This window comes from Sebastes fasciatus, chromosome 24, assembly GCF_043250625.1.
Source record: "Sebastes fasciatus isolate fSebFas1 chromosome 24, fSebFas1.pri, whole genome shotgun sequence".
Lineage (NCBI taxonomy): Eukaryota > Metazoa > Chordata > Actinopteri > Perciformes > Sebastidae > Sebastes > Sebastes fasciatus.
The window spans coordinates 16437082-16581260 of NC_133818.1; the positions used below are offsets into that span (position 1 = coordinate 16437082).

General features: G+C 39.9%; 3 protein-coding genes and 2 long non-coding RNA genes across 11 annotated transcripts; 3 read left to right on the forward strand and 2 right to left on the reverse strand.

Annotated features, from left to right (window-relative positions):
* Positions 1-967: 967 nt before the first annotated feature.
* LOC141762856 (FERM, ARHGEF and pleckstrin domain-containing protein 1-like) lies at positions 968-63289 on the forward strand. Of its 3 annotated transcripts, none has more exons than XM_074626969.1 (28): positions 968-1196; positions 9380-9598; positions 33384-33488; positions 34331-34373; positions 35013-35091; positions 37573-37670; positions 38544-38658; positions 40213-40360; positions 40706-40801; positions 40890-41056; positions 41196-41264; positions 41827-41902; positions 42080-42281; positions 48726-48919; positions 49003-49092; positions 51340-51473; positions 51809-51890; positions 51983-52044; positions 52121-52296; positions 52897-53027; positions 53153-53221; positions 53314-53403; positions 53690-53772; positions 53892-54004; positions 57800-57960; positions 59307-59414; positions 59493-59644; positions 61038-63289. In XM_074626969.1, the coding sequence occupies exons 2-28, from the start codon at positions 9425-9427 to the stop codon at positions 61111-61113; spliced, it is 3093 nt and encodes a 1030-aa protein (XP_074483070.1). In that variant the 5' UTR covers positions 968-1196; positions 9380-9424; the 3' UTR covers positions 61114-63289. The 3 variants fall into 3 exon arrangements, with proteins under 3 accessions (XP_074483070.1, XP_074483072.1, XP_074483073.1); XM_074626971.1 differs by having other exon boundaries at positions 49006-49092; XM_074626972.1 differs by lacking the exons at positions 968-1196; positions 9380-9598; positions 33384-33488; ... (2 more) ...; positions 37573-37670; positions 38544-38658 and adding an exon at positions 39980-40108.
* Positions 61918-65324, reverse strand: LOC141762890 (gamma-glutamylaminecyclotransferase B-like). Of its 2 annotated transcripts, XM_074627050.1 has the most exons (3): positions 64950-65324; positions 63192-63285; positions 61918-63095 (listed from the first exon to the last, which is right to left on the reverse strand). In XM_074627050.1, the coding sequence occupies exons 1-3, from the start codon at positions 64950-64952 to the stop codon at positions 62797-62799; spliced, it is 396 nt and encodes a 131-aa protein (XP_074483151.1). In that variant the 5' UTR covers positions 64953-65324; the 3' UTR covers positions 61918-62796. The 2 variants fall into 2 exon arrangements, with proteins under 2 accessions (XP_074483151.1, XP_074483150.1); XM_074627049.1 differs by having other exon boundaries at positions 61918-63285.
* Positions 65325-66411: 1087 nt separating this feature from the next.
* Positions 66412-88418, forward strand: arl13b (ADP-ribosylation factor-like 13b). Of its 4 annotated transcripts, none has more exons than XM_074627023.1 (10): positions 66412-66863; positions 69817-69887; positions 70370-70619; positions 71055-71160; positions 71353-71555; positions 72165-72279; positions 72358-72505; positions 72990-73103; positions 74681-74749; positions 75816-77004. In XM_074627023.1, the coding sequence occupies exons 1-10, from the start codon at positions 66805-66807 to the stop codon at positions 75845-75847; spliced, it is 1167 nt and encodes a 388-aa protein (XP_074483124.1). In that variant the 5' UTR covers positions 66412-66804; the 3' UTR covers positions 75848-77004. The 4 variants fall into 4 exon arrangements, with proteins under 4 accessions (XP_074483124.1, XP_074483123.1, XP_074483125.1 ...); XM_074627022.1 differs by having other exon boundaries at positions 66413-66863; positions 75679-77004; XM_074627024.1 differs by lacking the exons at positions 74681-74749; positions 75816-77004 and adding an exon at positions 88263-88418 and having other exon boundaries at positions 66413-66863.
* A 2553-nt stretch (positions 88419-90971) lies between these two features.
* Positions 90972-97626, forward strand: LOC141763048 (uncharacterized). Its single transcript, XR_012592978.1, has 3 exons — positions 90972-91134; positions 91830-91950; positions 97493-97626. It is a non-coding gene; the product is annotated as an uncharacterized LOC141763048 (long non-coding RNA).
* A 37543-nt stretch (positions 97627-135169) lies between these two features.
* On the reverse strand, positions 135170-136359 carry LOC141763085 (uncharacterized). Its single transcript, XR_012593006.1, has 3 exons — positions 136142-136359; positions 135311-135420; positions 135170-135223 (listed from the first exon to the last, which is right to left on the reverse strand). It is a non-coding gene; the product is annotated as an uncharacterized LOC141763085 (long non-coding RNA).
* Positions 136360-144179: the final 7820 nt, after the last annotated feature.

Sequence of the window (144179 nt, forward strand, 5' to 3'; positions counted from 1 at the left end):
TACATCTGTATATCTATAGATGCAAAAAGCATTTCACACGATTGTACCTGTATAACCGGCGTGACAATAAACATCTTGAATCTTGAATCTTGAATTGATATATAGATATATATAATAAATATAAAAATGCGTATGCCATCTGTTCTTACCCTTAAATATTATATATTATATAATATTATTCATATTTTATATATATAATATTATATATATATATAAATATATATATAATATTATATATATATATATATAAAATCCACAGAAATCTTAAGAATATTACATTTCCAGTATTAATCTTTCCAACACATGTAGGGTGCAAAATTCCCAAAGAAAAAAAAAATCCATCAGTAGTACCCAAGGTCAGAACGAAACATGGTGAGGCAGCTTTTAGCTGCTACGCTGCTCAATTGTGGACCAAACTTCCAGATGAGATCAAAGATGCACCAACAGTGGCCACTTTCAAATCTAGACTCAAGACCAAACTGTTCTCAGACGCTTTTGTTAACTGATCAAATGCTGCACGTTACTGTCTTTTGATTGTTTTTATTATCCTTCAAAAAAATGTTTTCTCTTTTAACTTGCACTTTTATATTCTTTTATTCGTTTTTATCTTGTGCACTTTGTGCTCTTTTATCTTGCTTTTATATATGTAAAGCACTTTGAATTGCCTTAGTGTATGAAATGTGCTCTATAAATAAGCTTGCCTTGCCTTGCCTTGCCTCTCTTACTTATTAATGACACAATATTTATCACCACACTTTATAGCAGTTTAATCTTCTATAAAGGGAAGATACACATCTTATGATATTGCTCTATTTATTTGAACTTTTTCAAACATTCCAAATGAAGACATTTTCTGCCTCCAGGCTGCAGTTCCCCCACACCACCGTGCGGTATCGCTGTTGAGCCGCTGGTGTCTCTCTCTCTCTGCCCGCCTGTGACACCTCAGAGCCGGCTGGCTGGCGGTGCTGGAGGGAGGAGGCGGTGTGTGTGTGTGTGTGTGGAGGAGCTCTTTATTGTTCCAGTAGAAAGCTCAGTGCTCGGATCTCCCCACATTTGTCTCAATGGCTCCCACACCGAGAGCACGTCCCAGCTGAGAGGGAGCGGATCTGCTAAGAAGACAGGACTTTATTAACCCAAACTCACAGCACCGTTGGAATTAAAAAGCTCTTTGACGGATCCTGAAGAAAGAGGAGGGGGTAAGGAAACCATGCTATCCGGATTATGAAGCCAGGTTTACACGTAGCCTCTCTGCTACTCCTCGCAATGCTTCCATTTAGACACATTTGTTGCAATCTTCTGCTTTTTACCGACTTTTTGAACGCAACAGCGTGATGTTTGGTGCTATCTTTAAGCTCGCCTCCATTGCAGCCACAGCCTGCTCGTTTCTCCTAATCGGCTGAGCTTTAGCAGAGCTTCTTTTACTGTAAGCTTCATGATAGACAAGGATCTGCAATGAGGGCTTCAAACATTCACACGCACGGCAACACACAGTGAATGGGAGCTTTTTAACCCGCGTGTGTACTTTGGGGGATATTTTATATCGTGGGTTTTTCCAGCTTCTCTCCTTCAGTGCTGCCTTTTTTCATTCACCAAACCCTTACAATAGCTTGGCATTGTGGTCACATGCACGGTAATATTGAACACACGCACGCACGCTGACACACACACACACGCACACGTACACGCAAACACACACACGCACACGTACACGCAAACACACACACACACACACACATTAACACATACATACACACACATACATATACACACATTAACACACACGCACACACATGGGTGTTTCTGCAAATACTCTCCTTAATTAAAAAACAAAATCTATGAATTTTAATTTTACCCATCAGAGTATGTAATACTACATATTTGTTAATAATAGTTATAATAATAATAATAATAATAATTTAATTCCTGTTTATTGTTTTTGACCAAGTTGTTGCTGCATTAAAGGTTTACACTTGAATTCCTGTTAATATTGAAGATTTGTTTTACCAAGTTGTTGGTGTATGATTTATTATTTTAATAATATAGAACAATTGTATAAATGTGTGTATATATATATATATATATATATATATATATATATATATATATATATATATATATATATATATATATATATTTATTTTTTACATTTTGTTTTACAAAGGTTTTTTTTTTTTACACCCTGAAAAAATGAGACACAGATGTCAGTCTTCATACACAAAAAATATAAAATATGTTGTTTTTTATGGCAGATATTGCAACTCTAATGTCTAATGTCCTGTTGCGGAAATGACATTTTTGCTAATATTGCAGATAAATGGCAGCTAGCAAGGTCTGCCACATTAGCTGTGACTCTTAGCGTCTAATATAAATGAATTCAACAGTAATATGAAGTTATTTTTTTAATGTTACTAAGCTGTATAGTAAAGATATGCAATAAATACTTAAACCTGTCATCCATGTGCTCACCTGCTAACATCTGTTTCCATAGAAACTAGATTGGTTTGGCTTTGAATCAAACTTTTACTGTGCCATTTGTTCAGTGGCGCGGTGAGGACTCTGAAGTGGAGGACATTTAGATGAAAAAATCACTAATTTAAAAAATAATTTGAATATGGTGTAAAGTAATATGTATATGAAACAATTCCATTTGAAATAATGTCATATTGTAATTGAATTAGCTCATTTTATGTAGAAAAATGCTTCTGAACTCGTATTAAATCACATTATTTAGTCATTATTTTTTATGTCAAGATGGGTCATAACACTGTGTATATATTAATCAAGCATTGCACTGCAAATTTCACATAAATCCGAAAATTTCAGTTGCAGAAACACTCATATATACACACCAACGCTTGTCTCTTGAGTGTGATCAAGTTGCCTTTTTAGCCTACTGACATCTTTACTCTGGCCTAAAGGATTACTCCGCTAACCTACATCCTGGAGCTCGCACTCTGTGCCAACTGTACTCTGTTATGTGTGTCTTTATATAGAGGTTTGTTTTATTTCCCTTATTGTCACAGGCAAACCTTGACCAACCATTGTATGACAGCCCTTTCATTTATTGATCTCTGGGGGGGTTTGTGCAGAGAGGGAGGTCAGATCACAGGGTCAGCGTGGAGGCAGCACCCAGGATCAGCTTTGTCTTAATGGGTGGTGGTGGTGGTGGTGGTGGTGGTGGATCATGGGTGTTGTGGTCTCAGCGTGGTGTGCCTAATCACTATGTTGCCAATTCACTTTTACAATCAATATCACACCCAGGAGAATTGGCGTTACACCCTCTTTCTTCCTCTCTCACACATAGTGGGGCAGCTAATATTCACAACAATTGTGCATTTCTGCGATAAAAGCAACGAATTTGGTTCAGACGTAGGTTTAAATGTTATGATTATATGATATTATTTCAAAATGGCTGCCAAATATTCGCTAAATTATTACAAAATGTTCCAGAAAACAAGGAGCGTGGTCACTTCAGGGTCAAACTTCACCCTCTTGCCTTCATGATATGACTGACAACCAATACACCCTTAGAACGGCGCGATCCCCAGCTTTCCATCGGCGTGTTTTATCTTTTCATAAGCAGTAAAATTGACAGAGATATCGCCGGATAAAGTTCAGGATTGCCGGTAACCTCTAGTCACAGGTCGCCACGGCCCTCAGGGGCCAAATTTGCAGCGCCCCGATATCTATATTTTTTAATAAGATATAATATAACATATAAACCTACATCTGTACCAACTTTGTTGCTTTTATCACACAATTGTTGTGCTTACCTGCCCCCGCTAACACAGCGTCACAATAGAGACTCCCCTGAGAGCGGCAGAGCAGCTTAATGGCTCCAGAGCGCAATGTGTCACCTTGATAAAACGTGGCATCAAGCGCAGCCCATCGATCTGTCCTGGAGCGTGTCGTGTCGTGGCCTTGATCTCACCCTCACCTGTGCTTGTCGGGTTGTAGTTGATGCTTCAGGGTGTCATTTTTCAAGTCAATAGCTGTGTATTGAATTTAATCCTCCTGTCGTAAAGATGGCAGCAAGTAACACCATCAGGTCCCTTTATGCTCCTCAGCTGAGGCTCTTAGTAGTTCTGCATTTTCATATTATTTTTGGATTAATCCTTGACCTTGGGGACACAACACATACTGTACAGTACGTGTGAATGCAAGGCCCGCTTGCTTAACTATTCCCGGACCCTTTTGAATCCCACAGCGTTCCTCAGCGAATGCAGGACCTCGTTCAAGTGAGAACAGATGGTCCGGGAATAGCTGAGCAAGTTGACCTTGTGTTTTGAATATTAGTCACACAGTTTTTCATTTTTCCCTTCTGATTTCTTGTCTCGTTTTTAATCCAAAGCTCTACGTTGGAGCTAAAATTCACCAGTTATCAAATGTGGATTTTTGCCGGTTTCTTTCGTCTTTCGTACTAGTTTGCGATCAGTAAACAGAATATCTTTGGGCTTTTAGAACTGTAGTACAAAACAAGACATTAAAAGACAGCACTTTGGAGAAAACGGCCATTTAAAAAAAAAAAAAATGTACATTTTAGGACTGCATCGGTCCAGCTTTTTAAGTCCCGATAGCGATACCGAGCAGCGATCCGATACCAGTGTTTAATTAATAAGCAGTATGCCTCACTGTGTGGAAGCTACTGGGATCATTCATTTATATATATATAAGGCAACATCCGGCTTGACTTAAACATCGCTTTCCTAACTCTGTAAAACAAAATGTGACCAATAAATACATAGGTATAAATTAATTGAATTGTTATTTATTAAAATAATAAATGGCACACCAGCAGCTTGGTAAACAAATCTTCAAAATGATCAGGAATTATTTACGATAATAATTACGATTCAAGTGTAAACCTTTTTAATGCAGCAACAAATTGGTCAAAAACAGGAATTAAAAATAATCTTTCGTAGCAGCCCCACACAACATATAGGTAGATCAAATCATTTACAAAATATATTAAATTCAAATCTCCAATAGAAACACTACAAATGTATCAGTATGTCCATTTTTAGTTAGTTTCTCTGAACTGATCCTCACAGTTTCTGTATTCTTGGCATGTGTTGTTCCCCCTAATCAATACTGCAGTTTTATCTCTTGTTGCTTTGAAGATGCACTTATCAAAGTGTTTATTGTCAAGCCTGTTTTATAGCTGGCAAACGTTGCTTATTATGCAACCTCCATGTGAATATTCTGACCCAGATTATGTAATGCTTTCACTTCAACGTATGTGCTGTCTTCATTTATTAAAAATAATAGTCTATTTTTCTGTTAATTCCCCTAAAAGATAAAGCCCTCTCTCACATCCGATTCCCAGAGCCTGGCTTCCCTCTCACAAACTCTTGGGAAACTCTCAGCTAACACCAGTTCAAAGGCTGGTTTGAGAGGCCCTCCCAGTTTTAAAGCCCTGCTGCTGCTGGAAGCTCCCACAGTGGCTTCCTTTGTGAGCAGCTCGCTCTGTATTCCTCTCAACTAACTCCATGTATAATCCCCAGCCCCTTACTGAGGACATGATGAAACTTCTGCTCCCGAAACTTCCACTCTTTAGATGTCCAGAATCGGAGATATAACGCTGAATTAACAACTTCTCCTCAAAGCCAGTCAACACTCACGAGTAGCTGCATGTTTTGGTGCCGCTGCAGGCCCGGCGATGAGCGTCATTTTGAACTGTGGAAAAGTACTCTTGCTATATTTGCTGTTTTAAAAACAGCCTTAAAAAGCCTGAAATGTGCCCTGTTTAGTAGGCACATGCATTGAGCATCTCTTTGCAAAATGAAAATAAAGTATTGACTGAGTTCATCTTTGCATGTAAACTATTAATTAAATGTCAAAAGTGTTTTTGAGAATTGAAAATCAAATCATAATATCCTGAATATTTTCCGATATTTTCTTAGTGGACAGTGACAACCAGTTCGTTTCACTTTATTTTTTAATTATTTATTTATTTAAAAAAAATGTTAAACTAAAACATAAAATGAAGATAAGATCAGATATTCCTTTATTAGTCCCACAGTGGGGACATTTGCAGTGTTACAGCAGCAAAGGGGATAGTGCAGAAACAGGAAGCATTGGTAAAATCAAGATACAACACGGTGCAAAATAAAAGTAGACAGACATATAAAATATGAATTTAAATAGAAGGAAATATAAAAATAGGAACAATATAAATAAGGGGAATATTAAAAATTGGAACAATATACACAGTATTGACTATTAACACAAGTGGAAATATGATATTGCACCTGAAAGTATTGCACATTATGAATTGAAGTTGCACCTGAGTAGTATTGATAGACAGTTGGTGTACAGTATAGTGCAGTTATTGTCAGATTTTGGTGTGTACGTGGTCTACTGGGAGCACAGTAAACACATAGAAAACTGTCAATCAACAAATAATCCACATAAATAAATATTACATGTCCGAAAAGGAGTAGGAAGAAGTACAGCCTACACATATGGTCCCTACCTCTTCTCCAGAACTTGAACAATTAACTCAAGAATCTGACGATACGTATCACGATACAGGGGTTACCATTCAGTATATCGCGATATATCGCGATACTGTAAGGAAGGCGATATATTGCAATTTTTAAAATCAGATTTTAGGAAAATTGTGGTATAAAGAACACGCCACCATATGCATCAAATCAGAGTAAAACAAGTTTACAAAAATCAATACAGTGGTTTTGAGAATCAAAATATCGCGATACTCGATATTTTGATTATTTCCTTCCACCCCTGCCGTTTAGCCATACAAGCTCCTTGTTGATGAGCTGGGAGACTGAAGACATGCAGGCGACAAACTGCCGTCTGCACCATACGATGTTTGTCAGGGTAATTGGCACCTTTCTGTTAGAGAATGATAGAGCTATAAACCCGGCTCTGAGTCGACACTTGTTTTGCTTTGAAGGGTGACACAGAGTTGAGTGTAAGGGGGGGCTGAACTTCTTCTTTTTGTCAGACGCTGAACTCCTAATAACAACGAAACGAGCAGCAGCAGAGCGTTGGTTTCAGTGCAGCAGTTGAAGTAGCACACAACAACAAAGGAATTTCTCCCACAGGTGTAATGAGTAACTTGAATGTCAGGTCCCTGTATTGTCGGGTCACTTCCTTGGCCGGGCTCCAGTTTCCAGTTTCAGCTTTTGTCACTGAGGTGAAGAGAGGTACTCGTTGTTTGTGTGCGCAGGTGGAGGGATTAGGTCTTGAATTCAGTTCTCACGCTGGAAATAAAAGGCTAGATTAGGTGTGAAAGAAAGGGGAAGTTTCTGTGCCAATACAGATTATTGCATACGTTTGTATTTTTTCATGGTAAGGGATTCAGGAAGAAGAAGTCGACTTTCACTAAGGTCAAAGGTCAGCTACAGAGCCGCTCTCCCTGGAGCTTGTAGGCATTCATGGCTGTGTGCCATATCCGGAGCCTCTTCCTTTGGACTATCTGGCTCTCGGAGGATTGACTGCTATAGGGCTGCAACTAACAATTATTATCGTCTTTAATGAATCTGCTGGTTATTCTCTCAATTAATCGAGAAAATAATGGCCTAAAAATGTAGAAACCAGTCCAAAATCCCAAAAGATGAATCATAATAGTTGCAGATTATTGTCTTTATTCAAATTAGGATGAACTTGCACCCTCTCCCCAAAGTAGACGGGTGCACAGAGGCTTCACCATACAGCGTCATCGTACTTCCCGTCTCAGCCTCACAGAGACGAGTGACCGGCACCCTGTGGATTTTGGGATAATCTACAAAAGGCAAATTATACACCAGCGTTATTCTCCAGATTTGGGCAAAAGAAAGTTTCTCAGGCACATTTGGAGGAACGGGACAGCCCCATCAACCTCATGACATACTGTATTTGGTGTTGTCGGGTATATTGGATCTATCTATCTATGCTGCTCAGGAGAAGACAGAGGGTTTTAACCTGTGACTACACAGAAAGATCGTACCTGTTAATCACCACGATGTCCAATAGCTCCCTAATGACATATTGATTTAATGATTTATCGACCGGTGATGACCTAATGTGTCTGAACTGAGGACAAAACAGTAGTTTCCCCTCGGAGAAAGCAAAGAAAAAGGCATCAGACAGAGACTCGGATAGGAACCAGTGTGTTTGTATGTCGGGGCAGTGTGTTACCCTGCGTTGCCCCCGGACTGTCTTCTAAAACATTCCTCAGCCGTGATGTCACCAACCGTCTGAGAGCATATTTATTGTCTGAGGTCGAGGTTTATCAAGTGTGGGATGGAGGTGGGGGGGCGCTGAAAGAAGAGGAGGAAGGGGTGGTGAGCGTCTTTGTGTGCTCTCAGACCGCATCTCATCTGCCCTACTTGTGAAGCTTGGATTCATGTCTGAACTGGTCTTCAACAGAGCTGTTTGGTTTGTAGGAAATCCCACCTGCGTGTGCTGCAGCTGGAATAAGTGTGTGTCTAGCAAGGTGTGAGGTTTGTCTGTCTTGTTTCTTTGTGCATCGGCCAAAGTTTAGCTGTCATACTGTCTGTGGTTTATGAACTCGTTACATCATCCTGATATACAAAAGTCCCCACTGACTTAATGTCTTGTGGTTTTTACGTCGCGCAAGGCCAATTTATCCCAGACTGAATAAATGTGGCAAGATTCTAATTCTAACTAATTAAGCACAAAGTTTCCCTCCAAGTTGCCACAACAGAACCTCTTATTCCCTTTTACATGTGAATCAAATGTATTTTTTTCCACATTTAAGGAACTTTTATCTAGAGATGCACCTATCCAACTTTTTCAGTCCCGATACAGATACCTGGGCTTTGGGGTATCGGCCGACCGATACTGAGTCCCGATCCGATACCAGTGTTGAATTGATAAGCTGTATGCCTCACTGTGTGTTCTTTTATGTGTAAGGAAACATCAGGCTTGACTATTGTTTTCTTCGTTTGTAAAAAAATCTAACAAATAAATACAAACTTTTATTTTGTTTATACAAATTGAATTTTTATTTATTATCAAAATGATAAATCGTACACAAGCAACGTGGTAAAAAAATCTTTAAAAGTAACCGACTTTTATTTATTATTAAAATGATAAATCGTACATCAGCAACTTTAACCTATACTTTAAATGTAACCTTTTTTTTTCATGCGTCACCAAAACATAAACTAGCTGGTAGTCCACCATCTGAAAATGATGTCCATACATTTACCAAACACACAGGATGTGATGCTATTTAGGATGTAGAAGCTTGGCTGTTAGAGGAAATGCTGGATCCTTCATGGCTTCAAACTGCCTGCTCTGTATTTTAGAAGCCCAAAATACACAAAATCACAGCCTGAGCAGATTATTGGCTTTGCTGGCTTGAAGCACACCCCACATTTTGAGTATTCTTTCCTTTCTCCTACAGACGTGAACTGCAGCTCGAGAGCCCCTCACCGTAGCGTCCGTCGCCATGGTGGAACCAGCCGACAGGCCGTCTACGGCCGGAGAGAGGCTGGGCGCCCCTGAGAGTTTTGGGGTGTCCACGCTAGAGCCGGGCCTGCGTCCTTCCGCACAGGCTCCGGGGCGACAGGTCTCCATCAGGGTTCAGATGCTCGATGACACACAGGAAGTCTTCCAGATATCGGTGAGTGGATGATGATTTAGGGATTTCTTTATCTGCTAAACAACCTCCTGCAAAACATAAGACATGTGGCGTACCATGAGGATATTCACATTTTTCCCCTTATGCATTTCATCGCTAGTTGTGGTTGCTCAATATGCTCCATTTACCTTCAGCCTTATCTCCTCTTCCTGGAGGTTTACAGGATAGAACCCAGCTTCCTGTCTAAGCACGCCACACCTACACACCCGTCCACTGACATGCTGCAGCCTTATCTCCCTTTCTGTCTTTTCCTCTCACTGTATCCCAGCCTCTGCTTTTTACTGAGCGCTGATTTAATGCCGACAGGTCTCCCACCAAGGCTGCTGATGCTAAAAATACATGTTTATAATAGGTAGTCCTCTATCTGTCACTCCTGTTACTATCTTCCCATCATTGTATTCTTGTTCTCATTCTCTCTTTTACTCAGAAACATATATAATTGTATATTCTTTGTTGAGGATTCACCCTGATCTAAATCTTTAACTCTTATAATCTGCAAATATATTTTGTCTTTCTAATACGTTTTTCTTGTGTTGTTCTTTCACAAGGGCTGTCAAAGTTAACGCGATAACACTGTGTTAAATCATTTTAACGCCACTGATTTCTTTAGATACTGGTATCATATAAAACTAGAAAACTTAATGAATCCATTGGTACCAACCATGTCATACTAACTTGTTGAGAAGGAGGCTAAATAACGCTCCAAACTTGCGCTAAATTTTGGCGAGGAAAAACTGTCATGGCCATTTTCAAAGGGGTCCCTTGACCTCTGACCTCCAGATATGTGAATGTAAATGGGTTCTATGGGTACCCACGAGTCTCCCCTTTACAGACATGCCCACTTTATGATAATCACATGCAGTTTGTGGCAAGTCATAGTCAAGTCAGAACACTGACACACTGACAGCTGTTGTTGCCTGTTGGGCTGCAGTTTGCCATGTTATGATTTGAGCATATTGTTTTATGCTAAATGCAGTACCTGTGAGGGTTTCTGGACAATATCTGTCATTGTTTTGTTTTGTTAATTGATTTCCAATAATAAATATATACATACATTTGCATAAAGCAGCATATTTGTCCCCTCCCATGTTGATAAGGGCATTAAATACTTGACAAATCTCCCTTTAAGGTACATTTTGAACTGATAAAAAATGTGCGAGCCCTTTCTTTCACATTACTTAAGACTATAGAAGTGTTAAAAATAGGCTTTATAATAAGGCTCTATCTTGTAGGGGGGTCCGTGGCTGAAAAAAGATTGAGAAGCTAGGTTCTAAAGTACTTGCATGTGTTTTTGTGAGCTGGAGTGAGAGTGTGTGCTTGCATTTCAGTGAGTCTGAGGTATGTGTTTGTCTATGGCAGCTCCCCCGGCTTCCTAATGCTGTTTAGAGAAAGGGTTCCTCTGAGACGCTGCAGCAGCAGCTTTAATGACATCGGTGCTGCGGTGCTTTGGCATGTCATCACCGGGTGGGAGTAGCCGTCTGAATTTGCCGCAAGCAAGCTCACAGAGAGTTTGGTTCTGCACGCCTTTTTTATAAAACCCAGCCGCTGTATTATCAGCTTTTTTTTGTGTGATGATAATTAAGAAAGATTGCAGCGAGTCGCTGCCTCAGCTGGCTTGTTGAGCTGCAAGTTCAGGGGAGCCGTAATTGGCTCTTGTGGAAATGCCAAGAATGTGGTGGTTGTTAGTGCCTCGGGATGTGTCTGTGGACAGTTTGACAGAGGGCTGGGATCTGGGATGTCGTCTTGCATGTGTGTGTGTGTGTGTGTGTGTTTTTGCAGCATTTTTCAAAATCCTAAATTGATGTCTTCTCAAATTGATGCAAGGACACCGAGCTTGTGGTTCCCCACAAAAGCAGCAGCATGACTGGGATCTCTCCACCCTGTCTTTTTCTATCCACACACACACACACAAATGAAACGTCCCTATCTCTGTGGAACATCTTCAGACGTCACGGCTCAGACCACAGGAGAGCAGAACAACAGCGGCATGACCACAAAATACTAATGCTGCACTCACTATTGTTCTGTTTGGTTGCTAGTATAGATGGGAAAAGAGAGCAGGAGTTGAGGAGAAAAGCATTGAAAGTGAAACCAAATTAATGACTTATAATGTTTTCAGTGCTTATCATAGAGAGAGTGAAATAAGGGAGGCATTGTCTTTGGAGTTTGACTCACGTAATCCGTCTTTTTCCTGTTACAATGTCCGCCAGTGTATTTGTGCAGTAGGTGCAGTCTAACGTGTGAATCAAGAGATAAGCTCGCAGCTCACACTAACGTTGGCACTCGATTGGGCTATTTCATCACGACGAGGGAGGTAAATGTGGACGGCGAGCTCATTAACTGAGCCCGTTATCTTAAAGTCTCAGCCAGGGGGCTGCAGAATAGGAGCTATACTTTTTAAAGATCTAAAACATAACATAGAAACTCGTTATTATTAACAGTCACATTGCTTTACACTTTAAGTAACGACGTTGGTGCTGTTGTAATGAGCTTCCCATGGTTGGTGTTTGAATTTAAATCTTTTTATACTCCATGTTTTATAATAATTCAACAGCAAATAGATGATGATGTATATAATTGATTTTAAACCCATTGGCCACTTATTTTGGGTTCAGAAAAAAACAGCATGGCCTTTTTATGCAAATTAGACAACGGTTCAGTCTTATTTTTATTTTTTAACTTTTTATTTAATTTTGCATTTTTAACAGGATAGGACATTCCCTAACATATGACTTCATTAAATAAAAATAAGTAATAATAATACTTAGTATGATTATTTAATGATTTTATTTTTATTAGCCTATATATATAGCCTTCTTATAAATATATATATATTTTTTTTAATTTAATAATTAAAAAAAATTTATGTATGTCTAGCCCATATATATAAAGATATATATTTATATATATGTAAATGCATATATATATATTTATATATATATATATATATATATGTATTTTTGTGTATATATATATTTATATTTATATTTATATATTTATATATATATTTATATTTATATTTATATTTATAAATATAAATAGAGAGAAAGAGAAGAGAAAGATTTTTTATTTAATTTTTATTTAATTTTTAATTTTCAACAGAATAGGACATTCCCTGACATATGACCTAAATTTCTTTATAAAAAATAAAAATAATTCATGATGATGATAATAATAATTTATTATTATTATTATTATTTTATAGCCTACTTAGAAATAAATGAAAAAAAATTAAATAATTTAAAGAATGTATGTATGTATAGGCCTATATACTGTATATATTTAAAAAATTAAATCTCCTCTGTCGTTCTCTGTCCTGATATTTCTAGTGTTTATAAAACAGCTGTATATCCTCAGGCTTTCATTCAGGAACGTGGAAGGACTGTATTAGCCAGGTTCCCATGAGGGGTAAGATGGAATCCATTGGATCAGAAGGAGATCCTGCACAGTTTTATCTGGACTCGTCTGTTATTAGAGGCTCAGAGCCTGAATACCATTTCAATCTAATGCAGCTTTTCCTTTCTCATGGAAAAATTCAGCTTCGGCGTATAGCAAAGCATTTGTTTACTGATAGTTATTATTGTTTATTGTACATTGTTTGAGTATACATTCCATAAATAAAACATGAGAGGACATTGGCACACTGCATTAGTGGCACACTTGGAGGCTTCATTATTAATGTGGATTGGTAGCAGCGTGGTAGAGGAGTGTGTGAGTGCACAACGTCGTCGCTCACTCCACCTGGTGAATAATTGAAGGTAGAGAGGATGTGCTGTGTGTGTATTTGCATGCTCGGTGAAGAATGGAGGATGTGTGTTACTCATTTGCTTTCAGTTGGTTTAATTCAGCAGCAGTGAAACCATTCACAAAGCAAGTTTGAATGTAACTGCTTTTGCTTTCATTGTGTGCTCGCCACATATTGTACACAACACATACACACTTGATATTTGATTTCATTACCATTTTAATGCGGTGAAGCTGCAGTGTTTACTTTAATGTCAGAGTGAAATGTTGGTGCACGATTTGCCCTTACCAGTAAAGCTTCCCTCAGTTTATCATCAGGCCACAGCATCCAGAGATTGAGGGGAATTTTCCGAAGGAAACCATTTTGGTTTGTGTGGTGGAGATTAATAAAACTCAGCGAAAAGGAACAAGTGACTGCACTTTACTGTAACTCACACCTGTTTCTCAAAGGGAAGGAATAAGGGATTTATTTTAGATATATTCCCTTTAGTGAAAGTAGCAGGATAAATCTGGTAATATTCTATTTTTTTTATTATCAACAAATCTGAATTTATCCTTTATGCATTGTCTTTGTATCCAAAGGCTAATGTAGCTTAACTAGTCAAGGTCAATGCCTAACTTTAACTATTCAAGGTCAATGCCTTACCTTAACTAGTCAAGGTCAATACCTCACCTTAACTATCTGAGGTCGATGCCAAACCTTAACTATTCAAGCTCAATGCCTAACCTTAACTATTTAAGGTCACTGCCTAACCTTAACTATTTAAGGTCAATGCCTAACCTTAACTATTTAAGGTCACTGCCTAACCTTAACTATTTAAGGTCAATGCCTAACCTTAACTATTCAAGATAAATGCCTAACCTCAACTATTCAAGGTCAATAAGCTTAACCATCTCACAAGAGTTTCACAGCTCGTGGGTTATCTTCTAGACACAACCTATAAACACTACACCGTCCTGCTGCTGTAAATATTCACTAGAGCACCAAACTTGTATTAATCCGCAGTAGAAAATAGTCCCCAACAAAACTCCTTCTTGAGTGACAAAGTCTAAAACCTGTTTGAAACTTATGTAGCCCTTTTTTTTTTAAAGATTGACTTCTTCAAGAATGAGTGGGTTTGGGGTTTAGTACCACAGGCGTGGGAGAGAAGTTGGAAAGTACTTTTGTTTACGATAGGAAAAATATAGAATATCACAAGACGTATCCTTCAACTGGATCTGCACCAGAACAAAATACATTTGAGGCTTACAGAGAGACAGAGGCCAGGAAAGAAAACAATGTGACAGTGAGTTTAAAATGACATGTTTTGTTCATGTAAAAAGAGCAGAGGGAAAAACCATCACAGCTATGCTTTAAACGTGTTTTTAACCACCATCTGCACACTTCTTATTCTCTAGAGGACTTGATGGCACCTGCAGCTGAAATTCACTACCGACTAACTTCATATTCAGATGACAAAGGACCTGCCCTCACGATGCATGCATATATAATACTTATAGCGGTAAAGACCTGGAGCCACGTGCCCTGATGGAGCTTTCACTCTTGCGTCCCATTTAGTCAGTCTCAACATCGATATAATACTGAAGGAGTATGGGGGCACATAGAGACAGACAACCATTCACGCTCACATTCACACCTACGGGACATTTAGAGTCAACAATGAACCTAACCTGCATGTTTTTGGACTGTGGGGGAAACCGGAGCACCCGGAGTAAACCCACGCTAACTCGTGGAGAACATGCGGATGCGACGGTGCTAACCACTGCACCGTGCAGCCCAATCAATGGTGTCTGAAGGGTTAATATCTTATTGTCTAGCATGCTTACTTGACCTTAATCCCTGCAAGACCATCCAATATGTCCCACACATCAAGACTGACTTTCTCACTGGATGTCAGAAGATTTACAAACTGAGGAGAGGCCGGACGGCGTTTTGTTGTGTTTGCATGTGTGAGGGAGGTGTGCCGGTTTCGGGTGTAGTGAGATCACTTTGTTCCATGATTGGATTGCGGCTTTGTGATCTGCATGGCTCTTGGCGTTGTGTCTAAAAGAGAGATGGGGAAAGATACAGGACTACAGGGGGGAGGGTTACGAGGATTAGGATGATAGAATCGCTTTATAGACAACATCATTTGATGGACTAGTGGTCCCCCAAGGCCTATGATAAATGAGCTACAAGTACCCCACACACGCTCACGACGTCGCTCAGATGGATGGGTCTTTGTGCTGTCTGCTCCCTTGGGAGTAAATGACACATGTGGAAGGATCAGACCTTTTAAGAAGTGTTTCAAAACCCAAAAGCAGCAATGAAGTTATAGAAAGACGCAATGAAAAGCTGTCTAAACATGACATTTCTTTTTATTTCGTCCATTAAATGTTTGTTTCTCTTGTCTTTCCGTCGTGTTGTCCCAATGAGAGCTTTCTGCACATTTGTGGGTTAACTGCGTCTCCTCCCTCCCCCACAACAGAGGTATTACTGTCTCATTGTTGTTGCTTCCACAGCTGAGACTTTGCCTATTCTGTCCCCAAACAAGAGCAGAGGAAATTAGTTTTGATGGCAGCCTCCCATTTGTGAATTAGCATGCACAGAACCAGACAGTCACAATTTTGTCCAGAGTTATTTTTAAGCGCTCGGTTGAGCAACAAACATGTTTTCTTTTTTTTACAAGAGTCAGCTAGAATCCTCAAATTGAATTTGGAGATGTTTGTGTGTCCTCTACTGCAGTGTTTTGCCCTGAAGCATGTTAAAACTCACTTATTTCCACCTCTTTTTTTTTTGCCTCTTTTATAGAGTTGCTTTTTTCCCCTGGTATTTACACTGGAGACAGAAGAAAGAGACAAAGTGATAAGAGATGATAAAGTGTGTATTTTTTAAGCTTGGAGCCAAAGTATGATTGTGTTTCTTTATGACTCCTAAAGTTGGCAAGAGTCCTGGCAGTTAAGTTGAAGTGGTTTGGATGTGCGGGTAGAGCCAAGGTGCTGTTTAAGGATAGTAAAATGGAGTTATTTCAGGGTGAGGCTCTGAATGGCTTTGTGATCTCTGCAAGTTTATGACCCATCATCTCAGCGTGGCAGAGACTAGTTTTCCTTTTTTTTTTCTCTCGCTCTCAAACTACCCACCCGTCTCCAAACCCTTCTGATCTCCCAAATAATCTCCTTCCTTTCTGCTTTCTTGGAGCGCTTACAGAACTAACAGTAGCGTTGGAATTCATCGCCGTCCGCAGAGACCTGCTTGGTGTGTGTGTTGAAACCCCCCAGCCCCCGCTCAATCCAGTACCGTAACATACTAAACCCAATATTCAGGCTGTTTATATGCGCTCACAAGGGCCACATTAAACCACATTACATGGATGTGTGAGTTTATAGGCCAATGTGCGTGAACATGTATACAGTGAGTGCATGTGTGCATGTTGCAACCCGCCCTGCAGTTCTGCTGGCTCTTAAGACAAGTTAATTCCAGTCCTATTAAAATAAATATTTGATAAGATTTGCTGATGTAATATCCTCCTCTTCATGAATTGATGGGAATGAACATGGCTGAATAATATATTGCTTTTTAATCATTTAAATACATGGGTGATGCATCATCTGCACTGAGTCACACCACAGGCCTCCACAGAACTGCATTAGGAAAATTTGTACATCATGATTTCTTGGCCTTTTTCTGGCCCAAGGTATCATTTTAGGTCCCACAATTGATCTCGTGCTTTTATTCTAAAAATCCAGGCTTCTCCAGAGCCCCTGTTGAGCTCCTGTTACCATTCTGGGCTTTTATTTTGAAACTGCAGCCTACTCTAGAGACCCTGGTAAGCTCCAGTTACCATCTGTGGGCTTACATATTGAAACGACAGCCTACTCCAGAGCCCCCTGTTACCATCTGGGGGTTTTATTTTGAAATTGCAGCCTACTCCAGAGACCCTGGTAAACTCTGGGGGCTTATATTTTGAAACTGCAGCCTACTCCAAAGATCCTGGTTAGCTACTGTTAACATCTGTGGGCTTTTATTTTGAAACGGCGGCCTACTCCAGAGACCCTGGTAAACTCCAGTTGCCATCTGTGGGCTTTCGTTTTGAAACTGCAGCCTACTCCAGAGCCCCTGTTACCATCTGGGGGCTTTTATTTTGAAACTGCAGCCTACTCTAGAGACCTGGGAAAGCTCCAGTTAACATCTAGGGGCTTTTACTTTGAAATTGCAGCCTACTCCAGAGACCCTGGTAAACTCTGGGGGCTTATATTTTGAAACTGCAGCCTGCTCCAAAGATCCTGGTTAGCTCCTGTTACCATCTGTGGGCTTTTATTTTGAAACTGCAGCCTACTCCAGAGCCCCTGTTATCATCAACTGGATTTATTCTACTATCTCGCAAAAAAACCAACACATTTTCAGAATTTTGACATCGACTTGGTACCGAAGTATCCGTTCTCGTGACATCCCTAATGTTGACACAGCAAGTTGAAGCAGTTGGCACTAAACGTTATGATATATGTGTGTGAATTGAATGGTTGTCATGGTGACGGTAACTGCTGAGTGAAACAGTTATCGATTAGAGTTGTTATATTAATGAGTATGCCATGCTAAAAATCTAAATATCAGTTTTCGAAATCTTCTGTGTGGTGTCCCAACCCCACGTTTGAGAAACATGTGGATGCATGCTTGAATACAGAGTCTCACACAGAGGAACTGTGCTGTGTTATGTAATGGTTGGCATTCACTGTCTCATTCCTGTGGTCAGAGAGCGACTTCTAACTGTGGACTGACTTTCCTCTCAGCTACTTCCAATCCGTATTTTCTCTTCTGTAGCTGACCCCACAGTTTGACCTTTCTACGGAGCAAATGGAGAGAGTTTAAGTTAAAAACACTGGCTTGAAAGAGGTGCATTTCTTAGTCTTAGTCATCTCACCACTCTCTTGGCATTTTGTGGGATTGATTACACATGTAGGTGCAGCACTACTGTTGCCCTTGTTTCAGCAGAAGCATGCATTTTGCTTTGCCATTAAGGTGGGTGTGTGAGCCACGTGGAAGCATTTAGACGTGCTGAGTTCAAAGACGGAGCTGCCTCCGAGCTAGGAAGGAGGGAATGAACGAACGAGACGGAGAGATTATTACTTAGTGAGTGGAAGAGTATTGCTGATGGAGAAACAATTACTGAGAGGGAGCAGGATGGGGGTAGGAAATAAATGAAGGAGGCCCCGCTGAGGGACGAAAAAGAGACGTGGTGTTACACTCACTGTGATGGAGGAAGAGGAGGGGGGGGGTGGCAGCATTGGGAGGGAGAGAAAGACGCATAGAGATGCACATCCGTCTCCCACAGAAGCCTTTTGCTGTCCGCCGGCAGCCAGTGAGTGAGCAAACACTGTCCGCTCTGCTTGGCTGCAGATGGATCCTTTTTGTTGTAATTGCAGTGAATGAGGTCCCCAGTGAGGAGGCTATAGACGAGCCAACAGTGGAAGAGCTGGGCCCCATTTGGGGTAATCACTAATCACTGTATAGGACCTCTGTTTCACTGGGCTACACAACAACCACAGCACCAAATGGGTTGTGGATGCGGTTTGTGGCTTTTTTTTTTTTTAAGTTTGACTTGTCATTCCCATTCCTACAGGTGGGATATTGATTATTTCCTGTATTTCATTGGAGTTGTGGCACGATGGTGCAGTGCCTCACAGTAAGTACGGTCGCAGGTTCAAACCTGGCTTGTGGAGTTTGCATGTTCTCTCCCCAGTTAGCGTGGGTTTTCTCCGGGTGCTCAGGTTTCCCCCCCGTGCCAAAGACATGCAGGTTAGGTTCATTGTTGACTCTGAATGTCCCGTAGGTGTGAATGTGAGCGTGAATGGTTGTCTGTAGCCTCAGGGAACCACTCCTCAAGTAAATGGTCTGGGAATAGCACTTAGTAGAAAGAAACACAATTATGCTTCGAGTCCACAGGGGCGTTTTTGGACGTGAGAGATTGCCTCGCTTCCCAGCATTAGACGCTTAATGGGCTGTAGGGATGTGACGGTGAGGAAAGTTTGCCACCGGTTGATAAGCTCATGACGACACCGGTGTTATCGATTACACCGGGCATTTTACAAGAAAAGGGGCAGCACTGTGGTCGGTGTGTAGTTTGCATGTTCTCCCCGTGTTAGCGGGGGTTTGCTCCAGGTGCTCAGGTTTCCCCCCACAGTCCAAAGACATGCAGGTTAGGTTCAGTGTTGACTCTAAATGTCCCGTAGGTGTGAATGTGAGCGTGAATGGTTGTCTGTCTCTATGTGTCAGCCCTGTGATAGTCTGGCGACCCCTCCCCCACCTCCCCCAGCCCCCCCCGACCCTGAATAGGATAAGAGGTTACGGATAATGAATGAATGGATTTGGTGTTGTGGTACTTTGATTCTTAACATGCTATAATAATAGCTTATCATCACAGCTGCTATTCCAGTTTGGCATGGCATTACCTCAATGTTGTTTTAAACACAATAGGGAAATTAGCATGAGCTGCCAGCCAAACGCTGGTAGGTTTATCATCACGACCAGACACCCTGGAAGGACGCCAAAGCTCATTTGAAACTCCTATTTGGAACTGAAAAATAGTAGCTGCACTTGGGTATAAATGTTGGTGTTAGACACGGGGCTCCTGTTTTTCCTAATCAGATAATTCCCAGTGCAGTATGAGGTTTGGCTTTTGATTTTCCCTCTCTTCCACCAGAAAACTTAATTTGATGGAACGAGGAAGTGTACAATATGTCACTATATGTGTATAGTTATTAGGTCTTGGGGCTCCTCTTTCCAACCGTCTCTGCTGCTGTCAATCTGCATTCAATGATATACTGTATATAGAGAGTAGGGCTGTCAAAGGATTCGTTTTAAAGCCGCTAATTTCTTTAACACATCACCATGTTGATAAGAGTATTAAATACTTGACAAATCTCCCTTTAAGGTACAAATGAAACGTTATCTCACCTGATGTTTTATCCAGCGACTTCTGGGTTGCGTCTGAAGTTCCATACTAACATGCTATTTAGTTGGTGTGCTGGAATTAAGCGATGGGAACCAGTTCCTTTTTGATTAGAAGTGCTAAGAGTTTAGAAAGCAGCTTAAACCCCAAGTGTCAGCTTCAGTCTCCTAAATGAGATTTTCTCCCCCTTGATAAGTGTTGGTTCCTATTAAACCTCTCTAAGACCTCGCTCAATCTCTGTCGCAGACCTGGACCAGGCCCCTGGAACTTCACCCCCCGAAGTCTTTGGGTGTGTGTGTGTGTTGGGAGCATGCTGCACTCTCTTTCAATAGGTGAAGTGTTTCTTAATCTCTTTCCTCGCTCCCTCCTCGTCTCCGTTCTGGATGTCTTCCAGAAGCCTCGGTGGAATTCAATGGCGTCTCCCCTGCTGTGTCCCTGAGTCTCCAGCCGTTAGTTTCTCTGAGAAACCAGCCCAGGAATGTGATGTTTGGGAGGAAAACTAGTTTTGGTTTTCACCTCTCTCCACCTTTCTTTTACTTTTATTACCACTCTTTTTCTCTCTCTCTCTCTCTCTCTCTCTCTCTCTCTCTCTCTCTCTCTCTCTCTCTCTCTCTCTCTCTCTCTCTCTCTCTCTCTCTCTCTCTCTCACGTCTCATCATTCCCGTCATAATTCACCGCAGACGTTTTGGGGTTCCTTTACAGCCATAAGTGGGAGTTTCCATTGATCAGTGCTATTTGGGAACATTTAATCTGAAGTTGAGTGGCTGCAGAGATATCCCGTTTTAATTACGCTGAAGACTTTTGACGGTGGCGTGATTAAAATGCTATTCCTTCCTTGTAAATCATCCGCGTATCTTCATAACCACTCACATATGTGTTTACCGCAGGCCTCATTCGATTGTGTTTCCACACCCTTTTTTTCTGGCTCGTAAATCATCCGTTTTCTGCACCACGTGCACAAACAGAAACACATGCCAGGCTTCAGCATCTGTGACTTGGTTTTAACGGTGTCGCTGTGAGGTTAAACGGGGTGAGGAACCTGAAGCTCTTCAGAGGACAACGTTATCCACACCGCTCATGATGCTGATGCTATTCGGAGGATAATCATGCTCTTAAGTTTTGGAACTACAAATCCCATGATGCTTTGGGGACATTAATAGGAAGTATGATGGATTCGTGGTGCCCTTCAGATGAAACTCGTGAGCTTGTGTTTACAACATAGGTAGTCGTGTAGAAGATATGCTTGGCGTTCAAAATGGTTAAGTCGTGAGAACACCGTTGCTAAGCAACGATAATATTAACGTTACTGTCGGCGTCTAGAAGCCAAGGGGCGACATCATGCAGAAAATGCAAAGGTGTAATGACAGAGGAAAAAGATGAGGCTGTTGGGAATATCAACATTTTCCTCAGACTTATTATAAAATGACCAAGAAAAACAATATACGAATAGAATTACAATATAATCATAGGCAATATTTACAAAAGGATTAGACTGAAATGTATATTTCACTCACTCCTGGCCTGGGTTTGTTACTTTATAACAGAGGGAACAGGCGACAGATGGATCTTTTAGCAGGTTTATTTGGAAAAATAAAAAACGTTACAAATAGTGTGCAAACACGCTGGTTACGGCGGACTTATGTCCGTTTAACGTTACGCTACGTTGTCTCCCATTGTCCCATCATCTAGCGCTTTTTTCTTCCTCACCGCGGACGCACCTCGATGTCTCACCACGCATCGGTGTTGTTCAAATCGTCCGTCGTTCCTGCTGCCGTCGCACTGTTTGTTTGAGCTACAGTGACCTGTGACAGTTGCGTTACGGACCGTGCGCCCTCATTTGCAACCGAATAGGTTTGTCCCGCCCCGATTGTCATCGACCCTGGTCTGACCCTGGCTGAGTCCTCGGTGTGAAAGGGGAATTTGAAAACCTCTCCTTTAGAGTATTCAGTGTTATCATTGTAAAGATAATTTCAGATCTCAAAATAATAACAGATCTTTGGCATGTTAACACTCATAGGGATGGTGTTCCCACAGCAGCAGCAGCAGCAGCAGCAGCATCAGCAGCAAGTGTGCTCACGGTACTGTAAGACACTTTAGATAAAAGCTTGTACCATTTCCATTTTATCATCCTGTGTCTCGACGGAGCTCCAGAGGCTTTTAGGAAACAAAGCAACCCTGTTGTGAGATTTACAGACCTCATTATTGCACGAGGCGCAGTACAAACGAACCCAACGCCGCCGCCGCCAACGCCACCATCCTACACGAGACACCAATTGCTTTTTTTAATGGTACAACATGTGTTCCCCTCTGCTGCTCGATTTAATTGTCTGCCTCAAGTGTGCCGTGAACGCACACACACACTGAGACATGTCTTCATAGCAGCCCTGCAGGCATTAACATCCTCCCCCCATCAGTGCCAGTTTGATTTCCCACAGTGCCTTGCTGTCACTCCTGACAATGCTTGCAGGTATTTTGCCAACATGCTGTGTATTCAACAGTCCAGTTAGGGCATAATGTGCGTCCATCTGTGTTTGTGTGCGAGTCCTCTCCCTTCTGGTGGCGTGGAGGAACTGGCTCTGACGTCTTGCCAGTAGGGTTAAGCCGTTTAACCTAATCTGAACGAGAGGATGTGATTGGTGGACAGTCGAGGAGGGAGGAAGCCTCTCCCAGCTGTCCTGCTGTTCACTGCTGTTTTTACTCTTTTTTCCTTGAGGGGAAGTTACTGTTGGCTTTCTTTAGCCTCATAACAGGGTGATATTGACTGCAGCACAGGCACTAAAAATGTAAAAAACGTATATCGCATAAAATCCCATTAAACGATAGCTATAAAAACCTGTTCCTTTACTAAATACCCCATCAATACCAGCAGGCTTTCAGGAAAACTCACACACAGTGGGGACGATCTTTGTCTTCTTTGTCTTTGAGAAGTGATGCTTTAGGCAGCATGTACTCCTACTAAAGCTGACAATGACTTCAACATGACACTACTAAACCAGATTTTTATGGACTCCTTTGCTTAGTCTGTGTGTGTGTGTGTGTTAGGCTATTAAACATAACAGAGACTCAATTATTTTTAGCCTCGGGGAACCACTCCTCAAGTAAACGGTCTGGGAATAGCACAAAATGATAGCATGCATACTAACGGATAAAGTAGAAAGTAACACAATTATGCATACGAGTCCACAGGGGCGTTTTTTTGGACGTGAGGGATCGCCTCGCTTCCCGGCATTGGACGCTTGATGGGCTGTAGGGATGTGACGGTGAGGAAAGTTTCCCACCGGTTGATAAACTCACGACAACACCGGTGTTATGGATTACACCGGACATTTTACAAGAAAAGGGAGCAGTGCTGTGGTCTGTGTGTAGTTTGCATGTTCTCCCCGTGTTAGCGTGCATGGGTTTGCTCCGGGTGCTCAGGTTTCCCCGAACAGTTTCCTGTATTTCATTGGAGTTGTGGCACGATGGTGCAGTGCCTCACAGTAAGAGGGTCGCAGGTTCAAACCCGGCATGTGGAGTTTGCATGTCCTCCCCAAGTTGGGTTTTCTCCGGGTGCTCAGGTTTCCCCCCACAGTCCAAAGACATGCAGGTTAGGTTAATTGTTGACTCTAAATGTCCAGTAGGTGTGAATGTGAGCGTGAATGGTTGTCTGTTTCTATGTGTCAGCCCTGTGATAGTCTGACGACCTGTCCAGGGTGTACCCCGCCTTCACCCAATGTCAGCTGGGATCGGCTCAAGCCCCCCCCCGCGACCCTGAATAGGATAAGCGGTTACTGATAATGGATGGATGGATGGATTTTACAAGAAAAGATGACGCTCAGTATGTTTAGCACGCTCACGTTGATCTTTAACGTTGGATAGCTGTGTGTCTGGCCTCTACGGTAGAGCGTTTGCTGCGGGGCTGCAGGTTTCCACCCAGCGCTGGTGATTTGGATTTAAAGTGGAATCGTTCCTTTCCTAAGAATGATTGCTTTAGCTGTGTCATCTCTGTTGATTTTTGACCTATTGACCTGCAGTATAGTAGCAGGACACGGCAAACTCTCTGGTATGAAACCCCCTGAGTTTCACGATAAGGTTGACCATGAAAATAATGAAAGAACTGTACAGATTTACAGCTCAAATTACAGCTTAGTTCGCAACTCTGAAGCTGAAGGTTCGGGTGATTCCCTGGCGCTCTCCCAGCAGGGTCTAACTATCTCTTTCATTTTCAGTCTTCCCATATCTCTCTTCCTGTCTCTTTGTCCTTGAAGTTAGCACCATTTGTTTTTTAGTATGTTTATCTTCTAGAAAGGTCCATTGCTGCGAAATTGTGAGTCAAGAAAAACATCCAGTAATGGTCCGATTTTTAAGTAATATCTCAAACACATTCTTCTCTCATCTGCCTGACAAAGATCCCTGCTGGAATTCATAGCAGGGGACTGAAGCAAGAAACTGAACAGCTTTGAGGCGTTTTTTTTCCCCCCGTGGAGAGTTGTTATCATCAGTCTCACCCATCTGGTTTCCATCCCTGCTGACGTTCGTCTGAGTGCAGGACTACAGAGAAGTACCTTTTCAAACATCCCCCTTACTTCGTGCCAGTTTGCCTCAAGCCGTGTTCTCTTATTTCACGCATGTCTTGTTTTGAAAAAATCAGTAAGATATCTTGATTTTAATTTCCGGAAAGCTAGATAAGTCTTGGGCTGCAGGGTGGGTGCGGTGGTTAGCGCTGCCGCCTCAGAGCAACAGGGGGTTTGCATGTTCTCGCAGTGTTATGGTGGGTTTACTCCGGGTGCTCCGGTTTCCCCCACAGTCCAAAGACATGCAGGTTAGGTTAATTGTTGACTCTAGATCTGTCTCTATGTATCAGCCCTGTGACCAGGCGACCTGTCCAGGGTGTACCAACCAATGTCAGCTGGGATCGACCCCAGCCCCCCCCGCCACCCTGAATGGGATAAGCGGTTACAGATAATGGATGGATAGATAAGTCTTGATACTTCAGAAATTCCCTTTCCAAGTTTATAACTTTTGCAGTGGACCACATCAACCGAATGTAATATCTATCACAACCCAAAGTATGAAAAGCACAAATGCCATCTGCGTTCTGCGGGAATTTCATAGGTCATTTGCATTCGTAACGCTGTGGGCCTCTCTGTAAACCCTCAGCACACCGCGGCAGATGGCGAGAATATTTTGCTTGGCCATGGTTTGCAGGGCAAGACCGGATCTGAAGAAAAAGGGAGTGTGAAGGAAAATACTGGAAGCTAAACAAAACAATTAATAGGTAAAATATGTCCACTTTAAATGGAAAGCGGGTGTGTTGTTGAGAGAATAGGAGAGCGAGATACAGATTGTACTTTAAGCTCTGCTGGTGTGACTGTTTTACTAACTACTAAACATGCTTGGGAGGAAGATATAATTGATGCGTTTTCATTAGCCATTCATCTGTAACATAAAGGGAGCTTTGGCCACAGAGAAACACTGACAATAGGAGAGACTAAAGAGAGAAAGTGAATTATGTGTAGGTTTTCTTCGTTATAGGCCTCAAGGGGCTGGGTAGTGGAATAAAGAGAGCAATTACTTTGATATACAACATCCCAGTTTAGCCAGGCACTGACCGTGTAGCATGCGAGAGGTCTTGGATTTAAAGGAGAGGAAGTGGTGAATCTTCTGGGTGTTTTCGCAGGCTGTTGATTCTGGACAACGGACAACGGACAATGGAGCGAGTGAGTCCATAAGAAAGTTTTAGAGCATTTACCATCAATTTTGCGTCTTTTTGCTGACAACTCCAACCTTGTTTATTGTCAGTAACACTAACCAGGAACACTCACCACGTGGTATCTGCCACAGTCAACGTACCGGCCAACTGTAATGAACATTTACTAGGGCTGTCAATCAATTAAAATATTTAATCGCAAACATAATCACATTTTTTATCTGTTCAAAATGTGCCTTAAAGGGAGATGTGTCATGTATTTAATACTCTTATCAACACGGGAGTGGACAAATATGCTGCTTTATGCAAATGTATGTTTATATTTATTATTGTAAATCAATTAACAACACAAAACAATGACAGATATTGTCCAGAAACCCTCACAGGTACTGCATTTAGCATAAGAAATATATATTCAAATCATAACATGTTAAACTGCAGCCCAACAGGCAACAACAGCTGTCAGTGTGCTGACTTGACTATGACTTGCCCCAAACTGCATGTGATTATCATAAAGTGGGCATGTCTGTAAAGGGGAGACTCGTGGGTACCCATAGAACCCATTTTCATTCACATATCTGGAGGTCAGAGGTCAAAGGGACCCCTTTGAAAATGGCCATGACAGTTTTTCCTCACCAAAATTGAACCCAACTCTGGAGCGTTATTTAACCTCCTTCTCGACAAGCTAGTATGACATGATACCAATGGATTCCTTGGATTTTGATGATGATTTCAGTATCTTCAATCTAGCTTTCGACAATCGCAAGTTGCGATAAAGAAATTAGTGGCATTAAAATGAATTTGCGTTATTATCGCGTTAACTTTGACAGCCCTAATTATTTATATCCTCCGTTGTGACACACAACCCCCCCTAACCTACATTTAGATTCAGGGGCACCACTATAATTTGCTGCAAGGAAAGAGTCATTTCTATGAAAGGTAAACAGAAGGAGGAAGAGGTCGCCACAGCTGCAGACAGCCTCCGTGACTCTCACTTGCTCGCTCTTATTTTACTGCCTGTGCGCTGTCCCGTCAATAAAAATGTGTCCTCATTAGCAACAAGAGCTTAATTATTCCAAGCAGGACACACTGAAAAGCTGCATCGCAAACCGATTTTTGCTTCTTTTTCCCATGTCTGGAGCTATTTTGCTCAGCTTGGATGACTCGCCAGGCCTGAAGCCAGCATCCACTGGTTGTTAAGGCTCACTTACTAGACCTGCTAGCCTTCTAATTATCTTAAAAGACAAGCGCCATGTTGGTGTAAGGCCCAAAAGGACAGCTGTGTGAAACTGGACCCTGCCTTTAAGGACGTGACCTTGGCCTTTTTGCCCGGCTGCTTTTTGTACTGTACAGTCCAGAGCTGCAGCAGGAAAGTCTGACTCCAACAAGCTTTTTTTTAGACTCTTTAATTGTGCGTCTGCATGCGAGCTCACATGCCAATGAATGTGTCACTGTGTGCTGCAGAGAGAACCTTCAATATGTCCAGGGTTTGCAGAGCGTCTGCTAGATAAGATGTGATAAAACTCTGTGTGTGCAAGTGAGCGAGCACAAGTGTGTGTGTTTCTGGCCGACTAAGAAAGGCTCATTGATGAGTTACTGAATGAAGTGATTGTGATTTGAACTGAAAGGACCTCAGTCTGGGCTCCACAGGGCCTAGTCTGCTCTGCACTGCTGTAAAATGTTCACCAATTATTTTTAGATCATAAAACTCTCAAACTATGACCTCGTAGAAGATTCCCACCTTCCCTATTTGTTCGCCTATTATTATTCTCCTATTTTACTGTAAACAGAACCTATATATATCACGTCCGACTTCGGCTGGGTGACCACTTCCTCTGCTGAGACTCTTGCCAAGAACAGGCTGTTCCATTTGAAGTGCCACTTTAATTTAGTAAGCAGCGTTGGCCTGGTTTCTTTTGGTACATTATTAACATATGCTTTTGAAAAGTTTACAGGCTGAACAAATCACACATTGACAGCAATTTAGTTTGGAACTTGGGATTGTAAATAGGCGATCACACAGCAGGCCAAGCGAGGGAAAGTGCAGGTTGTGCAGCGCAAATTTAGTTTTATGAATAAAGATGGCATCACCTGATTAAACTAAGAGAGAGCAGCTTTATCTACCTGTTAACCCCTCACCGTTCCACTCTTTTTTAGAGGGGTAGAGGTGGGGGGTAGGGGGAGATAAATAGTCGGCAGTAGATGTCACATAGAAGTGGTGTACATCATCTGAAAGCTGGGAACCTGAAGATTAATTTGAGATGCAGCTCAGCACTGTGTGTCAAGTTGTAAGTATATGATGGTCATTCCCATGCTCTATTATGTCTCATAAGTTGTTGCAGCAATTTTTGGGGTTGATACCATTGTATTCCATAGATTTGGTGCTAAATTTAACAATTTTTTACCAATCAAGAATCGATAAAACTGATCAATAATCCCTCCAAAATACCACATTAAGACACCAAGACCTTGAGGAACACTGTAGAAAAAGCCATGCTAGGATTTGGGATCAAAAACTTTTGACATTTTTTAGTTTTCTACCATTTTAAAATAGAATTTTAGCATTTGTACTGCATTCAAAAAAATGCATATTTTTTGCCCCAAACTGCATGTGATTATCATAAAGTGGGCATGTCTGTAAAGAGGAGACTCGTGGGTACCCATAGAACCCATTTACATTCACACATCTGGAGGTCAGAGATCAAGGAACCCCTTTGAAAATGGCCATGACAGTTTTTCCTCACCAAAATTTAGCGTAACTTTGTGGTGTTATTTAGCGTTCTTATAGACATGCTAGTATGACATGGTTGGTACCAATAAATTCATTAGGTTTTGTAGTTTCATATGATACCAGTATCTTCACTCTGACTTGAAAACGTTTAGATATAGTCCACCATAGTAATTGCTAGACTTAAGTGTGACATTTTATTAAAAAAAAATCCCAAACACTGCTATGTTTTGTCAAACACATCCACAGTTTTCATTTCCAAAGCTGTTATTTCTATTTATGAAGTGCTTGAAATGTCATAAAAAAAAGAAGAGGAGTTCTGACTTTTCCAACACAACAACTTTACCATGAAAGAGATAAATGACATCCCTTTCCGCCGCCAGAGAATCCTTGACCTTTTGATGTTGACCGTTTAAGACACGACCATCGCGTGTTACAAAGTGGACTTACTCTGCTGGCGAGGGGGATTAGGAACTGGGCGGTCAGATCGGAAACTTACGGGTATTATCTCACCTAACAGGGAACTACACCTGGAAATGAAAGGCAATTTATACAGTATTTTGATCAGTGCTTTAACCCCTTAAAACTCTGAATATTTCTTCATACTGGGGTCCCTAAACTGTCTTGAATCACTGTAAAGCTGAGACTCTTGTGGATCCAATGAGCCCAACTGTATTCATGTGTGATGATGTTAGTCCCCATAGGAGACATTTCATTGTAGTGGGACCATTTTTTGAAACCTCACTGTATAAAATGACCTGTGGTGACCTCTAGGATAATCACAGCCTCATGAAACTTTACAGCCACAAACTAGAGACCTAGAGCATTCAGAGGATGGATGGATCAGACTAGAGACCTAGAGCATTCAAAGGATGGATGGATCAGTCTAGAGACCTAGAGCATTCAGAGGATGGATGGATGGATCAAACAAGAGACCTAGAGCATTCAGAGGATGGATGGATCAAACTAGAGACCTAGAGCATTCAGAGGATGGATGGATCAGACTAGAGACCTAGAGCATTCAGAGGATGGATGGATCAAACTAGAGACCTAGAGCATTCAGAGGATGGATGGATCAGATTAGAGACCTAGAGCATTCAGAGGATACCTGTACCTACCTAAAAAAAAGACAAAACTGGGTCTATTGTGGGTCTCAGAGGGTTAACAGGATGAGAGTCCTGTTTCATCCCATTCCTCTTTCATTTCCTCATCACTGCAACTAACAGTGAAAGTGAAACGCTGCAAATTTGACGACCTTAAATATGTTTTTTTTATAAACCTACATCAGATTATCAGGCTTTAAAAAGTTTCATTCTCCGCTCTTTCTTTACGTGCAGCTTTGAAGTTTGAAACCGACTTCTGTCATCACCCTGTTGACCAGATTCAGTGGCCGGCTACTGCTTGTTGTTTCTTCAGAGGGCTGCTTCAGTGCCCAAAAAGAGCTGAATCTGAACACGCCTACAGTCTCTTTGGGATCCTGTTTTCTTCACTTTCTCAGCACTTCTGCTCACACCTTTTCATTACAGCTTCTTTTCGCACAGTTGAGGTTAAATTTAGGTGTCGCGTGACAGAGAAATTGAATTACGACCAGACTGGTGAAGCATCAGGTTGGCCTCAGACTCATCATGTGTTCGTGACTCCGCTGTTATTCTAACTGGTTTTGATATTTAAAGATTTCACCACCATCCCCTCAATGACATTCCCCTCTGCATTCCTGTGTCTTACATTACTTGAATGTGATATCTCCCCCGATGCATGCACGCGGGCTTACTGTAGTTATTGGAGAAGGGTTCGCTGATATTAAAGGAAATTGCTTTCGCCCAAAACATACTTGGAAATCTACCTCATTCGACCTGCTGCACCCATGTTTCAAACGCCTTGCTCATGCTTTTCTGTCGCTCGTCTTCTCCTCTTCTTGTGCAGGATTGTGGCTGATACTGACATGTGGAAGACACGAAAAATACTATGTTTTGTTTGTCTTATTCTGTCTTATTTTTCCTCTGTCTGTAAAGTCTAAATCTCTTACTCCATACTCAACTATCTTCCTCTTTTTGGTTCACATGATGACACGTTGACGTTGTTTTGCAGAAAATTTGACTTTTTATTGTTGAAGTTGGACATCTCATACTTAATAAAGCAAATTTAAGCATGCATAGTTGACCAAAAGTACAGTTTAATCAAGAAACATCTGCAAAAAAAACAGTAGGGCTGTTAAAGTTCATGCGGTAATAACGCAAATTTGTTTTGATGCCACTAATTTCTTTAACGCAACTTGCGATTTTTAGCTTGTCGCGGGCGTGGTTTTAAAGCTAGAGTGAAGATACTGGTATCATATGAGACTACAAAACCTAATAAATCCATTGGTACCAACCATGTTTAACTAGCTTGTCAGGAAGGAGTTTAAATAACGCTCCAAACTTGCATCAAATTTTGGCAAAGAAAAACCGGCATTGCCGGCATGTGAATGTAAATGGGTTCTATGGGTACCCACCAGTCTCCCCTTTACAGACATGCCCACTTTATGATAATCACATGCAGTTTGGGTTTTTTTTCTGCTAAATGCAGTACCTGTGAGGGTTTCTGGACAATATCTGTCATTGTTTTGTGTTGTTAATTGATTTCCAATAATAAATATATACTTACATTTGCGTGGAGCAGCATATTTGTCCACTCCCATGTTGATAAGAGGAGACAAATCTCCCTTTTTAAAGAACATTTTGAACAGATAAAAATGTGTGATTTAATCGATTGACAGCCCTAAAAAAAGTGTTTTTTTTACACAAATAAATGCAGACAAACAAGCTCTTGGCTTCTCCTCCAACCTGTTCTCCAACGTCCTCCTCTCCTCTCCTCTCCTCTCTTAACCTCCTTTAAACCAAGATTACCAGACCTGGATCCGGCCCAAAACTCCAGGGATCCTTGAGCTTCGCCGGTGACCGTAGCATCTGTCAAGTCAAACTCCCCGTCTGACCTATAACATGCACACGGGATGTCACTCAGTCAGTTTGCATCTTCTGCTATCTGACAGCAGAATAACCGACACGTTATGATCGTTATTGCTTCCAGAGGCCTGGGTAGCGTGAGTGTGTGTGTGTGTGTGTGTGCCGGTATATATAGGTGGGTGTGTCTCTGCAGCAGGGCTGACCACACAGAGACAGATGGACACACACGGTAGCCAGATGGTGACATACTTGGCTCACACCTTGGCCTTCACCGCCCTGATTCCTGTCCTCTTCCTTTTTCTTCTCGGACTTCTTTACTCTCTCTCTCTCTCTTTTCCTTTCCAATTTCACAACAGTGTGGAGTTAACCCTCGCCGTCACTTCTCTCAGCAGCAGGAAACACGACACATTTCCGCACAAACTGTAACTTCTACTGAACATTCACTTGATATTCTCTGAGCTAAACTGACTCTCTTCTGCTGCGCTGCTCGCTCTCTGTCTCTCGTGCTTCAACACTCACTTCCCACAACACTAGTTTTCCCCTCCGACGTCGGTAACATTCCTATTTTGCAAGACGGGCTTCACTAGATATCACTTTTCTTTTGTGCTTCCGTGGAGTTTGTGTTGGAGTATGAGTCGTGGTCGTGTGTTGGCGTCAGCAGGACTCCATTTCTAACCGAACGTTAGCTACAGCTAAGGCACAATTCGTTGGATTTTCCCGGAAAATTGCCCGGGTTCTTCACATTAAAAGCAGGCTGATAGAGGAAACCCAGAAAGTCGCGGAAGGTCTTCGGTTATATTACAGCCTGTTCACACACTGGCAATAAATACGATTTGTATGTGTAAAAGGTAACATACAGTCCCTTTTTAAAGTGACAGTAGGCAGTATATTTTTGGCATCATTGGGCTTCCATAATTCCATAATAACCTTTCAGCATATTGTAATTCAAGTGTTCTGAGAGAAAACTAGACTTCTGCACCTCCTCCTGGCTCTGTTTTCAGGCTATAGAAAGGTTTTATTTAAGGAAAGTGAAAGGGGAGAGGTGGGCCAATGTATTGCGTAAAAATGTACAATTTGTATAATGAAACTACTGTAATTATATATCCGCCTTTCAAAGGAAGGAATGCTTGCCATCATATAAGTGCATGTTCACTTGAATAGAGCCTCATCAGACTCGCTGAATGTATAATAACACGCTGTAATCTTTCAGGGTGGTATCATTCAGCTCGAACGGCCTCGGAGAAAATGATTCTGGGCTAATTTTGGGTTTAGTTCCACATCTGTAGAGGTTTGTGTTGCTGCTGGATGAGTCCAGACAAAACACCGGTGTATACATGCTAACAAAGCAATGCTCAGCGTCAGGTGTAGCTGCATCATTAGGCAGAGAACACACTTTTTTCCTGGGGCGTTGTGGTTGTTTTTGAACATTCCCAGCTGAGCCTCGGCCTCCAGCTATTCATTAGAGCCAAACCTGAAGCCTAGACCTCACATCCAGGTCAAAGGTCAGTAGCTCGTTAGAGAAAACGGCAACCGCGAGTCAGGATTTTTCGGTGTGTCTCAACGTACAATTCTAAAGAAAGGTAGATGATTAAATCACCTCCAGATGACCTTTAAAAAAAAGCCTCCATTATCAGCACTCAGCTGATGAGATGCTGTGTTTCTTCTTCTCACCTCGCCCGTCCTCCAGTTTCCTCTTCTGTTTTTAATCTAATTTGGCTTTTTTGTTCTTCTCTTGCAGCAACGCTCCCCCGGCAAAGTGCTGTTTGATCTGGTTTGTGTCCATCTCAATCTGGTAGAGGGAGATTACTTTGGACTGGAGTACCAGGACCAGCGCAAGATGACGGTAAGAGACACACACACACCACATATTCTGTTATGCTACCAGTTATTTTTGCAGATTGACGAAGTTATTTTCCTTGTATCTATTTACAAAATTCATGTAATAAATCATTTGTCTACCTTTGCCTGCAGCTACAACCTAAAGGGAAACTTTTAAAAGAATCTTTCTCTTGTTTGTCGTCTGCTTTAAAAAAACACATGACTTGCACTCATCTACATTTAGCATCAACATTTCCTCTGAATCTCCAACACGCCAAGTGCTCAAAGCAAGGGCTTTCCCACAAGGTTAACTTTAGTTTTAATCACACGGGTCCACATTCATCTGTCATCTACATCTACGTGGTTTTAACCTGGACTCAGTTGTTCCACCTCTCTCACGGAGGAGCAGCTGGTTGTAATAATAGAGTGTTTGCAGACGCTGGTGTCTCTGCTGCTGTTCTGGCTGCTGCTAACATCTGCTGCGAGAATCTGCATTAGTGCGTGAAAAAGCTACTAATAAAGGAAAAGTTCGCTGGAGGACAACAATCAGAGCCATTTATCTCTATATGCACATAAAAATACTGCAGTGGACTCAAACACTGGACTCTCACTGTGTTTCAGCGCCTCAGGCATAAAAAACATGAACTGATGGAACAAATGATGCAATGCTGAAGAAATAATGATAACATTGTCAGCCTGAAGATACAGACGCACACACAAATGCATACATCAAGTAGATAACTGAGGCTTTCTTATCTTGTTTTTTGTTAGCTAGTGCAGATTTTATAGGTGTAATAAATTCAAAATATACTCCCTTACATATCAAAAGTCATGCAAGCATTATAGTAAAGTTGTCCTCCTCCTCAGGTGTGGCTGGATCTGCTGAAGCCGACACTGAAACAGATCAGACGTAAGTATTTCAACATTACTGCCCTTATGAAAAAGTAGTACACATCAAGTTTATTTTATGAAGTATACTTAAGTAAAGTTCAAGTATATTTCCCCAACTTTATGTAGTAAGTATACTAATATCAATATACTAGTAGTATATTTGTAAGTGTACTATTTCAATACTTATTTAGATTAAATTGGCCCACTTTTTAGTTTATAAAAGTTAAAACTTAGACTTTTCTGTATACTTATCGATATAAACCAAGTATACTTAGACTTTTCTGTATACTTAGCGATATAAACCAAGTATACTTAGACTTTTCTGTATACTTGTCAGTATAAGCCAAGTATAACGAGGCTTTTCTGCATACTTGTCAGTATAAGCCAAGTATACCTATACTTTTCTGCGTACTTGTTAGTATAAGCCAAGTATACTTAAATTTATCTCTAATAAGTAAACTGAAGTTTAAGTTTAGAATAAGTACTACTTAGCTATAGTAATAGCACACTTGAATAAACTTTTATTTGGTAAGGGTTTAAAAACAGATATTTTTTTATTTTCAAACTGACTATAAAGTCTTAAATGTGAGTGTCTCTACGGTGAGAACATTTAGTAAACGTTACACACTGACTCCCTTTTTTTTTTTTCCTCCTCCAGGGCCTAAAAACACCATCCTTCGTTTCGTGGTGAAGTTCTTCCCTCCTGACCACACGCAGCTCTTGGAGGAGCTGACTCGGTAGGTCCTCTCCACACAGAAAACCACACCTATCTGAGGACCGACGTCTCAGATTAAAAGACATGTTGTTTTGCTTTTGGTTTTTCCGTCTGGACAGAATGTTTTTCAGTCTGTCAGGAGGAGTTTCACAGCTGTGACTCAACATAAAGCAGAGCTACAATGCGTTTGCATCTTGTTTTGTACTTTTTACAGCCACTTATAACACATTAATATCCACATGCCATCACATCAAACACATTTTCTGGACCCGAACAGCACATTTTAGTGTTTCCTCTGGCTCATGAAAACATTAGTTGTTCCAGACCAGCTGAGAGGAGATTAATGCTCTGACCACTTTTGATCCACAGTTTTGGAAAACAGGCTGTTTTACTGTAAAAAGACTTTGTCATTCTGGAAGATGACATGTTTCGATGTTACAGTAACCTCAGACATCCAGCTGTATCTGGACAAGCATACTTTTTTTGCCCTGTTAGCATTCAAATATCAGATTATATATTGGACTCTGTTTCACTTCCTTGTTCAGAAAGTGTAAATTATCAGCCACCATCTCGTCTGCCTTTTTGTTTTGTTTAGTCTGACAGAGCCAGACTGTCACGTTTGTACTTGTCTTTAGGACTTTGAGTTTCAGCTGCAGTACAAACCATGTGATCTGCCACATTGTCCCGTGATGCTGCGGTTCCCTCTAACGGCCCAGCTGGGTTTTCTTGAGACCAGAGCCAAGCAGGAAGCGAGTGTAGTGCCTCTGATCTGTGAGGGGATCTCTTGAGATTTAAAGTTACATTCAGTAATTTTAATTTGATATCAGCCTCACTGTTGACTGTTCATTTTGCTGCAGCTGTATCAGAGCTGTAATAAAGAGGACCTATTATGTTTTTGTGCTTTTCCCCTTTCCTTTAGTGTGTTATATAGTTTTTTGTGCATGTAAAAGGTCTACAAAGTTACAAAGCCCAAAGGCAACACCAAAAACTCTGCTCCTGAACTGCCTAAAACGCCTCGCTTGAAGTCCCTACCTTTTCTTACGTAACGTGGTGATGTCACCAAGTAACACATTTGCATTATACCTGCATAAAGGCTAGTTTGGCACGCAAACAAAGCTAGTTAGAGGGGCGCTTGAGTGGAGTCCGAAGAGTTTGGTTCGGTCGACCAATCACAACAGTGGGTGAGAGCAGACTAGGGTTTTGGGGAGGGCGGGGCAGGAGCTCAAACGGAGCGTTTCAAACAGAAGGTGAAAAGAGGTGCTGCAGCACAGCCGGTATAAGAAAAATAAAGTGTTTTTGGAGCATTAAAGCATGTAAAAACATTCTACTAGAAACCCAAAATACAATTATGCACCTGAAAATGAGCATAATAGGTCCTCTTTAAGTAACTACAGGAAATGCAATGCAATTTATTTCTGAAACCTTTAGTATTATAACTTAATTTATAGAACAGAATATCATCACCAGTTCGGAACTCTTTACATATTTTCCACTGACGTTGTTCGGCCTCTCAGCTGGCCAGTTTATTCCACTGATCTCATATTGTCTTGGAGTGAGCCAGCTGACTTCAGCGTTAAACAGGAAGTGGGCACACAGCCTTTTTTTTCTCTCCTTTGTTTGGCTCTCACAGCGTTTCACTGTTGTCACTGTTTCCTTTGATGGTTAATGTGGACACGGGCGAACCGAATATGTAGACGGACAGACGGAAGAAAGATTTCTTTGAAGACATACTGTAGATGCTAATCGTTGTATTTTGCTTTCTCATATTGTGGATGTATTTCACTCTAAATTGGGGCAGCGCTCTTAAATAGTAAAATGACTCCAGGCTAAAATAAAAAGATATCTCAACTCGCCAAAGCCTCATTAACTTCATAGAGAGATAATCATGCCGTTATAAAAATGTTGAATTGGATATCACATAAAAAGCTGCTGTGGTCCATTAATCACACCCTCCTACACACATGGATGCACTCTGAATGTGCACCAGTCCACTATTTGTCCTATTTGATCAGCCAAAATCTGTTTAAAAGCCAAAAACTTTAATGAATGTTGTCCTTTTTACTGACTTTATCCTAAAAATGTAACAAATCCTCAAAAAGTAAAACGCATCAGTACAAAATAATAGCAAAAATAGTCTTTGAGCTGATTGTGGGTTTTGAGATCAGCCTTCTTACTACACTACAGTCTTCTTTATATTGCCGTCTCTGCTGTTTCTTGATTGAAATGCAGCGTCATGACCTGGAAACGTGCATGCTGGGTGCGTCAGCGACTCCGCTTGTGAGATCCAAATCATGTTATGAGTAGCCGACTGTGTGATGATTAACAGAAAAGGGCATAAACTCAATTAGGGATTGGTTTGAAGTCAGTACATTCAAATTCTCATCAGTGTGATGGTAATGGAATTGCTTTTAACAGCGTGCATTAACCTCCTCGCTGTCTGTCTTTCCTCCCTCCCACGCTCTCTTCTATTTCTGTCTGTATCTTTTATTGTCTCTGTGTCTAGGTATCTGTTCGCCCTGCAGATTAAACGCGACCTGGCCTGCGGTCATCTCATCTGCAACGACACCAGCGCTGCTCTCATGGTGTCCCACATCATTCAGTGTAAGTGCAACACACACACACATTTAATTGCTGCCCGTGAAAGAAAAAAAAAACAAGTTTTCCATGTCTGAAAATGTAGCTTTAGTTTCACTGTGGGACCCAATGTAATGAAAAAGCATCACCAAATAGACAATACATGACAGATTGTCCCTTTGGGGGTATTTCAGCAGCACTTCTACCTTATGTGTCACTACTTTAAGTGGAAACCAGTTAACTAAACACTAATGGGAAGAGGATCTTTTGTTGGGATTCAGCTCACACCAGCAGGACAGATGCTAGTCAGCATGAGATCCCAGCTCATATGTTGCCCTCCTGTCCCTCTTTCCTTATTCCATTGTCTTTCCAGTTCCATCCCTTATATTTAGATACCTGAATCAAATGAGCACTTTATTTTTTATCGCGTGGCACCTGCTCGTCATCTCGGCGACCATTGTTATTCAGCACCGTATTGTATGTGAAGGATGTCGAATTTATGAATTCAATTCAGTCTTGCAGACGGTTGCGGTGTCTCCTGCACAGCATGCTGAAGAATATCACTCGGTTGCCGTGGTAACCGTGAGTGCCTTAGCCTGTATGTGCACCTGCGGGTGGTACAGTTCCACGAGCAGGGTTTATTATCGCTGGTATTGGGACAGATGGAGACGCACGCATCAGCACACTTCATCTGATCTGCAGTAGAATAGATTAGGATGGAGTATGATGAATAACACATTAACTAGAATAAATATCTTATTGTATAAGCTTCGATTCTCGCCGTCTTCATCTTCGGCCTTTTCCTCAACACTCTGCATCTTTATTTCATCTTCTCACCCCCAATTTCTTTTTTCCACTCTCACTCCAAATAAATATTGAATTGTCTCCCTCCTCCATCAGCCGAGATCGGAGACTTCGACGAGACCCAGAGCTGGCAGCATCTCCTCCACAATAAGTACCTTCCCGACCAGGACGCCATCAGAGACAAGATCACCGACTGCCACCGCAAACATGTGTGAGTTATCACATGCATGTCCACACATGTATTTACAGTACAGGCTCACTTGGACACACGTGCCGTTTTTAGAAGATAAAAGGAGGGTACTCTACATGGTGGTGAAAACAGCAGTGGTATTAGGTTAAAAAACGCCTAAAATAATCACCCAAAATGAAGCAGGATATCTCCTCAACCATAAGGCTTAGATGCACAAATCTGGTTTCATTTGAATATGAATCCATTGTAAGTAAACTAAACTATATTACCGTGGAGATTACAATGGAGAAGCAATAAAAAAACATGATTTTCTTTATCCTCACCTAGTATAACATCTTAATTTCAAAGGCAATATCACCATTATAACAAAGATCCCATAGATAATGATGCATCTGAATTGATTCCTCAAAAGCTTCCAAGTTCCTGCGGTCGAAACGGGGCTAAATACTCACTTTTGAGAAGCTGGAATTAGCAAATATTTGGCATTTGTTGTTAGAAAAATTGCAAATATCAGCTCTAATAATAACATTGTACTTTCTGCAGAATTGCTCAGTACAGCGTTTTATCTCCACTTTGAGAATGTGTACCTCTAAATCTATATAAAAAAACCTCCAGACATCTTTTCCATTAGCAGCGCTGTTTCCCTGTAAATATCTGGTCCAGATTATCAACGCTTGGAAAACAATGCTGAGCCGAGCTTTAGTCTGACTGGGGATCAGTTTCGAAGGTGTCTGGAGACGTTGTTTTCCACATAAACACACACACACACATACTTCCACAGCAAGTCTCTCTCTCACACACACACACACACACACACACACACACACACACACACCGAGATGTTTATCTGTTTATTCAAATGTAACTGACTTAACACACCCATTACACCCAACCCATAAGTCTCCCTCCTGCAGAGATGTTTATCTCACACACACACACGCACACACACACACTTTAAATCTCTCCCCCGCAGAGGTGGCTATCTGCAAACATACCACATTGCACTCCCTCCGTGCCCATGGGACCACACATTCAGACACACACACACACACACACACCTCTCCTCTGATTTACATTATAGCTGTGCTTCCCCTCCGCTGTTTGCAAATACATGACAAATGCATTTCCTTGTTTTCTGGAGATGTAAATTCCCCTTAAACCTACTGGAACCACAGACTTGTTGATTATTAGTCACGCTGCGCACCACATACTCTCCCCTTCCCCTTCTCCCGCCCTCGGCCTACCCCGAGCCGACGCAGGAAGGAAGTGGCTAATTCAGCAGCTCATACAGGAAACAGGAAGCTATTTTCAGATTTGTGAGGAAACGAACGTCTGATGTGGCAGATTTTCTTTCCGCACCACAGCGGGTATTGCCATCTTATCCTGTGTGGTGTATTTTAAGACTGTTGGACTAGAATGGAAACCTGCAATGGGTCATGTCTAACATCTGGTACGCACAGTACAAACAATGGTGAGGGTTATCTGTGGAGAAAGTTCAGTTCAGTTTGAGAAAGAGCCGCTGATTGATCAGTATGTTGATTAATGGCTAATTAACGGATCGACTCTCCTCCGCAGCGGGCAGACTCCTGCAGAGTCCGACTACCAGCTGCTGGAAATCGCTCGGCGGTTGGAGATGTACGGCGTTCGTCTGCACCCGGCCAAGGACCGAGAGGGTACTAAACTCAGCCTTTCTGTGGCGCACATCGGCGTGCTGGTTTTCCAGGTAAAACCATAAATATCAAACCTTAAAAATCTATCATTGTTTTGCTGAAATGTGAGTTGTTCACCGTTCACTTGTATGTGTTTACGGGCCAGTCTTGCCCTGTCCAATATGGCGGCCACGTTGAGGTATGATCCAGGAGTCAATGCAGCGTCTATGTGTCTATGGTTTGGCAAATGTGATTTTTGGATATAGAGAATGTATTGTTGTATGCTTAAATGTCAAAGAGTCAAGCTGAGACAGCATATCTTTTAAGTTCCATTGAGAAACTATCCAATTTATCTTTTCCCTTTTGTAAGAGTTTTTCATGAATATTAATCATCTTCTCATCACGTCTTCTTTATTCAGGGGTACACAAAAATTAACGCCTTCAACTGGTCCAAGGTTCGCAAGCTCAGCTTCAAACGCAAAAGGTTCCTAATCAAGCTGAGAGCAGACCCCGCTGTAAGTTTCTCACTTTCCCCCCGGCCGCCCCCGCATCTCTTCTTCCCACTGTCCATACTTATATGCTATTTGTATCTGCGTCTTCCAGCAGAGCGCCCACCACGACACGCTGGAGTTCGCCATGGCCAGCAGGGATTGCTGCAAGATCTTCTGGAAGATCTGCGTAGAGTATCACGCCTTCTTCAGGCTCTTCGAGGAGCCCAAGCCCAAACCCAAGCCCATCCTCTTCACCAGAGGGTCTTCATTCCGGTTCAGGTAATGCCGGGTACACACTACGCGAATGGGTCTGTTAGTGTGTGGTGTGCTGTTCTGGCCGAATCGTTGCTCTCCACACACTACAGGAACGAAACTGTTGGATTTAACAGTTTCCGTTATTCTCTCTTTGTCCCTGCAGCGGTCGAACCCAGAAGCAGATCATCGATTATGTGAAAGACACGGAGCTCAAGAAAGTTCCATTTGAAAGGTGAGGCTCCGTCTTTTTGTTTAAATTACTCCCAACAACAGAAACGACAGTCAGGGGCTGTATTACAGGAACTTCTTAACTAGCACAATCTTAACTGTTTGGTAACCATGGCAATTAAGGTTATGGCCTGATTCGGGAAAAGAGACGGATGAACTGTTCTTAAATCAATGTTCTTATCCTAACCTGAGATAAGGGCTGCACAGAGTTTGCATGTTCTCTCTCCGTGTAAGCGTGGGTTCACTCCGGGTGCTCAGGTTTCCTCCCACAGTCCAAAGACATGCAGGTTCATTGTTGTCTCTAAATTGCCCGTAGGTGTGAATGATAGATAAGGTAATGGATGGATCAATAATGGATAACCTGAGATAAGATAAGATGAAGTAAAATAAGATTCCTAAAGTTAGTTAGGATTTGCTTCTGGAATACAAATTTGGGAAAAACCTTATCTTCAACTCTTCCTATCTTAACTTAAGACTTTAGGTAGGAAGTTTCTGTAATACGGCCCCTGATTTCTGTTTTCCTAATTAGTTGGTTTGACCTCATCTGTCCCCTCTTTTCTTTTCAGGAAGCACAGTAAGATCCTGTCTCATAGCGGCATGTCCCCTCAGTCTTCATCCTTCAGATCGCAAGTGCCAAAAGAGGTGATTAACACTTTAACACTGACCTTTATAAATCTGGAGCTGCTCTGAAGCTGTTTTTGTCCTGAGCAGCTCTGGGGAATGAGTCTGCCTTCTCTTTGCCCTCTTTATTCAAAGTTTAAAAAGCTTCTCCTTTACTGTCGACCCGTCGCTCTTCTTCTTCCCTCTCCTCATTCGCAGAGTGCCATGTCTGTCCAGTTAGCAGACCAGCCCGACTCGACCAGACTGGCCCATCGAGCTGAGTGTAATGGTTCAGAGGAGCCCACATCAACCACCAACGGTTTCCACGATACACCGGCAGCGCCCGGCTCAGACCCGACTCAGTCCCGGCAGAACCACCACGGCATCGGATCGGCGCCGGACACGCAGTTCCTCAACCCAGGTCCATCCTGCAGGGCAAACAAAGGCAGCAGCTCCTCTATTCCTTACATAGACTGCAGCGACATAGACAGTGAATGTGATGTGACAAAGAACAGCAGGGCTCCCAGGGGCCACAGCGGGGCAAATGACAGCCATGGGGGTAGCAGTCGCAACGGGGGGCAAGCTGGGAGTCTGTTCGGGGCTGTAAATGGGTTCTACCACACCAATCACCAGGGGCTGATGCAGCAGCATCAACAGCAGGGTGTGATGGGTAACAGAAACGCTGTCGATCAGTCTCCGGTTTCAAACAAGTATAGTCACGAGCTAACGGATGACGACATCGTGCCCAACGGAGGTTCGTTTCATGGCCGCCTCCCGCTCCACAGCACGCTGCTGGACGAAATCTTTCAGGGTCGAGACAGGCACGGCGCAGCAGCGGGGCGACCGTTAGGAAGCGGGACTCGTAGTCAGTGCTCCAGTCCGGTGATCAGCAGCTTCCACCATCGCACAAACTCTCTCAGCCACGCTGAGATGACAAACGGTCAGCCGCCGCTCTCACCCCCACGTTGGGACGACGGCGGGCATTATTTCAGTAAACGTCCAGGATTGGCCGCAATGGAAGCTCCCACTCCCCCCCCGCCGCCGCCTCTGCCGCCACCCTACCCGCCAAACCACTACGGTAGCTACTCCCCGATCACCTCGAACCGCACGCCGCCACATTTCGCCAAACCATACCACAACAACAACATGCGAAACCGCTCCGACACAGATCCGTTCATTCTCAGCCAGCTGACATCCACCCCCGTCCACCAGCATGACGTTCATCGCTCCGGGTTGCACGGCCAAGCGCCGTGTTCCGCCCCGATGGAGCGCAGGATGATTATAACTAACGGCAATCACGCCGGGAGCCTCGTGGTTCCAGGTCGTTCCAACACCGCGCAGCGGTTGTTCGGTCGACAGGGAAAGCCCGGCAGCAACCCGACTCGTAACAACAATCTAAACCAGCCGGTCCAAATGATCGACGGGTCCACCAGCAGCGGCAGCGACACCAGCGACACCGAGTCGGACACCGGCAGCAGCGCGTACAGCCACCCGTTAATGTACGGCAATCCCGCCGCCGTCAGCTCCATGAATTCGGTGAACTCGAACGGCGTGAACTCGAACGGCGTGAACTCGTCGCCGCTTCCTCGTAGCAAGTTCTCCTACGGGAGCCTCCAGCTGGAGGAGGGGCAGGATGGTGAGGGAGAGGAGGAGGAAGGGTGTTACCGCTTTAACGAGGAAGATATGGGAGGGCGGGTTTTCAGCTGTTGAAGGGTGAAGTTATGCGAGTAGTTTGGCCTCACATTAGGCATTATAAAGCACAATAAATATAATATGTAAGAATTGTAACATCTTAATTTAGTGTATTACAGATAAACTGCAGTGTGAATTGCGATACTGTAGCTCTAGTTTACTCTAGGTACACCGTATATATTAAAAAAAAACATTTTGTGCAAGGGTTCTAACACATTTTGACATATTTTGTCTTTTTTTTAGCTGTGAATAGAAACGCCTACCCTACTTTTAGATGAATCAATAACACATCCATTGTTTCTAAACCCCACGATCTTCATTTTTGTATTGACTTTTGTATGCAAACTGCTGATTTAGTCTAACTTTACACATAGTAAACATTTTGGCTGGCTGTTTGTCGAAGGGATAATCAATCCTAAACGCCTGGAGGCACTTCAGCCAGTTTTCTGCAAAGCTAAAGAATCAACCTTCCTTACAATGTGCCATAACTTATAAAAAAACTGTATATTCAGTGTAGATGTATGTGCAGATGAATAATACAGATAATGTAGAAAAGTTAGGAAATCTAAAGGGATACCTTCACGTGTAGAATTTTTGTGGGGAAGATCATTTGATAGCATTGATATTATTCACAAACCCGGCTTGGGTTGAGTTTGCATGTTCTCCCCGTGTTCGCGTGGGTTTACTCCGGGTGCTCCGGTTTCTCCCCACAGTCCAAAGACATGCAGGTTAGCTTCATTGTTGACTCGAAAATTGCCCGTAGGTGTGAATGTGAGCGTGAATGGTTGCCTGGCGACCTGTCCAGGGTGTACCCCGCCTTCGCCCAATGTCAGCTGGGATCGGCTCCAGCTCCCCGCCGCGACCCCGAATGGGATAAGCGGTGACAGATGATGGATGGATGATATTACTCATGTCAATCTATTCCGATTGTAGCTCACCTTTTGTAAATGTCGAGATATTAAGGTGTTGGAACAAGAGATGAATAGATTTTCTTGTTCCCCTAATAGAGCTCCTGTTTGTTATAATAATGTTTAGTGTCCTAATGTAGCTTTTTCTCTACACTTTTTTATAATTATTTCACTGTTGTCTGGTGCAATAGGAGGGCTTTAAGATAATAGCTGGAGTTCATTAATGAAGGGGTCAGATGTTATTGTCGGACTGGAGAGATATTCCCTTTTTAATTGTTCAGTATCTCTGGATGTTTTTGGTAGACGGTGGATTGTAGAGTGAGGTAGTAAAATGTGTTAAATGTGTAGCCAGCGGGCCGGTCTGCCTTTCTCATTTCGGTTGTGGCCCGTGCGGATTTTCTTCCCGAGCACTTTTTCATTTGATTTCTGTCTGTTGTGGGCAACTTGCACTATAACTTTGTGGTAGTGATTCTCTTTTGTATTTACAATTAGCGCGGGATAGATTTGCCTCAATTAAAATGTTAGGGAGAGTATGAAGACCCCCTAACCTTTCATATTTGTATTTTTGATAATCATTTCTACTGAAGATGCATCCTGTTGGCTCTTTCTTACGCACACAATAAGCAATAATCCAACACGCCAACCATCGTGACCACTCACAGCTCGTCTGCTTTGCTTGGCTCGGCCCCTGGCATGCTCCACAAGCACACACAAACAAACAGGGGAGCTCGCCGTTATCTTTCACTTTTCTCTGGATGCTGCTGCTCTCCTCTCTTCTGTTACTGTTTATTGATGGTCATTCCAATCACTGTCATTTGCTGGCTGTCTGCTCACTGCAACACACGCTATATATTGTTGATTAGCATGCATACATATCTGAATTTGGAGCTGAAGATTAAACTGTACATATTTAGAATTCCGGAAAACTCTAGCTGGATTTCAAATGTCAGTTACATTTTTAGCAACATTTCCGTGAGTATACTACAACTCAGGGAGCCTCAGTGCTCCCTAAAACAACGATTTAACTTCATCAGCTCTCATCACCAAACAACCTTTTCTTTCCTTAGAGCTTCTGCTTCTTTCTGAAACAAAAATGTTCATGCTTCATGCTTTGTAAATGCACTGTTTTTTAAGCATGTCAGTGGGAACTGTTTTTCCTTTCCTTTACTCTGAATGCATGTTAACCAGGCGAGCTGCTTTTCTGTCATTCCTGCTCTGTTTTTTGCTCGGTGTTTCTGTCGTGGGGCTCAAAATGGTTTCAAATGTTTGAGAAGCATTATAACACAAACTTAAAGGAACAGTGTGTAATGTTTCTGGGGATCTATTAACAGAAATGGAATATAATAGTCATAACTATGTTTTCATTAGTTATATAATCACCTGAAAACTAAGAATCGTTCTGTTTTCGTTAGCTTAGAATGACCCCTTCATATCTACATAGGGAGCGGGTATAGTAGCCTAGAGAGGACAAACCAAACACTGGCTCTAGAGAACCTTTTGCATTTTTACGTCACCCGAAGGCCACCGTAGTTCTCCGACATGCTTATGAAACTGTGGTAACGTGAGCAGCAGAGTGCAAAAACGGCCACCCAACGTCTGATTTCCCACTAGATTCGACTGTTATCAGGCCATTAAATAGGCGTTATCAGTCGCTATAAGCACCATAGATGTGGGTCAGTAGGGGCCTACTACACCTACTACGTTGTAAAAGTGAAAGTGAAACTTTAAAGCAACACGTTCTAACATGTAAAACTGAATGAAACGTCACGTTTTGAACACAAACAAAAAGGCTTCTTTAGGTTGAGGCAACAAAACTACAACTTCTTTAGGTTTAGGCAACAAACTACAACTTCTTTAGGTTTAAGCAATAAAACTACAACTTCTTTTGGTTCAGGCAACAAAACTACAACTTCTTTAGGTTTAAGCAATACAACTACAACTTCTTTAGGTTTAGGCAACAAAACTACAACTTCTTTAGGTTTAAGCAATAAAACTACAACTTCTTTAGGTTTAGGCAAAGAAAAACAGCGAGGCGAACGGCGTTACCACAATTTTGCACTCGGAGGCTCACGTTACCGCAGTCTTGGAAAGGGAGGGGTAAGCGGAGGGGTACTCAGTCAGTTGCAATCTGCAACCACACCACTAAATGCCGCCAAATACACACTGTACCTTTTAACAACTTTAGAAATGTGTATTTTTCCTATTTCTTCCCTTCACTTGTCGGGGATATTACAGTTACAACACCGTCATGATTTATTTACTGTCATGATGTCTTTTTCAAATATTTTGAAACCATTTGCCTCTGGGTTTTCCTCACTGTGCACAAGGACAAAACGGGACCAACTCCAGTGTTTTTTATTTTTATTTTTGAACAGCGAGTGAGAGGGCGAAGGTAGACAGACACAAGTAAAGTTAAGCTTAACGCAAATGTAAGTGCAAAAACAAAGATATCTTTGAGAGGCATTTTGTAAGGTGTGAAAGTCTGAGTATTGTCAGAAGATGGACACACATAGAACATACGTGAGCACTGGAGTTGAGTCATCTTCCCTTTCACTGTCACCAAATGGCACTTCCATTTTGTAACTTTAATGTGCTGTACATACAGTAACACATTGATAGATTGTGATTTTTGTACTGTGTTAATCAGAGCCAAACTTTCTAGATTTACTCTAAAAAGTAAAATGATTGTAGTTTCTTCTTCGGTATACACGCTATTATGATGTGATCGTATTTGACTGATATCTTAAAGCAAATAGTTCAACATTTTGGGAAGCATATTTCCCAAAATGTCAAAACTATTTTCTTTAATTTAGGGTATTTAAATGGTACAAGGTGGCGTTTTAGCATCACATCTGTGCTTCTCTTTCTGTTTACGTAACACACTTTTTACTGACTGACTTCTTTTAAAGGAATAAACCGGCTTTCTGGCTATTCAAACTTTCTGATTTGAAGATCGGAGGCACCGAATGTGCAAAGGTGCCGCCAATCAAGCCAAAAAGTCATTCTATTCTTTACAAAAGATATGATAATTTCTCTCTACATGGCCTAAAGAAGCACTGACTCACTGGTTTTTCTTTGTCACTCTTGTAACACTTTGTATTCCTGCACACATGTCCTTTTTTATTTCCATTACAAAACACCCACTGGGTTTTTATTTCTTTGAGGTTTTACTCTTTTATTTCTTTACCCTTCATCTCTCTTTTTAACTCTGTAACTGTGTGCACTAGTGTCAATAAAAAACAACCTTGTATGTTCCAAGAAAAGGGACTCCAGAATTTTCTGTAGAGGAAACCGATGTCCGACTCATCCCCCCTCAACCCTGCTTGACCTGTGACCCCTACCCGTGTCTTGTGTTGTGGTAGCTAGCCTGTAGAGTAGTGGTCTTGTTCGATGTTTGCACACGACCCGTTTCTGTCTTGTGTTTGTCTAGCTGTGTGTTTTTTGTCGTAGTCGTTTTGGTGGCAAGTTCTTTTATAGCACCCGTCACAGATCTGCACTGTGGTTGCCATGGTTTTACCCATGATCCAGTTTGGTGTGTAACAGTGGACTCTTTGGAAACTTTGGGCAAGTATACAGTCACAACTTAGTACCACGTAGTACACCTCTAGCTGTAGTAGAAAGTAGGTTTTCTATTCTTCTGTCCGGATGATTCCCCAAAACAGTAGATTTCAACTGCAATCAGACCAGACTCCTGTTAAAAAACAGATGATTTTAGGCGTCATCACAACTAGCAACATATCTATAGTGCATTGTAAGGGAAAAGATAAAATAGTATTCACAGATTGTCATAATGTAATGTGTCTAATCGATTTGTCAATCGACAGAAAATGAAGCTGTCAGCTTGACGGCGTTACCCTTCCAATGCACTGATATGTCGAATAGCTTTTTACTAACATCTCCTTCACATTATTTTTCCTTCTTTTCCTGTGTTTTCTAACCATATTTTAGATGAGAATCCAAATAGAGAAATAGATGTAGCCTCCTTCAGAGTTGAGCGATCGTAGCATTTTTGTCATGCGGCGACCTGCTTGAACATGACAGCTGGGTCCTAACCCAGAGTTTAAGATTGATTGTCTAACCTTGAAATTCATCGCCGTACATGCTGGGTTACATTTTAGAGGCATATTTTGGGGTATATTTTGAGCTTCTGGGTGACTGTCGAAGCCTTTTCCTCCGTGATTTTAACTGTCCCTTATCCTCTCCTACTCACTCTTTGTTCTATTCCTGTCCCCGTCTCCTTTCCACTCTCCTATTTTCCTCCCCAGAAAGTCCTGTTTCAGAGGACTCTCCGATGGGAAGTCCCCATGTGGTTGTTAACGGCAACGGCTCTGTAAACGGACCCGGCGCTGGCATCCTGGGTCAAAGTCCTGAGATCCGGAATCTGTCGCCTCTCACCAGCCCTCTGCTCACCGATGCTGGATGCGTCCGCAACGATGACGAAGAAGAGGCGAGGAGGAAGGTAGACATAAAGACAGCATTGAAATGTATAAAAACGTGTAAGAAATGGTCTCGGACTGATCTCATCTTTGTGTTTGTGTCCAGAAGTTTCCCACAGACAAGGCCTACTTCATAGCCAAAGAACTTTTGACCACAGAGCGGACCTACCTCAAAGACCTGCAAGTCATCACAGAGGTGAGGAGGATTTCTATAGCTCCTATATTTAAACTGCAAGGCCGTTCTCAACCGGCTGAGAGAGAGGGATCTGTCTTAAAACCAGGAGTTCGTCTGGCCAAGGTTGGCCTCTTTAAAGCTGGAATAGAGAGTCCAACCTGCTTATTTCAGCTTTCAAAGTCTGACATTTATGGTCTTTTAAAAGCTTATGTGTTGGGACAGTGAGTCAGAGTTGGTCTGCGCTGGAATCAGGATGTGACTTTTGATGTTTGTTCAACCGAAATGTTGGGAAAGTCAAACCCAAAATCACAAGCTTTTCTGTCATGTGACACTAATATTACATCAGGTTGCTTTAATTCCCGTCCCGAAAACGGGCTTTTATGTGCTTTTAGTTTGGTTGAAGATTTGACATCTGAGGCTTTATGAGCATCGTGCAGGACAGATGACAGCTTCCCACTTTCATTCATTCATTATCCGTAGCTGCTTATCCTGTTCAGGGCTGGAGCCGATCCCAGCTGACATCGGGCGAAGGCTGGGGGGTACACCCTGGACATGTCAACAGACTTTCACAGGGCTGACACATAGAGACAGACAACCATTCACACTCACATTCACACCTACGGGACATTTAGAGTCAACAATTAACCTGCATGTCTTTGGACTGTGGGGGGAAACCGGAGCACCCGGAGTAAACCCACGCTAACACGGGGAGAACATGCAAACTCCACACAGACGGGCCCCCACCGCACCACCGTGAAGCTTCCAACTTGTGTTTTCTAAATGACTTCCTCTGTTTTGTTTCACACAAGAAAGCGATGCACGCGTTATAATTCACCTCCCCCTTTTTAAAGCCAACAAACTTGTTTGTTCTTTAAGACGACACAGACTATTCCCTCTGGGCTCTTTAGTTTACAAGTAAAACCACTAAAATCAACACAGAGGAAAAAGCTCTGCGTGCATAAACACAACGTCTGCATCTTAAATCCTGGGATGAAAGAGCAGCTTAATGTGTTTGTGGTTCAGCTTTACTGTGCGTGTGTTTTTACTAACAAATGAGGGGAAATCCGCAGCAGGTTCACCTGCCTGCATCACCTTTATATTCTGAAGCTGATCTCTGAAAAATATCATATTTCCCTCTCTCTGGTCTCTCCCTCTTTTTCTCTTCCCAACAGTAGTTTCCACCCCTCTTTGATGTGGGAGAAACTGGCGTGCTCTTTTTTAAAACCTCTGAAATATTTTCTTTGGGCTGGCACCGCTCAACCCTTCCGTCCCTCCCTCCCTCCCTCTCTTTTCTCGCTGTCACCCTTCCTCTCTCCCACCGAGTCCTTCTGTGAAACAGCTGGACGGCCTCCTGTCTGCCTTAGCTGTCATAATCGCGTGTGATTTACTCTGAAGGGGGAATATAACACCTCTGTGTCAGAGGTTGTGACCTAGCTGATGGTTATCCTCGGTGTTTCCCAAAGCCCAAAGATGACGTCCTCAAATGTCTTGTTTTGTCCAAAGATATTCAGTTTACTGTCATAGAGGAGGAAAGAAACCAGAAAATATTCACATTTAAGAAGCTGGAATCAGAGGATTTAGACTTTTTTTTTTCTTAAAGAAATTAGTAGTTGGGGATTAATTCAATAGTTGATGACTATCTGCAACTATTTTGATAATTGATTAATTGTTTAATTTTCTTTCTAGCATAAAAGCCCCAAAAATGCTGGTTCCAGCCTCATTTGTGACGATTTGCTGCTTTTCTTTGTCTCACGTTATGATAAATTGTATATTTTTGTCTTTTGGACTGTTGGTCGGACAAAGAAAATCCAATTTGAAGACGGCACTCGGCGTTTTTAACTATATTATGATATCTAAGACCAAATAATTCAGTTTTTCCCAAAGATGACGTTCTCAAATGTCTTGTTCTGTCCAAAGATATTCAGTTTACTGTCACAGAGGAGTAAAGAAACTTCACATTTAAGAAGCTGAGAATTTAGACTTTTTTTTCTTAAAAATGTACTTAAACAAATTAATCGATAATCAAAATAGTTGGAGAATAATTTAATAATCTATAAAATGCTTTGGCTTTAACCTGAAACTCCTTCATTGCTTCACTTGCATATTACTTCCCTTAATGTGGCTCTCAGATGTTGCTGTAAGGAACCTCAAACATGAACTTTTTGGAAAAATATGAATGTCATTTTACAAGCAATGCATGTTTTCTAGTTTTCCCACACGCCCACATTTGTAATCAACGTTGTATTCCTGCCTGTTTGTGTGTCGCAGTCGTTCCAGAGTGTGGCGGGCAAAGACGAGGCCTTCCCAGACTCTGTTAGGACCCTGGTCTCTGCCAGCTACGACCCGGTCTACAAGTTCCACCAGGGCTTCCTCAAAGAGGTGGAGCAGCGGCTGGCGCAGTGGTCAGTATCTGCCTGCTCCCCATTCACAAAACACAAGCTCACCTACATACTGTATATACTCACATATATAAGAGCATTCAAAAACTCAAGTCAAGGATGGGATGGGAACTAAATGCGCAAATGCAAAGCCCTCATTTCCTCCTCTGGGAATCTTGTCTGTGTTATTTCTGTAATGAAGACACAAACCTTGTTTTTGGAGAGGGGCCAAAGACTTGCTGGGAAGATGAATGGGATTGTGGGAATTGAGTGAAGATTTGCCGGTCATGTGTGCTAGAAACTACAGCTGTAGCCTGACATCTACTGGTGAATAAATGCATGTGTTCTCTCCTCTTTAGGGAGGGTCGATCTAACGCCCACATTAAAGGAGACTATCAACGCATTGGTGATATTCTCCTGAAGAACATTCAGGGTCTGAGGGTAACTATACCTTTTATTTTGCACCAGAATCTGTAATACCTCTCTATTTCTTATCATTATTTAAATTATTTTTCTATCTTTTGCATCTGCAGCAGTTGACAGTTCATCTTCAGAAACATTCAGAGTGCCTAGTCGAACTGGAACGGACCTGCAGGTAGGTGACTACTAGAACGTTATTAGCACGAGACTTTCTATATTCTTCTTTCTAATTCTTCCTCCTCATTCCTCAGGTCCAGCCGGAAGGCGGAGACTGCGTGTCGAGACTTTGAGCAGCAGAGAGTTTGCTACTTGCCCCTCAACATCTTCCTCCTCCGTCCTCTCCACCGCCTGCTGCACTACAAACTCATCCTGGAGAGGCTGTGCAAGCACTACCCGCCCACCCACGACGACTTCAGGGACTGCAGAGGTACACGTCTGCCTTTTTCTGTGCAGTTTTGTACACGTGAAACTACGTTTGTTTACAACCATCCTCCTTAAAGGTCCCATATTATGCTCATTTTCAGGTTCATACTTGTATTTTGTGTTTCTACTAGAACATGTTTACATGATGTAATGTTAAAAAAAAACTTTATTTTCCTCATACTGTCTGCCTGAATATACCTGTATTTACCCTCTGTCTGAAACGCTCAGTTTTAGCGCATTTTGACAGAATTGCAACAGAATTGCGTTGCTAGGCAACAGCTTGGGTCCATGTGTATTTCCTGTCAGCTGATGACATTCACATACCCTGCTACCAGGAATAAACTGGGACACATTTAGAATGTGTACGTTTAAAATTTTGTCAAGTGTCTAAATATTGTATATTTGTGACATCACGAATGGGCAGAAACCCTGACAGCTTATTTCAAATGCAGAGCTTCTGAATACGGGCTGTGTGTATTTCCCTGTGGATTGAGCGTTTTGATACTTTCACAGTATTTATATAGGACTAAAGCCTGCTTTATTATAAAAAAACATGAAAATCTCACTTTTTTATAATATGGGACCTTTAATAACCCATCTTTAGCGGCCCTGGCGGACATCTCCGAGATGGTGCTGCAGCTGCAAGGCACCATGATGAAGATGGAGAACTTCCAGAAGCTCCTAGAGCTGAAGAAGGATCTGACCGGCATCGACAACCTCGCCATCCCCGGAAGGGTTAGACTCTATATTTATTGGACACACGTAGACTCTCTATGTTTCAGGCGTAAATTATTCAGTGCAAAATTCTGCAAATGTAAGCATCTTTGCTTCCTCTCATATTTATTTGTCGTAACTTGCAGGAGTTTATCCGGCTCGGTTGCCTCAGCAAGCTTTCAGGGAAGGGCCTCCAGCAGAGGATGTTCTTCCTGGTATGACACTTCAGCTACTTTTCAAAGTGAATCTGACATTTGGGGATAGCGAAAAATAATCTAACCTCCACTTCTTCTTCCTTCCTCTCCAGTTCAGTGATTCCTTGGTGTACACCAGTCGAGGAATGACCCCGAGCAACCAGTTTAAAGTTCATGGCCAGCTGCCCCTGTATGGCATGACGGTACGTGAAATTCCCTCAACATTACCTACGGGCAGTTTAGTGTCAACAATTAACCTGCATGTCATTGGACTGTGGGGGAAACCGGAGCACCCGAGTAAACCCCCGCTAACACGGGGAGAACATGCAAACTCCACACAGAAGCCGGGTTTGAACCTGCAACGTTTTATTTAAATATTACAGTTTATTTTTACATCGTATGTTGTTCGTTATCATTGCTTTTGTTTACATGTGTCAACCATATTTTATTAGATTACTGAGGTCTAAGTAGGGTGTGTGTTTTTTGCAGATCAGAGAAAGTGAGGAGGAGTGGGGAGTCCCTCATTCGTTCACCTTGTTTGGACAGCGCCAGTCCGTGGTGGTGGCAGCCAGGTATACATGATCACACACATATTTTGTTACGTAATAATGATACAGGAGTTTAAAATATACCATAAAATGAATGATGTTTTTTTACATATAGTCTCTCTGTCTTTTCTGTCTGCGTCCAGCTGTGCGTCCGAGATGGAGCGGTGGGTAGAGGACATCAGGATGGCCATCGACCTTGCGGAGCAGAGCAGCAGCACAAACACTGACCTGCTGTCCACCAGCCTCTCTGACAACAGTATGTGTATTTAATTATTATATTATACTGTTTTTTTAATCATGCGTTTTATTGTTTCCTTAAGAAAAGATTACTACAACAACCTAAACCATAACAAATTAAGTAAAATGTACATATAACTGATAGTAACTGTAAATTAAAAAGCATAGTAATCAAAAACAAGGAAGAGGGAAACATTTTAATATTTAAAAGTGATGATAGTAAAATAATATAAATAAATACATAGATAAATAAAAAATATATATATAAAAAATAAAAAAATTAAAATATAATTAACATTAAAAATGTTAAATAAAAGAAAATAAATAAGAATAATGACAATAGTAAAGAAATATAAAAAATAATATATATAATAGAAGAAAAAAAGTTAAATAAAAGAAAATAAATATGACTTATTACATTTATAAAGAAATGTAAAAAATAAAAATATAATTGATTAAAGATTTTAAATAAAGAAAAATAAATAAGAATAATGACAATAATGAAATATAAATAAATGAAAATATATAATCAATAAAAAATGAAAAATGTTAAATATAAGAAAACAAATAAGATTGATGTCAATAATATAGAAACAGAAAAATATATAATCAATTAAAATTAAAAATGTTAAGTACAAGAAAAATAATAAGAATAATTACAATAATAAAGAAATATAAATAAATAAAAATATATATTGATTAAAAATTTAAAATGTTAAACAAAAGAAATGAAAAATTAGAACCTATAAATTCATACTCCAGATTCCCAACACATACTTATCGTATATTCTACTATTGATTTACACTAAGTGGCCACTTTATTAGGTACACCTGTACATTATAGGCATCATAAAAGTAGACTTTATGGCTAATTTGCTGTATTGTATTGTGTCTTGTTTACATGCCAGTGTATTTTGTGAATTCCCTCTCAATCTAATAGAATGCAAGATTTTTTCAATTTTCCGAAACATTGATGTTTATAAGTTTAAATAAATGCATCGGTGTTGGTCTGTCTGTGAGCCAACACCTCACTAGAATAAACGTTCATTTTCCATCCGATTTTATTGATTCGGACAATTTGAACCATCATTCCCAAATAACTACTACCTGCCCAAACATCACTTAATCATCAGAATATTGCAGGACGCTCTGAGACCCTGTGGGAACTAGAGAGTTCCGTCATAAACAGGAGAGTTATTTCTGGAAATGTTTCCACTTGGGATTTGTCACCCACGATTGGCTTTTCTTGCCTCAATCTCCCAGCTGGGACCTGCTCGCTACACTGATATAATAATAATAAGGTTTTTTCTTTAAGGGAAATGTCTTTATCTAGTCTACATATCTATGCACATATCCTTTCTTCTCCTCTAACTCGACAGACGGCTGCTGTCAGCGTCTCATGAATAATTTCACTTTCATCATATTTTTTAACGTCACCTGATATATGTAGGTCCAGGCACCAGCTGTCCGCCTCCATTTTCTTCTTCTTTGCTCTCATTCTTTATCATAAACGCCTGTCACGATGTTCTATGAGGCCTCCACCTGGTGACCTTTGGGTTGACGTCTCCATTGTCTCTCGGCTAAATCACTCAGACTGTTAAAGCGTATTGGTTTACATGGAACAACAAAAGGGCTTTTATTTTGTCCTGACTTTATTGAAATTGCTTTGATCGCTGTTTTTAAACCATAAATGATTCACCTCATGATATTTGTACGCGTTTTCCGGCTGGATTTAATCCTATAATCAAAGCCAGGTTTGTTGTTACAAAGTTACATCCAAGTCTTATAAACGGGGTGAGCAGCCAAAAGAAAAGCCAAAGCAGGAGGCCCAAACAGAGCGTAGTATTTCGGGATCCAGTGGCAATTTCCACCTCCAGCTGCAAGCAGTTAAAATACAGACCTTTAGCCAGAAACAAAACAATGTTCAGGATGTTGCAGAGCTTGCTTCTCAGGGGTTTATTTATGTAGTCTGCACTTATTAAAGGTCTCATGTTGTAAAAAGTTAGATTTGAATGTCTTTTATATTATAAAACAGGTTTAAGTGCTATATAAATACCGTGGAAGTATTGAAACGCTCAATCGACAGAGAAATACACACAGCCCTTATTCAGAAACCTTTGAAACAAGCTATCAGGATTTCTGTAACTTTGTGATGTCACAAATCTACAATATATAGGCCGTTTCACAGTTTTAAATGTAAACATTGTCCCAGTTTATTTCTGGTTGCAGTGTATGTGAATGACATCAGCTGACAGGAACTTAACATGGACCCAAGCTGTTGCCTAGCAACGCAATTCCGTTGAAATGTGCTAAAACGGAGCGTTTCAGACAGAGGGTAAATACAGGCATATTCAGGCAGACAGTATGAGGAAAATAGATATTTTTTTAACATTACGGCATGTAAACATAATCTAGCAGAAACATAGAATACAAGTATGAACCTGAGAATGAGCATAATATGGGAGCTTTAAAGGAACAGTGTGTAATATTTTTGGCGATCTATTAGCAGAAATGTAATATATTCATAACTATATTTTCATTAGTGTATAATCACCTGAAACTAAGAATCGTTGTGCTTCGTTAGCTTAGAACGCCGTCTGACTTCCGTTGCTCCTCAAGTAGTATTATGGTACGTGTCCACAACGGTGTTTTTTAGACGCGATGGATCTCCTCGCTTCCCAGCATTGGATGCTCGATGGGTTGCCACAAGGCACCTGATTGGATGAACGTTTTCCCTCGTGGGCTGCTACTCCCATCTTTCAAACCGGAACCAACATGGTGGCTCGTTTGAAAACTTCTTTCTTTTATGTTATGAAAATAGTTCACTGAAATGTGTTCCTGAAAACATTTGAGGTGAGAAATAAGACTGAATCTGTCTTCATTTTAGATCGACAATGCCATGTTTAAACGTTTCTTGGGAGTTTCCAGAGGCGTTGATTTACATGATGATATCTACATGGGGAGTGGGTCCTCTTCACAGAGTCCGCCATGTTGCTCCGACCATGATTCTACAGTAGCCCAGAGAGGACAAACCGTTTGGTTTGGCTCTAGAGAGAACCTTTTGCTTTTTTACGTTACCTGAAGGCTACCGTAGTTCTCCGACATGCTTATGAAACTGCGGTAACGTGAGCAGCAGAGTGCAAAAACGTCCACCCACCCGTCTGATTTCCCACTAGATTCGACTGTTATCAGGCCATTAAATAGGCGTTATCAGTCGCTATAAGCATCATAGATGCGGGTCAGTAGGGGCCTACTACACCTACTACGTTGTAAAATTGAAAATGAAACTTTAAAGCAACACGTTCTAACATGTAAAACTGAATGAAACGTCACGTTTTGAACACAAACAAAAAGGCTTCTTTAGGTTTATGCAACAAAACTGCAACTTCTTTAGGTTTAGGCAAAGAAAAAACAGCGAGGCGAACGGCGTTACCACAGTTTTGCACTCGGAGGCTCACGTTACAACAGTCTTGGAAAGGGAGGAGTGAGCAGAGGGGTACTTAGTTGGTTGCAATCTGCAACCACACCACTAGATGCCACCAAAGCCTACACACTGTCCCTTTAAGTTCGGTGGCAACATTTGGGAAGATGAACAGATTTTGATACCAAAACCTGAAATGTATTAGTCAGTAAAGTTGAATCGTCATAAAGTGTTCTTTCTTCATACAATCAATGTCTAAAGATCCATCTCTTTTAGCCTTTAACAGTCATCATGAAGACGTGACATTTGTGCTCTATAGATAATCACTTTATTAAATGGTGGACAGTTTCTCTCTGCTAACCAGCACATTTTGACCTCCCCGTCGTTCCCCAGAGCTGTCGGAGGACGGTGGCGGCGAGCTGGAGTCGGAGGAGGAGCTCTGCGGCTCTCGCTCCTCCCTGGAGCGCCAGGGTCACCGTGGTAACACCACCGTGCACGTCTGCTGGCATCGCAACACCAGCGTGTCCATGGTGGACTTTAGTGTTGCCGTGGAGGTACCAGAAACCGTGTCTCTTTTTAATCGTCTTCTCTCTCCTCACATCGCACGCCCCTGTCGCTGTGGCGTCCAGTCTTGTGTGTTTATTTCTGTGTGCTGTCCTCTTCTCCACAGGCAAAGGACCATTGATTCAATGTCCTTTGTCTTACTTTTCGTCTCATGTTTGTGTCCTTTTCTCTCTTCCACCTTGTGTCTCTCCATCTTCCATTTGTCTGTTTGTCCATGTCCACCTGTGTCCGTCCACGCTGACGTTACTAGAGGCCACTAATAGTCCGTCCAGTGAGTTGACGAGGCCCCTCGGCAGCCCTCAGGGGGCCACGTCTCTCTCTGTGGTTTGCTGGTACAGAACTCACAGCCTGTCCTTTAGTGACACCTGCTGGAACAGAGAGGTACTGCAACCAGCTCTACAAAACACCATGAAACTTCTGATCAATAGAGAGAACTACATTTACATTTCCCTATGGGTGTTTATATATGATGTCAAATATGGAAGCACTAATTATGTGAAGCTAATAAGTATTAATTAAGTAAAATATTGCTGAAGTATCACTCCTCCTGCCAAACAAGTAACATATTTTTAATCGTAATTACGGCTGTCAATCGATTATAAACGCAGAAATGCAATGCTGCTTATTTTGGGAATTATTTGTTTGGCATGTAAAATATCCATGTTTACTAGTGTTCAGTCTGTAAATGGCACAGATATATTTAGATAATTTGTTTCGTCCAACCAACGATCAGAAAAATCCAAAGAGATTCAGTTTATTGTCCTAGAAAACAAAGAAAAGCAGCAAATCTTCACAAATGAGAAGCTGAAACCAGAGAGTGTTTGACATTTTGAAAGTTGTTATAATCAGAAACACACAGTGTTTTAAATGGTAAAGGTAAATAAAAATAAATCCTTATACCTGTTTATATTCTGTATTTTTTATTTACTAGGGCTGTCAATCGATTACATATTTAATTGCGATTAATTGCAAATTACTGAAAACTTTTTATCTCTTCAAAATGTACATTAAAAGGAGATTTGTCAAGTGTTTAATACTCTTATTCCTTATACCTCCTTCACGACACGCTAGTATGACATGGTGTAGTTTCATATGATACCAGCATCTTCACTCTAGCTTTAAAACTGAGCCGCTTAAAAATGCATTAAAATGAATTAGCGTTATTATGGCGTTAACTTTGACAGCCCTAACTGTAATATATTATGTTTTGTAATTAGAACTAACAGATTTTTTCTTTCCTGTCTTTTCCCCTGTTTTCTAACCCTATAACGGAATTTGTTTCACTTGATTTAGCCTTGCCCGTCTTTTGTTGACTCTTCTCTGTTGTGTTGTCCAGAACCAGCTGTCCGGTAACCTGCTGAGGAAGTTTAAGAACAGCAATGGCTGGCAGAAACTCTGGGTGGTCTTCACCAACTTCAGCCTCTTCTTCTACAAGTCACACCAGGTAAGATAAACACAGTCAAGTGGTCAAGCATTAACATGTTGATGCGTAAAGACGGTTAATGATTCTTTCTGCTCTCAGGACGACTACCCTCTGGCCAGCCTCCCTCTGCTGGGCTACTCCGTCACCGTCCCGTCCGAGTCGGAGAACATCCACAAAGACTACGTCTTCAAGCTCCACTTTAAATCCCACGTCTACTACTTCAGATCGGAGAGCGAGTACACCTTTGAGAGGTATTATATTCTACATTTACACCACAGTAGTCAATTAACAGGACTCTCAGGAGAAATATTCTGGTGGGCAGATGAATAAGCTTTGAAAAGAAGGTATACATTTGCATAGTTTTATGAATTAATTTATTATGTAATGTCGAGGGAAAAAAAATTTAGGAATTGTTGCTTATTGCTCCTTTTATTTTAAGATTTTATCAGCAGCACAGGTTTCTATTTTTGAACGGTAGGTGTAATAAATAGCTGATAAACGTCCGTCTCTTATCTTCAAAGCTCAATAGAGGCGGTATAATAATTGTCTTTTTACAATATCCAACGTTCCGAGGCCACCTAGTCTGTATTGTCTTCGTTTTTACTTGAATTAAAACTAACTTTCTAATGAATTAAACCCATGTACTTGCAAGTCCAGGAGGCAGGGAGAGTCTTTTAATAGCAGTTTATTTAAAGATTTGCATGACGACATTCAAAATCTACATGTCGGCCTGTCCATTTTCATACATTTATTTACTTTAAAGGAATTTGCATTGTGTGTTTTTCATATTACATTGCAATAGCCTGTTTAAAGTGATCATATACCAAACAACTCATCAATGCTGGTAGGCCTACTGTATGCTAATAGATAAAGGAGGGATAGTGCGTTGAATTCCTTAGATACAGCTGTGCCATGTTGAAGCAAGACTGGATGGCGTGCAGCAGATGATAAAACGTTCATTACAACCAGTAGAGACTTGCAAAAATAATAATGTGTGCATAATAAATAGCTGTCTCTTATCTACAGAGGCTCAAAAGAGGTTGCATAATAATTGTCGTTTGACAATATTCCAAGTTCTTAGGCAACATAGTCTGTATTGTCTTAGCTTTTTCTTGTGTTCCTTTGAATTAAATCTAACTTTTTGGCGAATTTAACCCATGTACTTGCAAATAAAGCATGCAGGGAGAGTCTTTAATAGCGGTTTATTTAAAGATTTAGGTGACAACATCCAAAATGTGCAGGCCGAGTACGGGTAACACTTGCTACATAGGTCAAAAGCTTGTTTACTTGTCTGCATCTTACTCGCAAAACATTGTTTCTTAAACTTTTTTTTACCCATGCGCACTAAAACCTGCCTTATGGCACTGTCACCGGAAATAACAAAAATATATTTTATCACAAAAAGGGACAGTTTTGTACTTCTTCATAGTCAGTGTAGATGACGATCGGCACGCCCCCAGTTTGGAGAAACAGACATCCGAAAAAACACTTTAAAAGTCGCACAAATAACACAAATAACACAAATAAACCGTCATCTACTGTAGGTAATACACTGACTATTGGAAGTACCTCATACAACACCACTTCATAACACTCGAACTTCAGTAATATTAGAACATATCTAATAATTCTTTTGGTCCCCAGGTGGATGGAGGTCATCCGCAGCGCCACCTGCTCCGCCAGCCGCTCCCTGCCGAGCACCAGGAAAGACCTTTACTGATGAATCTGCACCGAGAGACACTCGCCTGGGTGAACATCTGGACTTCAAACACCAGAAAAGACTCACAGAATCACTACCAATGCCTCTGAAAAGTTGATTCACACACACCCACACATCCGTCTTATTTCTGCACCACTAGTGTCTGATCAGAGATGTAATTCATTAACGTCATTTTACTTTTTTTTCTCCGCACAAAGTCTTGCTGTTTTTTTTATTTTTGTGTTTGTGCCATTGAGTGTTGTTCACATGCACACACACACAGATTTCATATTCACTCCCGACATCATATACCATGTTTACAATAAGGAGAAACTGAATGAAATACATGGGAAGTATTTGGGACACTGAAGCATGAGTTTGTGCACCGTATTGTTGGTGTCGTGTATGACGACACGTGTGATGAGTAAAACATGTATATAAAATGCTTGAATAAGACCTGTGTGCATGTGAACACACTCTCTCTATATATATATATATATATATATATATATATATATATATAATTAGATGAATTCAATGTGATGCCAGTTTGGACACATCCATCTTTTCCTTTTTGTAAGGCGACTTTTTGTACAGTACTTTGATACACTGTGAAATGTTTTTGTTTTTTCATGTTTCCTGTACGTTTTGTTTAGTTTAAAAGGACAAAAAATGCTTCCAACGCCAACAGAGATTCCACTGGTCCGTTTTGCCAAATACCTTCTCTTCTGTACTCCTTTTTAGTTTTCTGGATTTTACTATTCTAAATAAAGATGAGAAAAGATTGTGTTCATATGGAGAAAAAAAAATGAGACAACTCAGAAATTGATGTCTTTTGTTTTTATAGGGACAGAACCCCACTGGATGGGATGAGGACAACACAACACAGAGACAAATCATGAGTAACAATTCAGGACAAAAAAATCAATTGTGTTTCAAGGAAAAACTTTAATATAATCTGGCTTGGGGTCCTTCTGTATGCATGTTCTCCCCGTGTTAGCGTGGGTTTACTCCGGGTGCTCAGGTTTCCCCCCACAGTCCAAAAACATGCAGGTTAATTGTTGACTCTAAATGTCCTGTAGGTGTGAATGTGAGCGTGAATGGTTGTCTGTCTCTATGTGTCAGCCCTGACCTGTCCAGGGTGATTACCGATAACGGATGGGATGGACTCTAATATAAAAGAAAAGATGCAACAGTGGAGGTAAGACTACTGCAATCCTTCAGTAATGACCAACATCATGGTAACAGGGATTAACACAGAATTAACTAGCAACTAATAAGTCAAAGAGACTGAAGAGACTGATTGTTGCATATTGGCGTCATAGTAGGGCTGCAACTAACGATTATTTTCTTGATTAATCGGTAAGTTGTTTGGTCTATAAAATGTAAAAAAATGTGGATCAGTGTTTCCCAAAGCCCAAGATGACGTCCTCAAATGTCTTGTTTTGTCCAAAGATATTCAGTTTACTGTCACAGAGGAGGAAAGAAGCCAGAATATATTCACATTTAAGAAGCTGGAATCAGAGAATTTAGACTCACTGATTAATCGATTATCAATAGTAGTTGTTAATTAATTAAATACTTGACGACTAATCGATTCAAGCGTGATTTTCTTCAATATACGGAAGCTGATTTGTATAGAGGTAGAAGACAGGAAAACTTAGTGACTCATATTTGCTATCTACTCTGGATTTGCCCTTCTTCTCAGTCTCGTCCTTCTCTGATCGCGTACTGGAGCCCGTGATCTCCATTTGAGTCATAGCTCTCGTAGCTGGGCAGTGAGGGCCAATCAGGCTGGTTCGTCGTCGTGTTGTACACAAACGCCTCCGTGATGCTCCCCGCCGCCGGCCTCTCCACACCCTCCGTCTTCCCCACCCACTCCTCCACCTCCAGCTGCACCTGCGTCCGCTGGTACATGCTGGGAACGCTTTCAAAGTCATCCAGGAACTCCAGCATCTTGTCGTCCACTTTGTAGATCTCTCCTCGGACTCGGTGACCCCGGCCTGGGATGTTGAGGAGGAAAGGGATGTTGTACTTGCTGGCGATGATTAGCGGGTATTTCTGGACGGTGCAGGCCGAGGCGAGGAACTCTGCCTTACCATTGGCGCTGTCAAACATGCGGTAGTAGTTGGGCTGCCCCTGTTTCAGGGTGCCATAGACGAAGATACGAGCCATGTGGATGCAGGAGGACACCTGTAAAATACAGCGAGGAGGAAGAAGTGTTTAAATACAGCTGGCTGAGCAACCTGTCAACATGTTTGTATGTCTTTTTGTTTTTAGTGGGGCGGTCCTGAATACCATATTTTGGGCTTGGAAGCTTCAGAGAGAAATGGTCGAAGGTATTCGAAGCTTCGAGGCGCGGCAGGCTGACATGTTCTTCTGTCGGTCTGTCTTTGGGCTGCACGATTATGGCCAAAATGACAATCCCGATTATTATGATCAATACCGAGATCACGATTATTTATCACTACTGCTTTCGCTTCCACGTTGTGCTACATTACTCCTAATGTACAAATCTTTGCATCAAAACAAACTCGTCCTCGTTCACAGTGCGTGAAGAGGGTCGCAGGTTCAAATCTGGCTTGGGGCCCTTCTGTGTGGAGTTTGCATGTTCTCCCCTTGCTAACTCGGGTTTTCTCCGGGTGCTCCGGTTTCCCCCCACAGTCCAAAAACATGCAGCTTAGGTTCTAAATTGACTCTATAGACTTTTCTTGCGTGTGAGTGGTGAAATCTACTGTGTTTTCTTTATTTGTATGTTGAGAGACAGCATCTGTAGAACTGGTCTGAGAAGCTTTGCCAACGTCATAATAAAAGAACACCTTTGAATAATAGGGAGTGTCTGCTTTCATTGACGCTCTTTGTACTTTGTTGTCACAAAGTACATCGGCTCAATAATTAATTCACACTGAAACACACTGTTTGTTTTCAGATCATTGAAGCTGGGAAAGGTTCTTCAACTACATAGTAAACACCAGTGGTGGAAGTACTCTGTTACAACTAAAAGTCCTGCATTCAAGATGTCACTAAAAGTAGATGCAGAATGGCCCATTCCAGAGTAATATCATATAATTGGATTATACTTCTGAATGCATCACTTTAATGCTGTAGCTGGTAAAGGTGGAGATAATTCTATTAAATATACTCTTAGTACTACAACATAATTAATTTGGTAATTATATTTTGTCTGCAAAGTAACCAAATGAAGTGGAGTATTAGTATAAAGTAGCCAAAAATAGAAATACTCAAGTTAAGAAAAAGTACCTTAAAATTGTATATTTAAGTATAGTACTTGCCTGGAGGTACTTCCATCCAACGAGTGCAATTTGTATCAGAATCAGAATCGTGTTTATTGCCAGGTGTAAGAGGTATACACTAGGAATTTGCTTTGGTTTTGTTGGTGCAAGTAAACAGTAAATAACAAAGAATAGATAAAAAAACGTTAGAATAAAACAAGAATTAAAAAAAAGTTGAAATTCTACCAATATACAGTATACAAAATAAGCTATAAATAAAATAGTAATAATAATAAATACTACTACTAATAATAAATGTAATAGTAATACAGTTTGGATCCAGTTCTGGCAAGTCAATACTTCCTACAGTATAATATACTGTACTAATATAGTACAGGGACACTGGAGAAATATGCCCATGTGTCACAGTGTTCCCAGTATGTCCAGAGTGTGTTTAAGTATGCATTTTGTTCTTTTAAAGTACATTTTAAAGACATTTGAGAAACTAAGCATAAGCTCGTAGCTGGCCAACTAGCTGTCAAGCACAAACAAGAAAAAAACAGGTTTAAGGCGCATACATTAACTATTTTGCAATGCAAAACAGGAAAAGGAGTCCAGTCTTACCATGTGATGAAGATGACGGCTCCTAGCAATATTATAAAGAAAGAAGAAGTCGGTTTGAGATACGTGAAGGCAACACCCGCCCTCTTCTCCCTCTGATTGGCTAGCGCTCGCAGCCTTCGGTGCTTTGATTGGTTAATTTAGGCAGTGATTGATGGTGCCTTCAATGTTGTCGTGTTTATCGGGTTCATGAACTCCAAACCTCTTGTGGTATTCACGACCTCGTAAGTGCAAAGTTTCTGAAAGCTCCGGTTTCGCGATTTTTTGACGTTGTTTTCCTCCGTGATTATTCCTTTGCATTTCCTGCAGTGTGTCGCCCACTTTCTCGCTGTTAGCCTCTGTGGCTTCTAGATGCCCTACAGTACCGTTAATATTGCCGTTGCTTAGCAGCGGTGTCATAATGTACGAGTTCACGAGTTGCATTTGAAGGCACCACCAGTAGAGGTAGACGCTGATTGTAGCGATGGGAATTACGGCTCTTTTTAGTGAGCCAGATCATTTGGCTAAGCTCACCAAAAAGAGCCGGCTCTTTCGGCTCCTAAACGGCTCTTCATTTTACCACTTCTGCCTTTTATAGTTCAGCCAAATTTAGCGCTGTTTTGACCTATGATTAGTATGTGTGCACATGTATCGCTTAAATTATTCAATATGATTATACTAAACCTTATAATTTCCAGAATACATTAATTTTACATGCTGCTTCATTTCCGACTGTCGCTCATCTTTTCTGCTATTTGCGCACCGCACTCCTCTCTCTCTTTCTCTCCTCTGTTCATCACCTGCTTGGTGGCAGATACGTCATTAACACAACATTCAGTCACAGTCATGGTACGTGTCCACGGGGGCGTTTTTTTACCGCTTCCCAGCATTGGACGCTTGGTGGGCTGTCCCTAGAAACAAGGCACTAGACTCCTGATTGGACGAACGCTTTCCCTCCGTTGGCTCCTGCTCCTAGCTTTCAAACCGGAAACAGTATGGAGGCTCGTTTGGAAACTTTCTTCTCTTATTTCACGAAAATAGTTCACCGAAATGTGTTTCTGAGAACATTTGAGGCGAGAAATAATCCATGCAGTTGCTGAATCTGTCTTTATTTTTGATCGACAACATTTATTTTAAAAGATTCTCGGGAGGCGGCGAGTCGCGTCGGAGGCCCGTGATCTGCATGAAGTAGACTATCCCTCAACTTTATGCAAATAAGAAGCGGGCGTCGTGACCCCACGCTACCAGAATGCATTGCGCGGCTGCTTACATAGACAACGAATGGGAAGCGTGGAAAGCACGGAGCCTGTGGACACGTACCATCAGTGCATGGAGTGCCCCCGTGGCGCGGAGAAGATCGTCCTATCATTCTGCCTGGAATTATTAAAGGAAAAAAAAAAAAAAACGGCTCTCGGACGGGAGCCGGCTCTTATCGTTCACTTAAAAGAGCCGGCTCTTTGAACCGGCTCGTTCGTGACCGACACATCACTCCGCTGATTTGTCGATTACGTAAGATGACGTCAGCACGTCCGCAGCCTAGCAGCAGTAAAAGACGACGTAAACAAAGCAGTCAAGTCAAGCTAACGCTAAGTAACACTAGCTGACGCTTCGTGAGTAAAATACTTATTGTAGCTGCATTCGGTTATATATGAAAGCCTGTTTTATTTAATTAGTGAGCACAACTTTCATCTGTACAGTGACAGACTCACTGACTAAATGAAATTAAACGAGTTAACAGGATACCGTTATTGCTAGCTACAGTAGCTTTAGCTAGCTTTAGCTGTAGCTCGCTATGTAGCCAGTGGAGGTTCAGATAGTGGTGTGACGCTTCTAGGCTCCAGATGATCACCTGATCACAGAGATCTGGACCCGGACTGAGATGTTTAGCCTGATGGCGAACTGCTGCAACTGGCTGAAACGCTGGCGAGAGCCTGCAAGGTAAATATGATTATATTAATGATGCCAACAAGTGTCCTGATTATACTGAGATCAGCTGAAAGAATGAGTCTTCATCTGATGTTGCAGTCCAGTTTGTAGTCAATATTATATGATGTTTTGGGTTAAAACAGATCATTATTATCCACTTTGTTTTTGCATATTACTATAGATTAAGATAGCTAGGCATTTCTAAGTTAAGTGGATTTTTGACCCTAAGTAATAAAGGTGATACTTTGATACTAAGTAATAAAGGTTATACTGCTCCCAGTAGACCACTTACACACCAAAAAACTGACAATAACCTGATATTTTCAGGTGGAATTCCATTCATTCATTCATTCTCACTGTGCAATATCATTTTCCACCCGTGCAATTTTGTTAATAGTCTGTTTATTGTCAATACTGTATATACTCCTCCTATTTTTATACTTCCTTCTATTTAAATGGTTCATATTTGTTACACTTTGTTTAGCTCTTTTTTACTGTGTTAGCTGATGCATCTTGTTTTTTGCACAATCCCCTTTGCTGCTGTACATTGCAAATTTCCCCACTGCAGGACTAATAAAGGAATATCTTATCTCTTATCTTATATTATATTAAAATAGCTAGGCATTTTCTAAGTTCAGTGGATTTTTGACCCTAAGTAATAAAGGTGATATGATGGATTTCTGTTATGCCTATATTTTAGCTGTCTTGGACCATCACAGCCACACAAATTGCACAGAAAGCACTGGATTAAAATACTACCAGTGTTTTATTATAATCTGAAGTAAATGATGGCAAATAATGGAGGCTTATTACAGATAATAATAGAGCTGAAAGGACTAGTTGACATAAAAAAGATATCTATCTATCTATCTATCTATCTATCTATCTATCTATCTATCCATCTATCTGACCGTCTATCTATCTATCTGTCTGTCTGTCTGTCTGTCTGTCTTATGTAAAGCACTATGAATTTCATATTTTTAAATTGCCTTGCCTTGCTTATTCTGTGACATTTTATAGAGCAAACACTTAATATATTATTCAAGTATAATAATAATAATAATATCAATAATAATATTTGGTAGATAAATAGATCTTGAAAGTAATTCTATTAGTACTTTTTTATTTTATAAAGCAAACACTTAATATATTATTCAAGCATCATAATAATAATAATAATAATAATAGTAATAGTAATAATACAAATATTTGATAGATAAATAGATCTTGAAAGTAATTCTATTAGAACTTTGTTTCAACTATTCATCTTGGATTAGAAGTGATGCAGTGTTCCCGTTCTGCTCCTCAAGCATGCTGTCTTTATTCTCAGTATTTTATTAGCTGAGTGTCCCTCTGTGGATACAGAGCATGTAAAACATTCAGAGTGTGAAGCAGCAGCACCACCAAAATGTAATTGCAAAAGCTTAACCCACGTGGTGCCTGTGAGGCATCTGATCCTTTGGACTTAGTCAAGAAATCCTGCCCTAATCCTGCAGCCAGGTCTGTTCAGTGGGTCTCTTTCTTTTGGCCTGACGGTGAGGGGGTTTGTTGCAGCGAGGACAGAGCAGAGGTTTATGGGTTAGTGGACAAAAGGGCACACAGCGTTTCACCTTTTTGGAGGTTTACAACAAGCGGCTGCCCCGATGAAGGCCAGTTGGCTGGAGAGGACGGTTAGATGGATAGTTCGGTTGATGTCTTTTCGGCGCAAGTGTCAAAGTTAAGTATGCAGGTTGTGTTTATGTGTACGATTTAGTAGAGATGCACCAATGCCATTTACAGATACCTGGGCTTTCGGTATCGGCTGATACAGAGTACCGATCTGATACCAGTGTTTAATTAATAAGCTGTATGCCTTACTGTGTGGAAGTGACTGTTCTTTTATATGTAAGGCAACATCAGGCTCGACTTAAACATTGTTTTTGTAACTTTATAAAACAAAATGTAGCAAATCTTTTTTTTTTTTTATTTCATTTCATTTATACAAATTGAATTTTTATTTATTTTTACAATAATAAATCGTACACCAGCAACGTGGTAAAGAAATCCTCAGAAGTAACAGACTTTTTATTTATTATTAAAATATTAAATCATACACCATCAACTTGGTCAAAAGTCTTTTAATTCCAAAATTAACAGAATTTGTATTTATTATTAAAATAATAAATCTCACAACAACTACTTGGTAAAAATATTCAAAATTAACAGAATTTTTATTTATTATTAAAATAATAAATCGTACACCAGCAACTTGGTAAAAAAATCCTCAGAAGTAACAGACTTTTTATTTATTATTAAAATATTAAATCATACACCATCAACTTGGTCAAAAATCTTCAAAATAAACAGAATTGTTATTTATCTTAAAAATAATAAATTGTACACCAACAACTTGGTCAAAACAAAATCTAAATTAATAGGAATTACAATTCAAGTGAAATTCCTTTTGATGCAGCAAAAACATTTAACAATTTAAACAGGAATTCAAATTCCAGTGTATAATGTATATAGTATATAAACATAGAATAGAATAGAATAGATCGGATCCATTGTCACCGATATCCGATCCAGCTATTTGAGTCAGTATCGGCCCGATATCCGATCTGTTATCGGTATCTGTGCATCCCTAGTGAAATGATTCTAGGTGAACAGAACACCGAAAAATCTATTTGTCAATACCACAATCTGCCAAATATTCTGAGAATAACCATCACTAATATTGCCTCGAGCAAATATACTGCATCTCTGTCTTGTTGCTTTTGTGTTAGCTGACCACATGACTGTTGCTGACTCACCGTCACAGCCTATTGTGCAGATCTCTGATTGCGTTGGTCATTCAGATTATTAATTGGCTTATCTGTGTCCTCAAATGCATCCTGAGGTCTTATAAGGTAGCTGCAGATACTGCCAACCTGGACATCTGGACCTGACCGTCTGTGGTCACGTGTATTTATTTTCTCCCTAACAGGAAAGTGACTCTGGTTATGGTGGGACTGGATAATGCAGGGAAGACAGCCACAGTGCGAGGAATCCAAGGAGGTTTGTTATAAATGTGAAATATTTTTGCACATTTTTCTTGTTTTAAAAAAAATCTTTATAAATAATAGAAAAGATGAGTTTGTGAAGTTTGTTCTCCATCTTGTTACGCCTCACTTACTCTTCTGTTTAATATTTATTATCATGTTTATTTTACACCAAACTGCCTGAGTTATGCCTCGTCTCTTTTATATTTTATCACTACATAACAAGTTCATATATTGTAATTTTAGTCCTATTTTGTTTTTCTTCGGAATTTTATAATATGTCTGAGGAAAATGTTGATATTCCCAACGGCCTCATCTTTTTCCGATGTCTTTGCCTTTGCATTTCCTGCATTATGTAACCCGCCTGCTAGCATGCTAAATTGTTGCCTCTGTGGATTCCAGACATGTGTTGCTGGCTCTCTGCGCTCACTGATTTCGGTGTAACACCGTCACGCATTGTCTTTGCTAACATGATTTCTGTTTGCTGTTGTTTTGCAGAGAACCCCGAGGACGTGGCTCCTACGGTGGGTTTTTCCAAGGTCGACATGAAGCAGGGCAAGTTCGAGGTGACCATCTTCGACCTGGGCGGTGGGAAGAGGATCCGGGGCATCTGGAAGAACTACTACTCGGAGTCGCACGGCGTGGTGTTTGTGGTGGACTCCAGCGACGTGCAGAGGATCCAGGAGACGCGGGACACAATGGCCGAGGTCCTCCAGCACCCGCGCATCGCAGGGAAACCTGTGCTAGTGTGAGTGGAAATTACAAAGTGTGGAAAAACAGACTGACTTGTGAAAGCGCAGAGGGCGAGCTGTAAAAGATGAGGTGATAATAGAGAATTTACCTGGCCTAAAAGTCTTTGGTCCAATTTGTTGCTGAATACGTGCACTTAATCAGTAATCAGGACACAAAGCACAGTTTGAGGCACGGAGAGTTTTTCTCCAAGTATGCAGATAGTTGTAATCAACAATCCACAATCAGGGCAGCCATATTTCCATACGATTCCCAGCCACTAATAACTGCAGCCATGCATAGATGGAGTTTGATAACTGTCCTTGCAGAAACTTTATCTTTCTTTTCAAAGATTGTACCTGGAGCTAGTCTAGTCTAGTCACAGGAGAGGCGTTTGCAAAGTTTTGTATTTATTTAGTTAGCTATTAATCACTTTATTCGTCTCTGCTTTCAGTCTCGCCAACAAACAGGACCAAGAGGGAGCGCTGGCGGAGGCAGACATCATAGAGAACCTGTCGTTAGAGAAGCTTGTTAACGAGAACAAGTGTCTCTGTCAGATCGTAAGTGTTTGTGCACCTGTTGGCGGCTGAGTGACATCAAGAGCATTCGGTTTAACGGCTGTTTCACCCAAATATAGACAAAGATAGCATGTAGTCTGGTGGCTGCTTTCTTGCAAAACCACATGTGCATTAAAATGAAGTTTGTATTTTTTTTTGAGAGGTCTTATCTCTCAATATATGTCCCTACCATAGGAGCCATGCTCTGCCGTTCTAGGCTATGGCAAAAAAGTCGACAAGTCCATCAAGAAGGGCCTGAAGTGGCTCCTCAACAACATCGCCAAAGACTACGAGGCCATCACCGAGCGCGTGCAGAAGGACACGGCCGAGCAGCGCGCTCAGGAGGACCAGGACAAGAGGGAGAGGATGGAGAGAGTGCGGCAGATACGACAGGAGAGGTGAGGATAATAAATCCTCTGTGGAAAGCTTTGAGAGCTTTACTCATTTTTGTTTTTCGCAAAATTAGTTTTTAAATGTGTTAACAGCTTTCTCTATAAAGGGCTGTCTACTCTGGAACACATTAGAAAACTGAAATCAAATTAATTCCACATATAAAGTCCTTTACAACAAAGGTTAAGTGCTGGCTAAAAGCAAAACAGAGCTGGGATGCATTTTTAGCAAATGAAACTGTAAATTATTAAGGTGTGTATTGTGGTTTTATGATATAGAAAGCTGTATATTTTAATTACATTCTTCACGTAAAAGCCCAACTAGGGACAAGAGTTGAAAATTAACAATAGCTATAAACTCTCTCGTGCTCCGCATCAAAACTAGTTTAATATTACTACTACTACTATTTTTTATTGCACCCACTGTTCTCATAGACACAGTAGATGGAAAAGTCAGTCAGATAAGGAAAGAAATGCATGTTGGGAAAGATAAAGGACGTTTATTCGAAAAGAGAAAACTCCCACTGAATGGTAAACATAAGTATCATTAAATCTGATCTCAGATCCATTTTTGTTTTATCAAAGTAGGGGTGCATCATCATCTTGTTGTGTCCACAGAGATCGGGAGGAGCGGGAAGAGGCCGAACGTGAGGGCAGGCAGATCCAGGAAGAGGAGCTTGATGAGGATACCATGCCCAGCCCCTTCCAACCAATGAGCAACGTGATCTCTGAGGTGTGTACAGACGTCACGGGACGGGCGAGTTGCTGCGTTTGAAGTTATAGTTTTTTTACCTTCCATGTTCCTTTTCAGAATGAGGATAAAGAAAAGGAGAGGAGGAGGCAAAGAGAGGCGCAGGAGGCGAGGACCAACAGCCCGAAGACGGATCAAGAGGAAGAGGAGTACGAGGACGATGACGAGCCAGACGACACGAGACAAACGCCGGAAAACGCCACTTCAGGTGAGCGTGAAACCTTTTTCATTTCAAACTTTTCTATTTGAGTTTATATACAACTGTGTGGTTGGGAATAGCTGGATAACTCCCCATGATTTCAATCACTTGGCAAAATATGAAATGTGCTTTCTGCCAAGATATTTATTTAGAAGTTAGGTTAAAATGATCAGTCTAGATGCAAGGGCGGCTTTTCAAAAGCCAGAGCTTGTAGATAAACACAACGCAAGATATCAAATCTGTTTTCACTGTGAAAGCAAATAGTTAATGGAGAGACTGCAACAAATCTCTGATTGAGATATTTCAAAATGTCCAAACTGTCTGATATGTATCCTCTTTTTCTTCTCTAAGCTCATAGTATTGAATGTCTGATGGATAAATAAACATAGTTACACATTAAGAAGATAATAGCATGCTAAATGAAGGGATAAAGGGATAGGGATAATTGCTTTTGTTTGATTGTTATTAATGCCTTTTAAACGTCGCACGACAGGCGAGCAAGAGAAAAAGAAGACGAGGAAGCTGCACCTGAAGAGGAAGCACAGGGTGGACCCGCTGAGGACGGAGGACGGGCCAGCAGAGAGTCCCACCCCTCCACCTCCTCCAGGTCAGTCCGTCCTTTAAAGTACTGTTGTAGATCCTAACTGTATCTCTGTGTATTCACTGTTCCTACTTAAAGGTCCCATATCATGCTCATTTTCAGGTTCATACTTGTATTTTATGTTTCTACTAGAACATGTTTACATGTTGTACTATTCAGAAAAAAGTTTATTTTCCTCATACTGTCTGCCTGACGTTTTAGCACATTTAAACGGAATGGCGTTGCTAAGCAACAGTTTGGGTCAATGTTTACTTCCTGTCAACTGATATCATTCACATACACTGTATCAGGAAATAAACTGGGACACATTTAGAATGTTTAAAACAAAATAATAGATATTGTATGTTTGTGACATCACAAAGTTACAGAAGGCTTGTTTCAAATGTACAGTTTCTGATTTCCTTCTGGTGTGTATTTCTCCGTGGCCATACTTTCACGGTATTTATATAGCACCTGCTATATAATACAAAAAGGCATGAAAATCTCATTTTTTACAATATGGGACCTTTTAAATATCAGCTGATTTAACTGTTTACTGGTCAAGTTAGTTCAGTTCGGTCATTATTAACTTTTACAGCTTAAATACACATATAAAAAATAATAATATTTATAATAAATTCCTTTTTTAAATTTTATTTTGTATTTACTTTTTTTAATTATTTGATTTTATTATTATTATTATTATTATTATTATTTATTTATTTGTTTCCCTTTAATGTGACCAACATGGGATGGGGTGGGGGGTAAGTGGTGGTCCCTTTTCTGTTTTTATTTCATGTCAAGGACAATGAGTCTACATTTGAGAAGATGACTTTTACCATGTCTGCCAAAAAAAACAATAAAAAAGATTTTGACATAGTGCCAAACCAAAGCAAGTTTATGCTGACAGAAAAGGTCTAGGCTTCTTACACCAACCCTTCTTACATTCATTATTTTGTACACTTCTCATTAAATTTAGAATCTAAAAATTAAAGAAAGAAACAGAATAAAATATATGTATATTATATATATACCCAAAAATAAAAAAAAATCATATACACATATACATCAGTTTAATATTTGTTAATCATCTTATTTTGAAATATTTTTTAAAATCCATTTTTGACTTTATACATTAATTGTGCAGTTTTAAAGTCCACCAGATCTCTCAATTTGAGAGCATGCAAGTTTATAAATAATATGTTGCTTGTGTGAAGTCACTGCTCATGCAAACCGAATATTTCCTGCTGCTGCCTCTTCACATTAAAAAAAATGTTCCACTCATGACGCAGCTGGAGGCTTTTATTGTGAAGAAACGCATTGTATCAATAGAGCACTTTGACAACTGATGATGATGTTGTAGGAAGGAATGTGTTTTTTTGTTGTTTAACTGCTTGATCTACTTTGATAAAGTGAAGCTTTCTATCCAGCAAGTAGCCAGTGTCGTCGTCTAGCTATAGATTGTCAGATGCATTGTAGTGTTGTCATCTTTGCTAATCCTTCTGAGTGACCTCGAATCTGTGAAGGAGAAGAACCAGCCTGAGCATCACTTTCCTTTTTTCAGGATTTGTCCTGATCACTGTGTATTTATTCTGTTTTTTTAGTGGGATGGGCGACACCCAAAGTTTCTAGGCTGCCAAAACTAGAACCACTCGGGGACTCGAGACATTCTGGTAAAGATGCCTCAGTGTGAAGTCCGGTCGCTCTTCATCACTCCTCACTGTTAACCAACTATTAAACCTCATGCATTACTTCCTGTTTGCCTTGCTAACCTGCTTTCATTGACTAACTGTCACGACACTGAATCAGTGTTTCTTCTGTGCATTTGCTTTTCTTTTGTTGCTTTTATCATATCAAATGATTGTAAATAGTTGCACTACATTCGTTTTTCTAAGGAGAAAGTCTGGGGCCGGTTGCACAAGGCACCTCAAGTTAAAAACGTTCCTTTAAGTCCAAGTTAAGGTTTCCTTAAAATACATATTGGTTGCACAAAACACCCTTAAGTCTTATCCTTAAGATTTCCTTAAAACGTATACTTAAGTGTTTAAGGTTTTCTCCTTAAACTTAAGGAATTACTTAAACCGTTGCACAAAAGACCTTGGCAACCAAAGACAGAAAACAACGAGCTGACAAACTTAGACATAAAAAATACATAGAGATTTTTTTGAACTGTGTAAAATGGGGTATAGGTAAGGGGTGGGATTGTAATATGAAGATGATAGTAGTGACATTTAGCTAAGTGTAAAACTTGAGGTGCTCTGTGCAGCCGGCCCCCCCGGTTTGTCTCACAGCAGTAGTGGTGGATGTGGCGCTGCAGAGGAAACACTGAACTCTGTCTGCCTCGAGACGTGTGTTGACTGTTAATTAGCATCCCACACATCACCGTCTTTCTCTTCTCCTGCGTCTCGCCGCAGCGTTTGTTTGAATGAGTGTGGATCCTTCATGGTGGCGTCCATCTTTATCAACTCACAAAGGCTTCTCTGTGCGTCCGTCTCCCATCTAACCGCCATTCTCTCTCTCTTTGCTTAAATAGATAGAGCTCTAATTTATTTTGATTCCAGGACTCGATGGATCACTAACCTTTCTTCCATCCCCTCCACAGAATTTTACAAGAAGCCGCTCCCGCCTCTTGCGAACAGGCCGCGGCCTAACGGCGACGCTCATGACGTCATTTTTTAAACCTAGATAGAGGTCCGTCCAATCATGGCTCTCCCCTTTTTTTTTGCTTTCTGTCTCAAGCGAGCGGTGCAACCAAACACAGAGACTCCTGACGTGGGGACGCCGAAAACACAGGAGCAACATGGGAAATGAAGTCCTGCTCAGAAGCTGTTCTATTTAGTGGGAAACATTGAACCTGCCTGAACTGATTGAACGTCAGGTTCTGTCTCCACTCGACAAAATAAACTTTTTTACGGTTAATATCAGTGTTATAGACACTTTGGACTCCGTTTGTCCAGCTTTTAATTGACAAAGAATGTACATATGTCCGCTATAACCTTATATATATATATATATATATATATATATATATCTTTATGTCTGTTACAGAATAATGGATTTGCACACACGCCGCCATTAAAAATGAACATTTATTTTTACACCTTCGGTTTTGTAGTGTAAACAAAGGTGATATCTTGGAAGTGGCTTTTCACAGCTGAGTGCTTTAAATTCCCCCTTTTTACAACTCTGAAATTAGTTGGATTATGGAAGTACTTTGCTACACTACGCTATACTGTACATGGGAAAGTGTTACACTACATTATTATTGGTCAATTTTAGTAATGAATGTCTTGACATTTCACTTTTTACGGACATGAAAAGATTTGTTAAATCTGTAATAGGGAGCATTTTCTGTCTCTTGCCAGCAGCATCATTTTATTTATTGTTAAAAATGTAAACATATGAAAATATATTTGTCTACAGGGCTACAGATTTTTGTACGCATTCTGCTGTTTACACTGTGTATGTGTTTTTAAAGTGATATTTCTCCTGAGGCCTCAGACTCGCTGCCTCTCAGGTGGCCCCGAGGTGTGAGCCAGCGCCGCCGCTGTTGTTGTTGTTCCAGCTTTTCCGTCTCCCGTTTTCACTTTGAAAATAGCTGAAAATAGATAAAGTTGCATCTCAAAAAGCACAAACTTGGAACACAACGTTGCCCCAGTTAAGTTTCCGTGTGTTGGAAGAGTTAGTGGGACGATTAGGGAGGAGAGCGCATCATTACATCGACACCTGGAACAGCCGATACTGGGTCAGAACACATGAGAATATGTGTAGCAGAAGTAAGAAATATCACTTTAAAACGACTATATTGTATTTCAAATCTATCGTACAGCACTCACTCTCTTGTTAATGAGCTAGATGTTTGAAAAAGCATATTTTTTCTACGCAGTTTGGATTTTATAACCGCACAATTAAAGATGTTTTAAATATATTCTTGACTGATTAGAGTCCATTTGTTCCTGTTTGCAGTATTCCTACATTATGAGCAGCTGCCACGTGATTGGAAATGTTTGTTGCTCTGGCACCCGAGTCGACAGTTATCAGGCCATTAAATAGGCGTTATCAGTCCCTATAAGCATCATAGATGTGGGTCAATAGGGGCCTACTACGCTGCAGCTCCAGACTTTATACTTCAACACAAGTTTGAGACCTGGTTTCTGGCTTTGAGAGGGAGTAGCTCATGTCCACAAACACTGATTGAACTTTACTAGACCATGGAAATAACATATTGGAATTCTTAATTTAGGTGATGTTCCCCTTTAACCTGGGCTTTCCACCTTTTCGTCACACAGCAAATGACAAAAATTAATCAAAGCAAGAGCGATCAATCAGATTTCGGTGAGTGGTTTTGCAAATCATATTTTTGCTAAGGCCTCGAAGACATACCAGTCACCTCGGTTTCTGAGCACAATGAACTGAATGAACTCATTACAGTAATAAAACACACACACAGTGACTCTGGACGCACCATCTCTTTTGTTTCTGGTCACACAGTGCAGACGTGATTTGTCACTGAAACAAATTAAACTGCCCAGGGCCAAAACATTTGTCATCGTGGAATCGTGCTGTATAATAAAACAACCATGCTAAAATGAGCTGTGGGGAGAAAAAAGTGACACCTGCTCCAAAATGATGCAAAATTATAACAATCTTTTTTAAATGATAGGTGATTTAAAGCTGCAGTGGGTAGAAATGGAGGAAATATGATTAAAAAAGTTATTTTTATAAAACGTAGTAGTGTTCGAGACAGGTCATCTGAAAAAAAATCTCTCCGTGTCTTCCGGTGCTCCTATGCTGAAAGGTTATTATTAGAGGTGTAAGAAAATATTGAGTATCGCGATATTTTTTTGTGATACTGTATCGATTCTCAAAAACACTATCGAGTTTTGATTAATAGTTTACATGCAAAAATTTACTGAATTATTCTGTGAGAGTTTCCCTAAAATTAGATTTAAAAAATCTCCATATATCGCCTTGTTTACAGTATCCCAATATATTGCGATATATCGAATCGTGACCCCTGTATCACGATACGTGTCGTATCGCCAGATTCTTGCCAATACACAGCCATTAGTTATGGATTTTTTGCCCAATGATGCCAAAAACATTCTGCCTACTGTAGGTTTAAATCCCTTGTTGACAAAGTAATTATAAATTTACAAAGTGCTAATGAGAGTGGGCTGCCCTCATGTTGGAGAGAAATATCTGCGAGACTTTATGAGGACTAAAAAGAGGAAAATGAAGCCGCAGAGAGATTATGATTTTTCACAATTTGGAAATGAGCTTCAGCAATCTGCTTTCCTCTAAAGATAGTTGCTGTTAGACGTCGTGCAGCATCTGTTAGCAGCTTCTACAGGCCATGTCACTTGCAACCAGAACATTGCAATAATGTGCTGTCTCATTACTGCTCTCCCTGTTGTCGATACGCAGACAGGCTTCATTTAAGTGAGTGATGTCATGACGCTGGGAGCTGAGATTCGTGCATTGATGCTGCTGCCGAGTCCTGCAGGACGAGGAGCGGCAGATGCACCGGTGCCCTTAAGCAGATGCTCTCAGACATCAATCCCCCGCTCATTATGCGTGCACACTCCTTGATATCAATCTGTTACGTCCAGTCCATTCCAGGAGCGATTTTGTGATGAAGCGTTGTAATTTGCTTTCCAAAATCTGCTCTGTTTTAGTTACTGACTTTTACCTAGATTGCCTCTCAGCAAACCCCTAAAAGTCTGCAAGTTTAACTAAGGAAGTTTTCATGTCAAGCAGCCTATACAATTGTTAAAATTACAAAAATGCCTCAAGCAGCCAAAGCTGGAGGATTATAAAATGAGGCCGCATTGCCTTTTTTTCGTCTATTGAGGATTCTGTCAGTGGAGAAATTGGTATCTCTTCCTCTGCTACAATGGGTGTCTCTCTGCATTGTTGTGCAAATGTAGGTGCAGAGTTTGATCGTATAAAAATGTTCTGCTATCAAACTCCATTGTAGCGGCGTCGGAAACATTTCAATTTGACATCAAGTTGTTCCGTGAGAAAACAGCGAGGAGCTGTTTTACTGTGTTTTTAACTTTTATTGTGACATTCTCACTTTGCACAGCATATATGTATGGGTGACATATTCATTAATGTGTGTAGATATAGAAACATAAGGAATGCAGATGAACAGAAAGCTAGTTTGTCCTTTGAAGGAACAGTGTGTAACATTTAGGGGGATCTATTGGCAGGAATGGAATATTAATAAGTATGTTTTCTTTAGTGTATAATCACCTGAAAATAAGAACCGTTGTGTTTTCGATACCTTAGAATGAGCCGTTTATATCTACATACGGGTCCTCGTCACAGATACGGCCGCCATGTCTCTACAGTAGCTCAGAACAGACAAACCAAACACCACAATGAGCGAGACCCGTTGCTCATGTGAGTACATCCCAGTAGGAAACACACAGGCATCGTAGCTTCAGCAAGAGAGATGTCTCTTGCACAACTTTTGGGTGCGTCGTCTTTCTAATTACGTATCTTCAACAGTTTTACGACAAAAATGCGACTTTCTTGACTTGCAAAATTATCTTTGAAATTGACAAACATGAGATGTGTTATTCATGGCGCAATTCAAACTGGATCAAAAAAATGTTTGTCTGTCGCCGTTGACTACTGTACATATTTGTTCCGAAATAAGGTCCCGTGGTGGTCCTCCGGAAGGAGAGACTTCGCCTCTCTATTCACGTTTTCACGTTTTTGCATCAGCCACACGCTTGGCACACGGAAGAATTTTCAGTTGGTTGCAATCTGCAACCACAACACTAGATGCTGCCAAATCCTACACAGTGCTCCTTTAAGTCGTCGCCCATCTTCAAGTTATGAGGTCATCTGTGAACAGATTGTGTCACATATTGATTGACCTCTGCATTTACTGTACATTTATATCTATGGGCTCATTGTAGGAAAGTTGTCAGTTCATCCAAGAGTCATATTAGAAGAGTTGTCAACGATCTTCTTGGGTTTTTCAAAGACTTCTGGCTATTTATTTTTCAGAAAATTGGAGGCTTATAGCTCTATGAAAAACTGAGGCTCGGTTTTCGCCACCGTATTGTACACGGCTAGTGTAAAAAGATGTTACCCCTTAGAGGATAAAGTGAATACATCTATTCTACTAACTCTAATCTTAGCACATACTGCATCATTATTTGTAGTGCTTTTATTTTGACAACACATCTCAATCAAAATATGTCCAGCACCATTATTTTTGGTTTTCTCCGGCAATGACCTACAGCAGCAGGCGCTGAGCGTTTAAAACAGCAAACATAAAAGTTCTCATGTGCAGGGAATAGGTTGAATCACTATTGTGTTAAATCACTTGGCAACAGCGAGCAGCAAAAGGGCCGTGAAATGAGATGAAATATTTTTGGGCAGTTGTGCTTGTTGCCAGTAGAGCAACCATTCATCTGAAAATGTTTCACTTAGCATGTTGTTAATACTTCTTGGGGAAATACTGCATAAAATACTGTACACATGACTGGAGGAGACATTTACACTGGTACTGAGATTGAAAAGATCACATTATTAGATATTTCAACAAGTCTAACAAGTGTAATTGCATTAGACACCAGGGAAAAGCATGTATAATTTAATACTTCAAACAAGTGATGTAAAGTTGAGATTGAATTATAATAAGTGTGAAGTGGTAGAGAGGATTTCTTTCCTTCTGGGAGAGACCAAGCAAACAAAACACAAATTAAAGGATGAGGCTGGCAAAAATCAATATTTTTCTCATTGTCAACAAGAGTAAAACCAACTATCCTACTAACAAGCATTATTTGTGCAGCCAAAGCAGATGTTTCTGTTCGATAGAGCTGAAATACAAAATATGTATTAATCCGCAGCTGAAAATAGTCCCTGACAAATGAAACGTTAGCTAAAAACAACAGCTATTTTAGGAAATAAAAAAGATAAAAGTTTTTAAAAAGGAGTACAGATTTGTGTAGCAGAGCTTTCTTTTTTTCTTGTTTACTGCCCCATTGATCATCTCATGACTCCTCAGTCAGTCATAGAACCCATTTTCATTCACATATCTTGAGGTCAGAGGTCAAGGGACCCCTTTGAAAATGACCATGACAGTTTTTCCTCGCCAAATGTAGCGCAGGTTTGGTGCGTTATTTAATGTCCTTGGTGACGAGCTAGTATGACATGGTACTAATTAATTCCTTAAGTTTTCTAGTTTCATATGATACCGGTGTCTTCTTCACTCTAGCTTTACAACTGAGCTAGCTACAACCTAAAAATCACAAGTTGCGTTAATGCGTTACAGAAATGAGTGGCATTAAAACGTATTTGCGTTACTTTGACAGCCTTGGTATAAAGTAATTAAAGCTAGCTCCATCTGGACCAGCTACAACACTAAAATGCTGTCTAATACTGTCATATATCAATCATAAGTGCAAGAACGAGTACGTTTTGACACATAAAGTATATTTTATTGATAATATGTCTGTAGTTTTACTTGAGCAGGACTTTAAAGGAAGGACTCGGAGTGAAAATATCTGCAGTCCCGAAGCACCGATGGAGCTGGTGTCTATACGCTCCCTATTACACCTTGAGTGAGCAGAAGTAAAGCTCCTATATAGTGTGAAGCAGCTAATAATGAGATGAGCATGAAAGGCATTCAGTGTCTCACTCAAGGACACATGTGGGCTGATGGACACCGACTGCATGCAGAGATCAAATCTGTGGCCACTGAATCCACTCAGTATGTGGATATTCTCATCCTTTCATCATCATCATTATCTGTAACCGCTTATACTATTCAGGGTCGCGCGGGGGGGGGAACCGATTCCAGCAGACATTGGGTGAAGGCGGGGTACAGGTCGCCAGCCTATCAGAGGGCTGACACATAGAGACAGACACCCATGCACACCTACGAGTCAACAATTAACCTGCATGTCTTTGGACCGTGGGGGGAAACCTGAGCACCCGGAGTAAACCCACCGCCTCCCACCCACCCCATAATGCATAAAAATGTACATTTAGTCCAATCTGGATCCAAAAAAAACCTGTTTTGATACTACTGCCATGATATAATTGATCATACACCATGCTGTGCACGCTGCAGGAAGCTCCTACTCTCCTCCTGTGCTGTTAAAAAGACAATAATCTGAAGGAGAGTTAGGACACATTACGATGATAAGCCATTTCCTGTGCCTTTCATCTTACATCATACACCATAGTGGGGGAACGGGTAACCAGGCCAGTACGCTCTGTCTCCCTGCATGTAGTAGTAGTAGAACTAGATCTCTGTTATGCAGTTTTAAAAAAAATGCCCGTGGTGAGTTGTGTGTCAACCTGTCATGAAACCCCGCAGGTTACACAAAGAGCTAATAATGAACAAGTTGTGCTCTGGCTCGTGGTGCGTGCATCTGTCTTTAGAATGAGATAGAACAGGTAATAGGTAATTGAGTGTGCTTGTGTGCTGGAGGGGGTTACGCTACGCAGCAGTAGGTTGAGCCTATAGGGAGTACACAGAGAATCACTGCTGCTTTAACCCCCCGAGCAGCCGCTTCTTACGGCCTGCAGAGGGCAATGCAGCTCCAGTAATCCCTGCTCCACACACAGAGTTGGGGGAATCTTCCTTATTCATCTGGAGCTGAATTTAAGGATGTTTCCAGGGCTCAGGAGAAGCAGGATCTGCAGGGTGGTTTTAACTAAAGAGCACAAAGCTTTCATCCTTTTAATGTAAGCCCGTGTCATGTCTCATTATGTAACTAAACAGGGTAGAAAAAGGGGAAGTCGGAGCACGTGATGAGCAGATTTTTGAGTCTGCAGAGCAGCTGCTAAATGTACACAGTGGCTGGTTAAATGTACATTAATGCTGTTACATACAGAGATGCTGCCAGCAGGGGAGCAAAGGGTGAATTATTACTGAAGCATTTGTATTGAGGTGAAGGGACGAGGGTTTACACCAATACAAGCATACGGTTTATGTAAAAGGACAGAAAATCGAACCCAAAATATTCAGTTTACTGTCATATAGGACACAGAAAAACAGTAAGAATAAAGCAGGATTTTTATTTCTTTTTGATCAAAAATCTTCTGACATATAGTCCACTAATTTGGAGCTTTCAGCCACATCTTGTGGCCTTCAGCAGCTGATGGAGTTTTCTAGGTTGTTGTGTTTGGATGCTTTATTTGTTATCAGGTGACCAAGGTGAGAAATTTTGTCAATACAGGTGGTCAGACTCGTGGATGGTCCTTTACTGTCACAGTTTGGTCAACAAATCAAATGACGCTGATATGCGAAATAAAAATAATGATAATATATCAATAAAATATATACAAAATAATAAGAATAAAATAAAAATAATAAGAATATTTTATTCATATAAATATATTATTGTACATTTTTCCTTTTTATAATTAGTATTTTATTGAATATTTACATAAACATTGTCACATTTTGGTCAATAAATTAAATTAATCCTGTATATAATAATAATAATAATAATAATATAAAATATAAACCAAATTAATTAATATAAACTAATAATTTTTATTTTATAATTAATATTTTATTGAATTTTTACATAAGCATTGTCACATTTTTGTCAATAAATTCAATGAATCCTATATGCATAATAATAATGATAACAGTAATAATTAAAGAACTATAATAATAAATCATAAAATAGGATGATAATAATATTTATTATTATAATTATAATAATAATAATAAATTAAATTAAATTAAATTATTACAAAATTATTAAATAAAAAATTAATAATAAAATAAAAAGAAAATACAAAAGAAAATGAATCAAATATATATTTCTACAATAATCTGCACCATGAGCTAATCTAATTTACAAGCAACCAATTAGTTCTCAAACACATAAAAAGTGTGTATCAGCTATCGGACAGACATGAGACTGTTTGGAGTAGGTTGTCATGAGTTCCTTTGACATGTTTTATCTAAAGTTTAGGTAACAGATGAACTCTGTTTCTCTCTTTGAAAACCCACATATCAAAGTGCTGATTCGTCCTTTTGTAGTTGGCAAATGCTGCTAATTGCGATCCAGTGTGACTCACCTTTATGTAGTGTTGCAACGCAGATTTAGTGACTTGAAAGTCCTTTTTGGTGTTTTCCATCTTACTGTGTATCCCCTGCAGAGACGTTATCTTTGCTGTTTGATTGCATGTTGGTCTGGTTGCAGCTTCTCAAATTCCTGCTTCTCTGTGCTTTATATCACTGTTTTTCAATACCTTTTGGGTTCACGCTGTTGTTTGGACAAAAAACAAAACTGTTTAAAGACGTCACATTGGGCTCTGGGAAAACGTTTCTGACATTTGATTTAACTGTTAATCAAAACAATCATTTATTGCAGCCCTAAGGCACAACAGCCAAGTTAAAGCAATTGCTTATTATTATTATTATTATTATTATAATTATAATTAATAATAATGTTAATAATAATAATGATAATAATCTAAACATAAAATGTATACAAAATAATAATAAAACAAAATAATGTACTTTTAGTAATTAATATTTTATTGAATTTTTACGTAAACATTGTCACATTTTTGACAACAATCAAATGACTTTGATATGCAAAATAATAATAATAATAATAATAATAATAATATAAACATAAAATATATACAAAATGATAATAATAAAATAAAATAATAAAATAAGATTTTTTCTTTTCATAATTAGTTTTTTATTGAATTTTCACATAAACGTCACATTTTGGTCAACAAATAAAATGACTTCGATATGCAAAATAATGGTAATAATAATAATAATGATATAAACATAAAATATATACAAAATAAAAATAATAATGATATAAACATACAATATATACAAAATAATAATATTATAAACATAAAATATATACAAAATAATAATAATAAAATAATAAAATAATATTTCTTTTTTAAATATTTTATTTAATTTTTACATAAATATCAACATGTCACATTTTGGTCAACAAATCAAATGACTGATGTGGAAAATAATAATAATAACAATGATTTTATTAATAATAATAATAATAATAATAATAATAATAATAATAATAATAATAATATAAACATAAACTATATACAACACAATAATGATAAAATAAAATGATAAAATAATATTTTTTTATGTCCTTTTTATGATGTGTTTTCCATCTTACTGTGAATCCCCTGTAGAGACGTTGTCAGCTTTGCTGTTTGATTGCATGTTGGTCTGGTTGCAGCTCCTCGAATTTCTGCTTCTCTGTGCTTTATATCACTGTTTTTCAATACCTTTGGGGTTCACGCTGTTTGCATGAATGTGGACAAAAAGAAAACTGTTTAAAGATGTCACATTGTGCTCTGGGAAAACATTTTATTTAATTGTTAATCAAAACAATCATTTGTTGCAGCCCTAAGGCACAACATCCCAGTTAAAGCGATATAAAAATATATATTTTTACCCACTGACAGTGATTTTGATGGAGAACTGCCATATTGTAACTACTAAATAGCTTGTAAGTGCTGGCTCATGAGATTCAGGCTTAATTCCACAAAAGCAATTTGCACCTATTGGTGAAGATGAATACAGTTAATGTAAATGAAAAAAAAACTGCCCTGCAAAGCAGCCACTCACTATCTAGTGCCCTTATCTACAAATGCACTCTGCTGTGCTGGCTTTACCTATTTCAATGTTGCATCACATTTCTGATCCAATAGCCTTATTGCATGCAAGTGCTCGTCTAAAACAATGGGCTAATGTGCCACATGCACTCGGTATCAACACACCTGATAAGGACACAATGCACGGTTTGATTAAGGTCGGTGAAATAAAAAAAAAAGTGGAGGTTAGCAAATGGCAGAAGGAGATGCAGAGAGGCAGTAAAAGGAGGGAGATTAGGGGGGGGAGGCAATGAGAGATGGGAGAGAGAATAAGAAAAGCAGATAAGGGATAATGAGGTGTTCGCAGGGAAGACTGATAGAGAAAAGAAAGGAAAAAGGGCAAATAATGGGCGAGTGGAATTTAGGGGGAGAGACAGAGGAGATAAAGGTGAAAAAGGGAGCAGAGGGAGGTGGTGGCGGATCCGGCCAGGCTCAGCAAAACCAGGGTGGGGATAGAGAGGAGCCACGCTGAGAGCGTAACAGGATTGTGGGGAAGCTCGACATAGATGAAGAAGCCATCGGCCTTGGTGTGACAGGGCGGTGTGTGGGTGCACCGAGGGCGGCTCCAGGGAACATCATGAGGCAATACACAGGGAACAGCTGTGTATGTGTTTAGCTGTAAATGGTATTGTTTCGGACAATTGTGATCTGGCAAGGAAGCATACATTTCCTTTGGTTGGCTAATATCAGGCTAAATCTGACTGACAGATGATTGACAACCTTTTTACACCAGGATGAATGTGGCAAACAATGGACTGGCATGAGTTTTTCTCAGTGAGCAATAGGGGTGTAATAAAATATCGAAAATATTGAATATCGCCTTGCTTACAGTATCGCAATATATTGAATCGTAACCCCTGTATCACGATATGTATCGTATCGCGAGATTCTTGCCGATGCACAGCCCTAGTGAGCAACCTCCAAGCCAATGCTGAAGTGCCTTAAACTTGCATTCTTTCTAACAGCCAGCAGTTGCGAAAAGAAGTCTGATTGTATAGAAGTCTATGAAAAAATGAGCCTACTTCTCACTTGATTTATTACCTCAGTAAACATTGTAACATGAGTTTATGGTCTCAATCGCTAGTTTCAAGTCTTCTTCAATACAGCATGATGTTCATTTAGTAAATTATGGTCCCATTTACAGTCAGATAGACCATAAAGCAGGGGATGCGTTGGCGTTGTCCGGTCTGGGAGTTCGTGTTTTCGTCTTACAACTTTAACCCCTTCACAGTGTGTTTTCAGGTCCTGACAGCAACATTTTTGGTCGCCTGAAAATATCTTATTCAGTCATCTTATTAGTCCACAAATCAATGGGTGATGTCAGGGTGACTACGTCCACTTCTGATATACAGTCTAGAGTTTTTCTCCAGAGCCCGTATTTATCATATTGAATATAAAGACAAAAAATCCTTCTCTTTAATTCCTACTTGCAGACTTAAAATGAGCTGTTTGGCATATATCTCTTGACTTGAGAGCAGATGTAAGGAAGATCCTTGAGTCTTTTTCTGCTCCGAGTATACATGCAAGAAATTATCATTTGAGAGCAGCTGTTAAAGGTCACACCACCACTTCTAAGTTGCTTGATAAATATGTCTTATTCTTTACTTTAAGCAGGCTCATAAATATGGGCCCGGGCTTTCAAACTATCCACTGGAATCAGTTTCCGACAACATTTGAGGTCAGGAATGTGCCAAAGCATGCTTTATTTAGATCAACACAAACAAATGTAAGTAGTTTATTTATTTATTTATTTATTTACCCAGAATCCCTACGGTAGAAACTAATCTTCCTGGGGTCCATACAAAAACACATCATCACAATGTAAAAACAAACATGTAATTCAAATCCAAAGCAAAAGATATAACTTAAGAAAAAGAAACAAACTTCAACCAAAACAAACAGAAAAACAATAACAAAAACTGCTAATGAGAATAATATTATAATTATTATTATAATAATAAAAACAAAATGACCACAAGTCAAAAAGGCAAAAAAAACAAAAACTACAAGAAAAAAAATCAACAACAACAAAACTGTTAATGACAATAATAATAACAACAGATGACAACAAATCATTTTTTTTACGAGAAACAAAAATAAAAACAAGCAAAATACAAAAACCACTAAAATCAACAACAATAAAGCTGCTAATGACAATGATAACAACAAATGACAACAAGTCGAAAATGTAACAAGACACAAAAGAAAAACAAGCAAACTACAAATAATCACTAAAATCAACAATAATGAAACTACTAATAACAATAACAACAAAACAACAAGTATCCACACCTTGAAAACATTCGATACAGTTAAATAACAACAGCAGCACCATTAAACAGCGTATACAGTTGCTGAATTATAAATAAACCAACGTATTTCTTTTTAAAAACAGTTTGTTTTGGCATCCTGCTCAAAACTTACTCCTTGTAGTTTGTCAATTAAGGACCAATGAGGAAGCTAAAAGCTGAGGGGCTCTGGGAAGTTTATAAAGCAGTCTACATTGACCCTTTGACCTCTCCATCTGCCTCTTGATAGGAAAATGCAACATGGAGAGAGCCCCCATTGTTTGAGTCATCCTTGTGAGTGGAAGAAAACATGTCTGGATGTTTTTAATATGGACTCCAACCAGGTACGCAGCGGATCACGGTCGACACCGTCACCCCTCGACCACCAGGGCATCGTTTTATTATATTTTTAGACATTTGACTACATCTTCTTGCAGTGTAGAACATTTCCTGCTGTTTATGTGAGGGAACACAGGTTTGACATTTGAACCGTTATTAAATGAAACAGCGAGTGAACTATGAAAAGGGGGTTGTGCAGGTTTAATCTCCAATGCATCTCTGCATTTAATATCAACAGGTCATCAATGCCACACAGGTTTAATTAAAGCACAGCTGCATCAATCAATATGCACATCCTGAGTAAATAAAGTATTGGTTTATATGTCACAGGATGGAAAAATTGAGTTTGCATATATAGCCGTTATCAGTCGCTATAAGCCCCATAGATATGGGTCAATAGGGGCCTACTACGCTGACTAGTAGGTTTTATCATCTATTCACATGGTAGATCACCAAAAGAGTAAATAAAAGAACACGACAGCGACCTCTAGTGACGTAGTAATTATGACGGGAGCAGAAGCGGAAGTCAGGCGCTGTAGTATAGACAGTGTGAAATCAACCCGGTCTCACTCCCAACTTGTCAAATACCACCATTTGGTAAGTGCCCCTCGGTATCGAAACTGATTCACAGAGGCACCCTTTAGTGACAGTATGTGATTCAAGACTTTCAACCAGGAGACTGCTGTTTGTGTCCTGTGTAAAACTAAAAGTAACGTTGGCTTATTCACATCATTCGTTAGTTACGTGATTCGTTGGTATCGTCAATCCCGTGAGACAGTAGTCACGGGACTCGTTAGTATTGTCATTCCCCTGAGTCCCGTGAGTCAGTAGTCACGAGTCCTTAGTATCGTCAGTCACATGAGTCACTTGTCACGTCAGTCGCTACTCAGTAAAGTTAACGTCAACCACGACCGTTTCCCAAGGAGGATGAAAACAAGAGATGTTATAGGCCGCTACTGACCCACATCTAAGGTACGTATAGCGACTGATAACGCCTATTTAATGGTCTGATAACAGTCAAATCGGGTGCATATGGTCAAACAGTGGGTTTTGTGTATACTATGTGCTGATGTGTCAGCGCAACTGAATATCTGAGATGCAAATCATGTGACAGGGAGAAGAAATGCTGAGCAGAGAAAAGGAAGTGAATTCAGGAGTAGAGCCTCTATCATTTGGCTCAAACTGACAGCACAATACTAAAGAGGATTTTTAGGTATTCATTTATTTTTCATTCAGCGTCTCTTGCTTTCAGAAAAAAAATAATCACAAACATGGATCTTTGCCTGGCCGAAATTCAAACAACAATACACTCAGTGTTATCCTCTTTTGGCTTCTTAGTGTGTGTTGTTTTTTCTTTGGTTGGCGTGCCATTTAATGTGCAAGCATGCACATAACTGGGATTAATCAAAGGTGTGATTTTGACACACACCTACACGCACACAAACATACGATGCTGCGCTGAAAGACTGATCTGTGCTGAGTTGGGCCATAATTACTTGCTAGCAGACAGGCGAGGATGGGAAAGCCAAAAGAAATCATTAGGGAGCTGTCAGGTACCTAAAACACTCTGATGTCAGTCCTCCGTGGGCGCAGCGAGGCAACGTCGTTGTTGTTGTTTTTAAGTATTTCTGCTTTGCTGAAGAGCACACTGGAGAGAGCGACAGGAAAGATGAGAGAGGATGTGAAAACCAACAAAGACGATGCTGGATTTGGACCCTTGATAATGCAAAGACATAGGCCAGCTATGAATTATATAACCCCTCAGCCTGCTGCTGCTTTATATTTGGGGGCTTTTAGGTTTTAAGTTATCTCCTGTATTCCTTTTACACTTTAATTTAAGATTCTTTCTCTGTTTAATTTAGTTGAGTCTTTTGATTGCTTTTAAAGCCCCTCATGGTTTGATACTGTTTTATGTATTTCTGATCTTTTCTGCGGCAGGACTCTTCAGATGTGGCAACCAAAAGTGCTGTTAAAAGTTCCACGGATCGGACTTTTACTGTTTAAGCTCCAACACTGTGAAATAAACTCCCCATAAGTATCAGCACGGATAAGATTGTGCCACAGAAAACATATATATTATTTGTTGTTTTTGTTGTGTGTGGACCCCAGGAAGAGTAGCTGCTACCTTGGTGGCAGCTAATGGGGATCCGAATAAAGAATAAATAAATTAGAATACATTAAAATAAGTTAAAAATAAATTATAAATAAATTACAATAAGTTAAAAAATAAATTAAAAATAAATACTTAATTAATTAATTAAAATAAGTTAAAAATAGATATAGATAAATAGACATAGATAAATAAATAAATACATTAAAATAAATTAAATTAAGTTAAAAATAAATTAAATTAAATAGAAATTAAATTAAAAATGAATAAATAAACTTTATTTTGTTTTAATTCTCCATGTTTGATCATTCCCAGTCATATCAAAACTGTATACCCCTGCTCTATACCATAACACTGAAATGAATACTTTTACTTTGTAATACTTTAAGTACATTTTGCTGATAATAATTTGACTAAATCACATTTAGAATTCATGACTTTTACCTGTAATGGAGTATTTTTAGTGGTATTTCTACTTTGACTCTGGTGAAGAATCTGGTTATTTCCGGACATGCTGTAAACGCCACACTATCGTTTTTGCGGTATGAAGTTCATGTGGCTACGTTGTTAGCAAACAGTCGTCTATTTCGGTTTACACCACGACCAGCAGACGCAGAGCAACATTAACTTTCAGTTGGAGTTTTTGGACGCCTGGTGTGTACTTCATGTGAAGGTAAGTCCAACATTGACTCTCTTTTAAACACTTTTATGACAAATATCCGTCTCTTAAGCTGCTAGCATGAATGCTCCACAGTTAGCTACTAGCTAGCTAGTAACTAACGTTGTCTGCTATCAGGTGCTGTGGCTGGTTATAGTGGCTTTCACACAGCTTTTATTTCCCCTGAAAACAGCTGTCTGTTGCTTCTGAACATTAGGTTTGATAAGGGAGGTGAGACTGAACCAAAAACTGTGAAATTGCGGACCATAAAAACCCCAAATAGAAAGAGCTAAAGATGCTAGCTAAAACTCGAGCTAACAAGGCTTATGAAAGAAGCTAGGACACGGGTCTTGGGGTGAAGGGTACAACGCATGCGCAGTGTAACTCAAACTGCGGTCGTGCGTTACAATTGGCTCAATTTCGACGAGTGCAGGCCTGATTTTACTGCGCATGTGCAATACCCCGTCTATATGACGCGTTGATGACGTGTCACCCAGCCTCTTTTCCATAGACCTTGAGAGCTAAAACGCAGAGTTGCGCCCCCTTTGGACGTCATTTTCCTACATTTTTATGTCTAACTGACTAATAAATAAGGTTATAACAATTTGTGTATTTGTTCCAGTATTGAGGGAGAGCGGCAGCTGCTCATAGACTGAAATATGGTGCTTTTATGTATTTACTAAAAGTGCTTCTTTTTGCCGTCACGACAGGCTCTGTGCTGCTTTGTATGTAACCGCCGCTAGATGGCGCTGCGGTAGCGGTGACGTCATTTTGAGTCTGTGGCCATGGATGTGTAAAGAGAAGTCTGTAAACCAGAGGAGCATTTTTAAGGTAAATCAACTTGCCAGTACGAACACTTAATTATGCAAATGAGCTAAACCTGTTTTTCAACAGGTTTGACCAACCAACCCCCATGAGCTCAGCAGGACAGCCTGGGTCCTCACTCACTAACACCAGTGCCCCCCCCTCCACACCTCTCCTTCCCCTCCTCCCCCCCCTTCCACACCTCTCCTCCTCCCCCCAGCACCCATCCCCAGGAGGCAGCAGCAGCTTGCCCCCTCCATACCTACCCTGAGGAGCACATCCACAGCATGTCCTTTGCACCTGGAGACATTGCAACATCCACCCTGATCATCACAAGGGGCCAGGTGAGGAAGCAGCTCTCAAAGATCAGCGTGAACAAGGTCAGGGGACCAGACAACATCAACCCCAGGGTGCTCAAGGCGTGTGCTGGGGAGCTGGCAGCAGCGTTCCAGCACCTCTTCAGCCTCTCCCTGAGGCTGAAGAAGGTTCCCCAGCTCTGGAAGACCTCCTGCATCGTCCCGGTGGCCAAGAAGGGACACCCCAGCACCCGCAATGACTACAGGCCAGTTGCTCTGACGTCACACGTCATGAAGATCTTTGAGAGACTGGTTCTGCAGCACCTCAAGCCCCTTGTGAGCGACTTCCGGGACCCCCTGCAGTTTGCATACCAGGAAAACATCGGTGTGGATGATGCCATCACCTACATGCTCCACAGAGCCTACACTCACCTGGAGAGGCCGCACAGCACTGTAAGAATATTGTTCTTTGACTTCTCCAGTGCCTTCAACACCATCCTGCCACTCCGGCTAGCTGAGAAGCTCTCAGTGATGCAGGTAGATCATGGCCTGGTGGCCTGGATTACGGACTACCTCACCAGCAGACCACAGTATGTCAGACTGCAGGGCAGCCTGTCAGATGTGCTGGTGAGCAACACCGGTGCCCCCCAAGGAACTGTGCCGTCTCCCTTCCTGTTCACCACCTACACCTCCGACTTTCGCTTCCACTCGGGTACATGCCACCTACAGAAGTTCTCCGATGACTCCTCCATCGTCAGCTGCATCACAGATGACAACGAGGAGGAGTACAGAGCCCTGGTGGAGAACTTCATAGGGTGGTGTGATAACAATCACCTCCAGCTCAACATTGGAAAGTCCAAGGAGCTGGTGGTGGACTTCCGGCGGAGCACGAGGCCCCCAACTCCCATCACCATCCGAGGGGAGGAGGTGGAGGTGGTGGACACCTACAAGTTCCTGGGAGTACATATGAACAGTAGACTTGACCTGACTGATAACACCGAGGCCCTCTACAGGAAGGGACAGAGCAAACTGTTCTTCCTGAGGAGGCTCAGGTCTTTTAATGTATGCAATAGGCTGCTGCAGATGTTTTACCAGTCTGTAGTAGCCAGTGTTCTCTTTTTTGCTGTGGTATGTTGGGGGGGTAACATGAACACAAGGGATGCCAACAGACTGAACAGGCTGGTGAGGAAGGCTGGCTCTGTGGTTGGATCTGAGCTGGACGGTCTGGAGGTGGTGGCAGAGGGCAGGATGAGGAGGAAGCTGAACGCTATCCTGGAAAACCCCTTCCACCCCCTCCATGATGAGCTAGTCAAGATGAGGAGCACCTTCAGCCACAGACTCATCCCTCCTCGGCACAACACAAAGCGCCTGGGTCAGTCCTTCATGCTGGTAGCCATCAGGCTCCACAATCAAGGCTGACCCCCATATGACAACTATTAGGACTTTTAAGAAATTTAAACATGCACTATCTGGCGCACTTTACACTCACTTTACACTATACATCCTATATACCACTTTATTGCTGACTGCACATATGTATATATTATATTACATTTATTTATTTATTTATTTATTGTACATACTACATTTATTTATTGACGGACTGTACACACTATGTTCACCCATTCACTCTGTATCTTTTATATCTCTATTATTGTCTTTAGAATTTTTGTATACCTTTACCTCTCCTGTGATTCACTCTGTTTGCTGATGTTGCTGCTTTGACACCTGAATTTCCCTCCGGGGATTAATAAAGGTTCATCTTATCTTATCTTATCTTATCTTATCCTTCATTTAAATCATTATGTCCTTAAAGTTGTAAAGGTCACTAATAGCTGTATCCAGAGTTATTTTCCTCGGCATAATGAACTCTTGCGAGAGTTTCTGCAATTTGCGGGTTACCTTCTAGACACGACGCTATGACACATCCGGTTCTGTTTCCTGCTAGCTCAGGGGTCAGCAACCTTTACTATCAAAAGAGCCATTTTAGGCAAAAACCCCCCCCAAAAATCTGTCTGTAGCCGCAGAACATTTGAGCATTGTGATGATGGTAACACAGTTTATAGTCTAAGTATATAGTATATAAGTCTAATGCAGTGAGGGCCAAAGTGCAAATGTACTACGGAGTATTAGGGCCACATTGAGGGAAAAAACATCTGAGATTTACAGAATAAGGTCACAATATTACGAGAAAAAATGTCTTAATATTACGAGAATAAAGTTATAATATTACTAGAAAAAATGTTGTGATATTAAGAGAATAAAGTCATAACTTTACGAGAAAAAAAGGAAATAACACATAAAATTACTACTTTATAATATTCCGATTTTATTCTCATATTATTATTACTTTATTCTCATAATAATCTGACTTTATTCTCATATTATTACGACTTTTTTCTCGTAAACCTATGACTTTATTCTTGTAATAATATGACTTTATTCTCATAATATTATGACTTTATTCTCAAAATCTCAGATTAATTTTTTTCCTCAATGTGGCCCTGATACTCCGTCGTACCATAAACCTACAACAATGGTAAATGAAAATGAAAATGTAAACAGAAAACAGTTATTCATTTCCACTAATGTTTTTAAAAATCCACAGGGAGCCACTGGAGAGGAGCTAAAGAGCCACATGTGGCTCCGAAGCCGCAGGTTGCAGACCCCTGTGCTAATTGTATGCTGCAGTAATAATGGATGTATTTGCTGTGATTCATCACTTTGATTATCTTATAATACACCCACAGGCTGTATACCGTAAAGCTTGTTCCGTAAATATTGATTATTGATGAATATTAAGCACTGAGAAAAGAATATCTGTCTCTTTAGCTGCTAGCATAAATGCCTCACTATATTTGCTAGCTAGCTTGTTGCTAACTTTGTCTGCTGTTTGTTGCTGGGCAAACTGTGAAATTGCGGACCATAAAACCAAAATTAAAAAGAGCTAAAACTCTGTAGAGCAAAGGGGAAATGCAAAGAGACCCCATTCACAAAAGTTAATATAATATTGATATTAGAGCTTGAAATTACACTGAAATTCCCACAGAAAACCAAACATATATGTTCAATACAGGGTTACACATTTTCAGCATGGCCAGATACTCTGCCTGGACTGTAAATTTAAGCAGAAACAGGAAATCATTATTTTGCATTATACGGGGGTGGACAGCTCTCTGGTACTGAGAGCAGATGATGAAGGCAGAGAATTTATGTCAAATCAAAGCAACAAGACAAATCAAAACTAAGCGAAACCAAGAGAAGTGTAGCCTGACATTGATAGGCAGAGAAAAACGACTGTCTAGGAAGTTATTGAAGGCACTGAAGAGTGATTGCACCCTGAAGGGTGAATCAGACACAGACGGGAGAGTGATTCTGCCCAAAGGAGATGTATGCTTTATAGAGTTGGTCTGTACACTTGAAGTGACCCTGTCTGTGTGGCTTTTTTCCTGCCACTCAACAGCGTAATACAGTTCAGGTTCAGGTGGAGCAGTCGTAATCATACCACCATTGTTTCATGTATGACCCTACATGTTTTAAAGGTTATTTATGCCACAAGTGTAGCAATTACAGCCCCTAAATATAGGCTATTGTAAAAGGAAGGACATCTAACGAGACACATCAGAGACATGCTCTTCATCTTTGGCTCCCAAAGTTCACAGACACACTGAGTCACTTCAAGGTCTCAGAAATTGGATTTATTTACAGCAGCAGAAACAAGGTTGTGGGAAAAAAAATAAAAAGAGGAGGAGTGGCAGAAGATACAAATTGGTGAATGTTGGTAGCCAAAATGGAGTTCAGGTCTGTCGAATCCCTCCATCTTGGTCAGGCTCTCAAAATACTGCTTTACTTCTGAAATTCTGTGTTATAGTTAAACACTACTATCATTGAAGTTTCCTTAAAAGACATTCACATACACATTTACACCTACATATACTCACATATACATGAATTACTGTTATGGGCTGTATTCAAAACCTCATACTATACTAGTAGTACGTACAGGTTTGGCCAAAATGTAGTATGCAGTATGCAAACAAAAGAGAAATCTACAGTATGCCAAAAATACCCGGATGTCGTACTGATTTGGAAAAACTCTCCAGTATGCATCGGACCATTCCACCTCGCCTGCTGTATCCCACAAAGCAAAGCCTTACAGGCTGCGGTTACGTGCGACCAAAAACAGCTTGTTTATCAACATTTTTCGTAGCTATTCCACCATTAAATTCACTTCTAAAAAATGTTGAGACAAGAAATTAACTCTCTAAATTTTGAATATTGACAGTTTTACAATATAGGATGGTGAATCGAACATTTGCTCCAACGTTTTCGGAGTTTAGAAGCTCCACGGACTGCTGTGACAGCTAGCTAGCACCTGCCGGGGTCGCTACCTCGCCAGCCAGGCTGTCACGCTCACAGCGGGCGTAGCTCGCTCTCGTCAGCCGGCCAGTGACGCACACAGACCGGCTACAGAGCAGCAGGAAGTGGCGAGGGAAGAGGCGAGGGAAAGAGCTGCCTTAATGTTTTATATTTACCGTCTCCCCTCATTGATGATGCTATTTGTCTTATTTCACTATGAGCTGTTAGAATAAATTGTTTAAACCTGCAGTGTCTTATAAAGTAAACAAACAGGACATAAGCCAAAAAATCAAAGTTGTATTTTTTGATAATATTTCAATAGTGGTATGAGTTCGTTTTTTCGTCCAGTAGAGCTTGTTTAAAGGGCCTGATCTAGCAAACTGCAAAATAAATTGCTTTAACCGTTTCATACTGCATACTACTGAGGAACGCAGTATGTACTGTATACTGCATATGTCAGTACAGTATGTAGTAGGCGGTTTCTAATACAATAAAAAAAATTTACGAGGATTTTTAGCTCGCTAGCGGTAAAGCTAGCCCTCAGTGTCTCGACCTACCGTAACCACTGCAGCGGGCCATTTCATTGAGGTAGACTTGCGAATTTGGCACTTAGCCTGAGAGCTACTTCAACACCAACTTCAGACTGTTCCTCAAAGTGCAAAATGTAATACAGATCTTATTTGTAGCCATCGGGTCAGATAATTCCTGTGGAGGAACTAGGGAGAGTAGGAGCGGGAGAAAACTCAGCATACTGGGAGATTAATGCACATAACTTCATGTAAATTAATAAGCTTCATTAAAATTAATGACAGCCTGTAAGAGGACATAAAATCAGATCATAAATATTTCAGTACAGAAAGCTTCCTGTAGTGGGGAGTCTCTGCCTTAATATCTTGTTACTTCTGTGCTTACAGGTGGACAGGCCTTGCAATCGGAGCGCTGCACTCATCTTGATCAATTTGTACCTGCGTTCCTCATTGTGATGTTTTGGGACCCGTTCCAGTGGACAATCAACAAAACCATTTTGCCAGAACAATCCAATTGTAAGTCCAGGCCCAGATGTGAAATGAGCAAATCAAAAAATAATTTGAGAGTGGACATTGTGGGGCGGAGGAAGACCCGTGTAAAAGGAAAACAATTCTCGGAGAGTTAACTGACGCTAAGTGTAATTGTTCCACTCCATTTGTGTTGTTACAGAAAAGAGTGGGCTGAAATCATCGCCTGGGAAGAAGCAAACCAGGTATGTGGTTGTTGTTGTCCTCAGTAAGTGTAGGAAGTGGAACCTGGAGCTGCGTAGGTAGAAAGGTCAACCCATCAAACACCTTGCTGATCCACGTTTCTGACGGTTCATTGTTCCATGCAGTTTACACAACCAGTTAATCGTTTCATAAAGTACATGAGTAGGTTCTTTTGAAAGCTACAGGTCCAAGGTAAGGAGTCGGCATCCTCACCAGTTGATGATAATAAAGAACTCCATTGTACTTTTATTGAAATTTAGAGCTAGTTAGTCCTATTAACCCTCTGAGACCCGCGATCCCGACCGACTTTACTGTCTTTCAGAGGCTGTAGCAGGCTCATTTTTAAAGATAGAGTGAAACGACACATATCATATGAAACTACACCTAAAGAATTCATGGGTTCCAACCAGGTCATGTTGGCTTGTCGGGAAGGAGGCTAAATAACGCTCCAAAGTTATGCTAAATTTTGGTGAGGAAAAACTGGCATGGCCACTTTCAAAGGGGTCCCTTGACCTCTGACCTCAAGATATAGTGTGTGCTGTGGACTCTGGTGGTGGGAATCACCAGAGGCCCCACGATATGATATTATCACGATACGATCTTATTGCGATTTTAAACATTTTGCGATATGCTGAGTATTGCGATAAGATATATTGTGATATATTACCTTTTTTGAACTGCAAATCATGCAGTTTGTCAATATCTGTTTTATCTAATAAGATACAGTTTTCACTCTGTTCATCTCCAGAGTTTTCATTCAAATATCATGAGGTCAGATGGTCAATGGACCCCTTTGAAAAGGGCCATGCCAGTTTTCCCGCTCCAAAATTTAGCGTAACTTTGTAGCGTTCTTCCCGACATGCTAGCATGATATGGTTGGTGCCAATCGATTCCTTAGGTTGTCTAGTTTCATATACCATTATCTTCATTTTACCTTTAAGACTGAGCCCTTATTGTTTTCTTATTTTCTTATTTTGTTTTATTTCTAGCTTCTGTCTAAACTGAGCCCAATACAACCTCTGAAACCAATACACCCTTAGTGGACTCTGCCATCCACTTGAGCTATAATGATTTTTAAAACAATATATTTATAGTTATTGTTCTTTGTGTTGACGGCCATTAACACTAGGTTAGTAGATCATCAGCTGGGCATGCTAACGTTTGCAGCATCCACCCAACATCCATCGATCCATTATTCCTATATAAAGTGTTGCTCTTAGTACCATACACATTGCTTCAATAGCTTGACAGGCTTTGCTAAGCTATAACTGGACTAACGCTGTTCCGGGTAGGGGTTAAGCGATTTTTATGATTGAAGGCCTGACCCGGCCATATTTCTGGTGGCACAGGGCTTGTTGTGCATGATTGGACTGGAAACACTCGGTGACAAAAAACATTTAAAACTCTATTCTCTAATGGCAAACATAATGGCGCAGTCAGTCAATGTATCAAAGTGCAATATGGAGATTAGCTCATAATGTTGATGAGCACTGCAAACACAAGCATTGTGAAGAGGAATGTGAGAGGACCTTTTGCTCCTTTGCATCACTTCATTTCATGCGTGATGCAGATTTTCTGCTTTTTTTCAGAGCTGGGAGTGAATTGCTGACAATAGAGAACTCCTCTGCAGTCTTTTTTTTTTATGCGAGACAATCTGTGCGGTTGTTTGTGTCTGTATGCCCTTCTGTTGTGCATCTGTGCACGTGTCATTGAGCGTATCTAGGGTGCAAAATATCACCTTAAATCAGTTGAAATCAGAGAGTTGCAAACCTATTATCAGCCACTGGACCTCGGGGACGACATTTGCTGTTATTTTGTTTGAGCAGAGACAAAGTCTTTTTATCTGGCGTTGTCATTTTAGAAGGTCATCTTTCTCCACAAAGACTAAGCTCATTAAATTCATCACAAACGGTTAAGGCGTCATGCAGACGTGTGCAACAGGGCCCCAATTCCAATTGTCTGGCTGAAATTAGCAATCTAGATCTTTAAGACAAAATAAATTTATTCAGGCTAAAATAAAGGAGAAAAATTACATATTCACATCTTTGGCGTCCATGTGCTGAATGTTGGAAGTGTGTATTCGTTATTTTTGTAAAGCCCTCCTCCAGTCTTTGTCCCTTGAGTGGCCCAGTTATTATCGAAGAGTTTTGGAGGCGATTTTCAATATCTTCCATGCATCATGTTTTATGATAGCACTTTCCTCTTAATTGTAAGAAATTGGACCGGTTTGCTTTGCTTTTGTTGCTGCTTGAACATAGAATTTCATCTTAATAATAGTAAATTAAGATGGAAACTAATGGAAATCATTACTGCAGTCCATGCTGGAGAACAAACAGCCATTATACTGTATGCCCACACCAGGCATGGATGCTAACAAAGATAAATGGAAATGATGACTGTTTATTGGCTTTAAAGGAATAGTTGGGAAATACTTTACATATGTTTCTTTCTGAGAGTTAGATGAAGAAGACTGATACCACTCTGATGTCTGTAGGTAAATATGAAGCTACAGCCAGTAGCTGGCTAGCTTAGCTTGGCATAAAGACTGGAAACGGGGAAAAGCTAGCCTGGCTCTGTCTTAAGGTGACAAAATCTTCAAAATGACAGGCGTGACAAGCTACAAATAAAGTTGAGCTGGTGAGCTGGTCTCAACAACGGCGATTCACAGAAAATGTAGCTGGCCACACTTGCCCGATTTGTTGCTTTTGTCGCTGGTAGTTTGAAAATAGCTTAAAGCTCACTAATAAGCATATTATATCTTTGTTTGAATATGTCTTATATATATATATATATTGTTTTTTGTAAAGTTTAACAAACCAGTCAGGCCAGCTGTTTCCCTCTGTTTCCAGTTTCATGCTAAGTAGGGCTGTCAAAGTTAAGGCATTAATGCAAATTCCTTTTAACGCCACTAATTTATTTCACACATTAATGCAACTTGCAATTCTTAGGTTGTAGTCAGTCAGTTTTAAAGTTAGAGTGAAGATCCTGGCATCATATAAAACTAGAAAACCTAAAGAATAATTGGTACCAACCATGTCATACTAGCTTGTCGCAAAGGAGGATAAATAACGCTCCAGACTTATGCAAAATTTTGGCGAGGAGAAACTGTCATGGGCATTTTCAAAGGGGTCCCTTGACCTCTGACCTCAAGATATGTGAATGAAGATGGGTTCTATGGGTACCCACAAGTCTCCCCTTTACAGACATGCCCACTTTATGATAATCACATACAGTTTGGGGACAAGTCATAGTCAAGTCGGCACACTGACACACTGACAGCTGTTGTTGCCTGTTGGGCTGCAGTTTGTCATGTTATGATTTGAGCATATTGTTTTATGCTAAATGCAGTACCTGTGAGGGTTTCTGGACAATATTTGTCATTGTTTAGTGTTGTTAATGGATTTCCAATAATATATGTATACATACATTTACATAAAGCAGCATATTTACCCAATCCCATGTTGATAAGAGTATTAAATACTTGACAAATCTCCCTTTAAGTCTATTTATAAGGAATATTTCTAGCTTGGAAATATCTCCAAAATATGGCATTTCATCTTATTTTTTGACCAAGAGGAAGTGATTCTTTTTTTGACCACTGAAAAATCGCCTCCTCAACTCCTTTCTTTTAAAGGTCACATATTATGCTCATTTCCAGGTTCATAGATGTATTTTAATGTTGCACTAGAACATGTTTACATGCTGCAATGTTCAAAAAACCCTTTATTCTTCTCATACTGCAGCCTGAGTCTGCCTGCCTCAGAGCCTAATTCAGCCTCTGTCTGAAAACCACTGATTCACAGCCTGTCTCCTCCCACTCTGCTCTGATTGGTCAGCGTTTTCTGTCAATCAAACTTCCTCAACAACAGCGTCACCCTCCCCCTCCCTCCCGGAGAAGCTCTGGAGAGAGAGACGAGTGGAGAGAGAGCAGCTAGAATAGAGCTTATAAACCACTTTAAAGTTTATAAACCAGAAACTTCACCCAGCGCACGTTACCGGAGGAATCTGATCAGAAATCGGCGACACATGATGAACATCTGCGGTCCAGATTCCAGGTTTTCCTGACGGTTTCTCTCAGGTAAATAATACTATTTATAGCTCTGTTAGTTAGCTCAGTGTTTACCTCATGCATCAACTCTGTAAACCGTAAACATACACTCTGTTTTACGTCTGTCTTTACAGATCCATCTGTGAGAAATGACCGACAGAATCATCCCAGAGGAGAGCAGACAGCTGAGAGCAGATGGGAGATACAGAGCTAACCCGTTAGCATGTAGCTACATGCTAACGGGTTAGCTACATGCTACCGCTATGACACGGTGTGTAAACACAGCGACCATCAGGGTGGAAAATAGAAGATGTGAAACAGTAGTCAGTTCATTATTTCTGCTAAAAGATAAATGTATGGAAGATCAGAGTAATGGTATATTATTTACAGTAGGAGCTGTCTCTGTGTTACCATGACTACAGACCACTGGAGCTTAGCTTACCATAGTTTACCAGAGCTGAAAGACTTTCTCCTGTACCATGTTAACTTAACTAACTAACTAACAGGTGAGATGATTACAAATGCTGTGAATAATTAATATTGTCATCTGTCTACTCAAATAAAGTTTGACTGTGAAACAGAAATGTGTTGTGTTGCTTACAGTCACTATTTACTACCTGTACTCTGCTACATGCATGACATCAAATATATATAATATATAAATATCATCTGTTTAAACAGTGTAATTACATAAAGCCTTTGTGAAAGAACATGTTATATTTAGATGATGGGAGTACATGAAGCCTGTTCTGCTGGTTCTTGCAGACTTTGCTCAAGTTAGGTTGAGGAGGAGAGACAGTGACGCGCTGTGGGGCGGGGTCAGCTACTGAAGGTTCTCTCTGGTTCGACCAGGAAACCCTTACATGGCTTGCATTTCTCTAATGATGTCAGAAGAGAAGGAAAAAAAGCGATTTTTTTTCCTGCACCCATTTCCGGACAAACGGAGGAGGAGAAAAAGAGAGAGGATGGTCTTTTATGATACTATGGTGGCCTGTAGACACACTGGGGACAGATATTGATGTTTAAAAGACATGGAAAAGTGCATTTTGCATAATAGGTGACCTTTAAACATCCAACATACACAACACTCACCAGCCAAGGTACAACAAACACGCTCTCCTCTTTGCTAGCGTCCCTATAAATGTAGGTATTGATCAGAAACTCCCACTTACTACTTACAAAGCATCACAAGGCCTTGTGCCTCAGTATGCTGTTGCTCTGATTTATTTACTAGCTGTAGGCCCACCCATACTTTCCACTCGCAGGATGCCTTGTCATCCAGCTCATTTGAAATTAAACAGCTAGGAGCACAGCCTTGGCTCCTTTTGCTATCTCCCTTTAACGTCCCTGCAGTCCATCATCTGCTCGCTTCTGGCCGCGCAGCTTTTGAAGTTCATAAACTGTGAAGCAAAGGATGGCTGATCTGATGGTCATTGTAGCTGAGGCAGAAAGGAGCCGGTCAATAAACCCAGAGAGTGAGATGCCTTTTGCAGAATCGCAGGCAGACATTAAAGCGGGCCCCGTAAAATCATGCATCCAAGCACATCTTACCTTTGGCTCTCTTTCTGTCACTCTGTCTGAGGGTGTTTGGGTGTGGTGTGAGGGCTCTTCAAGGATAGATGGACTCATAACGAAAACAAGCTCCCACTTCTCAGAATATGAGCAGGTGTTTTTTTCTTTTTAAAGCTGGAAGGTTGTTTTCCCTCTGTGATTTTATCGAGGTCTCTACTGATGAGCGTTTTGAACATATTTGTTTTGATTTTCACCCCCTCAGATTGTCTGTTTTATCACAATTACATGTGACATTGCTCACATTGACAACACATTCTCACTCCCAACTTGTCAAATACCGCCGCTTGGTCAGTACCCTTCAGCATCGGAGAATGACGCTCTAGGAACCCTTCTTGCGTTATTTTTGGACGGACCAGGGACGGCGTGTCAAGTTACGCTCGTTACTAGGGATGCACGATCCAACTTTTTCAGTCCCAATAGCAATACCTGGGCTTTGGGTATAGGCTGATACTGAGTACCAATCCGATACCAGTGTTTAATTAATAAGCTGTATGCCTCACTGTATGGATGTGACTGGGATTAGGCTTGACTTAAACATTGCTTTCCTAACTTTGTCAAACAAAATGTAACAAATAAATACATACGATTCCATACCAACAAGTCACGTGACTAACGATGTACGTGACAAAATAAGTCAAAGTTACTTTTAGTTTCACGCGGGACACAAACACCGTCTCCTGGCTGAAAGTCTTGTCTTTGTTTGATCCATCCACCTCAACTCCCGCCCGCTCTAAGTGGACTCTCACATTATTAATAGGCTCGTTCGAGATGAGCCAGGCCTGCGCAGAATCGATCACCGGCGATCGCCGCGCAATGCATGCCTGTTAGATTTGTGCCTGACTTGATCCCAACTTGCTCTGACGTCATGCACACGTGGGCAACGATCACCTCACGAGATCGAGGTGGTAGCAGTTTTCTAGTTTTTAGAGCCAGGCGCCGCAGTTGCTCTCCACCGACTGCAGGACCCTGGGCATGATGGGAAACGCCTGGCTGTTGCATGATCAAAGAGCTGATTGGCTCTTAGTTTGACAACGAATACCATGCTATGTAGAAAGTCAGAACTTTCTGTGACATTTTACACAAAATTGTAGGATATTAGTCTCATGTTGTGCAATGGAGGTTTCATCTGTTAACAAACATCTTGTGTGGTTGATAATAATAATAATTATGAAGGTTATTTATATAGCACTTATGGAAACGAGTGAAATAATAAAAAAATAATAAAGGACAGAATCAAATATATATAACAAAAAAAATCTAGCCTACATCTAGCCTATTTAGCCTACAAATTGGATCTAACAGGATGTCATTTTTCCCATGACTTCCTGTAAATTCTTTGAATACTGCTGGTAACGACTGGAAACTGTCCGACTTGACCGCAGCTTTCTGTCCCTGCCACCTGCTGCTGTCGCCTGATCTCGTCTACTTTCCAGGCGAGGCGCGGTTCATCTCCTACAAGCCTAACACTACATCACTTGCTCCGACCGTCGAATAACGCCGTGGGTGGGTTCAATTGGAGTTAGTTGAAAGCCTGGTTCGTCACATACTGTCGCTAAAGGGTCCATGTGTCGGTTTCCAATGCTGAGGGGCGCTGCCCTATCGGTGGTGTTTGACGAGTTGGGAGTGAGAACTGGTTGACATTGAAGGTAAGGTTTTGTGCAGAAAAACATGTCTTTTTTCACATTTCAGTCAAAAAATACATTGAAGGATTTTATTTTTACATTACCTCCTACTAAGCCTACCCAGCCGCTATCACATGTTACATTACTATTTCATGAATCCATCATGAGAGCTCAGGAAATCAGTATTCAGGACTGTGCCATGAGCTGTTATGGGGCCGCTGTTCCGACATAATGAATGTGTTAGAGACCAGACTTCATGTAAAGAGAATGTGGGAAAAAATGAAGTTCACTTGACCTCAATATATCCCCCCCAGCTCCTGAAAATTGCTTTTGCTTTGGTCCTTCCACTTGATATCTTTTTGCCAATCACAAAGATCCACGAGTGTCCTCTGTGTCCGTGCACCGTCAGCGCTGCTGTCGTAGCTAAGATTGTGCTTAAGAGCATGATGCACATGTGCTAACTCAGCAGCTGTCACCTAAAAGTGAGGAAGGCCAGAGAGTATGAAAAGAAATCTGTTCTTGCTTGACACTTTTCAAGTTGCAAGAATGGCAAAACACGGCGGAGTGGCAGAGCGGCCCGGTGGGTAAACACACTGAAGCAGTCTCAAGTCGCTGTTTGTGGAAAGTGTCCACTCTGCTGAAGTGTCCTTGAGCAAGAAGACACTGACTCCCCAGCTGCTTCTAGGATGCTAACAGACTGCAAGCACCACAGCTAAATACAGATGGCTGCTACAGTAGATGGTGATTGAAACTCCCAAACTTATCAATTAATATAAGAGTCAACTATTATTTTGCACAAGAATTTTGGGTCGGAGAAGTTAATTTCACTTCTTTAAATTGATTATTGGAAATTGTCAAGTACTGAAATGTGGCTTTGAATATCTGGCTGTATAACATTATTTACTTATTCAGAATTTAAATCAAAATTTGGCCAATTATATTCTATTTTATTTAGATATTTTTATTTACAGATATGTTTAAGACAGCGTTTAACATGTGAGGACTTTGGTTTCTTTTGTCGCATGAAAAAAGGGGTTATTTATCCCTTTGGAGATCATTGTTTAGCGTAATGATCCAGTTTGAATGGATCTAAAATATTTGCAGCAGAAAGCTAAGGCTTCTGTCTTTTGCGTCATCACGTTGTACGCTCATGATGAAGCATTACGTTACCTTATGTGCGGAACATAACAAAAATATCAAAAACAAAAGAAATTTGCATAGTTCAAATAACTTATGAAGTGTTAAGAAATATTTCATTTATGTTTCGAGAATTACAAATCTTTTTTTTAATCAATGTTTTGTGTTTATTTGGTAACATTTTATGATTTTTTTTATTTATGACACAATTTCATTACTTTTATCAATTATTATGGTTTATTGACTGACATAACCTTGTAGCCAAGGTTGTACAGATGTTAGGGATATGAAGCATTTGAAGAAATGACATCACAATAAGCAAATCACCAATGTAGACACTGGCGGACCATTTCTATTGCAGAGTTCAAAGGGTTAATACTTCTCACAGTAAGGTTTGAAAAAAGTATTGTTTTGGTAAAAGTACTGAAACTACGGCATTATATCAGAACTCCTAACCAGCACCACGTTTTCTAATATTTGTCCTTGTTGCAGTTTCGAGGATTATCTTCTCTGTTAAAGATATATTCACTCTTACAGTTGATTAAATATTATATTTGTTTCATTGACAGGTGAATCAGCCTATCAAACTCAACTGTGGTGGTTGCTGCTCACTCACCTCGACTTCACCCCATCTGGCTCCAGTAACCTACGAAGATGGCGGTAAGCAGTACATCTACTATACTGTATAATCTATACACAACATACCCTGAAAGTTTGATTCCAATCGACCACTAGGGGGCGCTACAAATGCAACAGATTTGGTCGTAAATTAGTGAAAGTCTGTCCAGTCGTCAGTTAGTTATCTTTATCCTATCTTTAGCTTTCAACTTCTAACGGTCCGTATTGGCTTGAACCCCGAATTGGCGCTTGTGGCTGTTTTGATTTGTTTGTTCTTGTATTTTTCGCGTTTTTTTAATGTAACCATTTCCTAGACTCAAAACTTTATTCTGCAGTAAGTGAACAAGTAAATATGTTTCAGTCCAGAAAGAATTAATCTGTTTGAGTATTTTTTTTAAGAAAAAAAAAGCTTTTTTAATGTGAATATTTTCTGGTTTCTTTACTCCTCTGTGACGGTAAACTCTTGTTTAGGTCATCTTGGGCTTTGGGAAACACTGAGTTATTTGGTCTTAGATATCATGAAATAGTTAGAATGCCATCTTCAAATTGCTTTTTTTCCCGTCCAAAACACCAAAATATATGATTTATCATAGCGTGAGACAAAGAAAAGCAGCAAATCATCACAAATGAGAAGCTGGAACCAGAATTTTTGGGGCAATTTTGCGAGCAAGAAAGTTACTTAATAATTAATCAATAATCAAAATGGTTGCAGATTAATTTTCCGCCAATCAACTAATCGATTAAGTGCTTTGGCTCTAACGATTATCATCGGTTTGAGTAAATTTTTTAAAGAAAAAAGTCTAAATATCCTGATTCCAGCTCCTTAAATGTGAATATTTTCTGGTTTCTTTCCTCCTCTATGACAGCAAACTGAATATCTTTGAGTTGTGGACAAAACAAGACATTTGATAACTTCATCTTGGGCTTTGGGAAACACTGATCGATATTTTTCACCATTTTCTTTTATTATTTTATACATCAAACAACTAATCAATTAATCAAGAAAGTAATCGACTGATCAATCGACAATGAAAATACTCATAAGTTGCAGCCCTAGTCTTTCTATTGTTTGGTGCTGGGCAGGAAGCTCAAAACCAAAACAGTAGATTTGTGGGTCATAAAACCAAAACAATAAGCTAAAAGACACTAAAAAGCACCGTAGAGTTGAGGGGAACTGCAGAGTTGGGTGACCATTATCTGTGGATTCATCTCTCTGACCCTCTTTAACATAATGATATTAGTCACAGAAGCTTCATCACGAATCCAAAAATACCGCAACTGTTTTTGTAATTTAGATTCCAGTGAAAAGTTTAAACAACCTTGAACACTGACTCTCCTCCTCTCTTTCCAAAGAATCGCTGAATTCATTTCTAAAACACTAGTTAATAGGTATTCAGCTAAATCAGGTTTGTTAAAAATGCATTTAAATAAAGCACATTTATCATTCTCTGCCCTGTTTGGACGCATATTCACCCGGTGCATTAAGAAATCAATCTTGTAACGAGTCAAAGCAGCTATAAAATTCATTTTATGGTGAAGAGTGAGGCTGAATGATAAGAGCTTATTGAAATGTCATTTATTTGATCCGTATAACAGCCACTATGTCTCTTTATGATACATAAGTCCCCTCTGGATGCGTTAATAGAATAAGCCCTAGGCCCAGGACAACATTTCATAGGCTGACCAAGCGAGCAAACCCAGAATAAGATCTTATGTAATTGTATGCCATCTTGTGTCACTTTATTCATGATATGACATCATTTATCATCATGCTAATAATCATCATCACCCGTATTATCCTCTCCCCTCTACTCCTCCTCCTCATCATGCATCATGTCGCTTAATCGCCGTGTGACATCATCATGTGTATTTCCTCTGTAATTGGCTGCAGCGTGCAGGGTGCTCATACATGCATGCATGATAACCCGGAGGACTCGCGACAGCATTTCAAGCACGCTGTTAGGAAGTCGTGGGAGGGTGTGACACATGCTGAGCAGTTTCTCATGCAACATAACAGAGGGGGGGATAGTATATGATGTTTTTTTTTGTGCAGTAACCAGCTATGGCCTTGGGGGGGAGCAGCTCATTCAACAGAGGGGGAGGGGACAGTATTGATATATCAAATACAACACTGCTTGACTCTGATTGCCGAAGCTTTGAATCTTCCTCATAGATTGCTACCGAAGTTCAGCCTGAAAGTTTTTAAGGATACAAAATATGTCAAGCAAAATTGTAAACAAGCAGAATATTTCCTTTTTTGTTACTCTTATGTTTGACATAATTCTCCCTCCCTTTAAGTAGCTGCATTTTTTTATTACCCAGTTATTTTTATGTTTGCATACCTGCAACCTTTAAGCCTCGTATCATCTTTAAAAAAACTATTTATGCAACAGAGTAGATAAATAAATTTCCAGCGCTGCTATAAAAGTAGACATCCGGATACACACATCTCCTCGTTAAAGAGGACTTTGACGTATCCTTTTTCTCTTGTCCGAGCGCGAGTGCAAGACACTGATTTGGGAGTCAGCAGCAAGGGCGGCTTTTGTGCTCCCACAATCCAACAGCACTTGCTGTCTGGCTTCTTCAAGTGGAGTGAGGGGCGACAAAGGTGGTTAGCCATTGTTGCATAGACAGGTATAGTAATTACATTCTCCTCCATTCAGTCCCTATCTCCATACAGCACCAGCATACTCCTCTCAAACTCCATTATATGCCTGCCAATTGGAACAAAAGCCTAACATTCAATGGTTTTGGCCCTCAAAAAGAGACACTGACCCATGCTGGGGTTACACATCAAATTGTGCCACGGTCTCATCGGCCGCAAAATGCAGTATGACTTTTAATTTATGGTTTCAGACTGAGTGGGGTGTCGTATCAGCCGCTGGATTATCCTCATCTTGGCATGAGTGCGCTTGAAAGCCCTCACCCTCGCTGTGACTGGGTTCAGGTCACTTAAATATTAAGCTGTTTTTATTTTTTTATGGCCCTGCAGCACTAAATCTTACACCAGCAACTTGATGAAAAATTTTCAAAAGCAACAGACTTTTAATTTATTATTAAAATAATAAATCGTACACCAGTAACTTGTTAAAAAATCTTTAAAATTAACAGAATTTGTATTTATTATTAAAATAATAAATCGTACACCAACAATTTGTGGTAAAAAAAATCTAAATAGGAACAGGAATTACAATTCAAGTATAAACCTTTTGAATGCAGCAAAATATTGGTCAAAATTTAAACAGGACTTAAAATTCCAGTATGTAATGTTTATAGTATATAAACATAGAATAGAACTGAATAGATCGGATACATTGTCACCGATCCAGCTTTTTGAGTCAGTATCGGCCCGATATCCAATCAGGTATCAGTATCGGTGCATCCCTATTAACAATATTGACAAACAGGCCAGCAGTTGGACAATCATCTGTAGCCAGTATTTTGTAATGGCCTTTTATTTACTGCCAGTAAGCCCTATAGGAGGTATGCATCATCTTTACTCAGCCCGTCAGGGATATGTCCAAGATGGAGGGATGTGAATGCCAAACTGATACAAACTGTTGCTACAGTCTGAACATTAAATATTTTTGGCATATTAAATAAATTAAAAAAATCCTATCCTGAAATAGCCAGAGTTCTCAAGTTCTCAATTAAAATGTAATTAAAAATGTGTCATGACAATGACAAGAAAAGTTATTTTTTTGGGTTGAAAATGTGGCAGCAAGAGTAAGAATTCTCTGCTCTTGCTTGTTTGTCACAGCCTGCTTTTCAGATACACTCTAAATTACACCAAATTGAACTGTTAGGGCTCAGTAGACAATTCCTAATGAATACAAGGGCGAAAACATATCTCATGCACAGTTGCTTGAGAGCGCACAGATGTTATAGTGGAGCCTGAAGTAGCACACAAAGCAAGGCACTTGTCTTGTCTGATGAGAGGGCTCATTTGGAGCTGCCATTAGTAGACATATGATTTATGGCTCTGTCTGCTGCTCTAACTGAAACCACCGCTTTCACTTCAGCAGCCCAGAATAGAGCCGCTGTCTTGTAGCTCAAACGCAGCAGCACGGTGAGCTTTAGTGGTGTGGATGGATAGTAGAGAGATGGTGTCACATACCACTAAATAAGACTTGATTTAAAAATAGGTGGAGTGATAAATGGAGATAAAGACGCAGGAGCTAATGTTGGTTCATATCTACCAAAAGGTTATCTGCAGGCGTTTTCACAATATTCCACTTTATTTAAAGACATCCTGTGTCAATCACCAAAGTCAGAACAGGGAAGGCTGTTTTGCCGTTTAGTCACAGGTACTGCATTTAGCATAAAAATATGCTCAAATCATAACATGGCCCAAACTGCAGCCCAACAGGCAATAACAGCTGTTTTATTTGGAGGATGATTGCTTATTGACGTCTGTGTTTACTTGTCACTTAATGACAAAAAACAGTAAATATCAAAAGACTAATAATCTAAAGTCCATGTCGACTATTTCATATCTTGGACTGTTGTGTGTTATGTTGTTGTTTTTTGGAAACCAGCCTGTTTTTTTGTCATTTCAGCTGCAAAATGCAAAATAATTGAAAATGTATAACTATTATATCCTTCCAGTCTATTGAACCTGCATTAAATCTATTTTATTTTATGAACAAACTCGTCTGTTAAAAACTAAAGTAATTGCTTGCTGCATGACCTACATATTCAATATAAAATCAAAATGAATTGATACAAAATACAGTTGATGCCTTTCTTTAAAAGATTACCTTTGTGGTATTTCATCTTTCATTTCATCTGAGTGTGGTGATGAGTCAAAGCATGTCTGGGATCAAGAGTTTAAAGAGCAACTTCATCAAACGGCAACTTCATAATGACACTGCCAATTAAATTTCAAAGAGAAAACAAGATGTTTTTCCAAAGGTTTTATTCTTTATCATATTGTTTATTTCTCAAGCTGTCTCACCGACACCTGCAATTTATCATAATTAGCCTAATTGCAGCTGTGAGCACAACTTTGTCACTTTTCCAACTACAACTTTTCTATCACCTTTCCAACTACAACTTTTATACCATATTACATATTGAAACCTGGGTAGGTTTTCATTTGCCCTCATACAGCAACATCCTCTTAAATTTTCTCTTAAATTTTAAGAGAAAAAATAAGACAAACGTTTCTTTTTGTTTTCTTTTTATTGATTTTTACATTTTAAAGAGACATAATAAACAAAATTAAAAATAAAAATAAAATAAAATAACATAAAATAAAAATTCCACGTCGTTGTTTAGACTGTATACATACACATTATGAATATATATTACAAATAAATATGTACCTGTATACACAACTATATAAATGCATGCCTGCACGCATGTAGACATTGTACAATAATATTGCAAAGAATAAATTAATAGCACCACCACACATTCTTAACCATCCACATCTGCTCTAACCCAGCTGTGCTTAATGATAGATCCCACTTGATCATAAATTGGAGGCTTGTGGTTGATTGTTTTATTGTTAGCAATGTTTACGCCCCTTAAACACCATGTAATGGCAGGTATTAGCATTAGCATTCTCATTTCTTATTCTTATTTTTAATATTTACTAGGGCTGTCAAAGTTAACGTGATAATAACGTGTGGAAGCTACATAACGCTTAAAACTTACGCTAAATTTTGGCAAGGAAAACCATCATGGCCATTTTCAAAGGGGTCCCTTGACCTCTGACCTCCAGATATGTGAATGTAAATGGGTTCTATGGGTACCCACGAGTCTCCCCTTTACAGACATGCCCACTTTATGATAATCACATGCAGTTTGGGGGCAAGTCATAGTCAAATCAGCACACTGACACACTGACCGCTGTTGTTGCCTGTTGGGTTGCAGTTTGCCATGTTATGATTTGAGCACATTTTTTACTTTTTATGCAGTACCTGTGAGGGTTTCTGGACAATATTTTACATTATTTTATGTTCTTTTTTTTAATTTCCAATAATAAATATATACATACATTTGCATAAAGCAGCATATTTGTCCACTCCCATGTTGATACGAGTATTAAATAGTTGACAAATCTCCCTTTTAAGGTACATTTTGAACAGATAAAAAATGTGCTATTAATTTGTGATTAACTAGGGACAATCATGCAATTAATTGCAATTAAATATTTCAATCGGTTGACAGCCCTACTGATAATCGATTAATGCGATTAATTTTTCATGCAAAAAGTCAAATTAAAAAAGAGAAAAGCAAAAATACTAAAACATTGGTGAATCCCGGAAATCAATGGTTGCTAACAAAATAAGAGGAAATTTGTAAATTTGCATATTGATTCCTGTATGAGGCTCATTATGTAGTGATGTAGTTTTGGGAGCACCAGTCACCCCTCGTGTCCACTAGAGGGCCTCCGCATGTTTTCCCGCATTTCCTGTTAGCTGACATTTAAACCTGCCTGCTCACCTGCTCTTCACTTGGAATTAACTTCCCTCAGTACCCTGGTTAGTTTGCTAGTTTTACTCTCTCCACTCTTTTTTTCCTGCCTCTACCGGTTTTGACCTCAGTTACCCTATAGTATGTCTGCCTGCTCTTTGTTGGATTTATTTTCCTGGTTTCTTAGCCTGCCTGTGCACATAGTTTGATTTTCAACATTGTTTTTATCACATCTCATCTGGCTCCTGAACCTGTTCCTGAGCCCCAGCCCAGTAAACCAGTGTTACTAACCTAGGGGTGTTGCACTTGTGAAGCAAACACTGTATCCAACTGAGCCGCCAGGAAGCCCTCAGGCAATGATTTTTTTTCTATCAAAAAGCTTTATAGCAAAAACATGCCCTCAGAAGGCACATAAACTTGGTCACCTGTCACTTTTGTTTCATGTTTTCTCAGTGACATTTTCACTGAATGTCAACCAGTTGCTGTTTTGACCAGAAGAAAAAACTAAATCTGAACCATTTGTTCTCTCCCTTTCTCTCATAATTTCCTCTCTCTGTGCTCGCTAAGTAGGAAGCGGCTGCTGATGGCAGCAGGACCGAGGTGTCGCTCCCCGCCTGGGTGCCCTGCCATGCCACATCTGTCCATCTGTCAGGCATACAGGCCCATCCATCAAACAGCTGAATGCAGGTGAGTGTGGGGTACAATGAGCAACCATTAATCACTCTGAGACATGGACACCAGTGGGGTGCGCTTGGTGGGGGGATGTTTAAGTACTGGGATTTGTATGTATGCTTGTGTGTGTGTGTGAGAGAGACGCAAATCTCTCATGTGATGGTTGGACATTTTCTCTATTTAGCCCAGCTTGTTTTTGTTGTTTTTTAGCTGGTTAAAGGTGCTGATGTGGACTTGTGTAACTCTCACTCACTCCCACTCTGTGGTGGAGTGAACTCCGTTTGTAGTCACACTCACAGCTCAACGAAACACCCTTCTTTAAGGTGGAGGGTATAAAAACAACAGCCACTTCGGGACCAACTCTCTGTCAAAGAAACTATAAATAAATATCAGAATCAGAAATACTTTATTGATCCCTGGGGGGAAATTGAGTTATGTTTTGCCCCCGTTCTAGAATATAAATATAAATATATAAAAAGAAAATATAAATAAGAAATATATATAACAGTGGAAATAATGCTTACAAACATGATCTACTGTATGCAAATAATATAAATGTATGCATAAATAAAAATGCAAGAATAGTGTAAATAAATAAGAATATTATTTTAAATGTTCTGTATAGATAAATGCAGTGTTAATGCTGGAGTAAACCAGATTATTATACAGCTGAATTATTGCACTAAATTATAAAATTATAGATATCATAAATTATGGGGTTATAGCTCTTGATAGGGTAAAACATAATAAATATATGTTGTGTGTGTATATATATATATATATGTATAAATATGACAATTTACAATCTAATGAACATGTCTACTGTTTTCTAGACTAGACAAGGGTATATTTCATCATCAATACAATATATTTACTTTAAATTGATGATGCCTGTATGACGATAAAGTAGAGTAAATTAAATATCTATCTTAGTTTGATCAGTTTACAGTAAATATTTGTACTGGTAGTCGCACGGAACCTAGATAGGAGCGTGCTCCAGGACGGCGTTGCACGCCTTCAGTAAGGGCAGCTGGTTTAGCCGGCATCGATGCAGACTCGTTGTTGTAGGGTTTTATAACCCACCTCCACTCCCACTTGGGATTGCACTTAATACTGTGGACACAAATGCGCATATGGAGTGGAAGTGGGTAGGGAGAGGGTGTAGGGGTGGTTTGGAATTGGGCCTGTGTGTCTTCAATTTAAAGCTCCTCAGTGTGAGAGCAAGTAAATGCATGCCTCAAGGCCAAAGTGTGACCACGGTAAGCAAGCTTTTTGCTCGATGCACAGTTGTAAATAGTGTTTGAAAGTCTTCCAAGTTGTTATATTCCTGGCAATGTTGAGTGAGTGGAGCCTTTTATTGAGAATATAGGTTGGGATAGACTCTCATCGTAGTGGCTGAAAAACACAGTATTTTCGTATTACATACCATTTTTGGGGGTGCGGGACGGACCGCCATGAACGGAGGAGTGCTTTAACTTTAAGTTCTCGGCTAGTAGGGAGAACAGACTCGTCATTAGAGCAGCACAATTCCTCTGTCACACAATCAGAGGCTTCCCCCACGCATGCTTTTTTTCGAACAAAAATAAGATAAGATAATGCTTTATTAGTCCCACAGCGGGGACATTTGCAGTATTACAGCAGCAAAGGGGACAGTTCAAACAAGAGGCATCAGTAGAAAACAAAAACAAGATATAATAGGAAGTAAACAATAAAAATGTTCCATTTTCCAAAAGGTATAGTATGTTTTATGCATGTTTGTAATCTCGGGGGGTTAAAAAAATCCAACAAATATCCAAATACCATAATTTAAAATTGATACCCAATGAACGAATAGCTGAATATTCGGGTCCAACCGTAACAATAACGTTGAGATATTCACACTTTTAGTCCCTAGTATGGGTTAAGCTCCAAAAGCACTAAACTTCCCGTAATGCAACTGATTGGCTACTTTCATTAAACCCTCCCTGCCTGGCACTGTACTGTAGCCTCGTAGCCTAAACTGAGATGATTATTATTGTTTTTTTCAGACTTAAGACAGCTTCCTTCAGAGCCACAGAGGATATTATAAGTATTAAGAGACAAAAATAAACACTTGGACATTGTGAACGGCGTTTCTGACACATACTGTACTCGGCTCTATTTCTGTCACAAAGCAAAATGCAGTTACAGTTTAGTCTGTTGGTATGATCCGGCTCATGGGGATGCTCCCTGCTGCGGAATTTCAGTGGAACAGCACGAAATCCACAGCAACATGTTGACTAACACTCGGGGAGCATTATGATAATCCACGAGTGTGAATTAACATAGACAATACAGCCCTCCAGGGTGCATTCACACTGATGCAGGTGGAGAGGGGTTCTGTCGGTAGATGCAGCTGTGGGCAGACGTCAGCGGTAATGGGAGTGTTCGTAGGTAGACGGGTGTGGTGTATAACATGACGTATGAGCTGGAAGGTCACATGTACGTCATGTTGTGGATGATGTTGATAAAGCTACTTAGACTCTTAGATTACTGCCCTCGTGAGGGGTTTGATCCATGTAGACATTTCAACCTTTGTTTTAATTTTCCCAACATCTTCACACATCTGTACAGTATATATGACCAGATCAAGTCTCTTGCTGCCAATAGAAAAAGGTTTGCAGACTAAAAAACAAGATGTAAGCAGAGCTCTGCTAGAAAGAAATACTCTCTGAGTGACTCACTGAGCTGAGGAGAAAGAAAGAAAAGGAGTAAATAGAGATGGATAGCAGTATTTGGCTTCCTTATTTCACTTTTGTTATTTTGTGATGTTGTAGCATTGAACCCGAAGAATGGCACAAAAAAGCACCAGTCACTTACCGACACTTGAGTTTTCTAAAGGAAATCCTTGCCTTACAGAGATGAACTGCTGAGTTTTATTGCTGCACTGTTCAACAATGATTGAAGTAGTATATCTTTGCTTGAGAAAATGTAAAAACATGTTTTTCTAATATCTTGTAAATGGTGTTAAAAAGGTTTTCATTCGAAATTTTGAAGTAGGGATGCTAATTTTGAAGTTTTTAACTGATAACCGACCTACCTACCGGCTATGAGAAAGGAAAAGTAACTAACGCTAGGCTAATTCCTGCAGTGTAAAATGCCATAGGCATTAAGGAAGTGCCCTGTTAATTTTGTAGATTACAGCACACTTGTAATGCGCTGCAGAAGGATTACTGTACTGAGGTGGGTCACACAGACACTGGTATTGAAAAGTATTGCTGCTTTTATAATATAGACTGTTGTAGTCAGATTTTTTTTTAATGCACTTTCTGATTTATCTGACTTCTTGTAGGCTATTAATTGATGAAAAAGTAGCCATGTGCAGTAATATAGAAAAATTGAGGATGTGATACATGAGATGCATCGCGAATCGTTGTGCATTCGATTGATCATTGACAGGTGAATTGTAATCGAACCTCGTGGCCAGTAAAGAGTCACACCTCTAGATCACATCAGCCGTGATGCCTAATCAGTCCAAGGGCGTAAAGTGGTGTGGCCAATGGCCAATTCTCCACTGTTTGTCCACCGTTTTGCAAGTACGTGTACATGAGCACAGTATCGGACCCGATAATGGTATCGGTATTGGTGCATCCCTACTTATGATATCGCAATAATGGAAATGAAAAGGTTTCCAGTCCAAAACTTTCTTGAAGAGAGACTTGATGGGTTTTAACATGCGACCGTTTTATGTGACCACTTGCGGCGCCCTTGCTCGGACCTCGCCCATCTTCGAACTCGGCCTTTGTTTTGATCTCAACTACACACCTGTAAAGTTTCGTGACTTCATCTTGCACAGTTGAGACACTGAGGTTGACAAAATCTGTCCACAGACAGAAAAAATAAACACCTGGCAAAGTACTCAAAACTGCTTCTGTGGTAGTTCCTGCTACAGTAGGAGTTCCCAGGATTTTGCCATGATGACGCACACACAGACGATGAAAACAATACACACTGTCACGGCTGGTAATTATATCTTGTTTGCACATTTATTTTTAACATCTAGCAGTTGTTTTCTACTCGAGCCATGACACAAAAATAATATCCACACAGCCAATTAGAGTAAAAAAATGCCCTTAGTTATGGTGTACCATTTTTCTATTTCATGCAGAGTCCTGTATGTATCTGAAACATGGCAAGAATGCAAAGCCTGCTAGCGCATTAATTTGATATGGGGAGAAGACAGTACTGCTGGAGAAATCTTTAATAAAAGATAGACACCTGCCAACCTGATACAGCTGGTTGTAGACCAGGGGAGGAATGAAGAAGAGCTCTGTGGGCAGGAAAATAAATGTCAGTATTGTTGAGTGTTTTATTTGACTGTTGTTGATGCCTTTTGGAGTTTCAACCTTTCACCTTGACCAGTGGGTAACTCTTTAAAACACCTGGTAATAGAACACATTTCTCGTGGTGGTACGCAAGGGCACATTAACAGCACTGATTCAACCAGTAAATTGCTAAATAGTGGTGTTGAGAGAGGGCATAAAAAATGGTTTATTCATGATAGAAAATTTCTACTGCTGCTCACCTTGAACCTCTGGATTAGGGCTGGAAAAGAAAATCGAGTGAGCTTGAGAGAGAGAAAACGAGAGAGGCAGCGTAAAGAATGATAATTTGCTATATGAATAAATAATTTAAAAACAAACGCAGCTAAGCTGTAAGATGAAACTCCCAAAGGCAATTAACTCTAGGAAAGGGAGAGGGCAATTAATTTTGTTTATCAGTGATGTATAACTTTTATTTGGGCCCTTGGGTTTTAGAAAAGTCCCTGTTATCTGACTTTGACGCATGTTTTATTCAGATGGCTTTGTGGCCTCTGTGAACGTCCGGCTGCTACTGTAAGTATAGGAATGACGTGTTTGTGAAGAAAGTAACTACATGGAGACGCATGAATTTTTCTCCTTGGCAACCGCTGTGTCCTCTATTCAGATAGTCACTGTACATGTTTTTCCTCAGAGTAGATCGGATGAAGCAAATCTTTAAACGATATAGATCCGGGGAAGAAGGTGAAAGCACGTGAAAATTGGGGAGTTCCACAAAACCTTTTATTTTAAAGTCAAAATCCTACAAAAACACAAGCAAACATTTTAGGAATGGATTAAACAGTGTGTTTATTCACTCTAACTTAAACTGCTAATTTTAGCATGTAAGGCCAATTAGCTTATTGCTTATAGTAGCAACTGAGAGTTACTTTATAGGCCAAAGAGCACATCATTAACTAGCTACGTTCTATTAATTTATAGGGGTGGGGGAAAACATCGATACAATATAGTATCGCAACATTATATTGATACACGGAGGTCAAGTATCGATCTTTTATTATATAAACTATTAACCTCTTAACAATCCGACGGCCCAGTGGTGGGCCTAACCCAGGGTCTGAAATGAACTGTTTTCACTTCCTGCCACTGTTGCAGACAAATATTTTTTTTGTCTGCCACTCAGAAATTTCATCTGCCGCTTTTGAAATCTCTGCGCCAAATGAAGGAATAACACTTGAGATCTGATGTAATTCAATGTTCGATATATTTTACATAAAAAACATTGACATGGTAAATTCCAGTGTTTGAATTACATCATGGCTTCCGGTGGAGCCCTATGTTGCCCTATGTACACAGAATTGTACTGTACTTTGCTATTGTCATCTATGGTGGTTGTTTGCATAAAAACACACAATTGAAATGATTATGATTATTTAAATATTTGCTTTGATTTAAAAAAATCTTGGTAAATTGTTAGGAAGTTAAACAGGTCATAATTACCTCTGTAATATCTATTTTATATTGCTGTGAAAACTTCTCCTTCAAACACCTGGATTTATTCAAGTTTCTCGCCAAAAACTTAATTTTACGAGATTACATTTGAAGACATCGTGACGACGTTTTAATTTACCTTCGCCCAATGGTCCTTTTTTCTGAGCAGAGCTTGAACGCCTCATAATTGTAACTCAATGGCACCTCCGTTAACGTTAGTAGCTCCGTTATTTAGTCAAGCAGGACTGTGCTGCCCACCTGCTGCTAACAGGTAACGTTACTAGCTCTACTCCTGCTGATTTCAACACAGATTTGTTGTTAACAGTGCAGCATTATCAGGGAAAATAGGGTGCGTCTCCTCAGGTTTGGTAGTAGTCGCGTCATGCTTTTGAGTACTTTTTTTTTGGCGGGCGGGTGCTAATTTCAGACCCTGGCCTAACCGCTATTTTTTCATTTAGAGGTTGTAGCGGGCTCATTCTTAAAGCCAAAGTGAAGATACTGGTATCATATGAAACTAGAAAACCTAAAGAATCAATGTCACGTTAGCTTGTCTGGAAGAACGCTAAAGAACGGTCCAAAATTAGGCTACATTTTGGCAAGGAAAAACTGTCATGGCCATTTTCAAAGGGGTCTGTTGACCTCGGACCTCAAGATATGTGAATGAAAACTCTGAGTGAAAACTATGTTTTTACATAAGACAGATGTTGACAAACTGCATAATTTGCAGTTGAAAAAAGGTAATAAAATCGCAATATATTAATCGTAATACTCAGCATATTGCGAAACGTTTAAAATCGCAGCAAGATCGTATCGTGATATCGTGAAGCCCGTCTTGGATGCTACCAGAGTTTAGGCTAACATTAGCAGCTCTGTCCTGCTCTTAATGTTGGATTTGGGGAAGTTTACACACCAGCAACTGCAGCCAACTTTACCTGAGATAGTGTTACATTTGCCAAACACATCAGTCAGTCCTCATCCTAAAAGCCTTCTTCTTGTAATGTTAAAAGGGAAAACAAACATACGAGAACAGAAATCTTGATCGGCGTAGCAGCAGTAACTACAAGGCTCAGCAGATGGTCTTAAATGTGTTATTCAGCCCGTCTGAAGCCCTTGAACGTAAAAGTTCTTCAAACCAGACGTCTGTGTGCTTTGCGACCTTTGCTTTTTAGCGGAGACTCTGCAGCTTTGAGCCATGCTGCAGCAGACAATAAGAGAGAGGACAAATGAGTTGAGAGGGTGCAGGAAGTTGAAGGTGTCTGAGTTTGATCATTACTGTCTTGTCTTCTTGCGGCGCTCACCCGGTCCTGTAATTGAGAAATGGAATAAAAGCGTGGCAGTCTGTTCTGTAAAACCTCGACCCAGCCACATTCGCTAGATCTATTTTGAAAAGGTCATACGAGGTTACATCATGTAAATACAGTGCCAGGCTGAATAGCTGCTCATCACTGGCTCTACTTACGTGTGCTGCACAGACAAGACATCATCAAAAATAAATGCAGTCCCATTTTAAAATCTCCCACAATCAAGGTGAGGAACAAAATTAGTAGGAAGTGTATTTTCTGCCTGGACTATCCATGAAGTGGCACTGATTAAATATGAATGATCAATATTATATCACGATGCGTTCGTCAGTATAGCTCCAGCTCAGGAAAGTTTTTTGTTTCATCCCAGCATGATGTCTTAAAATACAAATACCGTGGTTACTCCTCCATCGATTGATGATACGAAAGAGACACAGTGAGAGACGAGCAGCAGTTTGAGATAAAAAAAAGTTTTTATTAAAGTGAGAGTGTGGAAATACAGGTGATTTATAAATATTACGAATAAACGACTAATAAATGACACGACATTGCAAAATATTCGCCTTCTAATATTATATGTCTAGGGCTTTGTGCTGCCTTTGTCAAGGTTGAAAGAAGTAATAAAGTTTTACTAGGGCTGGGACGATACACCTGTCTCCCGATTCGATACTATCACGATACTTGAGTGCCGAATCGATATGTATTGCGATTTGATATTACGATTTGTTACCTTTTTTTAACACTAGACCATGGGAAAAAGTTGAATCATACACTTCTAGAGACTTTTCATTTTAAAAATATCTAAATTAATAATAATAAAGTGATCTCAATAGTGATCAAAATAATCATGATCATCATTTTGGCCATAATCGTGCAGCCCCTAATCTAGGCATTTCTTAATGAAAAGTAGACTTTTTTAAGTGATTTTACTGAGAAAAGGTCTCAATCAGGAACCTTGACTTTTTTTTTCATGAGGAATGACAGCTTCTTGACATGTTTCCATGAAACAAGAAGCTGCAAAGAGAGACATACTTTGTCCCCCGCAGTATTGCAATTTCTTCTTAACTACTGGCTTAAAGACCTGAGTGGTTAACCTTCGGTCATCCTGATTTTTTCTTGGTTACATCAAAAGACCATCTCACACTTGAAAGATAGTTTTGATCTTGAGAACAGGATTTTGACCTGATGAAACCGGGATAATAGACATTGCCAAAGGAGTTGGACAGACGGTCGGCTCCACTCTTGATCTGCTCAGAAGTTCTTTACCTGTGAGACCAAGGATGCTGCTGGCAACAAAACAATTGTGCTCCATCGTCTCATTCAGAGCCTTTTTGATGTGCGTGTGTCCTGTTAAGTCAGCTAAGTGTGCGTGAGTCCTCGAAGGATTTGGGGTGAGTGGTATTAATCAGAAAATTGGATCAATCAGTCTCTGAGGATAAGGACGTCCTCAAGGGGATTTAAAAAAAAAAAAAAAAAAGAAGATCTTCAGAACTAGAAATGCTAGTGTAATTTACCAAGGGAACAATGAATGTTCTTTCTTCATAATACATCCAATGAATGGCCATAGACCTTTCTCAAGGTATATTTTATAACTTCAAAAGTAAATCAGAAACTAAAAGGCTTCATCAAAGGTTTTGTTGATGTAGAAATCAAGGACCATTCACGCGTGCAAAAAGAAAACTGAAAGCAGACTGATATTTTCTTTGAATGCAGCACATGATCTCATTTGTTTAATCTGTTTGTCAGTTTGGGACAGCATGACAATGGGTTAAACTTTTTAAAACTTTAAAAAAAGAATACATGATGCTATTAAATAAGCGGTCGGCTCTAGACTGAAATATCTCAACTATTGGATGGATTGCCATGAAATTATGTACAGACATTCATTGTCCCCAGAGGATAAAGCCTATAACATTGGTGATCCCCTGACCTTTCCTCTAGCGCCACCACAAGGTTGACATTTGTAGCTCTGAGTGGAATATCTTGACAACTATCGGATGAATTGCCATGAAATTTGCTGCAAAAATTGACGGTCCCTTGAGGACAAATTCTAATAACTTTGGTGATCCCTTTTACTTTTCACGTGGCCCCATCATCTGGTCTTGTATATTTTTCTAATTGTCCAACAATTCTGTCCGTTTCTCAATATTTCACAACTTCCCTATCCAGTCTGTGGCAGCCCTAAGCCCATTTGTTCCTACCCATAGACTGTATATTAGAAGTGGATGTAGTCAGCGTGACGTCAACCATTGGTTTGTGGACTATATTGAAGCCTTGTGTTCGGCATTTTATGTACTATGTACAACCAAACGCTGAATTAGACATTTCTAGGCAACCAAAAATGTTGCAATTCATTTTCAGAAACTGAAAACACACTGTGAAAGGGTTAAAATTCCAAGACGAAAACACAACAGACCGGACAATGCTGTGGTAGCCCCGCCATAAAGCATCCCCTGCTTTATAGTCTATCTGACTCTAAATGGGACCATAATTTACTAAATGAACATCATGCTGTATTGAAGAAGACTTGAAACTAGAGATTGAGACCATAAACTCATGTTTACTGAGGTAATAAATCAAGAGAGAAGTAGGTTCATATTCTCATAGACTTCTATACAACAAGACTTCTTTTTGCTACCAGAGGAGTCGCCCCCTGCTGGCTGTTAGAAAGAATGCAGGTTCTTTATTATTACAAACTTTCTCTTCTTCTGTGGTCATCAAAGTGGACTGAACACGGCCATAACATTAACATATTTTCATTTTTTCTGTCTGTTTTTCACCACTGTACTTGCAGTCAGAAGAAGCAAGAAAAAAAACCCTTCTCTTGAATATCAGAAATGCTGGAACACATTTAGTAAGCCTCTCCACTCCCAACCTACCTGCCCTCATTGATGTAGCAATTTCACACAAAAATACAATAATAGCAGATGACCCAGGCCATCCACTCCACTGTCACTTCACAAAAGTCCCCTCTGGCTACAGAAGCAGAAGGTTCAGGCACAAAATAGCCTATTTCTGCAGATGCTTTGCCCGCCTGAGTCATAGAAATTCTTAAGAGTGCCTTTTCAATGGGAGATTTAATGTGCGGTTTTCACATTTGAGCAGCGCCACAGTGGATGGAGCTAAAACCCTTAACTCACTTTAAGATATTCCTAGTTGAAGTGGTGTACACAAAATCATGTGAAATGAGTTTACAGGGAAATTGACTCTCCTGAAAAAGGCTTAAATCTCATGGCCTAAGAAAACATGAACTACCATCTCATGACCAAAGGCCATTTTTGATTACTGTGAGTGAGTTGACAGAATTTGTAACTTTTTTAACACATAAAACCAAAATGAATGCCTTTAATACCAGTTACTCAACACCATCTGAACTGCAGTTTCTGTATTAATAGTACATAGATACAGTGACTCAATGGTGAAAGTATGTTCCATGCAAGGAATGCAATTGTACCTACGCTCTAGGGATGGGCATGTATGCATGTTGGTTGCAATCTGCAACCACACCAGTAGATGTCATCAACACACTGTACCTTCAAAGTGCAACATTTTTGGAAATATGTTTATTGGCTTTCTTGCCGTGAATTAGATGAGAAGATGTCCATCTCATATCTACATACGGTGAATATGAAGCTGGAGCCAAGAGACCGTTAGCGTAGCTTAGCATAAACATTGGAAACAGGGGGAAACAGCTAGCCTAGCTCTGTCCAAAGGTAACAAAATCTGCCTACCAGCACCCTTTAAAGATATCTTATTAATACACTACATCTTATTGTGTAAAAACGACAAGCTAGGACAACTTAACGGAGTACTAAATGCCACCTCCTCTACTTCCCCGGTGACTTAATTGTTCTGCTGCCTGGTCAGAACGACAGGCTGAGACTCTGTTTGTGAACACACACACAAATAAGCTGTTCTGATGTCCGAAATGCCCTTCGCTGCTCTGATAGCTGAATGGACTGTAGTGTGCTTCCCCTGGGCTCCCTAGAGGCAGAGAGGAGCAAACAAACTTATCTCAACCAAACTCTCTCCCTACTGCCATGCAGTATTTTCATGTTTGTGGATGGTAGAAGTATGCCACAGCTGGATACAGTGATACAGAGGACACTGGGGGAGCTGAATTCACACAATATACTAGCCCTTTTATGAATACAACATTGGAAATTAGAGGAGAAATGAATCAGTGGAGCCATTGTCTGGTGTAAACATATAATCAGAGCTCTACCGGAAAAAAAAACAGTGTTGTATATGCTCTGAGTGACATAATGACTAATATTTGCATTATAGCCTGATTTTGTTTTGAAGCGCAGTTGATTTGTTGATGTTTTTTTGAGTGACTTTGAATGCAGCACTGTTTCCTTGGCCCTTCTGTCTTATTTCCCCGGGGTTCGTGGCGACTTGAGTTGCCAAAAATCCGTAATGAGCCTCAGCAGGAGAGCGTGTAGGTGTGGTTTTGGATGCTGGAGAGTGTTGCTTTGCATTTTGTTGTCATCACTCATTCGGAAAAGGAAAATACTGCACCGCATGGCGTCAAGTTATACACACCACTGACACAACTTCACAGTATGGTGGGAAATGCTCACATGCAGATTAGATATATATAAAGTCTTATACTTTAGAGTCTTACATACAGCAATTCATATTTATTTTAAACGCATGGCAGCAATTCAGATACAGTGCAGAGCGTCAGAACAAGACAAAATGCAGTATAGGTCTTAAGTGGCGTCTCCCACATCCAAATACATACTGTAGTCCCAAATTGATTCTGTTTTTCATACATGGAAACAGCTAAATTACTTGTAAATAATGCTCAGTTATATCTGTGAACACAGGAGTAACAAAACATACAACATTTTCAGCTACAGTCAGTTGAGAATCACATAATATTTATTTTTGAGCTATGTATTAAATGTTTTTTATAGGGCTGGGCAATAATTCAATATGATAATTTATTGTATTTCAATTGAATATCGAGATGTCGTGATACACAATTGTGTCATCTAAATTGATAATAAGCACATACTTATTCAAATTTCTCAGAAAATCTGACGTGAAATGTTTAGAAGGAATATAATTTGAAGGTTGCAGTTTTCTTTTTACATCGCACTTAAAATTACCACTCAATGTGAATAAAAAACGTATGTGTATATATGGAAATATTTATTTTGTCTATAATTTCACTTGAAACTGTTAATTAAATGAGAAAATACTACTTTAGTTCACACAGAAGTTTAAAAAATAAGCTTTACAATGTGGTTATTTCATTCATTTATTGCTTTCCTAGCGAGTTAGATGTGAAGATTGATTTCAATCTCATGTCTGTACTAGGGATGTCACGATACCAGAAATTTAGTAGTAGATACCAATACCAGTGAAATTCCACGAGTTTCAATACAGATTTGTTACCACGGTAGAAAACAACAGTACAACAATAAATCCCATGTACTTCAACATCCACTCCTTTATTAGTGTTTGCACACTGTTTTTTGTTAGGAAGTTAAACAGGTCATAATTCCCTCTCTACTATCTATTTTATATTGATGTGAAAACATCTCTTTCAATCAACTATATTTATTCAAGTTTCTTGACCTATAAGCCGTCATCAGCGCTTATGACGGCTTATAGTTGAAACGCGTTCGTTTGTTTGCCCAAAATAAACTAAAAAAGACTCATCATCTGTGAGTGCCGGTGAGTTGTTTCTTCTGTTCCGACCACTACCTGGCAACCGATACTGTTCAAAATTTGTAGACGTGCTCGCTGCTATTTTCTATCTAATCAATTGCACCTCCCATGTTGAAATCGTGCAGGATGAAGCTAGTTATCGTTAGCAGCCGGTAAGCAGCACAGTCCTGCACGGAGCTAACAGCTAACGTTAACTGGGTCTCGTCCTGCCGATTTCGACACTGATTTGTTATTCGCAATGTAGCATTATCATGAAAAAAATAGGGTGCGTTCCCTGGACACAACGATAGTGAGTATTCTCGAGGTCTGTCGGTACCTATGGTACCTGCGATACTGTAGAAAAACAAGTAGCGTCACATTTTCAGAATTTGGCATTGACTTGGTACCGAAGTACCGGTTCTTGTGGCATCCCGATAGTCAGTTGAGAATCACACAATAGGGCTGTGTATTGGCAAGAATATGGTGATACAATACATATCACGATACAGGGGTAACGATTCAATATATTGTGATATATTGCGATACTGTAAGCAAGGCGATATATTGTGATTTTTAAAAAAAATCAAATTGAAGGAAAACTGTCATAATATAAGGAACACACCGTGATATACATACAATCTGAAAAAAGTTTACTTTTTATGCAATCAGGACACTGGGATCTGCATTTGCATTGATCGCACTCCCTTTAACCAACATCATAGCATGTAAACTTCATAAAAAAAATCTATACCGTTTTTGAGATATTTTCGATAATTTCTTACACTCCTATCACACAGTATTTATTTTCGAGCCATGCATCAAATGTTTTTATTATATGTGTAAATATAACTGTTGTTTTACGGTCCGATATCACTCGTTCTAGATACCAAGACCAACTATCCTGTCATGATTAGTTCCACATTTTGGGAGTTATTTGCTTTCTTACCGAGAGTTAGATGTAAAGATCGGTATCAATCTCATGTCTGTACAATAAATATGAAACTGGATCCAGTGAGTTTAGCTTGGCATACATACTGGAAACAGGGGGAAACAGCTAGCCTGGCTTTGTCCAATTGTAACAAACTCCACCAGCATCTCCAAAGCTCACTAATTAACAGGAGTGTATTTCTTGGCCGTGAGCACACAATGACTTCCCGGAGTCTCCACTGGTCGTCTGGCAAGAGTCCAGGAAGAAAACCACAACTTGTTTCATTTTTATGCTTTTTGGTCCTCTAACCTTAACAATGTAGTCATTTTAACCCTTTATGGAGTAGTTATTTTAACCCACTCCCAACGAGAGACTAAAACAAAGATAAAAAGGAAAGCAATTGGGTAGTAATGGGACTCTGGTTGCAGTTGGAGCTGGAACTTTAAGGAGAGCAGTGAGAACAAGCGCTCAATAAACCGAGATGCAAGAAAATAAAAAACCTAAGCTGCTGTCCTGAGGTTGAACTTTTCAAGGTCTGTTCCAAATCAGTTTAGTCTAATTTCACACTGTCATTCGAAGTTGGAAGAAGGAGCCATCAAACACAGCAAGGCTAATATGTTGTTTCCTCTCTAATGGCTGACTGCTTGGCTCAGATCTAAGCGCCTTTTGAAGTTATGCTTCCCTTGAGTTGATAAGTGTGACTAACAACCAACAGCGGGTTGCCACTGAGGAGCAGCAATATTGTTAAAAGTAATAGAGGTGTTATCTCACTAATGCACTTCATACTTTACAACTGTTGGAAGGGTTGGTGGTGGTGGGGGGACAACAACTGATGCCTGTTTGCTGCATTTTTCACAGCCACAGAATAAGCGTGTGGTGTTTTATGAAGCTGCAGTGAGGTCTCGCCGTCGCTGTTTTATTGCGGAGAAATGAATTGCACAACAGCAGCGCCTCGCCTAATGAAAATAAATCATAAATGATGACTTGGGAGCCAAACTGAATTATATGGAGCAGCATCAATCACAAGTGTTTGCAGGGTTGCAGGTTCTTGAACCCAGATCCTCTAGATTTAAAGTAGCTAATAAGCTTCTGGTTTCAATACAGAGCTGAATTATGATGTAAATTAGAAATGACTGAGGAGGAAATGGGCCTTGTGAGGTACTTGTGGCGCAAAGATGGGAATTTATTATGAATGTAGCATAGCTTTGATTGACACTATCACAGTTATCACAGTCCCTGTTACATTCAACATCATAGCACTACTTTGAGACGGCACATACAGTGAGATGGTGCATATATTTGCAAATGAAATAAAGTATTGACTGAGTTAATCTTTGCATGAAAACTATTATTTAAAAATTGCAACAAAAAAAACTATAAATAAAAAAATTATATTGCGATACTCAATATTTTCGATATTTTCTTACACCCCTAGTTGACACTGTAAATTTGTTTCTCTCCTCTCTCTCTAGACCTTCCAATACTCACAAACAAGGACAACATTTTTAACAATACAATCAAACATCATGAGCCTCTTAATACCAGCTGATAATCCTATATTTATATACACATAATTACAGAAACACCAACCATGTGTCTCCAATTCTATAAACTAAACTTTATTTTTAGACTGGTTGAAATTTGCATTGGGCTTTTTTGTGTCGCTTCTCTGCCAATAACTTGCTCGTACTCAACTTCACCCCGGATTTATAATACATTCACAATGCCTGAAGATGAGCTTTGTACCATAGCTCATTGAATTTTAGACATTTCTTTCCACAATTAATTAACCCTCTGAGACCCGCGGGATTGCTGGTGATCCCGACTGACTTTACTGTCTCTCAGAGGCAGTTCACTTTTAGGGCTAGAAGGAAGCTACAGTGAATGAGTATTTAAAAATATTCACATACATTTATCCATGATGATGATGATGATGATGATTCATTTGCCTAATTATTTATTTACCTTTGCATGAATTCCCTTATTAATTTACTCTTCTGTTTAATTTTCCCTTTAACTTATTTATTTATGTATTTTTACTATTTTTAAAATGTATTTCTTTAGTTTTGCATTTATTTTTTAATTATTTATTTATTTTTGCATTTATCTTTTATTTATTTTCAAATGTATTTATTTTAGCTGTGAAAGTTAACGTGATTTCTTTGAGGCATTAATGCAACTTGCAATTTTTAGGTTGTAGCGGGCTCAGATTGAAGATACTGGTATCATATGAAACTAGAAAAACCTAAAGAATCCAATAGTACCAACCATGTCATACTAACTTGCCGGGAAAGAGGCTAAAAAACGCTCCAAAGTAGACCATTTTCAAAGAGGTCCCTTGACCTCTGCCCTCCAGATATGTGAATGTAAATGGGTTCTATGGGTACCCACGAGTCTCCCCTTAACAGACATGCACACTTCATGATAATCACATGCAGTTTTATGCATGTGTAACCCACGTGCTGGAGCCTCTCTGCACACCCTGGGACTCTGCGTTGTGTTTTATAGTTGTGTTATAGGGTATGGTGCAGATTAAGGGAAACACCGGCACAGTCTTTTTGATTGTGGTTGAGACCGGGAAGACTTTATTTGTCCACAACATCTGCTGTCATCGCACTTGTTCGTCCACAACCTTACGAAGTAATAAAGAAAAGTATAAACTCCATGAAAACATATATTCTAGTACAAAAATAAACACTAAACACTAACATGGAAGTAAATTACAACACATAAAATGATATAAGGCACTTTTAACGTAAAATCTCACATGAAAATAATTTAAATGAAACAACAACAAGACAGCTAGCAAACAATAAGTGAACAGGCTAATTCTCCCGCCTGTATTAGAGCGGCTGCTCTGCTCTGCACGGTAACAAGCCACTATTTACATATAAAACATATCAATAATAATAATAGGTGAAAGGCAACATCTCAATTATAAATTTAGTAGAAAAAGATGAACAGGAAGGGTGTTTTTAATTAATATATTGTACTACGATGCGGGCCGCCACGCTTACCTTACGAAGTAATAAAGAAAAGTAAACAGGAAAAAAGATGGCGTCCCCACGTAACTTTTGACTACGGTGTCCTGTAAGGGACAAACATGTCTATTGCGCAATTCTGGATGGGAATCACAGCGCACCAGCGACGCCCGGTGGCTGATCTAGGCTACTGCCTTACACATGCAATGTGTTATTTTCGTCTAAACTAAAATTGTGTATCTGAATATTTCTGCATACTGGGGTCTCTAAACAGTCTTGGAATTACATAAATTGGGTATGACTATAAAGCTGAGACTCTTGTGAATCCAATGAGTCCAGTGGATTCAGGTGTGCTGATGTTAGTCCCCATAGTATTGAATCGTTACCCCTGTATCATGAGACGTATGGTATTGCCAGATTCTTTCCAATACACAGCCCTAGTTGTGTGTGACGTGTGGTGGGCTGCACTCACTGCAGATTATAAACGACAGGTGTAAGTCCAGCCTCTGGCAAAGCTCTGTGCCTCAAACGCATTTAAATTAACACTTACTGACTTTTTAAATCACTACTTATTTAAATAAATAGTCTTTATCCAGGTCCGCCGCTTTTTAATTGTAGTTTCCCTGATTAGCTGCCTGTCTCAGACCTCCCGGTCGTCAGCTCTGGCGGGGTGTACCAGGCTGGAGGATCACATCTCCTGCCTGAGTATGTTGACTTTGATTAATGACCGAGAGGGAGGTTAAAACAGTGATTACACACCAGCTGGCGTGCCTCCACTTTCAACATCAGAGCCTCTTCACCTGTGTCTGGGGGGAAATCTATCTCTCATACTGTTGTAGTCTGTAAAGAGAGGAGAGAAAGAGAGATGGCAGGATTGAAACAATTCGTTCTCTATTTCTATACAGACTGACAACATGTCCGACTAACTAGCTTACTGTCTTGTATCAAACAACCCAAGGAACTAATTGCGATCGGGTTTCATACGTTAAAAATATCCCATCTAGCACATCCACTGTGTAGTATTTCCCTACAGTGTCGAAGCCGGTTCTGGAGGCTGTCAGAGTTTAGGCTAACGTTAGCAGCTTTGTCCTGCTCTTTATTGGTTCAGGGATGTTTACCCTCCAGCTAACATTACCTGAGATGGCATTATGTTTGCCAAAGACATCAGTTAGTCCTCATCATGAAAGCACTTTCTCTTGTAAAGTGAAACAAATAAGTATGTAAGCTAAACAGCCAAACAGGATTATGTTGGATTTGACAGTTTTTCCTTATCATACTGTTATAATACTAGGGCTGTATCCGAAACCGCATACTATACTACACCCTAAAAAATGTGATCAATGGTTTACTTAAAAAAATTAAGGCAACAAAGTGACACGTAATATAATTGAGTAGATTTTACTACTACAAATTTGATTAAAAAGTATTGAATAAATTAAGTAAATCCAAGTTAATTTCACAAGGAAAACTGATTTATATTTACAGAATATCTGGGTGAAATTGATTTATATTAATTAATTATCTGGGCAAAATTGATTTATATTTACTGAATATCAGGGTCAAATTGATTTATATTTACTGAATATCAGGGTAAAATTGATTTATACTTACTAATTATTTGGGTAAAAATGATTTGGATTCACTATATAAAATACATAATATCAACTAACATTTTAACACATTGTTGCTTGAATCCATTCAATAATATTGATTGTCACTTTGTTGCCACAAATTTTCTATGTCTAATCTACTAAATATCATGCCTTTTTGGTGCCACAGTTTACTTCGGTTGGGCCAACAGATCACAATGCATAAGTACAGCAGGTAAACATTTATTTGAGCCATTTATAAATTATTAAGTTTCTCCAATGTTTTTCAAGTGCAAAGTGCAAACATACAACAATAAAGTAGAGAGGGGCTATAATAAAACAAAGAAAGAAACCATGCATGTGTACAACAGGGATACAATTAATATTTACCTGACAAATGTATACTTGAGACTACTTGACAGACTTGGAGTGATGAAAAGGCTAAATTTACCAAAACTGCACAATGACCTATAACCTCTGCCCATCACTTTATTACAGGCACAGATTCCTTTTTTTGGATGTGATTAAAGGTTTAGTCCTGATAGTTTATTGCATTTAAATTACGTTGTATGTTTTCAGACTGCAATTATTTTTTTTAATTTGAATATGAAATATTTTTTATGACATGCACTAATTGAAATCCTCAGGGCCATTATGTTTTTCAAACAGCTAAAAGTAAGCGATAAAATATCACATGTTAATTGACTTACAGTTTGGGGTAAGGTCAAGTGCTTACATTTGCCTTACATCTTCACTACTGGCTAAAATAGGACTCTGGACAATCACATTATTCATTTGTTAAAATTCCCCAATTAAAACCTATTAAATTTGCATCCCTGGTGTACACAGTAGAATCACAAGGTACAAGAACAGCTACCTGTGGCATTATTAAGTCAAAAACATAATACCACTCCCCTCAAATGAGTATGATTGTTTCTTTCTAAATAACCACCTGCAACACTGAAACTTGTGCATTTTACAAAAATAACTAACCCTTGGAAGTAACAATGTGACAGTTTTCACAATTACTTAACAATTCCCTTCATTCTGCAAGGGTCCATTTTCTTAAGCTAGTAGCTTATTCTTGAGGCTGTTCACTTTTGGGGACAAATTCAAACAATCCAGCTTGAGGAAGAGTTTCTGGAAGACTTCAAGCGTGTACCTGAGCTCCTTTGGATAGGCGAGGTTCACTGCATATGCCAACCCAACGAGCAAGGAGCAAGCCCTTGGAAAGTTACCCAGAGCAGTCAGAACTTTCATGCCCTCGATCACAATACCGATGTCGCCGGGAACCTCTGAAGTATTAGTCTTGATGTTGTAGATTTTCATCCTCTGTACAGCAAGGTCCTGTGACACACTGTCTTCATCAGCATCCTGAAATAGCACAAACATTGTATTTCAGAGTATGCAGCCGATAGAGAAGGTCCTAATTGAACATCTCCCAAATTGCTTCTAACCCTTTGGAGAAGAAAATCTGGGGCTGTCAAAGCTGTTGCACATCAGTGTTTTAGAAAAATCTGAAATAATGTACTTGCAAAAGCATATTTTTATGCCAGGTAAGTTAAAAAAGATCCAATCAGCTCACCAACAAATCAAAACAATTCAGTGACACCAGAGATGATGGTCTGAACTGACTCACAGTTGTAAATATTTATAAATTAAATTTTTGAAATTAAATCAATCCAGTGCTCCATAAATTAATTTCTTCCTTGCACTTGTGTATTGATGAATAGCTTATTCTACATTCAATAACACAGGCTGGTCACCTGTCAACCAGTCCTCTATGGCAGTGTACGCTCACTCCTGAAACTTGAAGTAATCCACAGCAACTGGATCAACTCTGCTCCTTAATTTATTTTAGAAGTTGCCTCAGTCTCTCCGTAAAACTGTCTCTCAGCTGCTTTGTGAATAGCTCTTAGGAAAAAACTCTTAGCTAGGAACTTTTAGGGCCAAATTTTAAAGAGAAGAAGTCAACTACTGATAACTTGAATTATGTCAGTTGGTAAAATCAGAATGAGATGGTGAGCATTTAGTAACACCAATTTCTACAGTAGTACGTACGAATTCTGTAATGGAAAACAAAGACTTTACACACAGAGAGGACAATGATTACTTACACGACTCAACAAACCTATAAAAACTATTAGCTTGCCAAGAATTACTGAAGAAATAGAGTTAAGATCGTATTGTGTTATTTGACCTTCCCAAGACATACTGTACAAGGTGAGAAATGAGAGAGAGAGAGAGAGAGATCAGTTTCTTTATATTTTAACATTCAACTTACATCATACTCTTTTAAGAGTTGATCCGTCGATTCCCCAAGGTACACCATCAAACACTAAATGACAACATCTCTGGTCATGTTGATGCTTGGAAGGCTTGGGGCCTGGAATGACAAAAATAAACATAGTTCAAGTTCTATTCAAGTAAAAATCATCCACTGACCTCAAACTGGCCAGAAGATGCAATTTTTAACACTAAGTGGCTTATATTACTGTTTAACAAACTCCTATCAAGCATCCTTAATGTGCTGTCCAAGTGACCAGTCTACTGAAACACTTCCCGTTATTACTGAGGTTTCCAGGGAACCAGCGGGGACTCCAGGAGGTCATTGGTCCCATCAAAGAAAGAGTGCATAGCACATAAACTCCCATAAAACTATAACATTTACACCTTTCTTTTTGTATGGATTAAACAAACACATTACATTTTAATCAGTGAGCGCTCAATGTGCTGTTAGGCAAATTTTGTTAACTTTGGACCGTCTCCCCTTGTTTCCAGTTTTTTATGATAAGCTATGCTGCTGGTTGTAGCTTCATATTTATAGTACAGACATGTGAGTGATATCAATCTGATATCTACCAAATTATCTTCCAGCGGTTTGATCACAAAATTCCTAAAAAAATAATATTAACAAACATAATACTCATTGAAGGATACCTTGAGTAGGATAGCCTGCAGCCTCAACCCCATGGTTCCGCCCTTGGAGTAGAAGAGGTTCAGAAGCCTGGGAGTGTATTCATCCAGCTTGGGCATGCACTTTGATTCAAGGTGCACAGTTGTGATTCTGTGAAACTCATCCTGGATCTGAAAGACCAGTAATAAAACCAGCTTTAAAGCCTCAAATATTACTATTATACAATTTTATGACATCCGTGTTTGCTGATTGTTTACCTTCTGGGTTAAATCATCTGACTGTACACTGCGGGATTCCTGATGGAAGTACCAACTTCTCAATTCGGTCATCAATCATCACTCGGAGCTTTGCCTACATCTCTGCCAGCCTGACAAGAATGTGAATAGACAAAAGTTCAATAGCATCACAAGCAGAAGTTTAAAGATGAGACAAGACATACAGTGAGTAACGTAATTAAGAGGCTGGAGTGTGCCACCAGAATAGAAAAAAAAATAGAACTAATTAATTTATCAATTAGATTGTTAATGTAATTAAAGTATATTTAAATTTGCCAATTACAAATATTTCCTTATTCTGTATTTAATCAATAACATAATTGTAATATTAGTATTTGTTGTTTAGTATGTGTTGATACTGTATATATTACATTAAAATTTAGTTTATAGGGTTTTTGTCTGAAATCTAAAAAAAATTCAGAATAAATTATTATTACTATTATTTACAATATTACAAGAAGAACATGTGATTAATTTGAGTAATATAAATTGTAGGGTGTGGAAAAGTATGCACAAACCATGTGTTATCATAGCTTAATTATATGTCTATGAGAAATGAATGATCAGTATTTTACATTTTCTGCTGCTTTAATTCAAATTCAGGTTGGAACTACAGGGTTTTTTGAACATCACTGATAATCAAAACTGAAGCAAATCTGCTTTCTAACCTGCAAAAGTTGATACAAAAAAAGCTAGTATTAACCAAATTTTGTATTGCAAAACAAACGGTGTACAAAACATTACACAACATGTACTGTATGTGAAACATTGTATCACATCAGATTGTGTATTGAATATAAGTGTGATACATACCTGTTGATAGATTTCAGTCAAAGACTCTTGATGCACCTGGAAAGACATTCATATTAGCTTTAATTCATGTAGCTGGTATGTCAATATACAGTCAAAAGATCACTTTCACCGTCTGTGGCATATTCTACAGATGTCTAGACATTGAAACTGTAGTAATGTTGCTGGTATGATGTCAATAAAATGTCAAACGGTCATTTTGACTGTCTATCTTTGCTGTGAACAGCAGTACAAGGAAAACAATAGACGAGACCAGTAATCTGTAGAAGAGACTCAGCTCTGCAGCCACGCTGCGCTGCTCAAGCGGTAACTAGTTTACTGACCTCAAATCCGCATTCACTAACGAGGCTTGGTGTAATCTGTCCGCATGAGCTGCAAACACTGTTTGAAAGTAACGCTACTCCAACAGAGTCAAAGTAAAGCGGGTCGGTTCTACCATCTGAATCCCGCTGTGGCCTCATAGCACTGTGAACAGAGACATTAAACTGCGAGGCTCTGTGAATTAGTGATTAACAGCAACCAGAACATTCACTAAACACAATCACGAACTTTAGAGAGAGAGAGAAAGAGGAAATAACGCACTTTCAAAATGTAATGACAAACCCTGATTAAACTACTGATTTATAGGCTACAAAAGCTGACAAGTTGGTAACTGCTTTCAACAGTTTACTTGAGAAAACGAAATGTAGTAACATCAAATATCTCTTATAATTAATCACCTCTGAGAGCAGGAAAGTTTGTTTGTTTAAGTTTAATTGTGCATGTTAATGCATAATTAAACAGGTGTGGGGTCTGGCTACTTGCTGGCGTTAGCTAGCTTGTTAGTGTGGGGATGGGTGGAAGCTCCTATGAACATGTGTAAAAGTAGATTAGCTGGTATATTCAAAGGCATTATATGTGGTATAACGTTATACCTGGGAAAGTCACATGAAATTGTGACATAGAGTCAGTCTCTTTTTAGGTCCATGCCTTTAGTTGAATCAAAGATAACACAGACTGACTATGAATACAGGCCTAGCTAAAGTTAACATTAGATAGTTGATTTTTGACTTACAGTGCAGTAAAGTTGGCATTTTTGGTAACTTGCAGTAATGTAAAACAATGTTAAACTGCTACAGCAACTTGGCTATAAATTGTTCGTTAATAACTAAACACAATTAAACAGGTCTTACCTTTGTGAAAACGGTAAAATGTCGGTCCCTCAATGTGTGGCAGACAATGCTGGAAGTCCATGTGGCGCCAAAATGCCGTGGGCGGAAGTGTAGTAAAGTGATTGAAACTAAAGACATCCCAATGAGTAAAATTTATCAATTTTCTGCATCGTTAATGTAACTGATAAAATATAATTAAGTTCTACTCAGTGATTCACAGCTGATTTTACTCAAACAAAACTAAGTAAAATACAATTAATAAATCATTCTAATTTGTTCAATTCAGCTCAATGTGATTCCAAACTGCCCAAAGTCTTTTTTATTATGTAAAAGTTACTATTATTTATTAATTAAATATTAATTAACCCCAATCCCAGTTTTTACAGTGTAGTAGTACGTACTAATTTGGCCAAAATGTAGTATGCAGTATGCCAAAAATACCCAGATGTCGTACTGATTTGGAAAAAATCTTAAGTATGCATCGGACCAGTCTACTTCGCCTGCTGTATCCCACAATGCAAAGCGCTGGAACGGTACAGGCTACGGTCACAAAAACTACAGCAGCCAAAAACAGCTCGTTTTTTTAAATTTTTCGTAGCTATTTCATCAATAAATTCACTTCTGAACATTTTTGAGGCGAGAAATCAACCGTGTAGATTTTCAATATTGACAGTTTTACGATATTAGATGGTGAATCGAACATTTGCTCCAACGTTTTCGCTGCCCCACAAACTGCCGTGACAGCTAGCTAGCGCCTGCTGGGGTCGCTACCTCGCCAGCCGGGCGGTCACGCTCACAGACCGCCATGAGCTGGCTGTAGCTCTCTCAAGAGACCAGTGTCTTAGACGAGAGGCTTTTATATCCTTTATGTCCTTTTCCATTATCATAAAGTCGGCATGTCTGTAAAGGGGAGACTCGTTGGTACCCATAGAACCCATTTTCATTCACATATCTGGAGGTCAGAGGTCAAAAATCTCCATGTCAATTGTTCTTCGGCAAAATTTTGCATAGGTTTGGAGAGTTATTTAACCTCATTTGCGACAAGCTAGTATGACATGGTTGGTACCAATGGATTCCTTAGGTTTACTAGTTTCATATGATACCTTCACTCTTGCTTTAAAACTGAGCCCGCTACAACCTAAAAATCACAAGTTGCGTCAATGTGTTAAATCAATTAGTGGCGTTGAAACAAATTTGCGTTAACGTGTTATCACGTTAACTTTCACAGCCCTAAAATAAATAAATTTGAAAATAAATAAAAGATAAATGCAAAAATAAATAAATAATTAAAAAATAAAAGCAAAACTAAAGAAATAAATTAAAAGAATAATAAAAAAATAAAAAAATGAAAGGGAAAGTTAAACAGAAGAGTAAATAAATAAATAAATAAGGGAATTCATGCAAAGTGAATAAATAACTAAGCAAATGAATCATCATCAAAATGATGGATTAATGTATTTAAAGATTTTAAAATACTCTGTTCACTGTATTATTTGTGATATCTCAACATAAAATGGGAGTTTTGTGAGTATTGAGATGAGTACACTTGACAGAGCTTTCCCATAATTAGTCTTGTTCAGTTAAACCTGATCAATGTGATTGATAATTTCCCCACATCAGAACAGTCTTCTGGCTGCTGTTCCCATGGCAACCATATTCCTAGCCAGCCATTTATGTCTGATCTTATTCATATCTTCTAAATCATTTGGCCGTTTACGGCTCGTGTGTACAACCCCGGAGTTGAAGGAGAATCAGGATATTTTTTCCGGAGGTGCCTGTTGCAGACAGATTGAAAGTTTTTTTTTGCTCAGTATTGTGTTGACAATGGGTCTTCCTGCTGGCTCAGTGATCCGTGTTGCTGTGGTCATTTTGGGTTTTGTCATGTCATCCTTCTCCCTGGCAGCCTTTTCTATGTCTCTGTTGCTCAAACTTTCTACAGTAGTAGAGGCAAAACAATGCCCCAAAATATATTTATGCAGGTAGGACTGTGCACTATCCATAAAAGAACGAAATCATAATGTTTTATTAATTTCCATCTGACAGTATCCATTTAAAAAAATAAACTATTATGTTGTTTGACACTTTTAATTTTAGTAAAACTCTTATTCTGGGAATTATACTTCAACATTAAATATTTTGATCTGGTTATTAAAGTTGCAGTGGGTAGAAATGGAGCAAATATGATTAAAACGGTCATCAAATCATGTCCCTCTGTGTCCTCCGGGGCTCCTAATGGCATCTGGAAGATTTCATAAACCGGAGGAAACAACCAATCAGAGCCAAGCTGGAGCTTTGCTGTCTCTGAGCAGCTGTCAATCACTCGCAAACTTCGACCAAACGGTCAAACTAAGCTGCGCTGATCAAATATGAATCAATATTCTGTTACTGTAATGCTTATTTCTCTCCTCAAATATTTTCAGAAACATCTTGTAGTTTACTGTTTAGCTGTGAAATGAGAATGACCCGGCAGCCATGTTGAGATCAGTTGAGAAAATACCAAGCACCGCCCACCAGCCGGAGCACAGCCAATAGGAACGCCCTCTCTCTCTCTGAAATGACCTGTGATTGGTCCAAGTCTCCCGTCACGGGCTAAATTTTTTAAAGCCTGAAAACAGAGCCATGAGGAGGTGCAGAAGTTTAGCTTTCTCTCAGAACACTTGAATTACAATATGCTGAAAGGTTATTTTGGAATTTTTGCCCAGTGATGCCAAAAATATACTGCCTACTGCCACTTTAAAGTGGTGCTGTTTTGTGATTCTTTGTGGAGAAACAAATTATAATTATTATTATTAAATCAACTAATCGATTCGTTGACAAAATGAGTGTTAGTTGACTCTTCTTCGCAGCCCTAGTGTGTAGAAATCAATACAAAATGTTGGTATAGAGAGGTGACAGAAAGCAGAGAATGAATTCAACTCATGTCCCTCCTCCACTGGCTGCTCCTCTTTCTCTGTCAGCGAATGAAACATGTAGAAGCTGAGGAGGAGCAGGAGCCGGCAACAACAGCATAACAGGAGTTTGACAGACACTCCCTCCCTCCTCCTCTGCACCCATCCCAACCTCCCCCTCCTCCCCCCTGGTCATTCTCAGAGGAGTTGTTCCCTGCCCAGTGGCATGTGGATGTGTGTAATGGAGATGGATGGAGGCTGGCTCTGCCACACCGTGGAACAGACGGACTCCTCCCTAAACGCCTGTCTGCCAGCCTCCATCAGTCTCCCTCCGACAGGCCCCCCGGAACGGAGCCCAGGCTCAATATCGGGCTGCTCAGGTGTCTGTGCACGCTCTTTTTAAAAGACTGACTTACATTTTACTAACATATTTTGTGTTGAAAACTCCAAAATAACAGCAGCACCTTTATGAGAGTCAAGTTTAACTTGGACTTTTTCCAGTGCTGACTTCTTATAAAATTTCTGGAGCGGCAACATCAACATGCATAACAAGAAGTGATGCCAGAGCAACCCAGGGGTGAAAAACTGCAGCAAGCCCCCAAAAGAGCCTATTTTGCAAAGACATATCCCACAATCCTTTGGGAGCTATTGTTGTCGTGCTCCTCCTACACCTTGCTTCTCCCTCTTCAACTTTCCTGAGCCTAAATCTCTGTAGAGACTTCTGTGTATATATGATGATATGTGCATCTACAAAGGCTGCATTATCTCCTGGCTCCGTACGCACTGGTGCCGTCGTGTTCTCCGTCTGGTAGGGTTCATACCAGATGCTGTGAAGTTCAGTCACTATGCGGTCCAAGCACTGACACTCAGTCTTGTTTAATTAAGCTGCTGGATCAATAAACTCTTTGATTTCTCCCCCTTTTTTTCCCTGCCTGGAATGCCATCTGTTCACTGTGACTCAAGCAAGACCAGTACAGCCTTTCTTGGATCCTCTGAAATACCCATTAAAAATCCATTAAGACAGCACCGGAAGAAATGGGAGGGAAACAGTTTTTAGTTTGGTTCATAAAATAGCATTTTTGCAAATGTAGTGGTGAAATCATGAATATATTTTTAATAGATTTTGGACAGATATGGCGCAATGAAGTACAATGTTATACGCTACTGTACATCAGGCTTCCCATATACTGTAGAGACAATACTTGTTAGTGGGATCAATTCATTGTTGCTTTTTATTGTTTCCTTAAGAAAACAACCTAAACCATAACAAATAGAATAATATGTACATATAAGAACAGATTGAAAAACAAAGTATTCAAAAACAAGTGAGGAGAAAATAATAATAATAATAATAATAATAATAATAATAATAATAATAATACAAATTTAAAATATATTTGAAAAAATAAAGTTAAGGTAAAAAAATAATAATAATAAAAATAAAATAGAAATTCTAATGAATTAAAATCACATTTTAAATAAAATATTTTAATTAAAAATAATAATAATAATAATAATAAAGAAATATAAACAAATAATTCATTGTTGCTTTTGATCCTTTTATAGAAGACAAATGCAGAATATTGCCACTTTCTTCCTTTAATAATAACTTTATTTGCAGTATATAGCACTTTCAAAAATAAGTTATAAAGTACTTTAGTAAAAGACATAAATCCTAGAAAATCAAGAGATCGTAGTGAAATACAAAAATGAATAATACTATATGAAAAAATAAAGTAATAAAATAAATCTTGTAATAATTAAAATATTTTTTTAAATAAAATAATAAAATAAAAGAAATAATAATAATAACTTTATTATTATTATTATTATTTCTTTTATTTTATAAATATAAAACAAATAATTCATTGTTGCTTTCGATCCTTTCTTTTACAGAAGACAAATGCAGAAGATTGCCACTTTTATCCTTTAATAACTTTATATAGCATTTTCAAAAATAAGTTATAAAGTGCTTTAGTAAAAGACATAAATCCTAGAAAATCGTAGTTAAATAAAATATGAATAAATAATCAACAGACACTAAAGTTCTGTCTGCACGTTTCACTAGAATAATCAATGACACATGTTGATGTGTCCTTGAGCAAGACACTTAACCCCAAATTGCTCCCGAAGGCATAGCCATCGGTGTGTGAATGAGTATTTAGATTAGATCCTGATGGGCAAAGTTGGCACCTTAGCATCCTCTGCCAGCAGTGTATGAATGTGTGTGTGAATGGGTGAATGCTGACATGTAGTGTAAAGCGCTTTGAGTGGTTGGAAGACTAGAAAAGCGCTATATAAGTCCAAGTCCATTTACCATTTACCATAACTGATTTGCTTGGGCAGCATTGACATTTCATGACATTTTAAGTTGATATAGCAACCCTGTTAGCAAACAGTTACTTAGTTACACATCCAGCAACATTATAATTCACCTAGGGTCGTGTTTCTGGCCACCTGGTAAACATAAGTCCAATATTCCCTTTCTTTTAGCTCTGACTTGGGTCTCCTGAGCAAAATATCTGTCTCTTTAGCTGCTAAATGCTCCACTATGCTCACCAGCGAGTCGCTAACTGTGTCTTTCTGCTTTGTGGTGCTGAGCAGGTAGTGTGCAGTGGGTTTTTAGAGCTTTGAGTTTGCAGAGCTGGATTTTTATTATCCACGCTGATGACTCCATGACGTATGAACCAATCAACCAATATATTTCCCCATTGGTTTTGTTGCGTTTATTATTGCTGTCAGGCACTTTCCTGACATGTACAAACCGATTCTGATCCTGTAATGAGATTTGGAAGTGAGTGGTGGATATCACTGGTATTCCAGGTACTTCCTGCATGTGCTTTAGCTTCTAACTGACTGTCTAATTAGCTGTGAATGAAAGCACCAGCTGTTAAACATTAAACATTCTAACTCATTTGAAAATGAGGCATGTTTATACATTTTGCACATAGAGAAATGTTTTAGACCAATTGTAAAGTACAACAGCAAGCAAACCTCATTAAGCTGGACCACAGATGGTGCTGCATTTTCCTGTATAATATGATTATATTAATTACAAGATTTAACATTGATTCATGGAAGTCAATGGCCAATAGTGAATTCAGTTACTGGCACAAGCTGATATTCTATTTTTCATAGCTTAATTTTTTTTTTAGTGCCCGTGTTGTGATGAAGTATGATCTAACCGCCGTGATGTGCTTTCTACAATGGACATAAAACAGGAATCATATGATATATCTGTAAGTAATTAGTTATGTTTATAGTGTCCGATGTTTGCTTTTTCATCTCCTAGCTACACTGACTTGACATGATGCCCTTCCTCACCGTTCTTTGTTGGATGTCACTTTTAATTGGCTCTCACTGACACTACAGAAATAACCAAAAAGTAAGATAAGTAAGCTTTATATAAACCCCACTAACTCATTTCCAGCAGATGAAAAAGGCAAAGAGAGACTACTCTTGCTGCAACATCAAAGTTTTGGTGGCTTAACTTAAGTACAGATGTTACATGACAAATAAATCAACGACTTCTGGTTTCACACGGGGTACGAACACCGGTCTCCTGGACGAAAGTCCTGTGTTTTTTGCCCCACACATCGACCCCGACCTCCACCCTACGTGGCGTTCACCAGTCTTTATACCTCCTGGTTCATAATTACGTAGATTACATATGAATTGATTGTGTGGGAGATATACAAATTACATTGCATTTACTGTGAGACCAGCCTGCGTGTGGCATCAGAGACCGACACATGGGGTACCCCTTTTGCGTTACCTTTGGACGGACCAGGGACGGCGTGTCAATATATTCTTGTTACATGCATAGTGTCCTTTCAAAAATGAACTTATGTTTTCACAGGAAGTTAGGTTTAGGACATTCAGCTCTGTCGGACTGTCATGCTATTAATACTACGCCACTTGCTCCGACCGTCGTATAAAGGCGCGGGTGGGTTTACATTGGAGTTAGTTGAAAGCTCGGTTCGTCTCATACTGTTGCTAAAG

What these genes read in the sequence shown, in the direction of transcription:
- arl13b (XM_074627022.1), top strand. Translation starts at nt 66,805, where the DNA reads ATGTTTAGCCTGATGGCGAACTGCTGCAACTGGCTGAAACGCTGGCGA. An exon ending in TGAGCAACGTGATCTCTGAG is followed by an intron (nt 72,280 to 72,357) that starts GTGTGTACAGAC and finishes GTTCCTTTTCAG; the next exon opens with AATGAGGATAAAGAAAAGGA. An exon ending in CACCCCTCCACCTCCTCCAG is followed by an intron (nt 73,104 to 74,680) that starts GTCAGTCCGTCC and finishes CTGTTTTTTTAG; the next exon opens with TGGGATGGGCGACACCCAAA.
- LOC141762856 (XM_074626969.1), top strand. Translation starts at nt 9,425, where the DNA reads ATGGTGGAACCAGCCGACAGGCCGTCTACGGCCGGAGAGAGGCTGGGC. An exon ending in AGGAAGTCTTCCAGATATCG is followed by an intron (nt 9,599 to 33,383) that starts GTGAGTGGATGA and finishes CTTCTCTTGCAG; the next exon opens with CAACGCTCCCCCGGCAAAGT. An exon ending in ACCTCGCCATCCCCGGAAGG is followed by an intron (nt 53,028 to 53,152) that starts GTTAGACTCTAT and finishes CGTAACTTGCAG; the next exon opens with GAGTTTATCCGGCTCGGTTG.